Source organism: Phascolarctos cinereus, unplaced genomic scaffold (genome assembly GCF_003287225.1).
Source record: "Phascolarctos cinereus isolate Bilbo 61053 unplaced genomic scaffold, phaCin_HiC Scaffold_1;HRSCAF=81, whole genome shotgun sequence".
NCBI classification, from domain to species: Eukaryota; Metazoa; Chordata; class Mammalia; order Diprotodontia; family Phascolarctidae; genus Phascolarctos; species Phascolarctos cinereus.
The window spans coordinates 26,575,915-26,720,093 of NW_027555514.1; the positions used below are offsets into that span (position 1 = coordinate 26,575,915).

At 41.7% G+C, this 144,179-nt stretch overlaps 1 protein-coding gene and 1 long non-coding RNA gene across 3 annotated transcripts in view; both read left to right on the forward strand.

The window, feature by feature from the left end:
- Positions 1-45,026: 45,026 nt before the first annotated feature.
- LOC144457508 (uncharacterized) lies at positions 45,027-108,074 on the forward strand. Its single transcript, XR_013486861.1, has 3 exons — positions 45,027-45,757; positions 48,970-49,139; positions 107,716-108,074. It is a non-coding gene; the product is annotated as an uncharacterized LOC144457508 (long non-coding RNA).
- A 29,071-nt stretch (positions 108,075-137,145) lies between these two features.
- The window catches only part of EOMES (eomesodermin), a 7,695-nt gene continuing 661 nt past the window's right edge, over positions 137,146-144,179 (forward strand). The window contains exons 1-6 of one of the 2 annotated variants that reach the window (XM_020993378.2): positions 137,146-138,478; positions 139,947-140,101; positions 141,170-141,291; positions 141,786-141,944; positions 142,061-142,122; positions 142,877-144,179. The exon at positions 142,877-144,179 is cut by the window's right edge and continues 661 nt beyond it. In XM_020993378.2, the coding sequence (XP_020849037.1) occupies positions 137,577-138,478; positions 139,947-140,101; positions 141,170-141,291; positions 141,786-141,944; positions 142,061-142,122; positions 142,877-143,612 (2,136 nt within the window). In that variant the 5' untranslated portion in view covers positions 137,146-137,576 and the 3' untranslated portion in view covers positions 143,613-144,179. The remainder of the gene's footprint in view (positions 138,479-139,946; positions 140,102-141,169; positions 141,292-141,785; positions 141,945-142,060; positions 142,123-142,876) is intronic. The other variant, XM_020993379.2, reaches the window with a different exon arrangement.

The window sequence follows — 144,179 nt, forward strand, 5'->3', positions numbered from 1 at the left end:
TTCAAATCTGGCCTCAGACTCATAACACTCACTAGCTGTGTGACCCTGGGCAAGTCACTTAACCCCATTGCCTAGCCAAAAAAAAAAAAAAGAATTTGGATTCTATACCACTTGGTACATACATGTTTAGTATTGGTATTACTTCATTGTCTCTGGTACCTTTTAGCAAGATATAGTTTCCTTGTTTCTTTTAATTAGGTCCATTTTTGCTTTTGCTTTGTCTGAGATCAGGATTGCTACCTCTGCTTTTTTTTTTTTTGCTTCAGTTGAAACATAATATATTCTGCTCCAGTCTTTTACCTTTATTGTGTGTGTGTCTCTGCTTTGTATGTGTTTCTTGTAAACAATACACTGCAGGATTCTGATTTTTAATCAACTCTGCTATCCACTTCTGTTTTATGGGAGATCTCATCCCATTCACACTTATGATTACTGTGTATTTCCTTCCATCCTATTTTTCCCAGTGTTTATACTTTTCTCTCTCCTTTCAACCTGTCCCTCCTTACCAGTGTTTTGCTTCTGACCACCCAATATGCTCTCCCTTGTATCAGCCCCTGTCCCTTTTCTTTCCCCTTTCCCCTTCTACTTCCCTATAAGGTAAAATAGATTTCTCTATCCAACTGAATGTGTAAGTTATTCTCTCTTTGAGCCAAATCTGATGAGAGTAAGTTTCAAATGATGCTCACCCCTTCCCTTCTTTCCTTCTACTATAATAGGTCTTTCATGCCTCTTCATGTGATATAATTTACCCCATTCTGCCTCCCCCTTTCCTCTTCTCCCAGTACGATCTTTTTTTACCCCTTAATTAATTTTTTATCATCACATCAAAGTCAACTTATACCCACACTCTCTAAGTATACTCCTTCTAAATGCCCTAATAGAGATACAGTTCCTAAGAGTTATAAGGATCATCTTTCCATGTAAAGCGATGAATATTTTAACCTTACTGAATAAATCAAGCCTCTAAAAGAATTCTGGAGCAACATAATCCACAAAAAGATGGAATGAAACAATTTTCCAGTCCAAGATAACTTAGAAAGACTCCAGGAAAGGTCTGTCTCATTTGGGTAAAGAGGAGCACAGTCCGGTGCAGACAGTTTCCAGGCAATCTAGCAGGAGGCTCTTAGACACAGCAGAGATCAGCAACCGAGGCCCTGTGGTTCTGGATCAGCAAGCTAATGGCCAGCTATGAGGACTCTAGCCTCAGAACAGCAGGCATACCCAGGGCACAATAGGTACAATGACGCCAGGCCACCCTAGCAAAGTGGGCAAGCCACTTGCCCACAAGGCAAGTTTTTTTCTTTCCTATTTACCATTTTCTGTTTCTCTTGAGTCCTGTATTTGAAGATCAAATTTTCTGTTCAGCTTTTGTCTTTTCATCAGGAAAATTTAGAAATCCCCTGTTTCACTGAATACCCATCTTTTCCCCTGAAAGATTATGCTCAATTTTGCTGAGTAGTTGATTCTTGGTTGTAATCCAAGCTCTTTTGCCTTCCAAAAGATTATATTCCAAATCCTCAGATACTTTAATGTAGAAGCTGCTAAGTCCTGTGTAATCCTGACTGTGGCTTCTTGATATTTCAATTGTTTCTTTCTGGCTGCTTACAGTGTTTTCTCCTTGGCATGATAGTTCTGGAATATGGCTACAATATTCGTTGGAGTTTTCATTTTTGGGTCTCTTTGAGGAGGTAATTGGTAGATTCTTTCAATGACTATTTTATCCTCTAGTTCTAGGATATCATGACAGTTTTCCTTGATAATTTCTTGAAAGACGCTCTCCGGGCTCTCTTTTTTATCATGGCTTTCATGTAGTCCAATAATTCTTAAATTGTCACATCTGGATCTCTTTTCCAGGTCAGCTGTTTTTCTGTTGAGGTATTTTTACATTTTCTTCTATTTTTGTATTCTTTAGATTTTGTTGGACTGATTCTTGATGTCTTATAGAGTCATTAGCTTCCACTTGCCTAATTCTAATTTTTAAGGAATTATTTTCTTCAGTTAACTTTTGTACCTCCTTTTCCATTTGGCCAATTCTACTTTTAAAGGAGTTGTTTTCTTCAGTCAATTTTTGTGCTTCCTTTGTAAAAATGTTGACTCTTTTTTCATGATTTTCTTGCATATCTCTCATTTTTTCCCCAAGTTTTCTTCTATCTCACTTACTTGATTTTTAAAATCCTTTTTAAACCCTTACAAGAGGACTTTTTAGGCTTAAGACCAAATCATGTTCACCTTTGAGGCTTCACATGTAGGCATTTTGACATTGTTGTCCTCTTCTGAGTTTGCATTTTGATCTTCCCTGTCCCATAGTAGCTTTCTATGATCTGGGCTCTTTTTTTGTTTTCTGCCCATTTTTTTAAAAAGTTGAGCCCAGCTTGTGGGGTACAGAGGGCACAGTCCCAAGCTTCTTGCACTGGGGGCCAGAAGGCTGGTCACTGACTTTCTGCGCCAGGGCCTTGTGGTCAAGTGGCCTGCCCACTTTGCTAGGGTGGCCTAGCATCATTGTACCTATTGTGCCCTGGGTTTGCCTGCTGTTCTGACGCTAGAGTCCTCATAGCTGGCCTGTTGTGCCATTAGCTTGCTGATCCAGAACCACAGGGCCTCAGTTGCTGATCTCTGCTGTGTCTAAGAGCCTCCTGCTAGATTGCCTGGAAACTGTCTGCACTGGACTGTGCTCCTCTTTACCCAAGTGAGACAGACCTTTCCTGGAGTCTTTCTAAGTTATCTTGAATTGGAAAATTCTTTCATTCCATCTTTTTGTGGATTATGTTGCTCCAAAATTCTTTTAGAGGCTTGATTTAAAATTGTTTCTGAGGGAAACTGGGGAGAGCACAGACAACTTTCTGGTTCCTCTTCACCATCTTGTCTCCACATTATAAATATTCTTAACATGAGAATGTTGCCCAAAGAACAAGTGGCTATACTTCTGAAGGAACTGAAATCCACCAGTACTGATATTGTTGCAATAAATGGAATGAGAAGACGTGGAGGAGTTCAGTTAAATGGAAGGATGGCTCAAGTGTCCTCTTCAAAGAGGTCAGTAGGAGAGTTGACAAAGTTGGTTTCATTATTTCAGCCAAAATGAATACCAACCCTTCGCTGAACTTGGCCTTCCTTCTCCTATATGTGTAGGTTTCTATGAGCTGTCCTCCCTGCCTAAATCATGTTCTCTCCTCAACTCAGCCTTTCAAAAGCCTTGCCTACCTTCAAGGCTCAGCTTAGGGACCACCTTCTTTGGGATGCCTTCCTGAATTCCCCAACTTATTCAGGTTTTCTCCGCAAATTACCTTTCACTTACATATTGTCTCTTTCAATAGAGTGTAACCTTCTGGAGGGCAGGAATTATTTCGTTTTTGCCTCTGCCCAGCACCTGGCATAGTACCCTATACATAGGGAGTGCTCCATCCATGTGTTCACTTGAATGGAATCATTACATTTAATACTTGATCTGATGAGCATTGTTTAAGCCACAACAAAAGTAATTAGTCAACATCTACTGCAAAGGATGAAGTAAAGAAATTCTGTGAACCTGAAGAGAGCTTCCAGACCAACAAAGTGGCAGCTTTAATGCAAAAGTGACCGCAGGGAAAGATGGTGAAAAACAGGTGGTTCATGATTAAGAAATGAGAGAGGCCAATGGCTTATAGGCTGCGTATAAAGTCTACTTATTATTCAAGCAGGTACACAAAGGGCAATGAACTTGGAGAGAATGAAACAACAAACAAAAGAATAAAGGGGCCATCTTAACAAACAGGAAACAAGTGGTTAATGATGTTCAAATAATTTCCAGATCAGCTGTTTTGTACAGTCATAATGTTTGAGGTAAAGTCAAAATCAATGTCTAATTAGAAGAAAGAATCAAGGACAAATGAAAGAAGGCAATAGATGAGATCACAGCAGCTCCACTGTGACCTGAAAGGGAAATGGGTAACAGTAAATACATCAACTCTACTAACCGCCATTGCTCAGAGAAGGTTAACGCACGTAAAGCACCTGCTACAGTGAAGAGTCTGGGTGTCCAGCAGTTATCTCAGTCAAAACACACACACACACACACACACACACACACACACACACACACACACACCCCATACATATATGTGTATATGCATAGATGTAGATATATAAAAAGATGTATATTTCCTTGCCTACTGGACATAGACAAGGCAATTGTGTCCAACTCTTCATGACCCCATGGAAGTCCATGGGGTTACTGTCCATGGGGTTTTCTTGGCAAAGATACTGGAGTAGTTTGCCATTTCTTTCTCCAGCTCATTTTACAGCTGAGGAAACTGAGACAAATAGAGGTTAAGATACTTGCCCAGGATTCCGCAGCTAGTAAGTGTCTGAAGTCAGGTCTTCCTGACTCCAGGCCTAGTGCTCTGTTCACTGAGCCACCTAGCTGCCTCCTAGGCAAACAGAGGTTAAGTGACTTGCCCCGAGTCACACAGGTTGTAAGTGAGGCTAAATTTGAAATCAGGTCTTCCTGACTCCAGGCCCAGTGCTACATCACTGTGCCGTCCAAAAAACAGGCTTATGGTACAAATTTACTTGCAAAACATTATTCAGGAGGATACAAGCTGATAACAAAGAGCATCACCTCACAAAACAATGAAAAGAGGTGAAAATGAGCCTGCAAATAGTATGAAAATCAAGAAAGTCCAATCATTGTAAGGGCAATTGTAGCTGAAAATGGAAAGAGGGCACAAATAGATGCAAAAATGGAATGGATTTGCCAGCTTTCCTGGAGTGATTCGTTCTCATCATTGACAACCGTGGAACAATGTCATTTGGCTTTTAACATCTCAAGGCCTGTTGTAGGAAAACAGAAACGGCCATTAAGAAGTTGGGAAGAGCAGCTGGACCTAAGTACATACAGAAGAAACCTGTGTTGGAAGCAACACAATTTGGAAAGCATCTAATCCAGCTAGGGCAGCTAGGTGGTGCTGCAGTGCACAGAGCACCAGCCCTGAGTCAGGCTCATCTTCCTGAGTTCAAATCTGGCCCCAGACACTTACTAGCTGTGTGAGCCTGGGCAAGTCACTTAACACCATTTGCTTCAGTTTCCTTATCTGCAAAATTCACTGGAGAAGGAAACGGCAAACCACTCCAGTGTCTTTGCCAAGAAAACCCCAAATGGGGCCACAATCTGTCAGACACATGTGAAAAACAACTAAACAACAAAAATAGATCCAGTCAGTCGACAAGCATTAATTAAGCATTTGCTATATGCCAGGCACTGTACTGTTGGGGATACAAAGATAAACAAATGGTCCCTGCCCTTAAGGAGATCACAGTCTAACAGGGAGACATCTATGTACCTACAAGATAAATACAGGGTAGATTGGAATCTCAGGGCATTAAGGAGACTAAGAAGGACCAAAGGGCAAAATTTTAATTAAAAGAAAACTATCAAAAAGTGGGGGAAAAGTCACAGGTATTATTACCAAAAAGGGAAATAAAGAAGACAGCAGCAACTACTGACAAAATGATGATGTCATTGTTATGGAAGCCTTATGAGGAGGATGCTACAAGCATATAAGCAAGGAAGGTAATCCTTGATGAAATACAAAAAGTGAACAGGAAGGTTTATATAGGTGATTTTTCTCTGGCCCACCAAGACTTCTGTCACACAATTGACTAGGAAATTGAGACCACGAGGGTCACTATGTTCCATGTTCTTTTGATTATCAAATGAGACATAAAACAGGGAGACATAAGGTGCTTACTTTTGCCATGATGGATGTCCTGTGCAGAATCCAAAGGAAAGGCAGATTCCCTGCACATTGTGAGGTCCTACCAGTGCTCATTGGTAGGCGATATTCTGCTGGATGCATCAATCCCAGATTACTCTATGTAGAAAAGGGGGGCTGGTGGGAGGTGGGGAGAAGGGGTGGAAGAGAAGAACACGCATTTATTAAGCACCTAGTATGTACCCAGTGCTGTGCCAGGCAGTTTGTAAATATTTCATTTGATCCTCACAACAACCCTAGGAGGTAGATGCTAATTATTATCCCCATTTTATAAATCCTTGTTTACAAAGGTTGAGTGACTTGTCCATGGTCACTCAGCTAGTAAGTTTCTGATGCAGTATTTGTACTCAGGTCTTCCTGATTCCAGACCCAGAATTCTATCTACTGAGCCACTTAGTTATCTCTGGGCATCCTCACGATGATTCATAGCACCTAAGACACATCCATGTGAAAATCCAAAGAGGAAAAACTAAATGGATGAAAAACACCTATTATCCAAACTGTGATACATGGCTGGATGTGCAGTTCATTAAGTTAGTATGTCCATCAGTATGTCTTAGACACAGCAGATAGATAGTGAGCTGGGCCCAGAATCAAACAGGAAAAAAGAAGGTGGGAGTGCATTTGGGAAATTCTGTAATGCCTTCAATGATTCCAAAAGCCCATGAGTTTTAATACCAATATCCCTCCAGTGATACTATGTGACTGGAGTCACAGAAAATCACAATCTCATAATGTGAGCTTTTACCCAGACTCTGACACAGATTGATAATGGGAGAGGAAGAAGAGGATTGAAGAAGGGCAATGTCCTTATTTTCTGAAAATGAAAGAGAGTGAACTGGCCAGATGATAAGTCAGTGACTTTAATTGAGGTCAAATTCTCGTATGGTCTAGGAAAAGAAGCAGTGATCAGTAAGGGCCCACGAGGCTTCAGCAAGAATAAATTGTGCCAGATTAATGGGATTTCATTTTTTAACACAGCCACAAGGCATGGAGCTCAGGAGAATGCAGTATGCTGCTTAGTTAGACTTCATGAAAGACTTTGGCAAAGAAAAGACATGGTCTAGACAAAAGCCTGGGACCACGGGCTCACTGACTTGAGCAAGAAGGGAACTTAGAAGTCGGTCAGTCCAGCTCCTCATTTTTGTTGTTGCTGTCATTGAATCACTCTTAGTGACCCTGTGGCCTATACACAGCACGCCAATACTGTCCATGGCATTTTGGGCAGATGCTGGAGTAGTTTGCCATTCCCTTCTTCAGTGAATTAAGGAAAACAGAGGTTAAATGACTTACAGTTGGGGAAATTGAGGCACAAACATTGCCTATTGCCATACAGGTTCTAAGTGTCAGAGCCAAGATGTGGATGGAGATCCTGTGACCCTGAGGGTAACACTTTTTCCACTACCCCCTTGATAACCAGATCCCCTCCCAAATAGTAATTAATGGATCAATGTCAACTTGAAGGAAGGTCTCTAGCTCATTTCCCCCCGAGAATTGTGCTTTGCTTTTTGTTATATGAGCCCTTTGTCAATAACTTGAATGAATTCACAGATAGCAGGTTCACAAAATTTGCAGATGACCCAGTTGTAAGGGATAGCTAACACATAAGCATCCAGAAGGATCTTGACAGGCTAAAACTAATGGGCTGAACCTCCTAAGATGAAATGTATTAGAAAACCTACACTTGGGTTCACAAATCCACAGCTCCACAATGATGGAGGCATGGTTGGATAATGATTCACTGGAAAAATATCCAGGGCCAGAGTATGGTGGACTCCAAATTCTTTAAGAACCTACTGTGCTACAGGCTAGCCAAGAAGCTAAGGAGGTCTTTATCTGCCTCAAGAGGTTCAAGGCTAAGGAGGTAACAGCCGGGGGGAGGGGGGCTCTCCTCTGGCCAAACCATATTTAAAATACTGTGTTCAATTTCACATTTTGGAAAGAACATTGAAAAGCAAATGAGCATCTGGAGGGGGTGACCAAGATGATGAAAAGATCAGAGACCAATTCAAATAAGAACCAGCAGAGAAAATGGGGCTTAACCTGGAAACAAGAGGACTAAGGGAGAATATGATAGCTACCCTCAAGTATTTGGACTGCCAGCATTTCCATTGGGCGTTCAATGTGCTCTTCTTTGCTCTGCAAAGAAGGGAGATGGAAAGGAAGAGGAAAAGGAAAAGGAACAAGCATTTATTAAATGCCTACTCTGTGGGAGGTTCTGTGCTAATACAGAATGGAATGTTTCAGCATGGAGGTTTTCACTGACGTATTTAGGCACTGATGAAAATCTAACGATGATTGCTGTCCGAAAAGGGCAAGGCTGCCATGAGAGGTGCTGGGCTGTCACTTAAAGTCTTCAAATGAAGGTAGATGACCACTCGTCTGCAATTTTTATAGAAGTGACTCCTGGTCATGTGTGAGCTGGACTTTATCATCTTAACCTAGGGTTCATGAACTTGTTCTTTTTTGTTGTTTTGTTTTGTTTTTTAATCTTGGTAATATTATTTCAGTATAATTGGTTTCCTTTGATCTTGTGATTTTTATGTTCTGCATTTAGAACATGATTCTGGGAAGGAGTCCACAGGGCTTCACCAGATCACCAAAGGGAACCATGACCAAAAAAAAAGAACAAAAAACAGCTAAAAGCCCCTGGTATAATGTAGTATCTTGGAGGTCTCTTCTCATTCTAAGGTTGTTTTTAAATGTGAAAATTTGGTAGTTGGAGAGGGATTAAAACTGTTCTAGATTAAAACTGTTGCTCGCTGGGGATCAGAAATGGGTGTCGAGGTAAGGCTGGACATGACCTTAGAAGTTAGCAAGTCTAACTCTCTCATTTTACAGATTAAAAAAAGTGAGTCCCAGATCGGGGCAGTGACCTGCCCCTGATCATATAGGAAATCTAGGCAGAGCCAGGATTCCTAATCCTCTGGCCCCAGACCCAGCCCTCTTCCCACCATAATCCTGCCTCCCATCTTAATGTAAGAAGGAAAGAGAAGACCAGGAAGAAATGTGTCTGGGAGTGTGTAGAAACTTCTTTCTTTCCCAAGGAAAAGCTGCAATTGATTACAATTATTCATTTCTTACCCTTTTGCGTTTTTGTCATTGCCCTGCAGGGTTTTGGAGGGGTCCACTCTTCACCTCACAAATGACAGAATGTATATAGGGAGTTTTGTAAACTGTAATGTGTACTATACATGCTGACTATTATTGCAAATGTTACCTTGGGAGGGGGGAAAGGCAAGACTGTTCCTATATGGGACTGCTTCAGTTTTGTCCTAGGAAAATTGGAGGCAGAAGATGTAAGAGGCAAGAAATGAAGTGTTCTTTGGGTTCCAAATTAATGCATGTTTTCTTACACTGCTTGAATTTAAATGGTCCTCCATTTGGCTGTGAAGTTAGCACCTCTTTGAGGTTAATTGTAAGGGTGGGGTGTAATTCACACTCCTGACAGGAGTGTTATTGTCTGCCTCAAAGCTTGGAAGCAGCTCTCTGCAGGTCTGGCTTAATGATATTGGGGCGTCAGTGAGACCAGTAGAAAACCCCTCCGTGGTTCTACTGCCTTCACTCAAGGACCTCAAAGTACAGGACTCCCAATCCTAAATTCTGACCTTCCTATCACAAGAACCTTTGGAAATGCTAGGAAATAGAATTTTAGAGATGGAGGAGAACCTGTCCTTCATTTTTCTCATCTGTAAAATGAAGAGGATTGGCTTCTGAGGTCCCTTCTGGCTCTAAATCAGTGATCCTAGAGTCCTCTATGAACCTGTTTCCAGACTGGACTAAATAACGTTTGAGGTCCCCTCCAGCATTCAGTCGATGATCCTATGTTAGTCCAGCCCCCTCCCTTTATAGATGACATCATCTCCCTTCCATCAGAAACCTTCATTACTAGATACTGAGTCCACAGCCATATAACCACCATTCTTTCCCACACTACCATCTTCAGTGTAGCAGCTGGGGCAGATAGGTGGTTGAGTGGACAGAAGGTTAGTCTTAGAGTCAGGAAGGTAATGAGTTCAAATCCAGCTTCAGACATTTAGCCGTGTGTCCCTGGGCAATTCACTCAACCTCTCTGAGTCTCAATCTCCCCCCCTATAAAATGGGGATAATAGCGCTGACCCCCACAAAGCTGTTATATAAGGCCCAAATGAGAGAGAGAAGTCTCTCTGCCCATAGTCCCTTAAATCTTAAGGAACTATGTAAATGCTATTCATTTCCAAGGGAAAGAATGTTGACCTCATTTTGCAGAGAAGAAACCTGAAACACTGAGAAAAAGACTTGGTATCTTGATTGTCTTTGCTGTTCTTTTCCTCCTTCCTAGAAAGGTGAAAGCAGATCTATCAGGGCCACTCCCCCTCTCTAGGACAGACAATAGGGATGGGCAGTGAAAAGGTGAGGAGAGGGGGCTGGATGGTTTTAAGGGAACTGGAAAGCACAAAGAGGACAATGGAGAGGTGCATTGTGGGTAGAAGCAGGCTCTGATCTGACATATAATCATCCAGGACTCTGAAGAAGGATGGGGCAAAAGATGTCGTCAAGGAGATATGTGATGGGAAGAAAAGACATGCTGGCCACACAGAGAGAGCCAGGGATGTCAAGTGGAGGGCAAGAGTGCCCCACTGGTGCCTTTGTGATGGGAAGGAGAGAAATTCTGGAAGGCCTCCAGCATAGCAGAAAGGCCCTTTGTGACAAACTTTGGGGAGCTCATGGATGAGAGTCGTCCAGGATGGACAGGCATGAATGGGCTGCACTCTGCACCATTGGTGGGAACGCCAACATCAATGAGAACTCGGATCCATTTGAATATTTGAGTATTCTTACTTATGTCTCCATCCAAAAGAATGTAGCCTCCATGAGAGCAGGGACTATTTCATTTCTGCCTTTGTATCCCCAATGCCAATCACAGCAGCTGGCACACAGTAGGTGTTTAATACATGCTTGTTGATTGTTACTTGAATGGTTATTTATATGTTTAAATATGAATGGATATTGTTTGGTTGTTCTTCATCTCAGTGGAAGACAATTTCAGAAGCAGTAGACATAACTCGCATTGTAGAGGATTTAGATTAGACATAATACATCTAATTGTCCTTCAAGTAAAGAAACTATATTATCTAGAAGATGTTAGAGGCATCCTTCCATAACCTACCAGGGAGAGAGTATTCCCCTTTTGTCTACATGTTAGGCAGCAGCATGGCATAATGGTTGAGCCCTGAGATAAACAAGGAGAAAGACAGCAACAAGCTGGACTTCTTCCTATTTTCTGTGTCCTCCTTTCAGGCTTTCCTGGTCCCCTGCCATAGATGCCTTTGTTTGCTTGTTTGTTTGATCTCTTTGCCCATCCCTTTCCTTCTCTGTCTGTCTCCCTCCCTCTTTCTCTCTCCAGTTCCACATTGGAGAATAAATACTCTGGACAGCTTCTTGGAGCCACACAGAACAGCTTCTCAAGGTATCTGGGTGATTCTCTGGCTCCAGTAGTGAGTCCAAGGACAGAGGGACTAGAGTCAATAAGGTGGTACCTTGCCTATAATAAAGGAGTGAATCAAGTCAAGGAAAGAATAGCTTTTCTGACCATCCAGGTGTTAGATACTACACCTGCTTCTATGAGAAACTGCAGAATCTCTTTCAAGGCAATGAGCACTTAAAAAGCATGTGTGAGAGCCTGTGTTCTGCCCTAGGGATGCAAAGCCAATAGTGAAAATAGATTTTGCCCCCAAAGAGCTTACATTCTATTAGATTTTATTCTTCCTCTAAGTGTATTAGCAGAGAAAAATAGATTTGCAACTGGGATGATAACAATGTGGTCCTACTTTGGAAAGCAGCATGGTATAGTGAATAGGGTACTGGACTTGGAGTCTGTAAGATTTGAGATCAGATACCATCAGTGATACTTATAAGTGGGGAAGTCCCTGGGCCTCATCTGTAAGATGAGGGAATTGGCCTCGATGGACTCAATGATTCCTTCCAGCTCTATGATTCCATGAAAACATTGGGATAAACTGGATGGAACGTTATAAGGCCCAATGCATTCCCTGTCCCCATATTGGGTTAGATTCTCAATGAAAGACTAAAGGACAAAGTTGAAAAAAACTTACAAGGGCAAACATGGCCCTCACCCAACCGCTGCATAATTCTCCCTAGGGGAAGATCTTAGTTTGCAGCTTCATTCTCTCTCTCTCTCAGGTCCCCTTCAACATACCCCCCACCACTAAATCACCAATTCCCAGCCTCCCTTCAGCTCCAAACCCTGAAGTCTCTCTGCCCATAGACAAGAACTTGTCACTTCTTTTGTGATGCACACTGATAACGTTTAATTCACAAATCTGTTTGTTGCTTTCTGCATGAGTTCAAAAAGGGTGCACCTTGCCCTTTGGAGCTCAGAAAGTCATCTGGAACAGAACAAGGATATGAAACCGTAGGTGGTTGGGTTTACTGATAACAGAACCACAAACCACTACATGAGAAATTTCAAAGGTGACCTTTACAGAGAGTGAATTGCTCATTGTTTTGTCATGACTTCTGGTAAAAAAAAAAAGTAGGCTAAAGGTAAGGTTAAAAAGGGTTTTTCTCAATGAAGAATTAATAACAAAACTTAAGGGGTTGATGGAGGACATGAGCCTGAATTCCACTCTAAAACTGGATTCCATAAGTAGATTCCAGAAGAAATATGAAAAATCAAGACTATGTATGTTACATGTTTATGTCAAGTGCCAGGAACCCAACGTGCATGTGCTTCCTCTAAACCCCCTCTCCCACTACTTTTCACTTCCATGCCTCATTTTGGACATACATCATATGTATTGTATGTGTACACTGTCTTATGTTGTGTATGTGAGATACTTTGTGTGTGTGTTGTCTTATTTCCTCAAATAGAGTGGAAGCTCCATGAGGGCAGGCACTGTGTTTAATTCTTCTTTCTATTGCCCACATTACCTATAATGGGGCTTTAACAATTTTTTGTTAGGGTCAGGATCTTTGATTTCATCTGTATAAGGTAACTGCCCAGTGAGTAAATTCCCTCTACCAAAGTAGGTCAGCAACTGTTCTGCAACTAAGAGCATCGGAGAGTTTATCTGCAGCTGTGAGAAGTTAAGTGACACAACTGGTGTGTGTCAGAGGCAGGACTTGAACCCAGGTCTTCCTAACTCTATGGCCAACGCCCTGTCCACTACGTCATCCTGCCTTTCATTATTATTCTTCTCCTTTTTGTCTTTCTCCTCTTCCTCCCTCTCCTCCTCCTCTTCTTCCTCTTCTTCTTTTCTCCTTTTTCTTTTTCTCCTTCTTCCTCCTTTCATTCTTCCTCCTTCTTTCTCTTTTCTCCTTTCTCTTCCTTCTGTAATAACAGTTGACATTTAATGTTTCAAGGTCCAAGTTGCTTTACCCACATTATCTCATTCAGTCCTGCCAATGATCTTCAGCAATGGGGACTGCAAGTGTCATTCCTTCTGGTATGTTTTTCCATCTACTCTGTATGTATCCAATTTGTACAATTTATGAACATGTCGTGTGGTGCCCCCTCATTAGAATGCGAGCTTCCTGAGGAGAGTCAGTGGTCTTGCTTGTCCTTGGGATCCCCTTCTCAGCGCTGCACCCAGCACATGTAAGAGCTTAATAAATGCTCGTTGCTTAGTTCTATTCACAAACGAGGAAACTGAGGATGAGAGAGATAAAGTGACTTGCCCAATGTGTCACAGCTAGTTAATGTCCGAGGCAAGATTTGAACCCAAGAATTTCTAAGTAACTGTATTTCTGTTTGCCTCAGTTTCCTCAGCTGTAAGATAACAAGATTGGACTAGACAACCTCGAAGGCCCCTTCCCGATCTAGCTCCTTGATGCCGCAAAGCTAAGACTCCAAGTCTAATTTTGTACCCACTACTTCATGAGGCTTATCCCATACGTTGACCAAAAAGCGTTTTGATTGATTGCTGAGTAAGTGAATGGAACTGAAGTGAATTGCGTCTTGTTTTAATGAATTATTCTTGACAACCAGCTGTTGATGTTGCTTCTTCACACTTAGCTTTCTAAAAAGCCTGATAACCAGCCTCTGGGCAGCTATTGTGGTTGTTGTTGAGTCATGGCCGACTCTCCGTGACCCCATGTGGGGTTTTCTTGGCAAAGATACTGGAGTGGTTTGCTATCTCCTTCTCCAGCTCATTTTACAGGTGAGGAAACTGAGGCAGACAGGTTAAGTGACTTGCCCAGGGTCACTAGCACTAGCATTAAGAAGGAGTCAGAATGTCTTCTTGTAGAAAATGAGACTTTAGCTGAGATTTAAAGGAAGCCAGAGAGGCCGGGAGATAGAGATGAGCAGAGAGAGAGCCTGAGACACAGGTGACAGCTGGGGAAAATGCCTGGAGTCAGGAAACATGGGATCTTGTGCTAGGAGCAGCAAAGAAGCCAGGGTCACTGGAGTAAAGACTACGTGGAGGGTAACGAGATGTCAGAAGACTGGAAAAATAGGAAAAAAGCAGGCTATAAAGGGCTTTAAGGGACAAACAGAGGGTTTTATATTTGATCCTAGGATAATAAGGAGCCACTGGAAGTGACTGAACAAGGCAGTGATATGGTCAGATTTAAGCTTTAGAAAGATCAATTTGAAAGTGGAGGAAGGAAGGAAGGAAGGAAGGAAGGAAGGAAGGAAGGAAGGAAGGAAGGAAGGAAGGAAGGAAGGAAGGAAGGAAGGAAGGAAGGAAGGAATGGAGGGAGGGAGGGAAAATTGAAAAGAAAAAAGATAATCCTGTGTCTTTTTTAAACTTTGGATTTGAATACTCTATGCAGTGTGAGTAGAGTAGAGGCACCAGGTTGAGGAGGGATGCTAGATGCTTTCTCAAAGCTAACTCTGAGTGGCTCCATATCAGTGCCAAGAGGGCCCAACAGGGCATCCTGTGAGTCCTTCCTGAAGGTCAAGTGTATTCGCTGGAACAAGTAACTTGACCCTGCCCTCTCCCAAGGAAGCCAGCAGTTCCCAAACCTTTCATGATTATTCTTTGAGGCAAAAATAACTACCCCACCACTCCTGCAAACTCCGCCTCTTCCTGTTCTTTTCTAAGGCACAAAAATAGGAGAGAGAGAGAGAGAGAAAGAGAGAGAGAGAGAGAGAGAGAGAGAGATACAAAGTAGACATTCCCTGGGTCTCAGGAAAGCAGCTGACTTCAGTGTATCACACTTTTGGCAGGTTTAAGGAGCTATTTGCAGCCCTCTCTGCCCAGGCAGTTTGCTTGGTGGTCTAGAGGAGTTAATGTTCTTCTCTCCCTCTTTCCTTTTATTGTAACTGACCCAGACTGGACTGAGACTGGGGCCCTCAGTGGGTGATGAAGTTGCTTTCAGTTTTCCTGGAGTATGGTTACCCCCTTTCTGAGCAGCTTGCACAGCTGTATACAACAGTTGACACCCTTGACCCCAGCCCAGTTTCTCCTGGTTTCAGCCCCATCCTGAAAACTGTCATATCCTGGCAGCCAGCCAAGCCAAGTTGAGTAACAGCTGTAGGCTCAGCAGGCATCAAGGTCAGCTACTGCACTGACAGTAAATTCTTGAACTTGAAAAAGCTATAAGCCAAGACCAAAGTGGAGGGAGTGTTGGTGCATGATTTTCTGTTTGCAGATAATTGTGCATTCAATGCAGCCTCTGAAGCTGAGATGCTACAAAGCTGCTGTGGATAAGTTTGCTTACCTTGGTAGTGTACATTTCAGGGACGTACACATTCATAATGAGGTTGATGCAACCATTGCCAGACCTGGCTCAGGGTTTGGGAGGCTCCAAAGAAAAGTATGGGAAAGAAGAGTTATTCGACTGACTACCAAACTGAAGGTTTATAGAGCTGTTGTCTGACCTCATCGTTGTGTGCCTGCGAAAACTAAATAGTCTACCAGCACCATGCCAGGAAACTGAATCGCTTCCATTTAATTTGTCTTAGGAAGATTCTGAAGATCACTTGGCAGGATAAAATGCCAGGCATTGAGGTCCTTTCTCTAACTAAACTGCCAAGCATTCAAACTCTGCTTCAGAGAGCACAACTCCAATGGGCTGGCCACGTTGTTCAAATGCAAAATGTACACTTACCAAAAAGACTATTTTATGAAGAACTCACGCAGGGCAAGTGTTCACGTGGCGGTCAGAAGAAGTGACACAGCGATACTCTTAAAGTTTCTCAAGAACTTTGGAATTGATTGTGTGACATGAAAGACATTGACACAGGACCGCCTAACATGGCGTGCCCACATCAGAGAAGGTGCTCTGTTCTATGAGCAAAGCAGAATTGAAAAGGCTCAAGAGAAACGCAAGATGTACAAATTTAGAGAACCCATCCCATGTGTTCATATGAACTATTTGTGCCTGACCCGTGGTAGAGCATTCTGAGCTCATATTGGTCTGATCAGCCACAGTCAGACACACTGAAACTTGACTCTAACATAGCGATGTCATTTTGGTCCTCTTCAAGAGCAAAGGACAACCAACCACTCATCTGCCCCTGCCTTGATGAAGCTTTGGGGTCAGAAGCATCCCATCTACAGTTACAGAGTCTTAGGACCTAAACCTGGAAGGGACCATCAACCCGGTGCAAACCAGCTTCCACCCACCCCCATCTTAGAAATAGGACGTCCTAGATGCAGAAAGATCAAGTGACTTGAAAGTGGAACTACTATTTCTGTACCATGGCTAATAAGGCATTAAGTATTTCTTGGAGAGAATTCCCGAGTTTCTTTTGTGGTATTAAAGAATCACACACACACTCCAGCTCCTCAGGGATACTTCTAGAAGTTTGAGGACTTTGAAATTACTTTGCTTGCTGTACTGGCCAGGCCAAACAGACTCCAATAGACTCAATGTAACAATGACCTTCAAGAGAACTCTAAAAGAACAACTAACATTTATGTAGCATTTTAGTGTGTACAAAGCTCTTTACATAGACGATCTCATTTAATCCTCATAATAGCCCAGTGAGTTGGGTGCCATTATTATCTCCATTTCACCTGTGAGGAAACCACACCAAGGGACTTGCCCAGGATCATGGAACTAGTAAATGTCTGACATGGGATTTGGACCTAGGTTTTCCTGACTCCAAATCTAGTGTTCTATTCACTATACTGCATGTAAATTATGCCAGCATTCTGGAAAACAAGAAGTGATGGGAAAGTCCATATCCTTTGATCTGGGAATTCCACTGCTAGACATATGCATCAAGGAGATCAAGACAGAAAGAAATGTCCACTCTGCAGAATGAGTCTCAGATCTCAGACCAATGCTCCATCTCACCCTCAGGGTTCTGAGGATACCACTAGGGAGTCAAGGGTGAGTCACTAATACTTGAGCCCCCATCAGTGGCTTCTCTCCAAGATGATCAGTGAGAATCAATGTCAACCAGACCTAAATAGCTTTTAGAAAGGGGTATTCACTAAGGTGCTACCATAAGAATAGTTAGTACCAAATACCTTCCCTCCCCCCACCCACAAAAAAAAAAAGTCTATAATGTAATCTGTAAAATACATGGAGCTCCAGCCCAAGTAGCCTCAGGTTTAGAGGAAAGGGGCAGCCTAAGAGGACCTTGGGTTCAAATCTCGGCACAGCTATTTTTGCCCTATATGATTTTGGGAAAGTCACCTACCTCTTTACATCTCAATTTCTCATCTGTAAAATGAGAATATTAGACTAGATGGTCTCTGACATCCCTTCAGTTATACGTTAATGGTCCTATGATATATGCTTGTTTTATTGTGTAAATTCACACATATGTGTATATAGTCATATGTGCACATGAGCAGTGAGGTGGCACAGGGGATAGAGCACCAGGCCTGGAGTCAGGAAGATCTGAGTTCAAATATAGTCTCAGACACTTACTGTGTCATCCTGGGCAAGTCACTTAACCCTGTTTGCCTCAGTTTTCTCATCTGTAAAATGAGCTTGAGAAAGAAATGGCAAACCACTCTAGTATCTTTGCCAAGAAAATCCCAAATAGGGGTCATGGAATTTCACACACAACAGAAACAATTGACCCACAAGGACAAACATATGCATATATGTCTATATACACATCTATATGTATATATATATTTCCCCCACCACCAGATCTTTAATAAATTTTAGGGGGATTTGGATGTAGGACCACCCTTTACTTCCAATATCAGAAATCTAAATAAGAATAAATGGGCTGAAACTCTTCCAGGCCTAGGGGAGGTTTCAGTGCCTCCATTTGCCTCTCCTGTTTGCCCCAGTGATCCTGCCAGTCAGATCCCAAGAGGCAGAACTAGGCAAGAACTATGAGACTATCTAATCTAACCCTTTATTTTATAGACAAGGAGACTGAGGCCCAGAGATGTGGCCAGGGTCACCAAGATCTGAGTAGCAGAGTCTGTATTTGAACCCAGCTCCTCTGGCCACCGGTTCAATTACTCTCTGTGCTTCAACTCCTTTCTCCGGCCTGGTACACAGGATATGCCTAATAAACGCTTGCCAATCGATGGATTGATTGATGTCTGAGCTCCCCCATGTTCCCAAAGGTGCTTCATTTGGCCCTTTATTTCTCTCTACTCAATGACGTGTATATTTTCTCTCTCTTTTGGGGAGCAGCGGGGAAGATGGTGGGTAGCAGCATTGTTTGACATTTTGATTATATCAATAGTTCTGAAATAAAGCAGAGGCAAGGAGGCAGTAGAAATAGAAAACTGCTATAATCAAGGCAAGCATACAAAAGTGTGAATAAGATTTTTAGCTGACGTGCGATTGAGGCTGTATAGGAGATGGGCCAATACACAGGAGGTGATAATAAGCAGATTTACCAGGGCTTTCAAAGTGAAAAATAAAGGTAACTTCAGGGATCAAAGGAAACACTCAGGCTGCTTACTCTAGATACAAATTGGCAATTATATTTGAGAAACAAATTGGCAATTAGGCCTGCAAATCACCTGAACAATGGAGGGGCCTCCCCGCAGTGACCGCAGTGAGGATGGCCATGTTAGCTAAGACAACGTCAGGGTTAATGTCAATCACATAAATACACCTGGGTCTTCTGCCCTCAATATTTTTGTCCAGGAAAACATTTCAGAGAGGGAACAGTCTGAGAAGGAGAAGGAGCACAAGGGTCACCTTGCTGATTGTTGACCATGATGGAGGGCTTTGGTAGCCTTTTGGGGGCCAGCCAATCTATGTTGGAAGAAAGCCAAGAGGAGAAAAATGGTATGTATATGCCTAAGATGCATTCATTTATTCAATAGAAAGGAAAGTTGGGGAAACAAATTCAGGCCTGGCCTTAACTTCCCAGGACAAGAATTGAAGGCAGTGAGGTATAGAAGTGAGGAGGCTGGGTGACCCTGGGTAAGTCACTTTCCACCTGTAGGCTTCTCCTGTAAAATATAACTGAGCTACCCTAGATCTCGAAAGCCTCTTCTGGTTGTAACTTTAGTTGATCCACATTATGCTCCCCCCTCATGCCTGAATTCCCAAGTGGCTATATGGTCTCCAAGTGTTTTTTTCGTTTCTAAAAATTCTCATTTTTTAAAATATGAACTTGACAAAATAAAATGAGCACTTCCATAGGCATGGCAGACCAGAAGAATGAGCTTGTACATAAAAGTGCAAATCTTTATTATATACAACTTGCTTTTCTTTTTAAGTATATAAGAAATCCAAGGTGTAACATCTCAAGCTGTCCTGGTGATCTGAAATTCCTTCCAGCCTTCCTCCTGCTCTCTTCTCATAACTTTGTATCTCTGTTTCCCCTCTCCTCTCTCTTCTTCTTTCCTCCCCTCCCCAGTCCCTACATAAATACATCTTCAGAAGGATGGCTCAGCACTTAATGAGGCATCCTATCCCATCTAGAGACAACTCTAAATCTTTAAAGCTTAATGGAATTATTTACTAACTCAATTACTATTGAATATCTAATGAATTATTTATTATTATTTATTTAACCAACTTATGATCAGTTAAAAGTATTATTAAGCTGAAACTATTAACTACTGTATTCAGAGACAGTGTGGCAGAATGGATAGAGTGGGGCTGGAAGTCAAGTTGTCAGGAAGACCTAGATGCGAAGCCCACCTCTGAAAAGACCAGTTGTGTGACCTTGAGCAGATCACTTCAATTCTCCAGGATTCGACAAAATTTTAGAGAAGGTGCAGACCTGAATTGGTGGAAGGCATCTCCTCCCCTGGGAGTTCCTCATATCAATGAAATCACAAGCCAAGTACCTATCCCTATGTTCAACCCCAATGTTATAGAGCGTGTGCTCAATAAGTATATTTTCAAGTATCAGTATTCCAAGAAAGTATAGAAAACTGCAAATATTACCATGTTGGGGAGAAAGTCTCACTCATAGAATGTTAAAACTGGAAAGAGTTATAGTCATCATCTAATCACACACATCCCTCATATTGGGGGAGGGGAAGAAAATGGAGCACAGAGAGAGAGGTTACCTGCCTCTCCCCAGCTCTCCCAGGTGATAAGGATCAGAGCTGGAACATGAACCAAAGACAAAAAGGACAGGCAGGTTGAATCTCTTCAATTCTTTAATATTTAGAGTTGCCTAGAATTGGATAAATTTCCTCTGAAGCTACTGGGTTCCCTATCACAAGCCATCTTCAAGCAGATGATAGCTAGATGGTCTTGTTGGGAGATGTAGAGACAAGTTCTGGACTGGATGGCTCCTGAGACCCTCCCAACTCTGAGACTCAGGGAGTCTGGAATATAAGACTTTGGTCTCGACATCTAACCCTTAGATCTCTACCTGACTCAATATGAGTGTGACCTTCAGTAAATCACTTCTGGACCTGTTTCTTCATGTGTGTGAGGAAATTGGACTAAATTACCTCTAAGGACTTCTCTAGTTCTAACAGTCACTGCTTCATGTGATTCATTAGCAGGCTTATAAATGTTACCTCTTGTTTCCATATTGGGGCCAAAGATAGTGACTTTCAAAATCGGGAAAGAAAGTGAGGCGTCCTTGTATCATTACTTCAATGGCTGAATCCAAGGCTGAGCTCTGTCTGTCTCTCTCTGCCTCTGTCTCTCTGTCTCTGTCTATCTCTATCTGTGTATGTGTGTGTGTGTGTGTGTGTATTTGTGTAGTCATAGCTGTTAGCATGCTATCCTGTGTTAGAATATGAGCTCCTTAAGGGCATGGGACCAATGCCTAACACAGCACTTGACAAATAGTATTTAATAATGTTTGTTGACTGGCATCTAGTCCAAACCCCTCCATCTACATTTGAAGAAGGGTCCAGGTCTCACATAGCTAGTGAGCATCAAAGGAGGGATTTGAACCAGGTCCCTGAAGGCTCCGCAGCCCATGTTCTTTCCATCATACCATCGGGATTTTTTGCAGCAGACTGTGGCCTGGAGTTTGTGAAGTTACGACCCGGCCATTAGGACTGTCCCCGACATGCGAGTTTGCAGCCCCTTCCTCATCCTGCAGCTCCCTGTGGAGAACAAGCAGGTACGAAAGCCAGCCCACTGATTTCACTCTCCTCCCCCCTCCTTTCTTACCTCCAACAAAGCAGCCATTTCAAAATCATCATGTCCAACTTCTATCTTAAACCCATGGAATCAAGAAATTCAGAGTTAGGTTTAAAAATTCTAGGCTGGCACTCTGCGGTTAAAATAGGACAGAGACCAGAGGTGGCAGCTGTGTTAGAGATGAGGTGTCAAGGCAGATTCCAGCTCTGACTCTGTTCCCAGCCTGAGTACGCTAAGTGGAGGGTCTCTGCCATTCAAGAACAGATGATCGCCCCCTATTCTAAACTGGCCCTGAAATCAGTGGGTCTAGAGTCTAAAGGAATATTGACAATTTAGGATTACCTCGAGCTGTGAGCTTATTCTCAGACAAACTGACTAGCATCTTATGCTCTGGGTCTCTTATATACCATGAATGTTGCCATCCTTTATGTATTCGGTCCAGCAGTAAAGATTAGACAGCTTAGCTGGAGTAGTAGGGAGAGTGCTAGTTTTAGACTCAGGAAGACCTGAGTTCAAATCCTATCTCAGACACTCATTAGCTGTGCATGACCCTAGGCAAGTCTCATAATCTCTCTGAGCCTCAGCTTACCCATCTTACCCATAAAATGGGGATGATAATAATAGTACCTACCTCACTGTATTATTGTGAATATTAAATGAGGTAACATGTATATTTATGTGTGTGTGTGTGTGTATTTGCTTTGTGAATTGAAAGCGCTATATAAATGCCAGACTCCCCAAAATCTAGTGGTCAGTGTTCTAAGTATTATTCTTATCCTCATTTCACAGATGAGGAAACTGAGAGATGAAATTACTTAGATCACATAGCCAGTAAGTGTCAGAAAGCCAAATCCATCCCCAAATGCTTTGGTTGTCACCTACTCAAGATCCTTTACTAAGGACCGTGAAAGACACCATAAAGTTCAAGACAGAGCTCCTAAATCTAGGGAGATGGGGCAGATTAGTAAAAATATTACTCATGTGTAGGCTAACATTCAGATGAATGCTGTAGGCTGGCAGCACTATGGGAATTATTCAGAAGAGTGAGCGATTATCTTGAGATGAAGAAGGGAAGGCTTCAGGAAAGAAATGGGACCCAAGGTAGACCTGGAAAGAAGGGTCAGATTCATTGATGAGTATAGGCAAGGCAAGGCATTCTGGGTAAGTGCATGGGTGACTTTGGAAGGGGAGACATGCCTGGCCATTTTTCTTTCTGTTGAGATGGAGTGAGATGGGGGTGGGGAGGTAAGCAGGAAGGCTCCTTAGATCTGGCTGCAGTAGATGATTTGGGTTGGACTGTAGGAGATAGGGTTGGAAAAGGTAAGTTTGAGCCTGGCTACAGAGGCCTTAAATGACCTTTGTATTGATTTTAATATGAACTGACAATGTGATATGGCAGCCATCTTACACAAGAAAAGCTAATGCATAAGAAAGTTAATAGAAACTGAGATTATAATAAGAATTGCCAAGTGTTCAGGACTAAAAAAGCGGATGGTCTCACTGCACTCTGCCCTGGTCAGCCCACATCTAGGGAACTGTGTTCAGTTCTTGGTGCCACCATCCAGCACTTAGCACGGTGCCTGGCACGTAGTAGGTTACTGAATAAATCTTTATTGATTGGTTGAGTAAGCTGGAGAGTGTCTAGAGGGGTACAAGAAGAATCATGAAGAGCCTTGAGATCAGGCCATCTGGGGATCAGTTGAAGACACTGGGGATGTTTGGCCCAGGGAGAAGACCTAAGGGGGACGTGCCACCAAGGTTGCTATAAGAAGAGGGAAAAGCCTTCTTCTGCTCGATCCCAGATAGCAGAACCATGGGTAGAAATTTCAGAAAAGGAGATTTTGACTTGATATAGAGAAAAACTTCCTAATCATTATAGTTATCCGAAAGAATCATAGAGGGTGAAAAGGGGAGGCTGTCTTTGTAGGTAGTAGCTCCCTCATTGAATGGTCACTTGTCGAGTATGTCGTAGAGCAAATGGATCCCTGGAGGCTGCATGTTGACCTAGAAAATCACAAGTTAATATTATCTTCAGTGTAACGTATTTTTACTTTTTTGGAATTTTGCCCTGTTGTAGAGTATCTTCTTGTCCACATATGTGTTGGACAACATAGCCTCCAAGATCCCTTCTGACTCCGAGGTTCCATGATTTCACCATTCCGCCAGTGGGAAGCCATTGAAGATTTTGAACAAGAGAGTGATAGGATGTACTTTCTATTTTGTGATGGTTCATCCAGGATGATCTCAGTGGCATGGGGTTTGCAAAGATGAGAACTGGGACAACCCCACAAACGGTACACTCTGAAGTTCAAGAATACATGCGTGGTTGGCATGACTCCCCTGGACCACATCAAGTGGTCAAAAACTGTCAATGGCTTCTGGCCTTCCCAAATGAAACAGCTAGGGAAGCAAAGATACAGTTAGGTAGGAAACAGTCTTTTTTGTGGTATAACTGTACCTGTATTGCTTTTTAGTTAACTTCCCACCCAGGAATAGGCTAGATCTATATCAACCAGTGTAGGGGGAAGTTCTGATGCTGATGGTCTGATTGACTCATTCCTAGCTTGGTTCATTCAGAAAGCTATGAATATTGAAAGCTTTGTTTTTATTGCTTAAGAAAGGGTCATATGGTACTTGCTATCCTGAAGAACCACGACAGTCTTTTCCTGTGCTTCACCCCTCTCCTTTAGTGTGAATCTAGGTATCCCCATGGCTAACATCTCAAGCATTGGTCCAAGGCCAGATAAGGCCTGACCAAAGCAGATTACATCAGAACTATCACCTCCCTATTCCTAGAAGCTATGCCTTTCTTAATGCATCCCAAGATGGCATTGGGTTGTTGTTGTTTTCCTTGCCTGACATTCATCTTTGTAACTTTGATCCGAAAGGCCCAAAGCCTTTAATCTATGCCCATAGGTTCTTTTTATTTTTAATATGTTTTTCACATTAACAAAAATCTATTTTTTCTGTCTCCCAACTCCCCGCCCCGCAATGAAAAACAGAAACAAAAATAGAACCCTTGAAACAAAAGTGCATAGTCAAGGAAAATAAATTCCGTTGTTGGCTATGACTAAAAGACAAAAACAAAAACAGAAAAAAAAATCCACTCTGTACCATGAGTATGTCACCTCTGTTAGGAGATGGGTAAATTGCCTTTTAAAAAATCATTCAATAAATGGGTATATTTCCCTCCATATAAACATACTGTAAACACTCACAGAATGGATCATAGATTCAGGAATGGAAGGGACCCATCTAGACAGACTAATATTCCATTTCACAGATGAGAAGACTGAGGCCCAGAGTGGTTAAGTGATTCACTCATGGTCATACTGGGGATCCAAGGTCCTTTGGCTCCAGATCCTGTCTTCTTCGCACTCCACCATATCCTATTTACTTTATTCATTCTCATATAAGAAAGGAATGTCAAAAAGCAAAGCAAAGTGGCTTGTGACATTGTAAGGATCATAGAATCTCATAGCTGGAAGGGACATCAGAAACCAACCTATGCCTACAGGACCCCCTAAGAAGAAATGTTACCTTGGAAATGTGACCAAAGGGCCAGGGTCACACAATGCTGGAGAATGCCAGCTACTCCCCATACCCCAAGCGGAACACACACCTCAATTAGCTTCCGAAAGGGACAGGGGACAGAGAACTATGTTAATATGCCACCAGCCAAGGTACCATGTCTGCCAACCTTTCTGCTCTTTTGAAGATAAGGCTAAGGCTGGGGCTTCCTGACTCAGTGATGGACTCTCACTGCAGAATGGTCATAGCCAATGTGGGAATTTGTTTTCCTTGGCTATGTATGTTTGTTATAGAGGTTTAGTTTTTCTTTTTCTTTTTTTCAAGGTGGGGGAAAGGGAAAAAGAGCTTTTTGTTAATTAGAAAAATTAAGTTAAATTTCAAAAATAAGGCTAGGAAAGAGAAGGGAGGATTTGATTTGATGTGTGTGTGTGTGAAGGTAATCTTGCATTCCTTCCCAGAAAGCTGCTGTGGTATTTGGCTGGAGGTGCAGGGGACCCTTGTTGCAGAGCTAACGGGCTCAGGGTGAGAGAGATCCCTCCACACTGAGCAGGAGAGGTGATGAGCAGGTGGGGAAAAAAACAACCCAACAGTAAAACGGAACTGTGGATACAAGAATGTGTTTGCACAAGATCGGAACAAGTATTTCGCGTTGGGAGGTCAAGGCTTTTTTAAAGGCAGTGTACGCTAGATGGAAAAGCACAGGTTCAGGTTAAAAGCTGGTCTCAGAATTTATTGTCTATGGGACTTTTGATTATGGGTGAGTCACCTCATCAGAGACTCAGTTCCCTTATTTATAAAAATGGGAGTGATAATACTTGCCCTCCCTACCAAACAAGATTTGGGGAAGGAGAATGCTTTCACAAACTTAAAATGCTACAGAAATGTAACCTCTCTATCTACCAACGAGGCTTTAGGTGAGTCACAGGCTCATGGTATACAGGGAGTGAACAGGAGCACTTCCTATAACACTAGGCCTGTGCTCTGGCCACTTCAGTGTGACTTGCACTCTCAATCCCTTGCTAAAGGATGTGCATCACACAGAAACTCCTGGTTGATCCCTAGGACTGAGGTCTCATCTGTAGCCCATCTAAGCTCCAAGGTATCCTCATCCAGCTCCCACTGTCACTGAGGAGCCAGATCCTCAGAGCTAGGCTGACTATATCTCTTCTTCAGGGTTCTAGGCACCAGAGGGTCACACAGTATCAGGGCTAAATTTCTGTAATGTCATTAGCTTGAGCCCCCCAGTTTCTGATGGTACACTTTCCCCAAAGATTATCAAATCAACAAGATAACAAGCATTTGCTAAGTGCTTACTATGGGCTAGTCAATGCTAAGACTCATTCTCAGTTAAGAATCATTTAGTCGGCCAGCCTTACACAGCTAAATCCTTCAATGTCTAGACACTCCCCCAAGTGCATTCAGAGTCCAAGGGAAAGTGAGCTTCAGCTTAGAGGACATAAGTGGTGATTGCTCCTGACTGCTGGACATCCTTTTCTCCCATTTGTGAGGTGTTCAAGAAGCTCCTCTGGGCCACTTTCAATGGCTCCTGTTAAAGCCCATGAGTCCAGGCTGTCCCTGGCTTCTGACAATGCAGACATCCCCATGACCTGGGGACCCAGCTTAGGACCCTGAGGGAAAGTCTACCATCCTCTGAACACTTTAAGCTGGAAGGTTCTCCTCCAGTCAAAGTGAGGGGAAAGGAGAAGGAGCACCCTCTGAAGCTAAATCCAAGATCTCTCCTTCCCCCTTGATCAGTTCCTTCTCAAAGAGTTCAGGCAGAGTTCCCCACTTATTCAAAGTTCTAGAATTCCATCCCTTCTCAACGTGATTGATCATTTATAGATGATTCCTGGGGCACTGGTCAAGTCTCCTTAGCCTAGCCAGTCTGTCTTTTGATTGACTATTTGAGAAATATTCTCACCTAATTAGGGTATGGGAGCCAAAATGGGGTGGGGTGGTTTTGTCTCTGCCCTTTTGCTTGGAAGATGATTGGCAGCTGTGCCAGAACTATTGTCCACTCAAGAGGGTGTAAGAGGAGAAGCAGTTTGGTCTCTGTCCCATTTGAGTGTCTTGCTTTTGGAGGCAGCCAACTCTCTCTTACTAGTGAGTACCAAAGAGATTATTTTGTTCAAACTCTTTGTTTTACAGCTAGGGAAACTAAGCCCCAGGAAAGTTAAGTAAATCAACACATTAATCAACGAGGATTTATGAAGCATTTTGCCTGGCACTGTGCAAAGTGACTTGCCCAACTCCACCCTCTGTGGCAATCTTGACCCCTCTGTAGGCTCCTTAATCAGAAAGGTGGTATGGCTGTTACTGAGTCAAATAAAGCTTGAAACTAAAGCAGGGGAGGGGAAAACCCCAAAGGCCCTCACCAATCATCCCAGCATCCATCATAGGCAGAGGTTCCCTGCTAACCACCCCCACGCTGGGCCATGTGGAAGCCTCCTCACCAAAAACTCCTGGGTCAGAGAGGTGGGTACTAAGTCAAAAAGGCTTGAAACCAACTTTAGAAAGGGCAGACATTCCCCCAAGGACCTTCACTAGTCACTCCTAACAGAGGCTCCTCAACAATGATTCCATTTTAGTGCTCAAGCCCTCAACAGGAATTAAGCCCCTCCCCCACGTAGAGGTGAGACAAGTTATTGTGTAGTGACCAAAGAAAGGAAAACTTCTGATACAGTAAAAAATACTGCGGGACAAGAATCTATTACTTACCTATTGACCAGGCTCTGTGCTGAATGCTTTACAAGTATTATCTCATTTGATCGTCACAACAATCCTACTAGGTAGATGCTATTTTTATCCCTATTATACAGATGAGGAAATTTAGGGAGACAGAGTGGCTGACACGGGATTTGAGCTCAGGTCTTCCTGACTCCAGACCCAGCATTCTATTCACTGTGCCACCTAGCTGCCTTTTATGGCATTAAAAAAAAAAAATCCCAGGAGGGGAAAAAAAAACTCAAGAAAAAAATTTAGTTTTTGATAGCAGCTATCTTATATGTAGAGCACTAGGGCTAGAGTCAGTTCCTTTCCCTGAGTTCAAATCCAGCCTCAGATACTTACTGTGTGACCCTTGGCAAGTCACTTACCCCTGTTTGCCTCTGTTTCCTCATCTGTAATATGAGTTGGAGAAGGAAATGACAAAACCACTCCAGAATCTTTGCCAAGAAAACCCCAAATAAGGTCACGAAGACTCAGACGTGACTGAAAAAACACCTTATATGTTCTTCCAATTCATCTTTTATGACCTTAGTTTGATATCTTATTGTGTCATTGAATTTCTACCTCTGTTTCATCTATTCTTTTCTTCAAAGTTTTCATGGCTGTGGCCAAGTTTCTTCAACTTCTGTTCTAGGCAACTTATTCTACTATTTATCTCTCCCTTTCATTCTTTTATCTAGCTTTTCAACCATTCTCATGTGGCCTTTCCATATTCTTTTTCTGTTTTTGCAGGAAACATTCTTTAACCATTAAGATCCATGTGCATTTAAAATGAGGAGGTGGAACATTATTATGTATCAGCAGAATCTGAAACAAGAGCAGGAATAGCAAACTTGAACGCAAACATAGCAATAGTAAAAATAGATAGGATTGAGAGAGACAAGCAGGGAAAGTATGTTATACTTAAAGGCACCATAGATAATAAACAATATTGACATCAAATCTATGTGCACCAAGGGGTTTATAGCATTTAAGTACTTAAAGGACAAAACTGAATTGCTGGAACATCTAAATTAATAAGTCAGCAATTGCTAAAGGCTACAACATGCCCCATACTTAGAAAAATTTCAGCAAACAAAAAAAACAGGAAAGAAATTAAGAATCTAGCTAGAACTAACAACAACCAAAATTAGATATTAAGAACTATGCCTATTTCTCAGGAGTGTGCCATATCTGCCTTTATAAGCTTGGTCATATGCTAGGAGATGAAGAACTCAAATGTGTAAAGGGAAATATTAAGCAGATTCTTTACAGAATGTGAAACAATTGTATTTAAAACTGGCAATGTGAACAAATGACTAGTTTAAATGGAGATTGAAAATAACTTAATCCTAAATAATGATTGAATCAAAGAATATTAGATCATAGAAAAAGCAGTCATATTAAAGGAAATTATAGTGATGAGCTAACTTACCAAAATTTCTGAGGCACAGTTAAAGCAATTCTTTGGGGAAATTTTTTATCTCTAACCACATAACAAACATAGAGAACAATCAACAAATTGTGCACGCAATCAAAGAAAGTCAGTGACAGCTCCAAAGATCATCTCCATCTCAGTTTTTGTCTTACCTCTTTGGATCCTTTGAATAAAATGATCATAATAATATTTCAGATTTAAATAGCACTTACAACCAAAAGGCATTTTCCTCATTGTAGCTCTATGAGGAAAGTGATACAAACACTACCACTCTTCTCCAATCAAAATTATTTTATATTTACTCTGTGTTTTCTATGTACTTATCTGTATAAATTTTAACTATGGTACAGTGTGAGTCCCTTGAGGACAGGAGTTGTTTTGTTTTTCCATTTGTATCCCTGTATGAATCCTAGCACCTGACACATAGTTGGCATTCAATGAATGTTTGTTAAATTGAATTATTATGCCATAGAATTTGAGGCTTACCCAAGATTACTTAATAAGTCTATACTTCCTGTGTACTTTGGAAAGGTATTAGGAAGAACAGATCTCTGGGGGAGTGTAGGTAGAGAGGCATGAATGAAGGGAGAGGAAGGGAAGTGAAAAGATAGGACAGGAAGGGAGAAGTAAGACTAAGTAGAAAAGTCTCTCGATTGAATGACTTTATGTGAGGAACCCATTGCGCTCTGCTAATAGAGGTTTCACACACTAATCTTTCAGGCTCCTATATGAGGTTTGCCAACATGAAGTTTCTGAATAGTCTAAGCCTTCATTTGACTTCCTTCATTTCATGATCCCAAACCATGTTTTCCAGCATTTCTTTTGCCATCTTCCCCTGTGCCCTTTCTCACAATAAAGTCACTGAAATATATTTTGGCTTTGGAAAATCTTTTCAATGTCTTCCTTCATAGAATTCCTCTACCTTTTTGATCTCCACAATGCTTGTGGATGTGTAACCTGCCTTCTGCTGACTCTCCTTGTGCTCATTGAAAGTCAAGATGATCAAGTGTCCCATGCACTGGGGCTTCTTGTTATTTTTGGCTACATAGTGTAACCAACTTTGCCACATCTTTATTTCCCTCTCCTAGGAGAACCCTGGAGCCCTCCTTCCACTTAGCTATAACATCTTTGTCTTCTGGTTTCATTTGTTGCAGGAAATTCAACATGGGTGTGACTGTTGGGCAAGGCAGATGGAAAGTCAGCTCTAGGACTCTGGTAGTGAGCCCTCGAGACCCCAGAAAATCTCTGTGCTCATTACTTCTAACTTTCTTGCTAGCTGCTCTTAGCTTTTTAATAGCCTTGGAGACTAATTCTTTCTGGTGGCTTAAAATTTTTTTTTATTAAATGGATTATTTGTTTAGAGAAAAAATAGATATGATTGGTCTTGGAGTTCTTGTCTTTATCTATCTCCACAGTTCTATTCTTACAGTAGTATTTCCATGTGCAGTTTTATATCAAGGCAGCTAAGTGCTGTAGTGGATAGAGGGCTGAGCCTGGAGTCAGGAAGATGAGTTCAAATACTGCCTCAGGCACCTAGTAGCTGTGTGACCCTGTGCAAATCACTTAGCCTCTTTCTGCCTCTTTTTCCCTAACTGTAAAACGGGGATAATAAGAGCATCTATCTCGCAGGTTTGTTGTGCAAATCAAATGAGATATTTGTAAAAAGCACTTAGCATAGTGCCTGGCAGATGGTAGATACTTAATAAATGCTTCCTTCCTTCCTTCCTTCCCTCCCTCTCTCCTTGCTTTTTTTCTTCCTTCATTTTACTGTGGTTGGTGAATTGAATGTCAAGGATCAATAATCCTATATGAAGAGTACCAAAGTTGAATGAATGTTTTCAATTGGTCTAAGAATACATGTGTCCCTGTGCCCCCTTCCTTCATTCTCCCTGAAGAAGAGAAAGGGCACTAGACTCCACTGGAGGCCATTTTTCATTTTTATTAGCTTCATGGATCACCATGGACAAATAATTCATTTCCTTATGGCCAGCTTCCTGGAAATGGGCTTATACACCCTGTACAAAGGAAAATAAATACAAGCTCATTTGAGGAAAGAGAAGGCACTGTCAACTAGAGTTGTAAGGAGGTGGAGCTGAACTTTAAGGAAGTTAAGAATTATGAGAGCTGGAAGGAGAGCATATACCCCAAATGTGAGGCACTGCTTTTATAACAGTAGATAATGAAAAATGGAATGCTGAATTTGAGGAAAAAGGGGAAGTTTTACTGGAATGTAGGGTGTATGAAAGGGGAATGATGAAAAATAAGTCTAAATAGAGAGGGTAGAGTCACATCATGAAAGGACTCAAATAAAATTTGATTAATGTTAAATACCAAAAGTTAAATTATTCACAACAGAAATGCTATTATGGAGGCTATAATGTTATAAAATATTGGTATTATAGGGGACCAACCTTCAGAATAGAGCCATTGGTGGTTCAAGGAGTATATTCTGAGAATAATGACTCAGACAAATTCCATGAATACCGTGTTCACACTGCCACTGTCCTGATACCATCTTTGGGTAGCACCAAGAAAGGAAGAGCTCCTTAGAGGATGAGGGCCCCATAGTGCTTTGGGTTTTGTCTATGGCCTTGGAATCTACTTTAACGATAATTTGAGTTTGTTCTTTATACTATATATGCTTGCCTTCCCCATGTAGGTAGAAGTACTTCTTTTAAAAAAAAAAGTGAGAGAGAGAGAGAGAGAGAGAGAGAGAGAGAGAGACAGAGACAGAGACAGAGACACAGAGACACAGAGACACAGAGAGAGATAGAGAGAGAGAGAGAGAGAGAGAGAGAGAGAGAGAGAGAGAGAGAGAGAGAGAGGGAGGGAGAGAGAAGAGCAAGTAATAACATCAGTCAGCCTAAGGTCCGGGAAAGCTGGGGAAGCTGAAAACTGATGTAGTGGTTGGCAGGAAACCACAGTCCACACACGCACTCGGCCACAAAACTGCTTTGCACTGCACCCAGTCCAACCTGCCTCTGAAGACAGGAAGCTGACTGCCTTATTTTTCCCTGACATCATTCAAGTAGTCAGCCTGCTAATGTTTATCGAGTGTTCACCAAGGTTATGGTGGGGTATGAGGTCCTTGACCATTCCAGGACATTGACTTACCTCCCCACTCTGGGGTTCAGTTTCCTTAAGATTCAACTTGGACCTATCCTGATACCCTCTTCCTGCCCACCCCACCCCAAAGGTAAGTGCTCTCCCCACCTCCTCACCCAAATTACTCAGCATTTGTGTATATGTTGTTTTCTCCTAGTAGAAGGTAAGCTCCTTGAAGGCAGGTATAGTTTCATTTTCACCTTAGTATCCCCAGCATATAGTAGGCATTTGATGAATGTTTTTTGACTGACATTCTCCCTTTTTTCCCACCTCTCTGTCACCATCACTGCAGAAGTAGAAGTGGGCTGAGCAGAACTGAGGACCAACTCATATTTTTCTTGATTCCCTAGGTTGTCAGGACCAAGGAATCCATCACCCAGTGGCCAACCCATTGGTGATGAGCCCCTCTGTCATTAGGCAGGCTGGGTCATGGACATTAGAATATTTTGCCACCAGGACAATGTTTGAATTGTCTTCAGCATAGGAGAATCTTCCAGAGCTTATGGTCAATTGGCAAAGCCCTTAAGAACCCAGCATCACATCCAGGTCACAATGAGATTTTATAATAGGCCCTTTTCTCTTGTCTAATTTAAATTGTATAAGTAGAAAATCCCCTGGAAGTAGAATAAAAATAGTATTTCTCTTTCTCCTTCCACCACTCTCTTTTCATCCTCATTTCTATCTTCTCCTCAATCTATTTGTCAACAACATATCACAATATCAAATTTGTCAAATATCAACAAGAATACCTCATTCATTCATCTATTCATCCCCTCAACTCAGCATTTATTAAGCAGTACTCTGTGCTAGGCACTGTGCTGGACACTGGAGATGCAAACCCTAATCTAAAATAGCCCCTGCCCTCAAGGAGCTTACTTCCACACCTCCCATGCATATGCCTTGTTCTAAGTACCTAGAAAAGCCATAGGAAATACAAAGAGCTGGGGAGAAAGGAAGAACTAGCACATGATACAATCAGTATAGCCCCCCCTCCCCCCCTGCAGAAGACCACATGATAGATTGAATCACATGACGAGTAGGAAAAAAGGACCATTTTCAAAGACCTAGAGTGGGTGGGGACACCTCAAAGAGGAGGAGGACTTAATGGACCTGGAGAGGCAGGCAGTGACTCATCTACTGGTCAAATTGGACAACTTCACAATGAGAATATGACTAACCTTTCCCGGGGCTCTTGACCTCTTGACTCTTTCTGCTGGAGCTCTCAGGGACAATAGTCCAGAGGCTAGTGCCATCCCAAGAATTCCCCATCCCCATCACTTCTCAGCCTTTCCTGTCTCCGTGAGTTTTCTGTGATTAGAGAGCCTCATCGAATAGCCTTTATACACATTTTGCTCATTTCTCATTCTCAGGACATCAATCATTCAGGTACCAGTCATTGTGCTAGGTGTTTAGTATGCAGATACAATGAATGAAATAGTCCCCCCCCAAAAAAAAATAAAGCTCGAATTCTATTAGTGGAGACATGTGCCCATCAATGTACACATAATAAATACATACAAAATAAGTGGAAAGTAATTTGAGGGAGTGGTCTTCATACTTGGAGGATCAGGAAAGGTTTCATGTGGTATTTGAACTGAGCACTGATGGAAAACAGGGATTCTAAGAGATGGAGGTGAGGAGGGATGGCATTTCAGGCATGAGCACATCCAATGCAAGGGCAAAGAGGTGGGAGATGGGATGACATTTATGAGGAAGTCCAGTTTAATGGAAAAAGAGTATGTGAAAGGAAGTCCCATACAAGACATCTGGAAAGGTAGGATGGAGCCAGGCTGGGAAGGGCTTTAAAAACCAAACAGAGAAGATAATATTTGCTTCCAGAGATAGCAGGAAAATAACATAGTCAGATCTGTGTTTTAGGAGCATCAGTTTGGTATTTGCACAGAGGATGAATTGAAGTGAGGAGACAAGACACAGAGACCAATGAGGAGTCTTCTGCAATAAATAGTCCAGGTGAAGTGATGAAAGGGTGGTGGCCGTGTGACTGAAGAAAAGGGGACACATCAAAATATTTTTTTCTCATCCATGGGATGAGAAAGCTTCTTATGAGTTATTGACTGGCAGGCTGTTTGCAGCTGTCTATCATGACAACAGAACTTGCTTTTCGCTCTCATTTATAGAGTTCCAGATATTTCAGTGCAGAGATTAAAAATGTAGTGATTTGGTCCACACCACACACTTGTGTCTGCCACTTCTTTTAATAGGTACTTTTCCACGTTTCTCTTGAAGCTACATTGCTTTTCCCCCAAATTCCCTAGCATACTTTTCTCAAGCACGGTTTGAAATGTGCTAGACCAAAGCCTGACAGCTCATGTTCTGAGGGTGACACCCATCAATCCAGCCTGCCACCCTCAGAAATATTTTGATCACCCATCATGGGCATGCTTCGTCACTCCACTTGGCTCAGAGTTGAAACCCAGGCCACCAAGTTCCTTTCCACCTCACCTTCCCACTATGGAGGAAGTGAAGCATTGGCTACTGTTGATGGGAACCAGCAGCCCCAGGGTTGATAGGATAGGGTGGATACCCCTGGAGAAAAGAGCTCTACTATTGGAGAAGGAAAATTATTCAATTCAAACCTTTCATTTTACAGATGAAGACATTGTGGCTGAGAGGTCCAGTGTCACACAGGTAGTAAGTAGTAAAGGAAGGAGTTCAACCCCACTCATTTTCTCCAGAGACAAGAAGATCTGGATTCAAATCCTGCCTCTGACACTTACATAGCTATGTGACCATGGGCAAGCTGGCCTTCAGTTTCTTCATTCTTAAAATGAGCAGGTTGGATTAGATGGCCTCCAAGGTGCCTTCCAGTCTAAATCTAGGATCTCATGAGCCAACCAAATACAGTGCTCTATTACCTACATGATATTTCCTTAGTTACATTTTATTGGGGAGCTGTATTTTATTCTTTCCCACTTTCATTTCCCATCTGACTCCTCACCTTCTGCAAAGCATGTTCTAGTTATAAATGAAGGTCAGGGCATCCTGTCCCCTGCTCATTCCTTGCAAATATGGCAGACAGCACATTGGCAAGAGGCCCCGCAGACCACCCTGCAGCTGCACCTCAGAGTGAAAGAACCATCGGGACCGGGAATCAGGGCAATGGGCTCCTTGTCCCCTCTCTGCCACCAGCTCAGTCACTGACTTTGGGCAAACCCCTTTCTTTTGATGGGCATCAGTTTCCTCCTCTGTAAAATGAGGTCAGAGATGTTCTCTGAGGCCTCTTCCAGCTCCAGCCTGCCATGATAAAGGATGAACATATTTGGAACTGGAAGGAATAGTAGAGCTTGAGTATCTCACCCAATTCTGAATTTCATAGCTGAAGAAAGAGCTGCCTAATAAGAGTAAGGGGCTTGGCAGAGGATAAACATGCAATGAAGAGCTCATCTGGGATTTTTTAAACTAAAATTTGATTCACAGTTAATTTGTTAGATACACAACTATTGTGTATAGCAGGGGGTATCCTCGTGTATTTTTTTCATTTGTCAGAATGTTACCACAGGTTATCCTAACTTGAACTGGGGAGTTTTAGGTGAAAGGGTTGCTGGGAAAAACTATTGTACATTCTTTCATAAGTGAAACAGAAAAGCGTGTTTAGCTACCACTCACCTTGCAGCGTCCCTGCTCACCATCCCTCTTCATGATCTCTGCCTTTCTAAACAGTGGAGATGAAATAAGTCTCTAAACTTCTGGCTCACTGAGCATTAATGGTGGGACCAGAAAAGATCAATAATAATAATAGCAGTTAGCATTTGTAGAGCGCCTACTATGTGTCGGGCACCGTGCCAAGTGCTTTACAAATATTGTCTCATTTGATCCTCACAACCCTGAGAGATAGATATTATTATTATCCCCATGTTATGGTTGAGGAAACTGAGCCAAACAGATGTTAAGTGACTTGCTCAAGATCACACAGCTCATAAGTGCCCAAGGCTGAATTTGAACTCAGGTCTTTGTGATTCCAGATCTGTTGCTTTATCCACTGGGCCACCTACCTGCAGCTCTAGTGGAAGGATTTGCATTGACGCTGACCAAGTCCTCTATGTGATTCTCTCATCTGACACTCTCATCTTACTACTTAGGTGATTCATTTGTCACTGGTAAGAAAGATAACTTGGATTTGTACCTCAGCCACTCTCCTGTTGGGCTGAGGTGGGTTTCTGTGTTCTCCTGGGCTAATAGAAAGGTACGGGATGGACCAAAAGGTAAGAACTAGAGCATGTGGCTACAGTGTGATTAGTAAGGAAAATGGAGGAAGCTTAGTAAGCCAACACAGCCTTGGGGATTTAATCAGTGTTTATTGAATCAGAGAGACAGAGACAGGAAGGATTCTTGAAAAGCCGTTTATATCAGTGCAGGTACATTTATATAGGGTAATAGATTTGGGAGGAAATACCCTAAAATGTACTTGTAGAATAACAGTCCCTGGGCTACCAATTAAGGCCTTCCCTCCATAAAAGATTCAGGAAGCATAGAATCATAGCTGCCAACCAACTGCCATTTATAGCTCAGGCAAGCCAACCTGGCTGAAACAGTGCCAGGCAAGTCAAACCACCACCATCACCCTGCCCATTATCTTCCCTCAGACACCAGTCGAGACAGCCCAGGACCCAGAACCCAAGAGCCTTGGGAGTAGTCATGCTCCCATCATAGTGCTCACAACCCTCATCCTGAGGAGCAGCTCTGGTGGAGATGCAGCCTGTCATCTGCTCCCATCGGGGCTATAGCCATAGCTGCTTAAGAGCGAGAGAAAAAAAAAAGTTCCTGCTACCCAAGTCCTTGGCACTGTGAAGTGGTTCAACATTAGAACCTGAAGTGATTTTATCAGTGGAGATGACATAGAAGAAGGCATTGCCATCTGCTTTGCTCCTATACCATAAGGTCCATGGGCCTTTCCATCTGACTTTTGGCTGAAATCCTCCATGTGTGTTGCCCGTTAGAGTATGAGTTCCTAGAGTTCAGGAACTCTTTTTTATTTGCCCCCTCAGCCATTATCCCAGTAGTTTGCACATAATAAGTGTTTAAAATGCTTTTTCCATTCATTCATGGGCTTAAAGTGGAAAAGGACCTTAGAAGCCATTGAGTCTAATTCCCCGAGTGAGGCCGCCAAAGGTGGAAGAGATCACCTAGCTAGTAAATGTCTGAGATGGGATTTGAACCCAGGTTTTCCTGACCTCAAGTTCAGTACCCTCCACCATATCATGCTGTCTCTCAATCATAGCACCATACGTAAAACGTCATTGGCTCATCATGGAGCCAATGATTCAAAACAGCCACCAAAAGCCTCATTAGAAACAACAAAAGACACTTTGTCACAGCACAAAACCATATTGCCTGCATACCAGAATGCTGTCCACAATCCTCATCCTCATGTCTTGAGAAATTCGTATGATATTAGACCTGGAAGAAGCATTGGAGATCATCTAGTCCAACGCCCTTATTTTACAGATTCAAAGAGAACACAGTTGAGCTAGAAAAGTCCCAGAGAAAGAGCAAATAAGATGACAATGAAAATAAGAGACAGAGGAGGATAGGAAAGCCCATTACATAAGGTCAAATGGGAGGACAAGCTTAAAGATAATACTTCTTTATATGGAAACATGCTATCTGAGAAGATACAAGACTGAAGTCCACAAAATCAAGAATAATAGAGATGAGGATGATTGCAAGAAGCCTAATGGAAATATGGTCTATCTCTAACATGCTAAAAGAGGCATCTGTGGAAACATTGATGGCTGTGTGATCTTGTCAATGTGGGTGCTTTCTCCAAGGGTGTGCATCACAACCCACCAGGCTGCTTCCTCTAAATCCCTTGATACAACATGGATACCGAAATGTGGAAAATGTGGGCTATTATCTCTACAAGACTGGCCTACCTCCTTTTCTGATCACACATTTCCCGGGTGAAACACTGGTGTCCTTGAAATGTCAAGGCAGGTAATTAAGGAAGACACCAAGCACATTGGATGAGCAACCTATGATGAATTTATGGGGAAAGTGGCTATCACACAAGATGAGCAGGTATAGATGGGTTGCAGTTCGAACCTAGGCTACTAGGTGGTACTGTGGATGGAGTGCCAAACTTAGAGTTTGGGAGACCTGAGTGCTAATACTGCCTAGCTTAGACACTACCTGTGTGACCCTGGACAAGTCACTTAACCTTTCTCTCCCTCAGTTTCCTCACCTCTAAAATGATTCACAATATTATTATGAGGATCAAATGAGAAAACATATAAAGTGCTTTGCAGACCATAAAATGATGTAGACATGCTAGCTATCAGCAGCAGTAGCAGCAGCAGCAACATCCATTGAATACAGATCCATTAGAGAATAAGAGTCTTTTTACACCACTTTTGGTGCCTAATTCTTCATTGGCCACTACGTTGCAACTTATATACATGCATCTTTCCCTTAAAAGAATGTGCCCATCTAATTGGTACTATAAAAAACAACCTTACTTGGGGTGACATTGCAGACATCCAATTATATCAATAGGAATAGAATTTCAAGGAAAAAGCAAAAGGGTTGGGGAATAAGATATTCATGGATGTTGGAAGAGGGGTTAAGTGGGGCTATTCTCAGCTGATGAAGTTATAGATGTTCTAGTGGGATTTGGAGAGGTCTTAATGAAATCATGTTGGGGCAATATTATGTGGGGTAGTGATGTAGTGAATAGAGTGTTGTCTCAGGAGTCATGAAGATGGGTTCAAACCCCTTGTCAGACATTTAGTATTCGTGTGCAATGGCTAAGTCACAAACTCACCCTGTTTCCTCATCTGAGGGAGTTGGACTCAATAGCACTGAGGAGCTTTCAATCTACATCTATGATCCTGTATGGGTATCAGCATCTGGGTGGAGAAACAGATAGAGTGCTGGCCGGGAGTCAGGAAGACCTGAGTTCATATCTGTCCTCAGACACTTACTGGCTGTATAACCCTGAGCAAGTCACTTAACTCTGATTGCCTCAATTTTCTCATCTATAAAAGAAATGAGAAGGAAATGGCAAACCGCTCCAGTATTTTTGCCAAGAAAACCCCAAATGGGGTCACGAACAGTCGGATACAACTGAATAACAACAATGTAGTTATTGGGTGACCATAAAAAGAGTGTTTTTCTCCAGAATGTTGGAGGGGTTATCTTTGTTACGTGAAAAGGAACCTTTTAAGGACTGTAGGTAAATTGGAAGATACCACCTGCCAGTTCTGTTTTGAAGAAACTATTTAAAATTCATATACATGAAACTTTTACAGTAGCCAGTTGCACAGAGGGCTAGGTGGCTCTTCCATTTAAGGGTTATCAGCCACTGGGACCAGCTCCTGAGAAAGTTCATGGAACCCCTGTCCTAGGAAACCTATCCCAAAAAGATTAATTTAGTTATACCTCTTAAGTCTAGAGCAGAAGCATCAAACATGGAGCCATGTGCTGTGAATCAGATTAAAATGTAATTGGGAAAATTTTAACAAAATAAATAAAAATACAATCAAATATAGATAACATTATACTTTAAAACTAAGTCAGTATGCAACCTGCAGGGGTTCTTATGTATGGATTAATGGCCCTTGGTTCTATTTCAGTTTGAAATCCCTGCATTAGATTCCCATGCTGTAAGCTGCAAATCCAGGCATGCTTTTCCTCAATCAGTGGCTACTCCATAGACCAACCTGAATCCAATAGGGGCCTATGATGTTTGTTTGTTTGTTTGTTTTCATTTTAAAGGGGTCTGATTATTCACAAAGGTTGGGAACCACTGGCCTAGGTTTTGTTGTTGTTCAGCCATTCAGTCATGTCCAACTCTTTGTGATTCCATGGACCATAGCATGCCAGGCCCATCTGTCCTCCACTGTCTCTCAAAGTCTGTCCAAGTTCATGTTCATTGCTTCCATGACACTGTCTATCCAGCTCATCCTTTGCTGTCCCCTTCTTTTGCCTTCAATCTTTCTCAACATCAGGGTCTTTTCCAAAGAGTCCCATCTTCTCATGTGGCCAAAGTATTTAAGCTTCAGCTTCAGTATTGTACCTTCCATTGAATAGTCTGAATTAATTTCTTTAAGTTTTGATTGATTTGATCCCCTTACCATCCAAGGACTCTCAAAAGTCTCCTCCAGCACCACAGTTTGAAAGCATTGATACTATTGTGCTCAGCTTTCCTTATAGTCAAACTCTCACAGTCATACATTGCTACTGCCATAGCTGGTTTAGGCTTGTTCATGTTTCTATACCACTTTACTTACAAGCAATGAAATATAAATAAAGAGATTTCAGTGATTATTAACCTTCTTAGACATGTGAAAAACTGGTAAAGATATACAATGAAAAATATGTTTGTCTTTGAAAATGTGAGATGTACCATGAAACTATAATGATTTGTTTTGTAAATCAGTAATTTTTTATTTTTAAAATGTAATTTTATTTTTTCAATTAACAAATATCTATTTTCTCTACCTCCCAATCCTCCCCCACCTCCACACACACATACACACACACACACACACACCTTGAGAAAAAGGGGAGGGAAGCCATCATAACAGCATAGTCAAGAGAAATGAAGAGAAACACTGGTCATGTCCACAAAATATACATCTTACTCTGCATCCTCTACGTCTAGAAGTCGGTAGCATGCTACATCACTGGTATTTTAGAATCATGGTTAGTCATCGCATAGAGCAAAGTTCTTAAATCTTTCAAAGTCGTTAGTCTTCATAATATTGTTATTTTGATATAAATCGTTCTCCTAGTTCTGTTCATTTCATTCTGCATCAGTTCACACAAGTCTTCTCAATTTTTTCTGAAACCATCTGTTGCATCATTTCTTGGAGCACAATGATATTTATCTGTAATGTTTTGTTGTTATCAGACCTTTGGTTTCATTAGCATAGGGATCTCCCAGCATGGAAATACCTACTGACTTCTGTAATATGGTTTGGCAAATCCCTTAGATCATCATTATAATCAATGATATTAATTATCTCTGTGTGGCACTAAATTAATAGCTCAATCTTAAAGGAAAATTTCTATCCAGGGAAGGCCTTTATCCAGATTCATCAATCACCAAGGCTCAGAGGGTCTTCATCTCTAGGACGAGTGCGGTGAGACAATGAAGAAGGACTCAGAAGGCGTTGTCAAGGCCCCGCTTGTTTTTGACCTTGTGATGCAGAGCTATCATTAGCCGGTTGTTTGTTGTGTTCTACATCTGAGATCTCAGCCTGATACCTGACGATTCCAGAAGCACACACAACAAAAGGGAAAACAAATAGTAATAACATAAGGTCTCGCCAAAACAATAATCCCCAGAACTCTACCACTCAGAATGAAAAGACCTCATCTGGCTTTCTTGTTCTTGATGTTCTGTAGATAACAGCCTAGGAGCCGGTTTAAAGAACATCAGTACAGAAGGTAATGTGCTCCTTGCTTTTATATGTTACCTACAGGCAGCCTCAAAGTAGGTGAGAAACTTGGTTCCTGGTTAGGGATACTGATTATAGTTAACATCTTGCTGCTGCCATAGCTCAGCTCCCCCTGCCTCCTTCATTCTGTGCTTTCCCACCTTCCTCACCTTCTTTACAACATTCCCTCCATCAGGAATTCTCTCCTACTCCACATCTGTTAAAAACCCTCCCCTTCCTTCCAGGGACATTTCAAAAGCCACCTCCTCCGTGAACTCTTCCCTTAGGCCCCCAATCAGAAATCAGAGCTCCCTTCTGAAGTTCATAACACCATGTTTGACCTCCCTTATGAAACTTATTGCAGTCTACCTAGTAGTACAGAAGTGTCAAACCTGTGGCCCAAAGCCCAGAGCCCAGCCTAAACCAAATTAAAATATAATAGGGAAATATTTAACAAAACAAAAATGCAATAAAATGTTAATCAAGTTAATAGGTGGTTTTCTAAGTCAATATTTGACCCACTGGGATCCATTGGGATCCTTATGTATGGTTTGGTGGCCTCTATTTCTATCTGACTTTGACACCACTGTTGTGACACCACCTATTTGTGTATGTATACATTCATATATAATATGTATGTATACACACATGTACATATGCATATATGTATAAAATCTCTACTAGATTATAAGCTTCTTGAGGACAGGAACTCTGTCTTATTTATCACTATGCCTTCAGAGTTATGTTCAACAAACATGTATATGTATGAATGAATGAATGACGTGATCTAAAAAATATTGGCAGGTTTTCAGCCTTTGTGCGGGCTAAGAGAAACCACGTCTCTCCTCAGTCTCTGGCATTTGACTGTAATCACAGGGAGTGAAGCCCAATCTTTTTCTTTTCTCCTTTGGTTATAATCATATAAGAGAAGAAAGTCACAGACTTGCAAAGGGAGTTTGATTCTCCTTCTGTTAACCAGGAATAAATGTGTTATTCACAAGAAGAGATGAGAGGGAATTAGGAAGGATAGTTTTAGGGAAAGGGCTGACCCAGATGTTTTCCAATGTCCCTTCCAATTGTAACACCATATACCATCATAGAATGTTAGCATGTGAAAGGACCTTAGATATCATTCAGAATCTAAACCAAACTCCGTCATTTTCCAGATAAGTAAACTGAGGCCCAGTGAGGTCAGATGACTTGCCCAAAGTGGCAGAGCCTCACAGAGAAGCTATCTTCACCCCAAGCCAATACTCTTTCTGTATATTACAATTTATCTTTTCCCCAAAATTGTATGATTCTAGATGCAAATCTCTGCTTTTGAATGGATGTCAGTGGAGGTAGTCCTAATACAACAGGGCCACACTAACTCTTTCCTTTGTTAGCCAACAGCATTTTTATACTTTTTTTTTAGAAAGAATCCACAGCATTCTCACTTCTCTTTTCAAAGAAGCTTTCAAAGCTCAAAGCTGGGGCGAAGGCCGACATTCTGAGACTTCATTACTTTTACAAAATATACTGTGAAGCATTATCATAAATAATTTAAACCAAGCCCACACTTGTCAAAATAAATTAGCAGCCATACATTCCTCAACTGGTAGCCAGGTCTGCTGTTCCCTGGTGCCAGGTAAAATGTCTTTGGTTTCAGACTCTTGAGAACTTGCATCTTTATTTATGGCCGAAGTTTTATACTAGCGTGGAGGTCAGGCCATTGCCTTTCGAAGTTTTGCCCTGGCCAGAAAAGTTCTGGAAGAGGGGCCACCTTTATTAAGGAGAGCTGATAAGTTGAAGGGTGCACAGGACCGGGAGACGAGGAGGACCTTGAGTTCATATCCTATGATCATCGCTGAAGTAACTTAGCATGTGCAGCCTGGGAAAAGAGAAGGCCTCTGGGAACATGATCATTTCCTTCAAGCAAGTGAAGATGGCCATGTAGAAGAAGAAACAGATATCTTCTCTTTGCCCCAGAGAAAAGAACAAAGAAGATTGAAGGGAAGTCACAGAGAGGCAGATGTACGTGGGTCGGGAGACCTAAAAATTAGGGTTATCCAAAAGGGGAATGGGATGCCTTTAGAGGTAGTGAGTTCCTCATTCCTGAAGGTCTTCAAGCAAAGGCTGAGACTCAGATTCAGAAAGCCAATATTTCCATTATTTTCTATGGCAATGACTTGGCCAGATTGAATTTCCATGGTGGTGGGATAGAAAGGTATTATTTTTCTGTCATCAGTTTTTCTCATAAATAGGGAGGTGATATCAAAAGCCATCCTTGATTCATGAACATGCAAGGTCAGATGACCAAGTTACACTCTCAGCCACAGTACTTCTGGCATACCAGCAGGCACAGGAGAGACAAGGGAATTCAAACTCTTTACCTGCCAAAAATTGCAGTCTAAGCAAAGAATCATTTATGCAGTTTTTAATCTGGGGTCCTTGAAGAGATTTCAGAGGGACCATGAACTTGGATGGGGAATAAAATTACATCCTTATTTTCACTAGCCTTTCACTTCCCTTGTAATTCTCTGTATTTTTATTTTGTGCATTTAAAAATATTATTCTCACAAGGAGTCCATAGGATTCACCAGAGTGCCCAAGGGGTCTATGACACCAACAAGGTTGAAAACATCTGGGTTAGTGAGATAGAGAAGGCCTTTAATGAGCCTTCATATTTAGTCAGAGAGTGGAGTGATCAGGGAAGCTTATGTTCACATTTGGAGACCAGAGACAAGATAGGTAGATCTAACAATTAGATTTCCACTTTGGGGTCAGATTCCATTTGCTTCTGAATGTCTCACGGACTCATGTCTTGTGTTGGCTATTTGCCAAGCAAATTTATCCTTCCACTCATGCTCCTAGTGGGGACAGAGAACCTAATGGATCAGAAGTCCTGGGAGACTTCTGGAGATGATTTGCAAGCAGAAACAATGTAGGTAGCCCGAATTAGATCCCTGGATCTCTGCTTATAGCTTTACCTCTGTTTCCTTCTCTATGTGTTAGAGAATAGTAGGAAACTGCTATCAATTTAAAGTGACAGAACAAATTGTGTTTTCTGATCCCCCAAAGAAGTAGGAAGCCCAGGTAAGTAAACTAGGCCTCAAAGGACTGAGCAGACAGGTGTGGTAAATAATCTGTCACAGCTATTGCCTACCAAGATCAGTAAAGGGTGCTGCCTCAGTGAGACCACCTCAAGCAAGTATGGAGGGAGGAGAGGAAACAAGCCTTTAAATGCCTGCTCTGTGCCAAACACTGTGCTGAGTGCTTCACACATATTATCTCTTTTGATCCTCTTAACAACCTGAAGATAGGTGCTGAGGAGAAGAGCCATCATATAGCTAATAAGTATTTGAGGCTGGATTTGAACTCAGGTCTTCCTGACTCCAGACTTAGCCTCTATCCACTGAGCCACCTAGCTGCCTCCCAGGGAGTTTCTATTCATACACAAACTACAAGTTGGTCTGTATCCTAGGACTGGAAGAACACTCCACAATTCTCCATGTCATTAGGGAAAATGACGTTCCCCTAGAAAGAATATTAGACACACTTCGAAGAGAAAACCAACGCGGGGGGGGGGGGGGGACAGTTGGAGAAGACGTAACAGACGGTTGGAGAAAAAGCAGCATTATGCCATACGTTAGCAAAGGCACAAGGGTAGTAGAAGGTAGAATGCTTGCATAAGAGGGGTGTCTCACACCATCCGCCCCGATTACTGTAAGTAATCAGGTGCTCTAAAACCTCATGCCTTTTACAGGTGAGAATGACTCTTTGAGTTACAGAATTAATCATCGAATAAAAGGCATGAACTAGGTACCATCAAGTCCTTAATCAACTGGAGAGGAGTAACTACTTTCAGCCATTGGAGCTACTCAAAAAAAACAGATTGGGATTGGTTAATCGGCACACCTCTGGGCCTATCAGAGAAGGTATCTGAACACAGAAGGCGGGCTTTGGGGGCTTCCAGGCTTAGGAGTGCCTTGAGGATGCAGGTCCTCATGCCTGTGCGAGGGGTGGAGAGTAAGTCTAGCAGGGCCGTCATACGTCCGCTACAACCCCTTAGTCCACCAAAGGATAGCCTCGTCAGTTTCAAAAGCTCAGAAAATGTAGGTTCCCATCGACATCAGTAGCTGTGTTCCCAAAGCGGCATCAACTAACAACAGTGCCTGCCGGGGGGTAGAAGTGGCGGGCCGGGAGAAAAGAAGACAAAGTGTAGACACTGAAAAAAGGCAACTTAAGGACTCAGCCTTTCAGTCAATTGTGCCTCCGTGAAGATTGTTCTGCTGCAGACAATTCCATGTGAAAGTCTGCCTCTTCCCTTCTCACATTTCAATTGAAGATGTCTTTGATAAATACAGTGATTATCTCATAAAGACTCTGCAGGTGAGAAGGTAAGCCCACGCACGTGTCAGCTGTTGCAGGTGTCTTCTAGGCTGCCGTTTTTCACCAGGCTCAAACCCAAACTCTTTCCCACCCAGTAGGACCTTGCCAGAACTTTTGCTTCTCTGGTATAACCTTTCAAAACCCAGGAAGCCCTCCAGACCATAATGAGGCATCTGAGGAGGACTTTGGTGAAGAATATGGTGATACTGAAGCTGACTACAAACAAGGCTGATTAATGAAAAGAGTCATTTAGCAATAAAACCTTTTTAGTTTATTTTTAATTTATGGAATAAAGCAAGTATGTCCATAACGTAGTATAATAAAAAAGATGATTGCACATGAAACTTCAAACAATTTTTATATTGTTAAAAATACTTATCTTTTCAATTTAAATATCTTATTGGAAGAATAATTCTAAAATAACTATGGCCTCATAGTATATTAGGTTGTGTTTTTTTTAACAAAGTGACTTTTTTTCTTCTAAGACAAAGATTCTTAACCTGAAATTCATGAACTTGGTTTTTAAGTATTTTGATAACTATATTTTGAAGTAATTTATTTCTTTTGTACCTTATTTTATGAATTTTAAAATGTTATCTATAGGAAGAGTCCATAGGCTTCACCAGACTCCCAAAGCGGCTCATCACTCACACACACACACACACACACACACACACACACACACACATAAAAATCTATACCACATGAAATATGTGTTTTATACATATTTAAAATTTTGTAATAATTTCTATTACGTGTACACAATACTCCAAAACAATTCTTTTAGTATGTGTTTCTTTACATTATTGCATGAAAATATAATCTTAGATTCTTTTACTTTTTGCAGTATATCTGTCCCGAGGATGATAGTTGAGGAGAGGAGAGGGGAGAAGTTTTTTTTTTCCAATGATGCCCTTCGGTTCTGGGCTGAGTATTATCTGCTTGGAATCTAACTTGCCCGAGGCACTGAAAATAGAAAATACTGAGCTGCCTTCCATGTGATTTGCCAAAGGGGTGTTAAGAACTCTTTCTGGGTCTTCACTATGTGTGACTTACAAAGAGGTGCTAAATTGCTGAAGGAAATGGGGGAGGGGGTGGAGAGAGTAGGCAAGGAAGGAAAGTTTTGTGGATTTCAGATTTGGGGCAGTCTCTGACCACAACATGGCCATTTAAGCTGAAAATCAAAATATTACATGCTATCCCTGTGATTTACCCAGATATGGTAGGGAAAGGAAAGGAAGAAGAAATGATGGGAAGGGGGGAATAAAAAATATAACACTTCGAATATGTGTCTGAAAATGTAAGCAGTTACACTGAATTAGAGCACAGTCTGAAAATTGAGGAAAAGTCTTAGGATCGCTAATCTCAGGAAAGAAAGCTACAAATGACTTCTGCTAATAATTCTTTTCCAAGTCGACTCCACAAGGTAGCCTCCCATAATCCTGAGCTTTGGGGTTTTCTGCCTTGAAAAATAAATATACTTGCTTATTTGGCTTTTCAAAATCAGAAGTCTCACTTTTGATAAGAAGCATCTATTTGAATTGTCCCTTCAAACACATTATTATGTAAGTGATGTTGCAGACGCGTGCAAAGAGGAGGCATGGGCCAAAGCGTCTGGCAAGTTCCAAAAGGATTTGGGCCTTTGCTCCCCCAATGCTTGGGATAGAAGAGAAGCCCCAGGGCACATGTGCGTTAAAAAGTCAGTTGTAAAGGCTTCTGGGAAAGAGGTGCTCCTGGGTTGAGGTGCTCCTGGGTTAAGGCGAACCAAAGAATCAGCCATTAACAGAACAAAGACGAAGGTAGCATCTACCAAGCAAATGCCAAAGATTCATGAGCCGTGTTCAGGGTTCTGAAAGCTGTTAAATTTGACAGCTCTATGCATGACCAAGAATGGAGAAAGGCAGAAGGCAAACTGGATGGGAAGATACTCACCATTCTTAACCATACTGGGACTTTGCCCATTAGTATTGTGAGTTACTTGTGAGAGAGCTATGTGTCTGAGACCCAGAGGGCTAGGGAAGAAACAACCTTCATTGAGAGATAGGCTGTAAATGGTCACCTTCTAAACAAGTTAAAATGCTAGTTAGTCAACAAACGTTAAGCACCTAATATGTGCTTGGCACTGTGTTAAATGCTAGTCCCTCCTTTTTCTTTATATGCATTTTTAATACAAATCTGTTCTTGCTTTTTGAACCTGTTGCTTTCAAGGGAGACCTAGAAATGAGTCGGATTCTGATGTTTCCAGGGAGAACCTTAGTGAGGAAGACTGCTAGAGTTTCTCCGCCCCCTCCTTCTCTCCAGAGTGTTGGCTTGTGTGAGCATGTTCCCTTCCAGCCTGTATTCTATCTTTCCCAGCATTCCATCTTTTCCCTTCAGCATAGCATAGCTGCTAGATGCTTACTGCTTCTGGGTTAGGCAAAAGGAGTTGTTGAGGAAATGGCTTCAAGATCAAACCTGGTGCTCGGTAGCCCAAAGCTGCAGTTTTGAGCCGTGGGTTATATTTTTTCTTTGTAGGCATGTAAAACTTAGCACTGGCTTTCAAAGTCAGAGAGTATCTGAGGGTGTGATAAAGTCAGTTCAAACAGGTCCTAAGAGCCTATTGTTAAAATTTCAGTGTAATCATTTATATCTTAAAAATGGACAAATGCTATAAAATAGGGTTTGATTAATTTTTGTTGTTGATTTTCTAGACTTAAAATGACAAATGTTAATGTAGATTAAACATTGAAATGTGTGTTGCAGGAACATTAGGGGAAGGGAGGACCTGGATGTTAAACAGTTATCAGAACAGCACTCTGTTTGTCAATTGTTGGTTACTCTGACTTTCTTCCACTTCTTTCCATCAAACCATCATTCACCAGACTAAACAAAGCCATCCTTTTCTTTCTTCCTTCTGGGCTGGCTCACCATTTGCCACTATAGCTGTATTGCCTTGGAAACCAATGTCTGGTTAACATCTACTGTTGGGATGAATCAGTGAGGGGAAAAAACATAGGCTGAGCTCTGATCAGATCTAAGCAGTGGTCACCATTAATGGTGTGACCATGGGCAAGTGACTTCAAAGTCTCAGTTTCCCCATCTGTAAAATAGATAATTATGTTAACTGTAACTCATGGTGGTTGTGACAAAAAAAGAAAAAGACTTTTGCATAGTATAGCTATTTCATAAAGTGCTAGATAAGTCTGAGTTATATCTATCCCATTTTAAATTTTTTTTCCAGATTCCTCATGTTCCATCTTCAATTAATCAACCACAATCACAGCTTTATTAAACACCTACTGAGTGTTGAGCATCGTGCTCGGTTCTGGGCCTTCAAAGAACAAGTGAAAGCAACCCTTGCTGTAAAGGAGCTCCTGTTTCAATGGAAGGAGATGCCATGAGCATAAATAGGTATGGCCTATTCCTATATTCATCAACTTCAGATGGTATTTTTTATTCCTGGACTAATCTCTAAATAATAGCTAGTATTTTTATAGTGCTTTAAGACTTGCAAAATATTTACCAACATTACCTTATTTTCTCCTTACAACAACCCTGCAAATTAGGAGCTATTATCTTTATTTTACAGATGGAGAAACTGAGGCAGGCAGAGGTTAAAGCAGTATTCCCGGGGTCACACAACAGTATTTGAGCCAGGATTTGAACTCGGGTCTTCCCAACTCTGGTCTACCTACTGCTGCCACCTAGCTACCTAAGGATTGCTAGTTCTCTTTATGTGACTTCATGAGTTCAGTGAATAAGGGCTCTCTCTGAGCCAAACTCTTTCTCAGAAACAGCAGCCTAGTGGCAATGCAAGTAATGTGGCTGAGGTCATTTGTCCGGCAAATGCAGGAGACTTGAGCTCCAGACAATGAGTGGACAAATCAAACTGAAAAGCTTTTATTAAGTGCCTCCTATACATTTAAGGTAGTCGGGCTGAGACTGTTTATACAAAAGCAAAAATAACAAATGGCTCCCTGACCTCAAGGAGCTAGAGCATTGAACTTGGAAGCAGAAAGACTTGAGTTCGAATCCTGACATGGATACCATTAGGTATGTCACCCTGGGCAAGTCAGATTCAGTTTCCTCATCTCTAAAATGGGGATAATAATAAAAGCACATACTTCACTGGGTTATGAGCATCACTGGGGACAACGTATGCAAAGTCCCTTGTAAACCTTAATGTGATGTGGATGGATATGTATGTCTGATTATCCCTATTACTATTATCATTATTCAGAGACAACGTGTAAACAGATAAATAATTTGAGGGAGGAGAAAGCATGAGTCACTTCTCAAGTTTTTCCTTCCTTTGACAGTATTATTTAAAGCCTACTCACAATCAGACTTCTTCATCCATCTTAATTTTGCCCAAATGAAGACCACATATTACATCTGAAAGAAGCATTTCAAATATTTATTCTCTGTCTTTGGGTGATATTTTTCTATATATCACAAATTCCATTCACGGGAATATTTGTTCCATTATAATATTTGCTTTCTGGAGGCTAAACTCTGTCAAATTGTGGGTGGCCCTGGAAACTGCCATAGAAAGACATATGAGGAGCAGCTAGGTGGCAAAGGGGATAAAGCTACGGCCTTGGAGTCGGGAGGACCTGAGTTCAAATCTGGCCCCAGACACTTGACACTTACTAGCTGTGATCTTGGGCAAGTCACTTAATCCTGATTGCCTCACCAAAAAAGAAAACAAAAAAGACACCTGAAGGTATGAGCTGACTGTCATGTTATTAGTAGCAGTATCAATGGTATTGATGACACTATCACAATAGTGGCAATACCTTAGTGACTTGGGAGAGCAACAGACAGGTGGAAGCTAAGGAGGACTGGCCTTGAGAACTGGCTCCGCCCCTGATTTCCTGTGTGACCTTTACCTCTCTGAACATCTACTTCCTCATACATAAGATGAGCTTGGACTAGGCAGTCTCTTTGCTCCCTCTCATATCCACCATTCTACAGTTTTAAGAAAGACTGGAAAAGGTTGTAGAACAGCCATAGTGAATATAAGAATGTCCATTGATGGCAGCCTTGGGGTTTCACTGGTAGCCATGAGATGATCAAAGATTCCAAGACAAACAAAATAGAAACAAAAATTGGAAAGCATATGAACCTTCAGTCTCTCTAACAGGAAGGACTTCCCCAATACAGCCCAAGGACTGCTCCGAGATGCCATCTTAAAGATGGTTTTGTAATTGTTTTGTAATTGTTATCATTTACTTGTTGTCATCCTTGTTTGGATTGTCTGTTTTCTTCTGCTTATCCCATGGTTAGTTGCTTATACAACTGGAAATCAGATTTCATCTCCTCTGCATTCTGTATGTGTTGGAATAAAACAACTCAGATTCACTTCCTAAAAAGAAGAAGACCTTCAGAGCCTTGGGGGAGGTGCTCCATGGGAAAGAAATGGAAAAGAATCACTTGGAGCACGTGGAAGGGAGTCAGATCTACATCAGAGGGAGATCCCAGCTGGAAAAGTTCAACTCAACAAGATGACAATGAGGACAATAGTGGCTAACATTTATGTAGCACCCACTATATGCCAGGCACCGTGCTAAGGACATTACAAATATGCTCTTTGATCTTCATGCCAATCTTGAGAAATAGCCGTTGTTATATCTCCCCATTTCAGAGACAGGAAACTGAGGCAGACAAAGGTTAAGTGACTTGCCCAGGGTCTCACAGCTAGTACGTATCTAAGGCTGGATTTGAACTGAGTTTAAGCACCTTCTACGTACCAGGGACTGTGCTACATAGATACTGAGGATACAAAAGCCAAAAAAAAAAAAATTGAAAATCCCTGCCCTTGAGGAGTCTTACATTAGTGATGCACCAATGAAAATATTCTCCTGTGGCTTTAACCTGTTTGTTCTGTTTCCCCAACTGGAAGGGCTTCATGAAATGTTTCCTGAGCTCCCACAGAAGTGACAGGAAGAGTGGAGATCATGTGAAGTCCAGATCTCCGTTTAGGATGCCCAATTCCCTTTCTGTCGTTGCCTTTCGTAGCCTGTTAGCCAATGCAGAAAGCCGTCCTGGCCTGCTACAGGGCTGGCCAGCGGGATGCTCTTTAGTAATGCTGCTGTGCATTCATTCATAATTAGGCCACTATTTGGAAATGATCCTCCAATGGTTTTCAGGGGTGATTGGCTGACATATCATCCTTGACACATGACACACAGAGAACATGCTTCAATCGATATCGCACCCCTCCAGGCGGTGCAGGATCACAGCCCAGCGCGTCCTTGCTCACCCAGGAGCCCGAGCCTGTCACCACTCTGCAGCTGAATCTGTGGGACAGACAACATGGGGGCAAACTCTGATGTTGGGACCTGAGGACGTAAAGCTTGGTCATTTTTTGTAGCATGAAGATAGCAAAATCTGTACATGAAATTGTGTGTGTGTATGTATTGAGAGGGAAAGTTATCCCCGTTCTGAGAGAGAATCCACTTTTCTTTGTTTTTATTTTTTACATATCCAGCTGTGGCAAAGCAGATAGAGGGTTTGTTGGCTTTGAAGCCAGGAAGACTCAGGACCTGAGTTCAAGGCCTGCCTTTGACACATACGGACTAGGTGACAGGCAAGTCACTTAAATGCTCAGTGCCCCAGGGAATTCTCTGAAACTCTTACAGAGGAGTGTCTAGTTTCCACACCCAGAATCTGGCCCCCAAAACATGGCCTCAGCTAATTTTGGTTTTGTCTAAATGGTTGAAAAGAAGAAACATTCAGTTAATCACTTGTTCAGTTGTTTCAGTCCTGTCTGACTCTTCATGAGCCCATTTGGGGCTTTCTTGGCAAAGATACTGTCATGGTTTGCCATTTCATTCTCTAGTTTATTTTAACAGATGAGGAAACTGAGGCAAACAGGGTTAAGTGACTTGCCCAGGGTCACACAGCTAGTAAGTGTCTGAGGCTAGACTGTAACGTGGAAAGATGTCTTCCCAACTCCAGGCCCATACTCTATTCACTGTACCACCTAGCCACCCCAGTTATTTATTTAGATGATATCAATTAATTGGTTTAACAAACCCACTCCCATACCCTCCCTCTTCCATTCCCCAATGAGTTGGCCAAGCATTGTGTAGACATAAGCTCCGTGATGTCTTAGAATTTAGAAACTACCGTTTTCCAGAAAAAGCCTAAGATCATTAATTTAGAGCTGGGAGCCACCCCCACCCCCCATTTTACAGATGAGGAACTGAGAATGAAAGAGGTTAAGTGACTTGCCTAGCATTACCCAGTAGTATGTGGTGAAAACAGGATCTGAACGCACGTCTTCTGACTATAAATTCAATGTTCTTTCCATTGCGTCTTATTTATCCCACATGAGTTTAATCCCACTGTACAAAGTGGGGGAGGGGAACAGGTATGGACCCCTGCCTTCTGGGAACTCCCAATATAAAATGGGCAATGCCACTAATGGATTAGCCTCTAAGAGGCCATAGGTGTATGCAGTTTATAAAGCACACAAAGAAAGACCATCCCCGTCACAGAGCCTCTCAGTAATTAAATGTTGAGTGGAGGTGTGAGGCTTCAGATGTAGAAATTAAGAATTTGAGGTTGGCCTGGGTGCCAATGCAGGATAAATTCCATCAGCTTATTGGCGAGTCAGAGAAGACTTCCTGGAGGGGAAGAGTTTGAGAAGACACGGCATTAGCTCACACTTGGCAAATTCGATTTTGTGAGTCTGCTGCTCTGGTGGCTGTTTCTTTCCTCCCCCATCTTCTGCCTACCAGCTGTCATCATCTGTAGCCGCCACCTTCCATGGCAGCCATCCCTTGTCATATGGACCCCAACAGCTTGGCCTCCCACAGCTGTGGATCCTTGAGTGAAATTGTATGATATACTTGTTCTAGATCTTAAAAGCCTTTATTAAAAAGGCAAAAATAACAATTGCCCAACCCTGATTTTTTTTTAAGGATCATGGTTTCTCATGGATCAGAAATCTCATGGAAGTGGGAGCTTCCTCTAGTGGCAGAGAACCCGACCTATTCCTGCTCACCTATCCTTTGCAATTCTTGTTCACATCCTCCTGTAAAGCCTGCCTAGAAAGTCCCCTCAACCCGTTTGGCATCTTCCTGTGCCTACGTTCATATTGTATACACGCCAACAGAGCTGATGGATTTGCTTTCGTTCTATGGCCAGCTCACCTCCTTTTCCTATCGTGCGTTTCTCTGATGGAATCCTTTATACTGCTCTTCTAGCATAATTCTTTCTTGACATGGTGCAGTCTTTTTGTACTCACTGCATGCCTCTCCATTGCCCTTTGAGTGGTCCACAACTTTATGGTGTTCCATGAACTTGTAATTCAGTATCACCAGAATATTGACATGGAAGAGATGAGCTTTGTTTCTCGAAGCTTGAAGTCATGACAATTACCGTATAACTTCCTATCCCACTGACTCTTCCGCTATCTACTTTTGGTCCCAATCCATTCCCCGTGCTCAGTACCGGTCCAAGACGAATGTGCTGATAGAAGAGCGTCTTGGGTTGTCCATGTGACTATATCAAAGCTTGGACAGCACACATCTTTCATTCACCTTGTTTTTACCATATGGAGATGCAGCCTTAGTTCCTCTGAGTGATCCTGGATCTCAGTGAGAAGGTTCTGTAATGCTCCAGGGCTTAATACAGCCACCACGATGTCCCCGATGAACAGGAACCTCATAATCTCTGGGGGAAAAAAATCTCTTTTCCACTTGGATTCTGCACTGGGAAATCTCCATGACGGGCAAATACCTTTGGCAAACAGATGTCTCCCTATCTATGCCTGTCTTGATAGTTCCAATCAGAGAGTCGTCAGAGAGTGTTCTGTTGTTACATCTTTCAAGGAATCTTTTGATGACTTTGACGTGTGTGGGAGACACCTTGTTGAAAGACAGCCTTTGAGGCAACATTTTGCCATACAAAATCAAATGCTTTTTTTTTAAAGCAACCAGTAACAAACAGTGGGATCTCCTATTGTCTACCTTTCAGACTGTAAAGACATGTTCTGTTGTCCAAAATCAGGCTCAAAAGTTTACCTGTTCCATTCTTATCCATCATCAAGGATGCCTCTGATGTATGAGTAGATTTTCTCAAAAAAAAACTTGTAGCGATAGGGCAGGAGGACTGTGGGTTCATGGTTACTGATACTTTGTTGGCCACCTGTTGGGGCGAGGCAATAATAAGATCTGAGCTTTTCCCCAAGTCTTTAATTCCTCCCTTCTCTCAAACATCTCATTTTCTACCAACTTCACTCCTTGGATTGGACTGCATCATGATCAGCCCCCCAGGAAATCTATCACCAACAAATTCCTCATGCTATGAGATTTAATCAGCTTTGGTACTCACAGTTCTTCAGTACCCTTCACTTCCCTTGCACTCTGATTAGAAGGCCAGATAACAGAGCAAAGAATTCTTCCCAAAGCCTTCATTTAAAGAAGGCTCCTTGGGTGCAGTCAACTCTTCATTTCCTATCACGTACCATACCCCTCATGCCAGGTGCCTTCTTTCCTGCCCCCTCCTTTTCGATGTCCTTTTTAATGTTGTCTTCCCTCCCAAATATTGGGAGCTTCTAGAGGGCAGGGACAGTCTTATCTTCATATTCCTGGAGATACAGCTATGCCTAGAACACTGCTTGGCACATAATAGGCTCTTAAATCTTTATTGACTGATGATCTTAATGCCTCAACACTTAAAATTGGATTTCTTCCACCACAGATGTCCTCTTGGGTTAGTCCAGCTGCTCTTCCTATCTTTTTCAAATGACATTTCTATGTCCTTAGGAAGCACATCATGGAATATCATGTAAGGGTCTAAACATGGTGGCCTCACTGTTGATGGAGAGAACAGTTTGTTCTATAAATCTAAATAGATCTTTTCTGGTTTTTTTTTGTCTATTTGTTGTCTTCCTTTCATTTTCACCATTTCATCTTTGGGTTGATCTAACTTGGCTCTTTTGCCAAGCTTAGGATGAACTATTTTTCCTTCCAATGAGGTTTTTTTTTTGGGGGGTGCTGGGTTTAGGATGCTCATAATCTTTAACCATCATCTTCTGCAATATTTTTAAACTGAGTTTATTTTCTGTACTCTCATTCATCTTGGGGGGGAGGGGAGAAGGTGATGGAGTGAGAACAGTGCTAGGTTTAGTTGGAGGGCCTGGGTTCAAATTCTGTGTACTCTGTTTACAATCTCTGATGTGCTACTCATCCTCTTTTGGCCTCCATTTTCTTTATCTTCAAAATGATGCTAGATGATCCCTAACAACTCTTCCTGATCACAATTTACAGAAATTAAAAATAAGTGTAATCACTATCTTTAATCAACCACTTACATTAATCTTGAGTTTATCTCCTGTGGGTAGGCAGAAATACCCATCTCTAATCTTCATAGAAATGAAAACCCTCAGGTGTAAGTATATCATCCTGACACTGACTCCAGTGCTTCAGAACAGTCTGCTCTCAAAAGCCCTTACAGGTAGATTTCAACCTGTGAACTTCTCCTTAGCAAAACAGCTTTCTGCCTAACAATTTCCAAAGAAAGTTTTCCTAAGTGACCCACCTCCTGGACCCTGCATCTTCCATATTTCTTTCCCATGGAATGCCAAGAAGAGCAAAAGAAAATTGTACCCCTAGTATTCATGTTTACAATTCCATCAAAGGCTTCCCTGGTGGTCAGCTTCAGCAATTCACTTTACTCTCCCCATCACAAAAATCAGAGGAAATCAAAACAACATTAGTTCAATAACTAAACCCTGTAGGCTTCTAGAAGTCTGGAACTCAGATTTAATGATGGGCACAGTGACTCAAAGGACTTTCTTGAAGCACTCAAGCCCTCTTTCTTTAGAATATTTAAAATCAAATTTAAAGAAAACAGCATGTAATTTTTTAATATATAAATTTATTTATTTTCAGTTTAAAATATTTCCTTCCACAAGATTTTGAGTTCCAAATTTTCACCCCATCTCACCCCTCCCCCACCCCAAGATGGCATGTATTCTGAATATCCCTTCCTTTAGTCTGTTCTCTCTTCTATCTCTTCCCCCCTTCTCTTATCCCCTTCCCCTTCTGTTTTCCTGTAGGGAAGGACAGACTTCTGTACCCCATTTCCTGTATTTCTTATTTCCCAGTAGCAGGTGAAAACATATTTTTTAAACATGTTTTTAAAACTTTAGGTTTCAAATCTTCTCCCTTCCTCCCTCCCCACCCATCCTCATTGAAAAGGCAAGCAACTCAATATAGATTATACATGTGCAGTTATGCAAAACACTTCCATAGTAGACATGTTGTTAAAAACTAACTCTATTTCCCTTAATCCTATCCTGCCCTCCCATTTATTTTATTCTTTCTTTTGACCCTGTCCCTCTTCAGAAATATTTGCTTCTGATTACCCCCTTTCCCAATCTGCCCTCCTCTCTATCACCCCCCTGCTCTCTTGTCCCCTTCTCTCCCTATTTTCCTGTAGGGTAAGACAGATTTCCTTACCCAATTGAATGTGTATGTTATTCCCTCCATAAGCCAAATCCTATGAGAATAAGATTCACTCATTCCCTCTCACCTTCCCCCATTTTCCCTCCACTGTAAGAGCATCTTATTTTCTGGGGGTTTTTTTGTGAGATAATTTACCCCATTCTACCTCTCCCTTTCTTCTTCTCCGAATATAATCCTCTCTCATCCCTTAATTTTATTCTCCAGATATGACCCCTTAATCTTCAACTCACCCTGTGCCCTCTATCTATCTGTCTATCTATCTATCTATCTATCTATCTATCTATCTGTCTATCTGTCTGTCTGTCTGTCTGTCTGTCTGTCTGTCTGTCTGTCTGTCTATCTATCTATCTGTCTGTCTGTCTGTCTGTCTGTCTGTCTGTCTGTCTACCTATATGTACATATAATTTTTTTCCTCCAACTACCCTAATACTGACAAAGGTCTCATGAATTATAAATATCATCTTTCCATGCAGGAATGTGAACAGTTCAACCTTAATAAGTTTCTTATGATTTTCTTTCCTGTTTACCTCTTCATGTTCCACTTGAGTCTTATATTTGAAAGTCAAATTTTCTATTCAGCTCTGGTCTTTTCATCAAGAATGCTTGAAAGTCCTCTATTTCACTGAATGACCATTCCCCCAAGGATTATACTCAGTTTTCCTGGGTAGGTGATTCTTGGTTCTAATCCTATCTCCTTTGCCCTCTGGAATATTATATTCCATGCCCTATGGTCCTTTAATGTAGAAGCTGCTAAATCTTGTGTTATCCTGATTGTGTTTCCACCATACTTGAATTGTTTCTTTCTGGCAGCTTGTAATATTTTCTCCTTGACCTGGGAACTCTGGAATTTGGCTACAATATTCCTAGGAGTTTTCCTTTGGGGATCTCTTTCAGGAGGAGATCTGTGGATTCTTTCAATTTCTATTTTGCCCTCTGGTTCTACTATATCAGGGCAGTTTTCCTTGATAATTTCTTGAAAGATGATGTCTAGGTTCTTTTTTTGATCATGGCTTTCAGATAGTCCAATAATTTTTAAATTCTCTCTCCTGGATCTATTTTCCAGGTCAGTTGTTTTTCCAATGAGATATTTCACATCTCTTCTATTTTTTCATTCTTTTGGATTTGTTTTACAATGTCTTGATTTCTCATAAAGTCACTAGCTTCCAATTGCTCTATTCTAATTTTTAAGGAAGTATTTTCTTCAGTAATCTTTTGGACTTCCTTTTCCATTTGGCCAATTTTTCTTTTTAGGGCATTCTTCTCCTCATTGGATTTTTGGACCTCTTTTGCCATTTGGGTTAGGCTCTTTTTTAAGGTGTTATTTTCTTCAGTATTTTTTGGGTCTCCTTTAGCAAGCTGTTGACTTGTTTTTCATGATTTTCTTGCATCACTCTCATTTCTCTTCCCAGTTTTTCCTCTGCTTCCCTTACTTGTTTCTCAAAATCCCTTTTGAGCTCTTCCAAGGCCTGGGACTGATTCATATTTTTCTTGGAGGCTTTGGATGTAGGAGCTCTGACTTTGTTGTCTTCTTCTGGTTGTGTATTTTGATCTTCTTTGTCACCAAAGTAAGATAATATAGTCTGACTCTTTTTGTGCTGCTTGCTCATGATCCCGGCCAATTACTTGAGTTTTAAACTCTTTGTTAAGGTAAGAGTCTGCTTCCAATGTGGAGAATGTACTGTCCCAAGCTTCGGGGGTTTATATAGCTGTTTTCAGAGATACTTGTAGGGACCTGTAAATTTTCAGTTCTTGCAAGGTGGTATGATAAGGGGCAAGGTGTTTACTCCTTTCCTGGCCTGTGCTCTGGTCTATTAGTGACCACAAGCACTCCTTTCTGTCCTGGAACTGTGATGAAGGTTTCCTGTCTACAGCCACTACAAGCTCCACCGTGCCAGCGCTCCTCCTTACCCCAGGACCCCTGTCCAGAAATGTGACCCAGATCCAAGCATGGGCAAAGCAAGAGATTCCTGCCTCAGCACCAGCAGAGAGATCCCTGCAGTCCCCCTCTGATCAGCCACTCGATTCCCCCTCAGTCTGTGGGCCAGAAGCTCGGGAAGCTCGGCCCACCCCAGTGTCACATTCTTGGGGAACTAGAGCTGAGACCCCATCTTCCTCTCTCAGCACCGTAGAAACAGACTTTTCCCACTGACCTTCTAAATTGTCTTTGGCCTTGGTGGATTGAGGAGTCTGGAAACCACCACAGCTGCCCGCGATTCAGTCCTCTGAGGCCTGCTCCAGGTTCGCTGTGGCCTGCATGCCCACGCTGCCCTGCACTCAGGTCCCAGCCCGGCATGATACACCTTTCTGATCAATCATCCGGGTTGTCTTGGGCTGGAAATTTGTTTCACTCTGTCTTTTTGTGGGTTCTGCTGCCTTAGAATTTGTTTAGAGCTATTTTTATAGGTATTTGGAGGGGTTTGGGGGAGAACTCAAGCAAGTCACTGCTTTCACTCTGCCATCTTGGCTCTGCCCCTGGCATGTAATTTTTAAACAAAGATTTATCATCTACACATATGCATGTATATATGTATACACACATGTTTATATGCATACATATATCACATATATATATTCTTTGAACAAATGTAGAAGAAAAGTAGGAAAAAAAATGTTTCACAGGGAAGTGACTTAAAAGAATAATCAGGAGAAAAATCCCAACTCATTTATTGATTCATTCATTTAACAAATATTTGTTACACATTCGCTATACACTCATCAGTGTGGTTAGGCCCTGGGGGGAAAGGCAAAGAAGTTTGAAATCCAGTCTCTGCCGTCAAGGATCTTATGATCTGCTTGGGTGAGTTTTGAACCAGTTAAAACAATGAGTTGAACTGTTTGGGAAACCATGAGAAATAAGACTAGGAAGGTTGGCTAGTGCCAGTTGGGGCATGATTCTCTAAGTAGCAGGGAGCTATTGAAGGTTTATTTTAACACTGAAATGGTGTGATGCAAGCAGCATTTTATGAAGCTTATTCTGTTGGCAGCTCTGAAAAGGATGGATGGAAATATGGTTATAGCTCGTTAATTTGGAGAATCTGTGTTCTAGTCATTTCTCTGATCTTGGCTATTTCTAGTAAAAGTGGGGTTTGCCCTTAAAGTAAAATAAATTCCTATTCCTTTCTCCCCCCAGTCCTTCCCAGAATCCACACTGTGCCCCCTAAGCTAGGCCCCATCCTGAGGATTATAAAGCATCACATCCCTCATTGGTCTATTGACCACTGCCTGCTGCAAGCACCCAGGGAAACAAAGGGTTACCCAGGACTGGGAGTAAAAACACAGACACAAATACCAAGCTCTCAGCATGCCCCTGGAGGATGTTTAATTGTCAAATGAATAGCTCGGACCTCTTATGATAAATGTCAAGTGTTTGGTGGTCATAGGGCAGCAAAATAATATTCAAGGAGGAAGTAGGATGGGGCCTGGACTCCAAAAAGAGACAGCTAGACAGTGTCATACATGCTGTATGATGGGATCTGGGGAGAGCTGAGCTGGGAATCAGGAGACCTGAGCTCTGGTCCCAGCTCAGTCCCTAAGTAGCTGTGTGACTTTCCCTAGTTCTGAGTTATCTCCTTTGTAGGATGGGAAGACTGAACTAGATGACCTCTCGGGGCAGCTTTCAGCTCCCAGAATCCCAAATTGGGCAACATCAAAGGTCAGTTCAACAATTCTAAGCTTCTCTCCCCAAGATGAAAAGGGGATTTTTCTTTTTTTGAACGGTAAATAAACAGCACTTTCCCTGTCATTTTTCTTCTCCCTATTGACTTAAAATTGGGACCTGTCTTCAGTTACTTATTCAAAGCTTCATTCAGCAAGCATTTATTAAGCACCTACTGTTTGTCAGACATAGTGCTAGGTACAGGAGATTCAAAGACAGACCTAATACCATCCTTGCCCTCTTGAGGAGTTTGCATTCTTTCAAGTACATACTGTATGAAGGGCACCTTGTATTCCCTGGTGCTGGAGATACAAAGGTTTGTCTACAATAACTTGTGTGGCCCTGTACCAATTTATAGTTTGCCTCCAAATCATGAATTGGAATTATTTAATGAGTGTGTATTCCTTTCCCAACTAGTTCATCAGGCCTCTGAGATCTCACAGGGTCAAAGAGACAGTGTGGTTATAGTGGTGAGAGTACCAGGCTTGAAATCAGGAGGCTTGGGTTCAGTCCAGACTCTGCCATGCCAGGCTCTAGGCAAATCTCTTAACCTATTTCAGCCCAACCTTTCCCATTTGTCAAAGAGGCTTCTTAATGCTTTCACTCCCTCCCTTTCAGGGACTCTGTCGAGGGATCAAGGAAGGCATCATGGAGGAGGTAACATTTAAGTTGGACTTTCAATGACAGGCAGAAAGTCAAAAGGTGAAAGAAAGGAGGGAGGGCCATCCAGGCTTAAGGAAGTGTGACTACAGACCCAAGGAATGGCAAGTGGTCTGCTCTGGCTGGAGTATAAAGGGCTGGGAGAGGTATAATATGAGGGAAAATCTAGGAAGAGAGGCTGTGCCAGTTAGCGAAGGGTCTTAAGTACCAAGCTAAGGAACTTGCCTGATACTCAGAGAGCAATAAGGAACCACATGAGCAAATACATGAAAAAGGAGGCTCTATGCTGCAGCCGCTCTAATGGGGGCCGCCCTCAACTGATGCTAACCTAATGGATGGTGATCTATGAAGTCATAAAGACAAGATGCCGAGAGCAGAATGAGGGCTGGAGCACAATGAGTTATTGGGGCACCAGGTATTTACAGGAGGATCCCACAACCATAAAGCCCTGAGCCAGAGTTTTTGCAGCTTGCTCATTTCCATTCAGTAAAATGGGAGAGCTCAAGGTGAGACAGGGTTTTAGGTGGAGCACAATAAGGAATAGCCTTCAGAGAAGAACTCAGGATGCCAGAGTAAGTGGCCTCCCAGCTCAAAGAACTTAAGGACCCTAGGGATGAACCCTCTGGAATATGGCCAAGTCAATTACTATCAATGAATAGACATTTATTAAGCACCTACTAGGTGCTAAGCACTGTGCAGATGGTATATAGGGGGGTCTGCCAAGCACTGAAAGCAATAGTGCCCATCCTTAAGGCCCAGGGAGACTGATGCACTGTCTTTTCCACATTTGGAGCCTCATGGAAGAGGAGACTTGACTCCAGAGGACTAAACAGAATCCAAAAATCTGAGCAGAGGCCTCTCGTCCAACCCACACCAGAATAAGAATCCCTTCTCTAAAAGTGCTGACAGTGGTCAGCAAGCCTCTGCTCAAAGGCCTCCAATGAGAGGGAACCTCTACCCTTCCAGTGCTGCCCATTTCACTCCTGGACAGCTCAACTGACTGAGTTTTTCCTGATGTCAAGCCTAAATTTGTCTCTTGGTAACATCCACCCACTGATCTCAGTTCTACCCTCTGGCACCAGGGGGCAGAATAACCACCTGTATAAGCAGCTGTTGCCCTTATCCAGGGATGCACTTCGATTCAGTTAAGCAAATATGGATCCCATAGCTGAGATGCACAAGGCACTGTGTAGGTGCTGAGGACGCAAAGACATGTAACATAAGCCCTGTTCTCTAAGAGATTATAGTCTAATGGTGAGAAAAAGGATACCCAGCTAACTATGATACTGTAAGTATACTATATAGGTATAACATTTACTTATTTTATATATTTATTATATACACTATATAACTGGTGTCCCTAGATAACTACGAGGGAAATAGTAATTAAGGCAAGAGAGAGATCCAGGCAAAGCATTGTGAGAAATTTGAGGACAGAGAGGTCAGAGTGGGTGAGAGAGTCAGGGAAGCACTCCCTGAAGAAGTAGAAGCCAAGTGGGACCTCAGAGAAAGGAAAGGAATTTGATAGATTAGAAAGTGAACAAAGTAGCTGGGGATGACAGGGTAATGGGCATGGAAATGGGAGAAGACAGCAAAGAGAAGGCTATGATGAGTAGTCCTGGTTGGATGGAACATAGAACAGGTGAAGAAGTGTAGGGTGAGACAGGTAAGCCTCACAGTGAAGACAATGGAGACCCAAGTCCTGCCTCTGACATTACTGGCTGTGTGACCCTGGGTGAGTCAAAACCTTTCAGTGCCTCCAGGCCTCTTGTTAAGACCCTCAAGTTGCAGAATAATTGCTCATTTGCATGGACATAGGAAGTTTCCCTGGCAAAAGTCAGTTCCTAGAAGAATTTGAGAAGGGACCAGTAGCCATTTTCTAACTCATACATAAAAACAAATGAGATTACATGTTCAGAACAGCTACAAAGGCCTTGGCAGGATTTGACCAATGATGGGAAGGGGAGGAGGTGTAGAGGAAGAGATAGAAAATCATCAAAGAGAACTGGGAGGTTTTGAGCCTGGTTGACTGAGGAGAGGGTGATCTTTTCAACAGATATAGAGTAATAGGGAAATGAGAGTGGCAAGTCTGGGGTGGAAGATGAGTTCAACTCTGAACACATCTCACCTCCATACCTTTGCAACAGCCATCTCCCAAGCCTGGAATGCTTTCCTTCCTTTTCTCCAGGTCTTGGAAGGTCTAGCATTCTTCACGGTTCATCTCATGTTCTGCCTGTCATATGAGGCTTTTGCTGATTCCTTCCTCCAGCCGTTACTATTCTTCCCATGCCTACAAAAGACTTTGTATTTGCTTAATTATAGGTAGCTTGTGTGTCACCAGTAGACTATACCTTCCTTGAAGCAGGGACCCTTTTGCTTTCATCTTTGTATCCTGAGTGCCTAGCCCAGGGTCTGGCCCATTGGCAAATACCCAAATGGGTCTATGATCTCCCTCTGGGAAATGTTCCCTCCCCCAATGCAGATTACAGCTCATCCATGCCTACAGAGCCAGGCAGCTCTCCTTCTTGATCTTTTCTCACTGTCTTGCTGCAGGGGGGCTCACCCAAGATGCCAGGGATGTCCCTCAGTTTGTCTCGTTCTGGAAAGCCAGTAGGCTGTCCATTTCTAAAAGGTTTCTTCCTTGCTTTTGCCACATGGTCCTCCTGCCCGTTTTCTTTTTTCAGCATAAATGTCTTTGATAACAGGCTTGACTTCATTTCTCCATCATGCCTTATTTGTTAGGTGCTGCAGCCTGCTCACACCTCCAAGAGGCCTCTCTGTTGTTCTCTGAGTGTTTTTTTTAACTCTCCCTGATGGGGTGCTTGGGTGCTTGTGTTAGGGTGCTTGTACTTGGACCCCAATTTCTTTCTAACCTCGGAAACACTGTCTCTGACAATTTCTTCCCAGCCCAAGCACACTGTGCCCAGTAACAAACAGCACCTGAAGGAATTATTAGTTTGAACTGGCTTTGCACTGGGTCATAAAGATATCTCACCCACTGGACTGTCTATACTACTGCCCTACCTCATTATCTGCATCCTAGACTCCTCATTATCTATATTCTAGACCTGAGGCACATGTATACTCCCTACTATCTATATTGTCAAACAAGACACTGACTGGTGGCAGACTGGACAACTCTCAGTTACCCCTGACCACTAGTTAACTTAGTGACATAGCAGTCCTAAAACCACACCTCCATGTGGCGCCCCTTGTGGGCTTTTCCTAGTGAACTCTGGGTAAAACGCCTGTGAGGTAGATATAAGAAGTGTATGTTCCTTTGAGAACTGACCACTCCCTTAACCACTCCCTGATCCCACCCTGGGTCACCTAGTTAGCATATTTGGCACATGTTTTATTGTATTTTATCCTATATAAACTTTAACTGTACCCCTCTAAGATTTCAGTTTCCTTAAGAATCCTTGCCCGTTGAAAAGTGTAACGATAAACTTTTTGCCAACTTGACTTAAAGAATGCTTGAGTCTGTGAATTCATTCTAGACAACTCTGTCCTATACTATAGTCTTTGAGGGGTCACAGCCTCTCAGACCTCATCATCCCAACACTGTCAACCCTCACAACTGTACAAGAGCATCGGTGGAATATTGGCATTACAAAGATGGACCTTTGTTTCAGGGAGGAGTTTGGGAGTCATGAAAAGACCTTTATAAAGGTAGCCAAACCAGATGGAAACTTCATAAATGCTCACTGAATGAATCAGTTTGAAGAGACTCTTCAGGTGGAGACACCCAGTAGATAGTTGGAAATAGGGGGGCTGGAGAAGAGATTCAGGGTAGAACCATATGGAATCGTAGACTCAGAGCCAGAAAGAACCTCAGAGACCATCTTATCCTTCACAAACATTATCTCATGGGAGCTGGACCACACTGAGAGCTATGGAGGATTGTGGCTGCACCTCCTCTTGGGGGGAAGGAGGCAGAAGGTACACTTAGGTGGATCCTCCCTCTCTCTCCCTCCTCCTTGCTGCCAAGCCTTGGAAACAGCACAGGCGGCTGCTGCTCCCTCAGCCATCAGACAGAGCCAATAGATTCCTTAAAGAAACAGCATACAGAGCCACTTACTTTCCCACAGTGAAGAAGGGACAGAACAGTTTGCAAAAGGAAGAAAAAGAGGGAGAGGAAAAGAGAGATGCAGAGGAAGCACTCCATGTGGTAGTGGTAGATTTGTCCTCTTCTTGAATTCCTTTTAGAAAATAAAGTAAATATAAAAAGACAAGTAATTTTCTCACCTAATTTGCTTGGAGAACTGATAATTAAGTGTTGTTGATTGCATCACCAGGAAAAACCTGTGATCCTTGCTGTAGTGTCTCTGCATATTTAGAGGGTAAAAAAAATGTTCACTCGGGTGCTTTGCAAAAATATCATTTTGTGAGCCTTCTCCCCCAGGCAGTCCCACAGCCTCTCTTGTGGATCTATGGAGCTGAAAGACTTGCTATCTGAGAGACTGCAGAGATCTCCCTTTGGCACATGAGAGGGTCTGTCCTGAAACACCTGGAGGGTAGTTAAAAGAGCATATAGTCTCAGAGATCCCAGATGGGGAGACTCAATGCTTCTGAAAAGAGGTGGCCTCCATTCCATGAGAGCTCAATCTCCCCCCTTGAAATCCTGATAACCAAACCCAAGACCACAAAGTGGCATATGGTCAGACAGAAGGGAAGAGGAGAGCATTGTGGGATGTAATTTTAATGAGCACTTTGGACTAGGGGATCTCTGAGATCCTTTCCAACTCTAATCTGGTTCAGAGAACATGGTACAATGGAAAGAGTACTGGTCTTGAGCTGGAGGACCTGGCTTTGGACCCCACCTCAGTTGTTTGTTACTTGTGTGACCTTGGACAAATCACCTAGCCTCTCTGGGCTCTGTTTTCTAATCTGTAAAATGAAAGGTTTAGACTAGACCTCTCTAAGGTCTCTTCCAGCCCTTAATCTATGGTCCTATAACTATCACGGAAGTAAAGGTCTTCAGAGATCACTTAGTCTAAACCCCTCATTTATGGATGAGGAAACTGAGTCTCAAAAAGATGACTAAATTTTTTAAAATTATTAAGTATTTACCACGTGGCAAGCACTGTACTAAGTGGTAGGGATAGAAATGCAAAAGTGGAAACAGTCCCTGCCTTCATGGAGCTTACATTCTAATAGAGAAGACAATACATTGAAGGAGTGCTATTTTGCTTTGGAAAAGGTGAAGACGCTTGCCTAAATCCACAAGGCTAGTTAGTAGCTGAACAATAAATCTTGATTTATTAATATTATTTGTAGCCATTCACAAAATCCTACTCTGATATCTCCCATGTGGCTCAGAGGAGACCTTGAGCTTTCAAAGGCCATGCTAGTGTAATATAAACTCTATCAGATTCTACCATGCAGGCAAGGGTTTGAATACAGTCTGCTTCCTGAGTACTACCCTAGAGAAGTGGAGAAAGGCTCAGCACCAATAGTCTGGCCACTTGGCAAGGAATCCATTTCATCATGGCCACCCATTAAAATAAAGAGAAATAATCAATGGTCCTCAGTTTCATGCAGCCCCTTTCTGCTTTTGTGGTAAAGATGACAGTTGTAAAAAAGGGAAGAAAAGGGTTCTGAAATTAACATGGTCTTTAAGCCTTCTATAAACTTGACCTTGGTGATTGGTGCTCTAATTATATCACTGCCCAATGACCAACTAGTGGATGTGTACTATCATAGGAGCTAAATTTATGTCAATCTTGCCCTTCTCTCTAAACAGAACCAGAAGAAAGAATCTGTAGCCAAATGATAGGAAGGAGCATAGTCTCCTTGGAGAAGCAAATAATTGACTTGATTGAATTGGTTTTATCATAGATCCAAAGGAAGTAAAGAATATTTTTAAATGAGACACTTGTTCAAATTATATTACAATGCTCAGGACGTATTTGTCAAAAGACCACCAAGAAAGTAATTGCAGCTTCTGCATTGACATCTATTAGAAAGGATGAAAAGAAATTCGAAGAAGAACTCAATTATGACCCTCCAAAGGAGGCTTGCATGGACTTTGATACTTGATAACATTAATGAGGAAATGGGGGAGGAAAGTTAGAATTGTACCATAAAATATGGCTCAGGTTATGTTATGAGAAAGGTCAAAAACTTATTCAGAAGTTTTAGGACTATATCTGGTGAATAATTTCTCTGATTAAAGAATTGAATGGCACTTGACATGGTTAGTCTCAAACAACATTGCCAAAAATGAACTGGATCATATTTTGACAGGAAATGACATAACTGAGGTGAGTCATTTCAGTGTAAGCCCTTTGTGAACAGTCAGACTGCTGACTTGTTAAGAGCAAAGAGCAAAATTAGTACAAAACTGAAAAAATTAAAATGAGGAAATATATAGTATGCAACTGAAACAATGGATTATTAAAACAAGTTATTGGTGGTGGACACAGAATATGGAAAAAAGATGTAGACATAGACTATGGTAACTTCACATGGGAGCTTAATTGGTATAAAATCAGTTTCCATACTAAGGAAATTTTGAAAATCTGAAAAGTACCTCAGTCAGAAAATGTAACTTCCTTGTCTACCAGAGAGATATGGCAACTAAAGGTAATACTGGTTTAGAACAAAAATGTTTGTAGAATGTTACAGTGAAAGATGATGGAAGATAATGAGTAGTGTTTCTCATAAAATAAAGAAAAGCAGTAGAGGGTAAAACCAGTGTAAAGAAAGTTTGGCAAGACACACAACTAAGTCACTTCTAGAACATTTAAGGATTAAAAGGGAAATTGGATAACAACAGGAGGAAATGGAAAAGATCTGCAAATATGCTTTTAACAAATTGATTTCATCATCAAGGACAGTGGAGTCACCAGACTTGGATTCCAGAATTACGGTCCTGGATGCTATTTTAGGTAGAAGTGGAAATAAGGAGAACAAAACCAGGAAAACCATCTGGAATATGTGTTGTGCCCGTAGAGGAGATCTGTGCTCTAATTTATACAATTGTTTAAGTGTTGAGGGATCTAGATATTGAAAAGCTATCTGAAAGAGGAAAAATACAATGGTCACAGAAAATATTTTATACCTTATTAATACTGAAAAGACAACCCAAGATCATCAACATCTACCAACCAACATGCCGACTTCATCATCTTTATATCAATTTTCATGAGAGTAATCTATATACTTAGAAAGGGCATCCTCAATGAGAGAATTAACTGGGAAATTCAGACTTTCACAGGTGATTTCTGCAACAGATAGGATTTTTACCATCACACAACTGGCTAACAGATGTGGAGGACATGAGATTTCATTGTGCTTATTGTTTGTTAAATATGGAAAATCATTTGATAAGGTGGGTCATAGATAGAATTAAAGCTAGAAGGACCTTCAGAGGCCATGTGATCCAGTCCCCTCGTTTTACAGGGGCAGAAACAGAGGGCCATAGAGAGGTGACTGACCCGAATACCTATCATCCAGACTATGACGCGTAGTTGGAAGGAAGGAAGGAAGGAAGGAAGGAAGGAAGGAAGGAAGGAAACACCATTTTATTACCATCTACTACATGCTAGGCAGTGTGTAAAGCACTTTACAAATATGGTCTCACTTCATTCTCTTAACAACCGTGGGAGGTGGGTGCTATTGTCTCCATTTTACAGTTGAGGAAACTGAGGCAGACAGAGGTTAAGTGATTTACCCACTCAAAACTATAGTTCATCAAACCCCACCAATAGGTTTACTTTTACTAGTCATCCAGAGGATAATTGAAAGCAAAAGCATTTTAGGAAATCATATAATTAGAAAAGTAGCAAAATGATACCTCCTCCTATAAACCTGCGGCACACTATCAGGCAAAGAAACCTCCATTAGTGAAAAGAGTGGATATGCCTACAGAACATGAATGCAGGGGTGCTCACAGAGTTAACATGCATGCCAGGTGGGGAGACCATGCAAACACCTCCGATGCTTCTGTCTAGCTCTTAGCAGAGTGCCTGGCACATCGCAGGTACTTAATAAATGTGTATTGATTGATAATTGATTGTCTTCTGGTGGTGTCAGAGCTTACTCCTGCTGGTCTCATGATCTCAGCTGGCCTCTCTCTCTACTACAGGTTTCAGGCTTCAGGCAGACATAGTATCCTAGGATTACAGGTATAGAGCAGGGGGGAATATCAGAAGTCAATTGGTTCCAATTCCTTATTTTACAGGTGAAAAAACTGAGGCTTAAAGTGGTTAGTTCATGTAGTTTATAAGTGACTCGAACTTAGGTCTATGACTCCAATTCTGGTGTTGTCTCCACCACACTCTTGGGAAACCCTCAGGTAAAGTGCTGCCTCTTCTTTGTAAGAAAAGAAGTTCTCTTTGCCACCTAGAGCCCCAGTGGTCAAGCATCAACTTTTTCAATGAGAAATCCAGTCCATGAATGTATCCGTGATCGGGAGGAGAGGGGGCAGCTTTTTTTTCCCATTCAAAGAACTCTCTGTAGGCTTCATGTATCTTAGCTCCAGGGTCCAAGGTCTTTTGGAACATAAAATAGCCAGCCAATGATTTGGAGCCTCCTTCAGGTATTTAGTCTAGCTTTGAGCCTGCTTCTTACCTCTGGCTCAATTCAGCGCCTCTGTTCCATGCCTCTTTCTGACTAATGGCTAGAAAGCCCTTGTAACAAATGTTTAATAACTGATTATCAATGTGTATCTCTTCAAAGGTATTTCAGGACTGCCTTCTAACAAAGGTCCAAGTGGATCTGAAACATTCTATCTTTTCTAATTCTCCCAAGATCATTTGGGTCTTCAGTGAAAATGAAAGGGAGGAGTAAAGGCAAGAACAGAAAGGCCAGATGTTGCCACAGTTGAGGCACCATCCTCCACCTCAATCCTTTATTTCAAACTCCTGCCTTTTGTGTATATATGTGACCAGTAAGGGTTTTCCCAGACTCTGAGGTGCCTACTATGAATGTATTTTTCATGTATCCCTTTGAAAAGAGGTGATGTGTTCTACATCATTGAATTCTCCTTTTCTTCCTTTCTCTTCCTTCTTACGCCTTCTTATTTGTTCCAGAACCATAGATGACTGCTGGGGAGCAGGGGGGGCAACACTGTTGGGGGTGAGGTGGGTGGAAGAGGAGAGGACCCATAAACTGAAAACTTCAAAGCAATTCCTTCTGTCTGGCACTTTTGCCAGCATCAGCCTGAAGGCTTCTCCACAATGACCAAGAAAGCTCCCCGTCTAACAAACAGAAACATTTTCCCTCTGGGATCTCCATCACCTCCAGATCAGACTACCTTCTGCAACCAAGCCAAGATTTAATCCTGAAAAACTGTTTATTAAATAACCATCCATTGATAGGCTTGGCAAAACATTTTCTCCTGAGACGATGATTTTCTTCTGCTGGCTGAGTGAGTCTAAGATATTACTGTTGTAAATCAAAGTAGCATAGTAGATAGCAGGTGGAATCTAGGGTCAAGATGCTTGGGTTTGAATCCTGCCTCAGACACTTTGACAGGCTGTGTGACCATGGGCAAATCACTTAACCTGTTTCAGTAGTCGCCTAATTGGCCCAGTCTCTTCCCCCATCAATCCATCCCTCATGAAGCTGCCAAATTAATATTCCTAAAACACAAATCTCTGTCGCTCCCCTACTTGAAAATCTTCAGTGGCCCCTATTGCTATATAATAAACACAAAAATCCTCAGCCTGGCACTTAAAGCTTTCCACATTATTACTCCCACTTATTTCTGCTGGCTTTATTTCATATTATTTCTTTTCCTGCTCTGTCCATGTCATTCAGATTGAACTTCTGGATGTTTTCTGTACATTCCAGCTCCCGGCCCCTTCACCATGCCTTTTCAGAGGTGATCCCTCATCTGGAATACATTCATCTCTTCTACTTGTAAAATCCCTTGCTTTCTTTTCATTGCCATTTTAATCAATTTTTTTGATTAACAGAAATAGATATTTTTTTCTTCCCCTCATCCCAGTGAAAAAAAAAGAAAATAAAAAACAATATCCTTGTAACAGATATGAATAGTGCAGCAAAACAAATTTTCATTGGCTATAACCCAAAAAATAAATGACTTGTTCACTGCAGTTCAGGTGGGATTTCTAACATGAGGCCTTTTCTGATCCATGCCCCACCCCACACCCAGTCCATGGTGTTCTCTCCGTCTTAAAGCCACTTGGCATACACTTTGCATTTGTGTCCTTGCACACATGCTTCACCCCCTAAGAGAATGTGAGCCTCTAAAGGACTGCACTGTTTTCCCCTTTGTATCCCTAGTGTTTCATGCATAGTAGACTCTTAATAAATAGTTGTCAAATTGAATTGCATTTACCTCTTAGAGAACATTGGTCACCTCCTCTTCTTCGTGATGCTTGTAGTGCCTGCCTTACAAGGTCACGTTTCATTTTTGTGGCACAGTGGGTAGAGACTCGGACACGAAGTCAGGAATCAAATTCCTGAGTTGAAATCTGGCCTGAAACATGTACTCCATTGTGTGACCCTGGGCAAGTCATTTAGCTTCTTCCTCAGTTTCCTCACTTATAAAATGAGGGTAATAATACATCTACCTCTCAGGATTGTTGTGAGGGTAAAATCAGAGGATATTTATAAAGTGTTTTACAAACCTTAGCGTACTATACAAATGCTAGCTGTTATTATTATTACATATCTCTAGTACCTAGCACAGTGCTCAGCATCCATTAAGTGATTAATGTTTGTTGAATGAATGAATGAAAAGAAAATACTTAGCAAATCTTAAAGGGCTAAAGAAAAGTGAGAGATGAAGTTGTCAACACCCAATTCTCCATCCCTGGTATTAAGGTCCAAGAATCGCTTTTTTCTGAATGTATGCTGAATAATCTACCTTCTGCCTGCCTCAGCATCCACCTCTGTCCTTATGGCCCCTCAGGATGATGATGACCAGCTGAATTACTTGGTCCTGGCTTCTTCCTGGCAGTCTGTCAGAGCACAGGCCAAATGGCTTTCAGGCCAAGGACCATCTGTTTGTGGAGGCTTCTGCCTGAGGTCCGTCGTTGGGAGAAATGCATTTTAGACCAAGCCGAAGGGATTAATGGGTGCTAGGTGACTAGCTTGGCAGCCTCTGGAGCCAACTCTGGGGACTGTTCAGACTTTCCCTCTCTGTTGCAGAGTTTTCTTGAAGGGCACATGATGAGTCTGCCCTCGGACTGAAACGAGAAAGAGAAGGAAGTGCCCATGGGCTGAGCCATACTATGGGATACCCCTCTGTGTTTAGGAAGGTGAAATAATAAGAAATAATGGGAAAATGTTGTTAACCAGATGGCAGGTGGATTAATGCACATGAAGATAAAACCCTAATTCATGTGGCTGATCACTGCTTGACTGGTGCCACTGCCTTTTTTATTACTTGACACCCACATTGGGTGAAGGCCCCTTGGCAGAGAGAACCCCAAACCAGGTGTCCATGGACACTTTCACCAGACCATGAGGCATCAGAAAACAGAGCCATGCGACACAAACAGCAAACCTTACCCTCCTACAAAGGGAGGCAACACAACTTCTAACCATTAAGGTTTACAAAGCATCTTTCTTACCACAACTCTGGAACCTAGGGAGAGCAAAGATTATTATAATCATCCCCGTTATACAGGGAAGAAAATTGAGGTTCAGAGAAACTAAATGACTTGACCATGGTGTCATAATAGTTCGTAAATGTCAGACAGACAATTATAGTTTTAAAGCTGGAAGGAACACCAGAGTACATCTATTTGAGGCCCCTTGCTTTTCAAATGAGGAAACTGAGGCCCAAAAAGAAGGTGTGACTAAGATAGTACAAGTCAGACACAGGGTCATAGCTTTAGAGCTGGAAGGGGACATTTGAGGCTGTCTATTCCAATCTCCTCATTTTAAGGGGGAGGAAACTGAAGCCCAGAGAAGTTAAGTGACCTACTTGCTCAAGATGACATAATATAAGTGATAGAACCCAAGACTTCTGGCTACAAACACAACACTCTTTCTGTTGCATCATACTACCTCCTGACTCCAAGGTCAAGGTCTATCTCACACTATGTCTCAAAAGATCTGTAGTAGCAGCATGCTTTTACGTATCTGTACTTCTTTCACAACAGGCCTGCCAGGTAGTTATAACCTGTATATAATCCCCATTTTATTTTTTTGTTTTGTTTTGTTTTTAAGCTAGGCAATGGGGTTAAGTGACTTGCCCAGGGTCACACAGCTAGTAAGTGTTATGTGTCTGAGGCTGATTTTGAACTCAAGCCCTCCTGAATCTAGGGCCGGTGCTGTATCCACTGCGCCACCTAGCTGCCCCATAATCCCCATTTTACAGAGCAGGAAATTGTGGCTCAGAGAAAGGAAACAATTTGCTCAAAGTCACAGCTACTGAGGATCAGAATCAGGACCCAATCCTGAGGCAGTCAATTCCTGGTCGGCTGTTCATCTGCTTTACCGTGCTGCCTTTAAGCCAGAGAGACTTGCCTTCCTGAGTTCAAATCTGGCCTCAAACACTTACTTAGTTTTGTGACCCTGGGCAAGTCACTTCACCATGTTTGCCTTAGTTCCTCATCTGGAAAATGAGCTGGAGAAGGAAATGACAAAACCACTCCAGTATCTTTACCAAGAAAGCCCCAATTGGGGTCACCAAGTCACAGGACTGAAAATTGACTGAACATCTTTTAAGTCCAATTGGAGCAAATAGATGTGAAAGGTACTTTAAAAAAAGAATTTTGTTGGTGACAGAAAGGAAGACTTTCTATATGTGTGATAGGATATTTAAGGTTGACCGAAAGAGAATAAAGTTTAAAGCAAACAAGACCAGTGAATTACCAACCACAGTAGTCACAAAAGGAGTCCTTCTCTGGGATACTGGGCTCCCTTGTGTAGGAAAGTGGATTCCTGTGCAGGAAAAAGTGGTAATCAGTCTCAGAGGTTCCTTCCAGCACTTGAATTCTGCCATTTAAATGGGCTTCCATGGGAACATTTAGCCTAAAGAAGAAAACCCCCTTGAGGATCCATTATAGCTTTCCTCGAGTATTCAAAAGGTGGCTCTATGAAACAGGAATTAGATTGTTTGGCTTAGCCCCAGATGGCAGGACCAGGGACAATTTTATCAGAGTTAAAGAGAGACAGATTTCACTTCTGTGTCATAAAGAGACTTCTTAACAGTCAGAAATGTCAAAAACATATAGGGATGCCTGGAAAAATATGTTTACTATCATAGGAGATCAAATGGTTGCGTGTTGGTTATACAGTAGAAGGGAATCGTGCTCAGTCACAAGATGAACGATATGACTTCCAAGGTCCCTTCCAACTCTGAAAACTCTAGGATTTTGCCCTTAGGGACATACCTGATGAAGCAGAATTGGGTTTTTTTGATGTAAGATGGTCCTGACTCATCTCTAAACTCTTCAGAATAGTCACTGGTATTATGCCTCATTGCTGTGCTAAGACTCTGGAGAGGGACCCTCTCCAGTGCAAAGTCCCATTTTCTAACATGTAACAACATAATCCATTAACCTGAAGCACATTGGGAATGATTTGTGTGCCTGCCTTTTCCTCAGCAGTGAATCTGGTCCTGAAGGACATCACACCTTTAAGTGAAACAGTATGTTGTACTAAGAAGGAAGGAAGGAAGGAAGGAAGGAAGGAAGGAAGGAAGGAAGGAAGGAAGGAAGGAAGGAAGGAAGGAAGGAAGGAAGGAAGGAAGGAAGGAAGGAAGGAAGGAAGGAAGGAAAGGAGGAAAGAGAGAAGGAAGGGAGGGAGGGAGGGAAGGAGGGAAAGGGGAGGAATGAGAGAAGTTGATTTCCCTGCAGCCTTCCTTTCAAGGTGCTGGGATCTCCAGATTCATGCAGAGCTTGAGTTATTAAAAGCCTTTCGTTAGTCTGTGTTAATGACTCTGACCAGGAGCAGGGCCCACTTGAGCCCAATTGGACCATGAGAGTTGGAGTTCTTCCAGTCCATGTGTTCCTGTGCTTATCCACCCTGACAACAATATGGTGAGATTTCCCTTCCTGTGGCATGGGGCTGTGTTCCCTCACCTGCAGTCCAGGGAGTGTTTTATGAGTGAACAAAATAGCAATAGCAATAGAAAGGTCAGAACTGATTCATGTTATTCTGTGAGGGAAATCCACATAAACTTTATTTTACTGATTAGTCCATGAGAGATTAAAGGGGGAAAATCCCCTCTCTGTAACATGGCAAGCTGCCATTACCTGCTAGATCATATCTAGCCTCAGCCACTTATTAGCTGTGTGACCTTGGGCAAGTCATTTAATGTCTGTCTGCCTCAGTTTCCTTATCTGTAAAATGGGGATAATAACAGCACTGATCTCCCAGGATTATTGTGAAGATCAAATGAGATACCAAATACACAACACATTGCAAACCTCGAAGCACTAGGTGTTTCCATGAGCGCTATTGCAATTTTACAGGGAAGAAGCTGAATTTCTGTCCAGTCAGGTGATTGAAGGTGTCTCCACTCTCCAGATCGCCCTCTAGTTCAAATTACTAGCAACCCCATCCAAAAAAAGAAAGGACTGAGGCAGTAGAGAATGAATTGTGTCCTTGTATGTTATTAGAAGAGAAGGATGAAACAGCCTCCACATCGAGGTAATATTATCAAACTCATGGAAATAAAGCAACTGGTCTATGAAGCAGGAAGGCAGGAGCTGTTCCCAATAGCCCTAACAAGGGCACTGGCATCAAAGCTGTGTTTGTTGGAAAGAAGGAAAGCAAAGGATTCAGGCAAGACTTGTTAAGATCCTAATTTTAGAGCCTTCATTTGTGCCATACCATTGACCGTTTCAAAACACCAACCATTGTTTGCTGCGTTTTAAGATGTCCAGTAGTCACCACCCACAGAAGTAGATTTCCCATAAACAGACTAAGTGCTCTAGACACTCTCCATCTCTCAGCTACTATGGGTCTTCCAAGCATGTTGATGGCCAAGAGACACTATATTGACTATAAAAGGGAAAAAATCTGTCCAGTGAAATATCATCTGGAAAAAAAAATGCTCCTTTACAAACAGGTTCAAGGGCACATTATCTTCAACGTCAGTTCATTTGGAAGAACTGAGACTAATGTATAGACACTACAGGGAGTCAAATTCTAAGTGAATACCAAGAACTTTCCTGACAAATAGAATTGTCAAATGATGGAATGAGTTGCTTCAAATAGTAGCAGAGGTTGCCTTAGCATTTGTCAGGCAAAGTAGAAGGGATTCTTATGTTGCAGGAGGCAGAGTTCAAAGAGCTTTTTACTAGATCAGAAATTCTTAATCTGGGATACACATGCCACATCCCCTCCTCCCCCTACCTCAGGAGTCTGTAGATAGATTTCAGTGGGTTTGTAAACATGAATTGGGGGGAAAATATTTCTTTTCACTAAGCTCTAACTGAAGTTTAGCATTTCCTTCAATTAGGGATGTTTTAAAAAAAAAAAAAAAACAAACTTCACCTGATCGCTAAAGGGGTTCAAAACACAAAATAAAAGGTTATGAACCCCTGACTTAGATGTAATTCTCCTGCAATTCTGAGATTCGATTATTCTATGATTCTAATAGGGATTCTTAACCTTTTTGTAAGTTGGATCCCTTTGAATCTAACAAAATTTACAAAATATCATGGCAAAGCTTACCCTTCTTTGAATGATGTTTTCGAATGCATAAAATAAAATATATAGGATTTTAAAAGGAAATCAAATATGTTAAAATAGAGTTGTTACAATATTTTTTAAAAAGACAAGTTCATGGACCTCAGGTTCTGCTCTTGCAGAATTTATTTGATAGATCAGGGTAAAGATCTCTTTGTTTCTAAGGTATTATTAAGGGCCATGGTCTCTGGAGTAAATACATTCTGAGAAAAGGGAAGGGCTTCGAGAAGTTTTGGACATGCAGCACACAGCAGAGAAGCCTCACCATTGGTCACCCTTGAACTAAACAGACACCATGGAGAGCTTATTTATGAGGAAGAACCCAGGTCTCTAGAGGACCACCATGAGCTTATTAGTTTCTTCATTGGAGAAGTTTGCTGCTAAAGAATGAGTTTGACCAGGTTCAAAATGCCAATCACTGTTTGCTACCTTTTAAGATGTCCAGTGGTCACCCCCCACAAAAGTAGATTTCCTACTTTCCATGCCCCAAAACCATCACCTATATAATTATTGTAGGGACAGTGAGGTTGTTGCTGGACAAAACATAGCTACTAAATCATCAGACTTTGCTACTGGCAGAAATGTGTAATAAAAAGAGGAATTTGTTGTGGATTGAATTCAGAGAGGATCTTGGGAATGGGTCATAACATCTGTAAAAGAAAGCTTTGATCTCTGACTCCGACTTAGGAGTTGAAAAGGAAGGACCTCATCTTAGCTTGGGGCACTCTTCCTGGCTCTCCTTAGCTGGTGTGATGGCTATGAATAAAGAGCTAACAACTTTAGACGTTATGCCCTGACAGACTGACATTGATGTAGAAGAACTGAGATGCCAGAGTAGACAATGAGACCAGCAGAGCTCACCAGGGCAATAAGCCCAAAGAGGAACAGGGACAGCAGAGATGTGGTGCTAAGAAAGGAACAAGCCCGTTAATGAGAAATAATAATAATTACAATAACAATGATAGCTAGTGTTTATACAGCACTTTAAGGTTTACAAAATGCTTTACAAATATTGTCTCATTTAATCCTCACAACAGCCCTGGAAGGTAGGTGCTATTATTCCCATTTTACAGATGAGGAAACTGAGGTAGACAGAATTCAAGTGACTTGCTCGGGGTCACACAACTGGTTAGTGTCTCAGGCCAGATTTAAACTCAAGTCTTTTTTCTTGACTCCATATCCATCACTCTGTCCGCTGCACCACCTGGCTGCCTTGGTAATCAAAGGAGCACCACACCCATCAGAGATGCTGGCTAGTGTGGGCAGCACAGCGACATCACCAGAATCAATAGTCCCTCAGTCTCAAAGGTGTGATTGTCCCTCCCCGTGTTTCCTCATGTGTGATCCCTATAGATATTCCCTCTCTAAACTGGTCGTGTGCATGTTTGTAGAAAAGTGAGCCCTGTTGTGTTATGGAGGGATGGAATATTCGATCCAAATTCTCTTACCATGCTATTTCATTAAATGCTTTTTGTGTGAACTGTGTCTTTCACTGTCTAGACATAAATTAAATGAACTGGTGGGGGGCTCATATGCTATTATTTTGAGTGAGTTTGGACCCAAAAGGTACCTTGAACAAAACTAGCTCTTCTGAGGACTCAATATGACAGAGATAGGTGCTCCCCTATATCTGAATGGAAACATGGTCCAGTAGAAAGTACTACAATTGGAGTCAAGAGGCCCTGGGGTCTAATTTTGGTCCTGACACTTTCTTATTCTATGGCCATGAACAAAATCACTTCTCTGAGCCTCAATTTCCTCATCTGTAAAATGGGAGTGGGCAACTAGGTGGCACAGTAGATAGAGTGCTGGCCCTGGAGTCAGTAGGACCTGAGTTCAAATCTGGCCTCAGACGCATACTGGCTGTGACCCTGAGCAAGTCACTTGACCCTGTCTGCCTCAGTTTCCTCATCTGTAGAATGAGCTGGAGAAGGAAATAGAAAACCACTCCAGTATCTTTACCAAGAAAACTGCGTATGAGATCATGAAGAGTCAGACATAAGTAGTTGACTAAACAATAAAATTGAGATAATGCTTGCCCTGCCTACCTCAAAGGGTGGTGGTAAAAAGAAAAGTTTTATGTGCTATAAACATGGAGGCTGCTATAATTCATCCCCTTCCTGCTGGGAAGTGCTTGTAGATTGTCATCAGATTATTTAGGGGGACTTCCTGAAAGTTACATCCGCCTTCCCTAAGAAACATTTTAAGATATTCTTGGGCGCCCAGGAAGCAATTTCTCAGTCTGAAATGAAAACTAGGCCTAGTGACTGGTGCCCGATCTGGGGTCACTTAGAACCAGCAGATAAGTCCAGTTGAGCCACCAACTCCTTAAAGCTATCTTTGCTTTCATTACAGCCTTGTCAGGAAATATTCCTCATAGGTGTTGAATTCAGGTTTATTTTTACAACCTACTTAGCTCCCCAATTTCTCTTCAGCCTGAAATATTTAAGGCAATTTGTACAAAATGTTTAAAAATAACAGAAGCTCAGACTTATATAGGGCTTCTTATAAAACACCTTGCTCGCAATACCAAGAGACCCTGCTTCATGAGCGCGCACGCACACACACACACACACACACACACACACACACACACACACACACACACCCCTACCCCTACCCCTACCCCAATATATTGGACGGCACTAATCTCCATTGGAACGCTCAGCCCTTCACAATCAGCCCAGTTATTTCAGCTTCATTCTGCCAGGGTAGATATAGGACCCTAAACCCCCCTTATGTGTTCAAGCTGACAGCTGCAGAGACCTGGGTTTGAATATTCAGACACTTCTTACTGGCTGTGTGATTGTGAGCAATTCACTTAATCTCTCTCTGACTCACTTTCCTCATTATGTAAAGTGGGAATAATGAAACACAAATGTAAAACACATGTAAATAATGGTAATTTGTAATGATAATATAATAGGTAACAGTTGTATAGCACTTTAAGGTTTGCGGCAATAAAGTGTTTTAAGATTTACAAAGTACTCCTTTATATATGTTATCTCATTTAATCCTCACAACAACATTGTGGGGTAGATTCTATTATTGTCCCCATTTTACAGTTGAGGAAAATGAGGCTACGTGATGCCTAGGGTCACACAACTAAGAAGTGTCTGAGATAGCATTTGAACGCACTGTTTCCTGACTCCAAGTTCAACACTACCAATGTACCACCTGGGGTCATAATTATCGTCAACATTATATTTCAGAGATGTGTGATGATGGGATCAGCAGGAGACGAATTCATAGGGAAACTTCAGGAAGTCTACAAGATACAACACTCAAGTGAAAAAAAAAGTTGTTTCGTTTGAGAGAGAAAGGATATTAGAGATATTTGTCAGCTGTTCCAGCAAAAAAGAATTTATAACATCTTCTGATATTCTGAGGAATTGGGGGTGAGGGAGGGACAGCTAGATGTTGCAGTGGATGGAGTATTGGGTCTGGAGTTAGGAAGACTCATCTTCATGAGTTCAAATCCAGCCTCAAGGGGATATAAATATAATATGTGTCTCTGTGTGTGTGTGTGTGTGTGTGTGTGTGTGTGTGTATTACTGGGCGATCAGACACTTACTAGCCTGCGACTCTAGGTAAGTCACTTAACCCTGTTTGCCTCAGTTTCCTCATCTGTAAAATGAGCTGGAGAAGGAAATTGCAAACCACTCTAGTATCTCTGCCAAGAAAACCCCAAATGGGGTCACAAGGAATCAGCTGCACAGCAAGAAACAAAGAAACAAGAAACAAAGGAAGCCTTAGATTATAATCCCTCACAAATCTGTAGGAAAGCATTCTTATGTATCTATGGGGCCTGAGAAAGTTTCTAACAATAGTAGTTGTTTAGAAAGGCCAAAGGCATTATATATGTATTTCAACATCTCTGAGTCATTCTTTAGCTTCATTATTGTACACACCATTTTACCTCTTTGCTATTTATCAGCTTTATTTCATACTTAATAGCAATCCTTTTATATTCATTCATTCAATAAATATTAAGCAAAAAAGTTATTTACATAACTACTATTTATATGTGTAATCATTATATAATGTTATTTATATTTATAATCATTTAAAGTTTGCAAGGTACTTTAAAAATATTGTCTCATTTTATTCTCACAACTGCTCTTAGAGGAAGGTGCTATTATGATCTCATTTTACAGATAGGAAAACTGAGGCACAGAGAGGTTGAATGACTTAACCTCAGGAGTCACACAACTTGTAAATGTCTGAGGTCAAATTTGAACTCAGGTCTTCCCAACTCCAGGTTTAGTGCTCTATCCATACAGCCACTCTACTGGCCAGTGATTTTCACTGTTCTTGTGAAATTCTTTCATAACTGAATAACCGCCTGTTTGATTTATGGTTTCTGCCTGGTCTGTTGGTAGAGTGCACTGGGTGGAGACAAAGAACCAAATATTAGGCTCCATCCAGAACCTACATAGCAGTAGGATTCAAGAGATGAGGGGCACCCCGGAGACTTACACATTTTCCTACCTCATAAATGAATGGTAGCTACTCCTTGTCTTCTTACCTCGTGATTTTTTTTCTGATAGAATAGCCCATGATTTGAGCAGCTCACTTACTATGTTAATGACTCTACCATGGCCCAAATGCACAGCAAATTTGTATTTTGGCTTGGAATTCTACCAAGCATAGTTGTCGATTTTGTAGAACCAACCTTCTGCAGAGATCTCCTCCTCTCCCCACCAACAGATTCATTGCTTTACTTTTGTTTTGATATTTCCAAGAGGCAAATGTTGGTATGCAAGGTAGTTAATTCTACACACTGTATTATGAAGTTTTAAAGCCACCAAGTCTGCTAATTCTGGAAAGTATCAATGATATAGTAGGTGGATGAAATTTTACTTTCCCAAAACATTTTTCTTTGTTCATGTCTCACTTCTCCCTCTATATTCTTTCCCTCAATGACTTCATTTATTCCCATGGTTTCTAGTACTACTAGTACATAGACAACTCTCAAATCTCTGTCTTAGGTCCTGACATCATTTCTGAGCACCAAATCAGCATCTCCAACTGCCAACCAGATACCTTCACCTATATGCCCTCCTCTGCTCCCAAATCAGCCCCATACCATCAGAGTTCAGCTACAGCTGCCTGATATTCCTAGCTCTTCACAATCAATGTCCCCTTTCCTTTACAATCTTGTCTCATGAGTTCCCATTCATTCATTCTAGGGTTCAAGAAACTAGGTTTTTCTTTGTCTCTAAACATGCCTCTGTTTTCCTGCCTCCATACCTTTGTCCTTGCTGTGCTAAATGTCTTCTCTATCCTTCTTCTAGGGTTGAATTCCTACCCATCTTTTATAACCCAACACATACAGAATCACAGAATTTTGGGTTGAAAGAGAGCTCATCAGTGATCTAATTTAATCTAAACCCAAGTGAAATCCCCATTATAATATAACTGACAAATTATCATCTAACCCATTGAAGACCTCCAATGAGAAAGAACCTACCACCTTTCCAGACATCCCATTCTACTTTGGGGCAGCTCTAATGATTGGAAATCAATTGTCACATTAATACAGTCTATTGAAGAAATAGCATGTACATATGTGGGTATATAAAAGCTAAGTTCAAAACAGATACAAGATGATTGAGGGGAACTTAAATGATTGAAATAGTTGGGGGAATCAGAAAATGCTTCCTGCAAGAGGTAATGCTTGAGCTGAGTCTCAAAGGAAATTAAGGACTTTAAGAGGTAAAACTGAGGATGAAGTGCATTCCAGGCAGGGAGAAAGTCAGTGCCAAAGCACAGAGATGGGGGGATGGCTTGATACACATGGGGAACAGTAAAAGGGCCAGTTTGTCTGGGCCATAGATTGTGGTGAAGGGAATAATTTGTAATGAGGATTGAAAGGTATATTGGAGCCAAATTGTGAAGAGTCTTAAATGCTAAACAAAGGAATTTGTATTTGAACTTAGAGATGATGGATGACTAATGTAGTAAACTGCATAAAGTCTGGGTTTGGAGGCTCAGATATAGACTTTAGGAAAAATCATTTTGGCAGTTGAGTGAAAGATGGATTAGGGTGGAGAGAGACTTGAGGCAGGAAGACCAATTAGGAGGCTATTACAATAATCCAGGCGAGAAGTGATAAGGACCTAAACCTGTGTAAATGGTGGCTGTGTAAATGGAGAGAAAGGGACATATATGAGTATGTTGTAGAAGCAGAAACAACAAGATTTGGCAGTTGGCCATATAAGCAGCTAGATGGCTTCTGTGGGCCTGGAGTCAGGAAGGCCTGGGTTCAAATCCAGCCTCAGTCACTTAATAGTTGTGTGACCCGGGGCAAGTCACTTAACCCTATTTGCCTCTAGAGAAGGAAATGGCCACCCACGCCAATATCCTTGCTAGAAAATCCCATGGACGGTATTGATGTGATACAATCCACAAGATCATGAAAAATTGGACACAACTGCATGACCAAACAACAACAACAAGAAATACAGAGGGTGAGAAATAATTAAGATTCTAGGACAAGACCAGGATTACAAACGTAGGTGACTGAAAGGATGATGGTCCCACCCTCAAGTAACAGAGAAGTTTAGAAGAACAGGTTGTGGGGAAATGATTACGGTTTCTGTTTTGAGATGCCCATGGGACATCTAGTTTGAAATGTCAAATAGGCAGTTGGTGATGTGATATTGGAAACCAGGAGAACTGCAGCTGGATATGGGAACCATGTGCATAAAAAGGATAATTAAATTAAATCCATGGGGGCTGATAAGGTCATCAAGTGAGAGAGTACAGAAAAACAATACCCGCAATTAGGAAGCCTAAATTTGCTGCTCAGCGACTTCTATGCATTGCTCCCAGTTTTGCTTTCTGGAGCCAAGGCGAGCAAATGATCCCCCTTTTAAATGATAGAGCCTTTGAAATACTTAAAGATGGCTATCTCATCCCCCTTTCTCTCTTCTCAAGGCTAAACATCCCATTTCCTTCAACTAATCTTCAAATATATTTCTATGGCGCCTCCCCTCTGATTCCCCAATGAGTAACTTGGAGCCTTCCTCCATAACCACTCTCCCTTTCCTTACTTTTTATACCTTTTGACTATATCTCTCTTACACAATTGTGTGTGGGTGCGACTTTTAGTTTATTTGTGTACGTGCGACTTTTAGTTTATCTGTGTACATGTCTTGTCTTTTCTAATCTTGAGGGTAAAGACCCTGTTTCTCTCCCAGAATGTGGATTGGGTGCTCATCTGGGGAGTCGGGTCACACTGAGAAAGTCACAACCTCTCTAGATTTCAGTTTCCTCATTTGTGAAATAACAGTTGGATTCAGTGGCCTGCCAGCTTCCTTCTGGCTCTACGTCTATGGGCCTAAGACCTAACACGACATTCTACAGGCAATGGGTATTTGATCAATGTTTATTGTCATGGCTTCCATTCCTATCCATTCCATCAAATATGATTTTTTTCTAGGTGGAGCAAGAAGGGTTTAGGAAATGAATGCTTAGTTGATGAGAGTTGATGAGAGAAGAGAGTCTCACACACTTTGATTTCCAGTGAAAGCTCTACACTTAAGCTAGTCACATACAAGAATGTCACAGGAACTAGAAGCCATCTGGAGAAAGTAACTGAACAGAATAAACTAGAAGGAGTCTTAGACTATTTCCTCAATGAAAACTGTGTCCTACTCTCTTCATCTAAGTTGAAAACTACCCAACTGTGTGAAAGAACTGATTTCCCTAATTCCACTGCCAAGCTACTGAATATTCCAGTTATCATTAAAAACACATTACTGGCTATCTGCTACATGCAAGGCTTATGCCTAAGTACTGAGGAGGGTATAAAGAAGTACTAGACCAACCTGTGCCCTCAAGAAGCTTACAGTTTAGCTGGAGATACAGATCAGTCAGTCAATACAAATTCATCAAGCACCTGCTATGTGTCAGGCACGGTGTTAAGCACTGAGGTCAGGAAGAGACAACATGGCAGCTAGGTGGTGCAGTGGATAGAGCACCAGCCCTGGAGTCTGGAGGACCTGAGTTCAAATCCGGCCTCAGACACCTAACACTGACTGTGTGACTTTGGGCAAGTCACTTAACCTCAGTTGCCTCACCGAAAAAAAGGAAAAAAGAGACAACAGTCTCTGCTCTCAAAGAGCTCGCAGTCTAGTACATATATGGATACATTCATATAAAACCATTCCTAGTTGCCAAATGAATGATACAGAAAATCAGTTCAAAGGAGGAAGAGAGTGCTTAGGTGTAAACATACCTCAGAGAATATATACAATTGGGTTAAGGTATTGATCAAAAAGCATTAATGAAGTGACTATTTACTGTGTGCCAGGCACTGAGGATATGGAAACAAAAACAAAATGGTTCCTGCTCTCAGGAGGTTTAAATTCTCTCAGAAGAGATGGCTGATATGTGTGTAAATATAACCCACTAAATACAAGGTAAATTAGGGGAGAGGTACAAACAGCTGCTGGGAAGGGCAGACAGTGTCAGGAAAGGCTTCATAGAGGTGATATTTGAGCTGTCTACTGTAAGAAACTAGGAATTCTAAGAGGTGGAGGTGAGGAGTGAGTGCATTCCAGGCAAAGGCGATGGTCTATGCAAAGGCACAAGAGACTGGAGAGGTAATGTGTATAAACAATAGCAAAACCAGTTTGATCATAAAATGAAGTAACATATAACAAGCCTGGAAAGCTAGGTTGGAACTGGAATCACATTTTATTATTTATTATTATATTATTATGTATTGTATTATTATTTATTATTATGGTCCTTTTATTAAGCAGATTTGTTCTGTGAAGTTTGGATTCAGTCAGAGGGCCACACTTGAGGACCTAGAGGGCCACGTATGGCCTCAAGGCTACAGGTTCCCCACCCCTGAACTAGACTATGCAGAGTTTTAAATGCCAAATAGAGGAATTTACATTTGATCCTAAAAGTAATAGGGAGCCATTAGAGTTGATTGAGCATAGTAGTGATGCAGCCGGATCTGTGCTGTGGGGGTATCATCTTTGCAGCTATTTGGAGGAGGGAAAACCTTGAAGCAATTCAAATACCTAGTCTTGACTAGGAAGAACATTACTGATAAGGGAGAATGGCATGAGTGAAAATGAGAGAACAGAAGGAAGTTCAGAAGGAAACACAGACAAGCTGGATAGCTTTGAAAGCAACATACAGAATTTATTATACCCTTTTTTTGGTAAGCAAATGGTATAATGGAGCATAATAGAGATTCACAGTTCAATATATCTCTCTTCTACTTTGTATATGGAAATGGGTTGAGGGGTTTTGGGTGTTTCTTAAATTCAGAATTTTAAAAAGATAATTTATTTTAAAAAAGAAAAAAGTCTTTTCAGGGGAGAATGAATAAGCCACCCCTGCTTAAGAAATATAATGAAGAAACGTTGGCCTTGAATGGGATGTAAGAAATGATCATACCAGTGACTCTAGATAAATATTTCATGGAAAAATATGCAACTACAGGATGTAAGGGAAAATGTGAAGGATCAAAATTGAGAACTGGGTTTCAACCTGCTTTGCCCAGGACTGATTAGTCCCTTTGTCCATCTGAATCTCACCTTTCCCACTTTTGAACTATCTTCAGGGCTCCCCGCCACCATTCTCACTCCATCTAGTCCGTATATACATGGTACATAGCCAGCTAACTTTTCTAAACCACTGCCCTTAGTGAGCAACTCTCTTAGACATTCAGTGGCTCTCCAATGCCTACAGAGCAGAGTTGAGACTTTGTGGAGTCTGGCAGAAAACCACCTCACTTCCTCATGTCTCTGAGCCAAGATGTGACAAACCAGGCTAACAGCATAAGAAATCACAGTGTAAGTGTTTGAGGTTTGGGGCATGTTGCAGGAGGGGGAGCATGGCTGGGCTTTTCTTTTAGCAGCTGCAATTCTGTTTTCCCCTTTCTGGGAGAAGATGGAGTAGCATGGTACGGGGCGAGGAGCCCTGGATTGGGAGGCAGGAGGCCTGGAACAGGTATGGTCTTGTGCAGCTTAGGATTTTGTCTTTAGGCCTCAGTTTCCTCATCTATAGAATTGAGGGGTTGAACTAGGGGGCCTTCAAGTTCCCTTCTAGCTATCTTTTTTCTCTTCTCTCCTTGTCACTCAACCAGGAAAGACACACTCCCTTTTTTTCCAGACAAGAGGGAAACACATCAGGTCTAGGGGCCTCCTGGTTCTCCTGGCTTCCTTCAAGTCCCAACTAAAATCCCATTTTCTGCAGGAAGCCTTTCCCATACCTCTTAGTTCCAGTGATTTCCCTCTTTTAATGATTTCCTATTTATCTTTTAGAGAGCTCACTTTGTATTTATTTGTTTACATATTGCCTCACCATTAGATTGTAAGCTCCTTGAGGGCAGGGACTGTCTTTTGCCTCTTTTTGTATCCCCAGTCTTAGCACAGTGCCTGGCAAATAGTAGGTATTTCATAAATATTTATTGAATAGTGCCTTCCTCTCTTAATGATTTCCTATTTATCTGGCACATAGTTGCTCCTGTCCATATATGTTTGCTTGTCAGCTCCCCTTTTCGATTGTGATCTCCTTGAGGGAAGGGTCTTTTGCCTCTCTTCGTATCCCTGGATCTTAACACAGTGCCTGGCATGTAATAAGTGGGTAATAAAAGTTTACTGTCTCACAATATTTAATGAATTGACTTTTCTCGGAGCTCAGTCATCAGTGAATTTAGTAATTTCTTTAGACGTGAAAGTACGTGCGCACTTAGGGGACGACAAACGCTCAATATATTATGGTAGATGAATGTAAGAAAAAATACACAGAAAGAAGCTTTGTGATTTAGCCAGGGTCCCACAGGAAATAAACAGGGGAGGTAGAACTGAACCCCAGGTAACCTTTCCACTGGACCCCACTGCCTTGTTAGATCAAAGAATTAAAACTGGAAGGAACCTCAGAGACCATCTTGTCCAGCCCCTTGATAGACTGATAGCTTGGATTTATATAATACTTTAAGATTTGCAAAGCACCTTATGCGTATTATCTCATGTGACCCTTACAATAACCTAGGTGAGATAGGTATTATTATCTCCCCTTTTAAAAATGAGGAAACTGAGGCAGAGAAAGGTTAAGTGACTTACCTAGGATCACAGAGCTAGTCAATATCTGAGGCGGGATTTGAACTCAGATCTTCCCGACTTCAATTTAGTAATTTCTTTTGAATCTCTATTATACCACCTTGCTACTTGCATTTTACTGAAGCCTGGGTAAAGAGCCTTGCTCAGGGACTCGCAATAAGGCAGAATTTGAAAATATGTCCTGTGACTTCAGACCCAAAGCTCTTGTTATTGTACCACACTGCCCTCTTTCAAAAAGCCCCCAGGGAGATCACTTAGTCAGTGGCCTCAATGGGGTGTAATAGGGTAGGAAGATGGTCTTCGAAGATAATCACTAAAACCTTTTCTTCCTATTTTTGCCATCTTCTCTCCTGTGAAAGATTGTTCTACTTTTCTTTGTTTCTCAGGTATTATCATCTGTTTTTAATATCACCTACATTTTGTGGGCTCATTGAAATATTATATAAATTAGCAACTCAGACCTTGCCACAGGAGAGTTTTAGGACGATACCTAGAACGTTGTTGAAAGCTAGATCTCAAACATTTGTGGTCCAAGTGAAGCCGTAGCTTGGTTACTGGGACATCTGATGAGACTTTGCTTGTATCCGGGTTTCTTCCCAGGAGGGGCACCTCTATCAACAGATAAAATCAGGCCGTCTGAAACAGAGATAGATGAGGATAGAATATAAAAGCCAGTCAATGCTAAGCCTGAACACTTGCCAAATTTCATTTTTTTTAACACTGAGCCATTTTATAACTAGAAAGTGACAAAAAAAAAGCCCACAAAGATCAGAACCTGCCAAAAACCTTGTTTTTCACAGCTATGTAGTCCTAAAATTAAAAAAAAAATCAAGTCTTGGGAAAGAAATACATATACATGTATATATTTATGTATATACATATTTGCATATTATGTGTGTATATATATATATATATATATATATATATATATATATATTATACATTTCCAGCCTCAATGTTATGTATGTATGTATGCTTGTGTACACATGTTTGTATAAATATATATGTATATGTGTGTGTACACACACACATAATTCCAATGTAGAGTGAGAATAAGCAGAGTTGCTGAGTGGAAGTGACCACTGCTTGAGGATCTTGGGTATTTTTATTGTCAGATCTGGGTTGACTCTAGCTGTGCAACGTGACAGGTTGAGATCTCTCTCTCTCTCTCTCTCTCTCTCTCTCTCTCTCTCTTTCTGTCTTTGCTGCTGCACGTATTTAGGAATTTCCAATCCTCTCTTTTAGAGAGGATGTATGGTGTAGGGAGGAGAGCACTGCTCTGACCATCAGAAAACTGGAATTTGAGTCTTAGCTCTGTCACTTACTAGATTTTTTGACTTTGAGAAAGTCATCTTACCTGAAATTTACTCACCTGAGCTTCAGTTTCCTCACCTACAAAATGGTAACAGGAAGATTTAGGTACCGAGTATTCGAAAAACAAGCTTTTTAAGTTAGGACATTCTATGTAAATGTGACCTGTTATTGGAATATCTTTCTCAACATGCAAACCCTGCCCAATGTCTCTGAACACCAAAGCTCTTCACCATTTATGATTCCATTTCAGTACTTTAAGTATATATGTTCGAAACAAGTGGATGGTATATAATAAAGAGAGACAGACAGAGACACAGAGAGAGAGAGACACACATATACTATTTTATCTTATTTTCCAGAGTCAAAGATTACTTTATCCAAATCTCTCTAGTGCATACCTTATAAACTAACAATATTCTTGATTTCCCAAAAGAATACAATCTTCTTGAGGGCAGGAGCAATTTCATTTTTGTCCTTGTATCCCTATATATAGTATACATAGTAAACATTTAATTGGGGCATGTAATTAAGCTGGTTGATTGATTGAATGAGCAGTATGGAATAGCTTTCTATTCTCATATTTAGTGAGACCTGGGTTCAAATTATTTCTCCTATATTTAGTAATTTGTGACCTCTTTGAGCCTCAACTTCCTAATCTGTAAAATGGGGACAAGAATATCTGTAGTATCTACCACATAGGGTTATTGTAAAGATTAAGGGAAATAATGTATGTAAACCACTTTGCAAACCTCAAAGCATATACTTTCCAAAATTATTATTATTATTACTATTAGAGAAGTAGAAGGGAATGAGCATTGATTTAATGCACACTAAGTACCGAGCAGTGTGCTGAGTGCTTTGACAAAAATTATCTCATCTGATCCACACAACAACCCTGGCTGGTAGATTCTGTTAATTATTCTCATTTTACAGTAGAGTAAACTGAGGGAAAATAGAGGTTAAGTGACTTGTCTAGGGTGACACAGCTATTAAGTGTCTGAGGCCAGATTTCCTGACTCTAGGCTCAGTCCTCCATTAACTGTGCCACTAGCTATCATTATTATTATTATTATTATTATATTATTATTATTATTATAATAATAATAATAGTTATTGTAATTTGGGGCATACAGGGTAGTCAGGGAGGACTAACACCTCTAGGGAGATTTTCAGGGCTGCTCCTCCACTTCTGGTGTCCTTCTGGCACTCAGTTCTTACCTGTGGCTCCAAGAAGCTACAGCACGGGGCCACACGCCCGTAAAACCATCTCCACAGAGGGGCTAAACCAGGTTGAGGGTAACCAATAGGCCTCAAACCCATCGGTGAGTTAGAGGGATGTCTCCATCAAGCACGTGGATTGAGTGGATGAGTGGAATGAGTGGACGAGAACAATTTGTTCCAATGGCCATGAGGTGGTTGAATCAAGTTCTGTGGAGAACTTGGAGCTTGGTCAGACACAAAGATGCCAAGGTCATCCACTGCACCCCTGGCCATCACCAGCCATCTTGTTTTCTGTTTGTTTTTGCCACTGAACTCTGATGACTCTGGAAGAGGAAGTGAGGCTGATGACTTTGAGCCTCACTTAGATCCAATTCACTAATGAGTCAAGATATCACCCCATGATATCACTGATCCTCATCAAAAAAAAAAAGAACAAACAATAACAACCACAACAATTGTTATTAATCATTGTGGAGGTGGGGAAGAAATCTTTGGGATCTAATTTTCATGAACCTGAACAGCTGGATCATTTGTATTCCATGATGCCCTGCTTGTAGAGAGGAAGGATGGTTTGACCATCCCTGTTTTGGAAGAACTGAGAATATGAGCTGCACTCTTTCTTGACCCCTCCAAGTACAGGAGATGCCAGGCTTTGGTAAGGAAGGTGGGAAGAGTTTTTAGACAGAAATCTCAACAGCTAACAAAAGCCGTAAGCCAAATCTGTTCCTGAAAATGTGCAATCCTTTCGAATCCTCTCTGGAACCCGGAAAGTGTCAGGGATTATGCTGAAATACCTGCCCACAGCTCAGCCAGCTTGTGTGTCTTTTCACCACCAGTGAACCGAGACTGGGAAAATCTGTCATCCATCGTCTTTGAGGGGAATCTTGGCTCCTGTCTGGGTGTAAGTGAACTTATCAAAGACATTTCCATGAAAATTCCCAAAGTAAAGAGAAGGCAGAGTTCTGCTCTGGTGGCAGGAAGGCAGTTTCTTCGCTCCACATTCCTCCAATGTGTTGCTTGTTTTCCCTTCTCCTTACTGTTTCATATTCCATAAGGAGAGAACATATTTTCACCCAAACTGAAATATGTTCATATCAATATTTGGTTCAGACTCTGTCACAATTTTCTCCCCTGGCATCAGAGTGACTGCTGTTCAATAGCAAACATTCTGTATTTACAGTATCAACAAATGCTCCAGGGTTTTTAATTCATACTAATCCTGACAAAATGTTTTGTTTTTGTTTTTAAATCTGCATGGTAAGAGGCAATATCAAGGCCCCTGCAGGATTCTTTGTCAATGAAACCTGCATGCTCAGGCATAGAGCATGATGCAGAGGAATGATCACAGGATGCAGAATCAGAGAAGAGCTGAATCCTGTTCCTCTTGTTTATCAGCTGTGTGACTCTAGGGAAATCATCTGATCTTCATTTTCCTCTTCTGTAAAATGGGCCTAATATCTAGGGTAGCTACTTCACGAAGTTGTTTTGAAGTTCAAAAGGAGCTAATGTCTATAAAGGGCTTGATAAACATTGAAGCTTTATGATAAATATCAGCTATTTGTCGGCACTTCTAATAAGAAAGTATTAACTATGATTTTCAGATCTAACATTTTTTAAAATGTGGTCAGCCAGCTCACTCAGGATTGAATTTGTGAGGGTCACCCCTTGCTCTCATTCATGGAGTCATTTGACTATTTCTAGACTTGCCCAGATGAATGAATGAGCTCAACAGTCTTCTCCAAGAAAACCAAACCCAACTTGTTACCTTACCAGCAGAATGCAGTCAGGGCCTCTGCAGAAATCTTGTGCCATTAAGGCCCCAGAAATACTTACAGGATACAGGGTAGGAGAAGAACAGGGAGGTTTCAACTCTATCAAATGTCCTACCTGGAGTGATATTCTGGAGTGTTTAATTCATCAAATGTTAGATAAGATTAACTTTGATATTAGATGATTAGTTTAGATCATTAGTCAATATGTATTTAGAAGGACCCAGTATCCTTTCCTTTATATTTCCTGATACTACCCATGATTAGCCCTTACCACCTCTGGCCTGGCCTACTGCCATTTCCCTGGCTTCCCTGTCTCTCTTTTATTCCATCACCATCTCATCTTTCTTTAGAACCATCTTGGTCATGTCAGTCCTCAAAAACCTTTAATGGCTCCCTAATCCCTGTCAAATACAATTCAAAATTGTTAGCCTGGCTTTTCAGGCCTGCTACAATCTGACCCTAAGATAGTTTTTTTGGTTTTATCTCCCAATACTCCCCCAGTGATTCCTCCAGTTTCAGTGCTCATCATTCCTCAAATGGACATTGCACTTCCTGAGCCCTGCCCATTTATTCACATCATTTCCTCTTGTTCATCTTTCAAGGCCTATCTCAAATGCTACGTCCTCCATAATACATTTCCATAGCCAGAACTGAATTGATCCAATCAGTCAAGTTTTTATTAAGCACCTACTATATGCCAGACTGTGTTAGATGATGGCATTACAAATGCAAGACGATGAAACAATCCCAAACCACAAAAAGCTCACATTGTAATGGGGCGATAATAATTATACAAACATGTATAGACATACATATGTGTAAGTATATGTGTATTTGTATGTATATCTAATTAATATCTATATAAAAATATTGAATACAATATTTGTCAAAAGACTATAGTAATATATAAAAAAGATTATACCAATAATGCAGAGCTGGCTCAAAATGAGAAAAACTGTAAATATAATAGGTCATGTTAATTGCAAAAAAAAAAAGAAAGAAAATCACATGATTATATTAATAGTTGCAGAAAAACATTGAGAAAATATTTTTATGATTAAGACATTTCAAATCACAGATATGAATGAGCCTTTCTTTAATATCCTAGATAGTATGTATATAAAACCAAGAACTAATATTACCTTTAATGGAGAAATGTTATAGAACTTTCCTATAAAAGCAAGGGTAAAGAAAGGAAGTCTGTTTTACAACTACTATTTAATATAGTTATAGAAATTCTAACTATAGTATTAAGACAGGAAAAAGAAATTGAAAGAATAGCCACAGGCAAAGAAGAAACAAATGATCACTTTTTGCAGGTGATATGAAAGTTTACTGAGAGGACCCTAAGACTCAGCTAAAAAAAATTAATTGAAATAGTTAACATCTTAAATAAGTTGGTAGGATATAAAGGCTCCCAGCAAACATTATTACCATTTCTGTTATATTACCAAAAAAATCCAACAGAAAAGATAGAAAAGGAGATTTCATTAAAAATCAGCACAGAATGTGTAAAATATCTGAGAGTCCACCTACCAAGGCACTCACCAGAATAGCGTGAATAAAACTACAAAACACCATTTACAAAAATCAAGAAAAAATTATAAAGTAATTAATTGTTCATTGTCATGACAATTTTAAAAACTGTAATGCTACATAAAGTAACTTGTAGATTCAGTGCCATATTAATCAGTCAAAAGGAATAATTTATAGGGCTCAATTAAATAACAATGAATAACAAAAAGGAAATAATGAAATAAAAGAGAAAAGGGCCTAGAAGTGCCAGATCTCAAACTATACTATAGAACAGTGATCATCAAAAGTACAAACCACTAGTTTAAAAATGGAAAATTTGATCAGAGGAACACAGTAGGTACTCAAAACTCAGAAGCCACCATGGAAAATAGCACAGTTTTGGATAAACACCAGAACATCAACTACAAGGATGGCTTACTATGCAACAAAACCTGTTGGAAAAATTGGAAAGTATTTTGAGGAAAATTAGGCTTAGACCAGCATCTCATACCATATACCATGATAACCTCCAAAGAAATTCAAGACCTTGATGTAAAAGGATGTAGTATTGGTGTTTTCCTTTTATTAGAGAAGCAGGAAAGAAGATATCTTTAATTTTTATAGACCGGAGAAGAGCTTTTAGGGATAGACAGGATCACAGAAGACAAAATGGACTATTTTAATTGTTTATTTTCACTACATCAATTGCATAAAATTGAAATGCTACTGAACAAATGAAATAAATGAGGTCAGAATTAGAAGAGAAACAACTACCTAGGTTAAAAAAAAAATTACAGCAGATTTCTTTTTATCCCCTGCAAATTAGCATAATGCCTGGCAAAGAGTAAGCACTTTTAACAAATATTTGTTGACAGTGACTCATCTCTCCAATAAAGATAGAATCTCTCAGATAAACAAGGAAGTGATAACATCTGTAAGAACAACAGCCAATGCCTTTTAGATATGTGGTCAAAAGATTTCAGTAGGTAATTCTCAAAAGAAGAAATCCACGCTAGCAAGAATCCTGAAGGGAAAAAATGTTCCGGCTCACTAGTAATAAGAAAAATACAAATGAAATCAATTCTGATGTTTCCCCCAGTGCCCATCAGATTGGCAGAGACAACAAAAAAGAAAAATGGCAGTTGTTGGGCTGTGAGAACACAGGCACTGTTGATGGAGCTGTGATCAGAACATTTTAGAAAGCAATTTGGAATCATACCCCTAAAGTCACTAAACTGTGCTTACCCTTTGACCCAGTGATACCACTATTTGAACTATATCTCAGAGAAATAAAAGACAGACGGGAACCCCCATATATGCAGAAATAGTTGTGCAGCATGTTTGGAAACAAACCCATCTGCTGGAGGACAGCTGAATGAATCATATGTATTAATGTAATGGGATACCTCTAATTACATTGTAAGAAATGACAAAAGGGAGAGATTCAAAGAATCCTTGAAAGACTTGTATGAAATGATGCAGAGGCAGGGAGCAGAACCAAAGGAACAATTTCTATGTTGATTACAACATTGTTAAAGGCACCTCAGCTTAGGAAAATGCCTAACACCGAGGTAGCAGCAGCCAGCCTCTACAAGCTGACATTTGTATCTATCTGTAGTCATTCCCTGCCTCTTTGTGAACGAGGAAAAATTCAGTCTACTGGAAACATTTTGATAAGCGAAACAGGAGAATATATGGTAGGGAAGAGCCTATATGATAGGGATAGAGAGGATATGATATAGAATGTATGATTTGACAGTGCAGCCTAAATTGCTTCATCAGTATTGTTGGTATCAGATCATTCACCTACTTTTTAAAAATTTTAAATCTGCGAATCAGTTTTCTCAGATCTATGAACGTCAGCTCTTTTCACCAACTCAAGCTGGAGAGGGTGGGCCTCGTCTTGGGGCAGGTGAGACAAGCCCATCTTCAACATTTCAGAAAGAAAAGCAAGATCCAAACACTTTCATTCTCTTGAGTAAGTGGAGCAAATTCAACAAGTTTCAAATAGACTCCAAATTAGAGGAATTTATGTTTCACACTGAGTCACAGTGTCAGAATTAATTCACCCACTTTAAACACAGTACATTTTAAGGGAACAAAGTTTCCAAATACTTATTTCTAGGGCTTGAGGATTGTGTCAGACAATAACTAGCATGGTACAATGCAAAGACCCAGTCACGAGACTTGGATTTGAGTTTCAGTTCAGCTGTTTGATGTTAGACGAGTCATTTAAGTTCTCTGCACCTCAGTCTCTTCTTTGTAAAATGGGTGGAGTAGACAATGATAATAAGGTCTCTTATAGTTCCAGTATTCTAACTCCTTAACCAGCCAGTCTACAAGTATTCATTAAACACCTACTATGTGCAAGGCAATGTGCTGGGGGGGGATAGTATCAGCTCTCCAAGAGCTGATAGATCAATAAACAAAGGTTGCCATATTGAAGATTAACTTAAAAATAAAATTATCATTCTCCATTTCAAGATGAATTCAAGGCAGTGAATAGACTGAAGAACTCTCAGTGTTCTTTGTGCCTTCCCCAAAAGGGTGCACTCATTTTCCTCAGATACCCAATGGTTGCCACATCTCACCCCTTCTATCTCCACACAGTACATTTGCCTCTTTTCTCCACTCACACATTCATTCAACAAAAACCTTTACGAATTCTAAGCATTAACTGACCTAAATGGGATGAGTGGCAGCATATTTGCAGTGAACAGAGAACTGGCCTTGCAGCCAGGATAGCTGGCCCTCCCACACAGCTGACTTTGGACAAGTTCTTAGCTTCTCGATGCTCTGGGCAACTCCCCAAGACTGTAAGTTGCAGAAAAGATCGAAACCTGCATTGGTAGAGGGAATTCCTAATCTGGGAGTTCCCTATGCCAATGAACTAATGGGCTCAATCTCCATCCCTAAAATGAGGATAATTAAAAATACTTGTATTGAGTGAGTTTTTCAGAAGTACTTTGTAAACTTTAAAGTTCTATATAAATGTAACTTATAATTATTATTCTTATCTATATAGCAAAACTAATTAAAGGCACTCAAGAAATATCTGTCCATTAATTGTTTAACTCCAGAAGATCACGTGTAAGCAGCACACCATTGTGGCCACAACCTGGCCAAGAGTATTAGCATTTGAACACCTTCTGACATGCATTGAGTATGTGACCCTGGACTATTCAGTCACCTCCTAGAGCTCTAGGCAACAATCAAAGTCGAAGAGAAGAGGCCATCCGGCATTGGGAGAGGGAATTCCACAGACCAATGAAATCACAGGTCTGAGCTCCACCCTCAATGTCAAACACAGGAAATTACATACTTCAGGTGACAGAGTTCAGGAACACCACTCAAGGCTCCTCATCCTTGTCTAAGCCCATTAGAAGTAGCTAGTCTACCTACATCCTTGAAATAACGAATTTGGGGGGCTTTTTTCAAAATTAATCAATGCTAGAAAAGGTCTTTTTTTTTTTCAAAAGCTCAGGAAGCAGAAAGGATGGCGAAGCTTCAGAAGTATTTTATATCTGGGCCACAAAAGATTCAAGGAGTTCTTTAGGAAAATTCGATGTGACCTACCGACTGGCTGGTGGCGGTTTTTTGTCTTCAGTATCTAGGAGAGTTGAGATATATCTCTACATATCTATATAGCCTTTGTTGGGAGATGCGAAACAGCCATCTTCATTCCTTTTTCACACCTTTTTTAATGGCCTCCCTGTGTAAATAAGAAGCACTCTTGAAACTCCACTGCTAGGGAAATGCAAAAAGGCTCTTTCATTCCAACTGGAGGTTTTGTATGGCCCCATGCTGAGGAAATGTCACCAGCTCCCAGTTCACTGGGATATCTGATCAGCCCTGAGGGAAAGGGTGAGTGGGCCCATGGAGGAAAGAGATGAGTACTGGGGCTCTGCCAATACACAGAGAAGGGCAAAGCATAATAAAAAAAAAAAGAAGTGTTTTTAACCTTTTTATGTCTGGTCTGATCAGTACCCAAGGAGGGAGAATTGAAATTGAATGATCTGGAGATTCCATTTAAACAAATCCTTTTTAAGCATCTGCCACCAATAAACTATTTGCAAATAAATGTCCCAGAGGCTTCACAAACTTGTCCAAAACAGAAGTTATTATCTCCCCCCCCCATATACCCTAGCTTACCTACTGTCAAGAGCACTCTCATTCACCTGGTCAGTGCCCACTTCCACCTCAGAGGCATCCTCAACTCTACACTCTTATTCATCTCAAATATCCAATCTGTTGCCAAACATTGTCCCTTCTATTTCCACACTTTGCACATGTTCTCTTTTCTCTACTCACACAGCTACTACCTTCTCTTTGTTTTCTCTTTTCTCTACTCACAGAGCTACCACCATAGTTCAGATCCTCATCATCTCTCATCTGAACTCTTGCAATATCTCCTATTTGGTCTCCCTACCTCAACATCCTCCCTTCTCCAGTCCAGCCACTACTTGGCTACCAAAGTAATTTCCTGAAATTCAGTTCTGATCATCAGTCACACACACACACACACACACACACACAACAACACTTTAATATAATACACACTCAATCAACCTGCTTAACAAATTTCATCGGCTCCCTACTGCCTCAGATCAAATATAAACTTTTCTGCTTGGTGTTTAGAGTTATTCACAACCAGGCCCCTTCCTACCTTTCCAGTCTTCTTATACATGTTCTGAACACTTCACATTCACTTCCCAACTCCATATCTTTAAACTGACTTATCCCCATTCCTGGAATGCATTCTCTTCTCACCCCCACAATTAAAATCCCTAATTCCCTTCAAGACTCAGGTCAAGCAATACTTGCTACATTAAGCCTTCCCTGATTCCCTGACTCCTAGCTATAATTGCCCTTCTTCCCCAAACTACCATGTATTCATTTTGTACATAGCATGTATGTGCTTGTAGGGATACATTTTGTCTCCCCCACTAGAATGTAAGCTCCTATAGACTTTTGCTTTCATTTTTGTATCCCCACTGCTTAACACTATCCCTGACACATAGTAAAAGTTTAATAAATGTTTGTTGTCTGAGTTACTTATGTCTACAATTAAATTCAATTTGAATCAGTATTCAAGTATTCAGCAAGTAGTCAAGTGCCTACTATGTTGTTGTTGTTGTTCAGCCTTCATTCTCGGAAAAGGACCAATGACATCACCAGAGTGATTTGTGCATGAATTGGATTTTAGTGAGGCAGAGCTCACTCTCCTTCAGAGTCATCAAAGTCCAGTGGCAAGACAAAAGTCAAAGAATCTGGCAGTGCTCCAGGATGCAGTGGGTGACCTTGGCCTTTCTAAATTAAAGTCTGTCCCTGGTCTTGGTTTGAGGCAACACCCATTTAATGACTAAGGGCCAGGTAAGAATTGAGACAATATGGGGCAGCTAGGTGGTGCAGTGGATAGAGCACTGGCCCTGGATTCAGAAGGACCTGCGTTCAAATCTGGCCTCAGACACATAACACTTAACTAGCTGTGTGACCCTGGGCAAGTCACTTAACCCCATTGCCTGGCCAAAAAAAAAAAGAATTGATCCAATAGATGGCCTAGTTTACCATGGCAAATATATCAGTCTAGGAGGGGAAGACCATCAAGACCTTCTAACCTAAACAATGAGCCAGACCTATGTACCAGATGTGCCAGATGAGACAATTCAAAGGTAAAAGCAAAACAGTTCTGGCCTCAAGAAACTCACATCCTATGGGTTAATCTGTTGCAGCCTGACTGAATAAACACACACACACACACACACACACACACACACACACACACACACACACACACACACACTAAATAGACCTAGATTATACCTAAGGTCCATTCCAGTTCTATAGATCTATCTAACTTTATATCCAACTGTTCTCCACTGTTAAACATCTGCTTCATCCAACTAGTAGCTTTGACTGAATCCAAACTTCACAGAACAAATCCCTTTAACAAAAGGATTTGTTCTGTAAACTTGGACTCAGTCAAAAGGCCATACCCAAGGACCTAGAAGACCTCAAGGCTGCAGGTTCCCCAGCCCTAAACTAGCCATTACTGTCCCCAGAGAATTCTATGAGCCAATTGTTCACAATCTGGAATGCCCTTCATGCCCATTCATGTCCCACCCATCCTTTCAAAATAACTATGTGCCTGTGGAAGGAGTCAACCCCCTCCAGCTCCTCTTTAGAAAAAAATCAAAAAATTAAATATTAAAATATTTTTGAATATTTGAAATATTATAAAATATTGAAAATAATATTTGGACAGTAACTTGATCTGAAGTCGTTCATCTAATCTGAATGAGAAACCTTATCACATTTTCTTTAAGTATCAGTTTTGAAGAAATGGTGTTTGAGTACCTATAATTCCTTATTCTCACTGAAGACTTAACTAGTTTCAAAGGGAAAAGCTTGATCACCTCAAAAAGGACTCTTCCCTGAAATTAGGATAATGATCAGACTAAGAACAGCTTTGTCTTTTGATTAATTCAATTAAAAGAAACCAATCTCAAGTTTGCCTTTGATTAGGTTAAAAAGAGAATCCCTAGAGACAAGGGTTAAAGGGGGATGAATGGTTTTAGGGAAATGATTCTCCAGGTTTGCACCATACTTAAGTTACTCTTGTTTTCTTTAAACAAATCAAAAAATTTAACCTCAACTTTGTTGTTCAGGTGCATCTGACTCTTTGTGACCTCATTTGGGGCTTTCTTGACAAAGATACTGGAGCGGTTTGTTGTTTCCTTCTCCAGCTCATTTACAGATGGGGAAACTGAGGCAAGCAGGGTTATGTAACTTGCCCAAGGTAACACAGCTAGTAAGTGTCTGAGGCCAGATCTGAACTCAGGAAGATGAGTCTTCCTGACTCCAGGCCCAGTGCTCTATTCACTGTGCCACCTACCCTCATTGAATATCTCAACTATAGAATTTTGTCTTTGTTCTTGAATCCTATAAATTTTAGGTAGAAACAGCTTAGGTCAGAGAGATTTTCAAAGGAATGGAGAACCCTGCCCTTTGGGGGTTTCCCTCTAAATAGAAATGCTTAGATTTTAATTGGCATGTTTTTCACAGATGTGCCAAAAGAACAGAGTACTAAGGCTTTGGTTTCTTTTCCACATACATTCCCAAGGACACACCAGCCCCCCGGCACTGTAGGCCTGCTTATGCTGACTCCCAGCCCAGTGCTCCATCCACTGCATCACCGGACTACCTCAAGCATTTATGAAGCTTCTGTCAGGTGTGGAGCCCAGTGCTAGGCTTGGAGAATACAATGACAAGAAATAAAAAGAAAACGGTCCCTACCACCAAGGAGCTCCCCCTCTTTGGGGGGAACAACATATATGCATATGAGGAAATACAAAATATACATGAAACAAATACAAGTTAATTTGGAGAAGGCGAGGGTGGAGGAGACACAGCTGAAGGATCAGGCAAGGCCTCCTGCAGGACATGATCCTGGACCTGAGCTTTGAAGGAAGCTGGAGAACCTAAGTGGATGAAATGAGGATAAGGGCATTGTAGGCATGAGGAACAGCTTATGCAGAGACACAGAGGGAGGGGCATGGGGCGTTATATATGAAGAGCGATAAGTAAGCCACTCTGGCTATGTGTGTCCAGGCATGGGAGTACTGGATACTGAAGCTCGTCAAAATGAATCAGAGCATGGGATTTAGAGCAGGGAGGACATCATCTAGTCCAGCCTTCCAAATTTACAGATTAGGAAACGTGTCATAAGGAACAGAGCTGGCACTTCAGAATTTGGGGCTGCCTTTTCCCTGGTGTATTTCAGGAGGAAAGAAAACCATATGTGGAGTCAGCGCCCTCATGTTCAAACTCAGGCTCTGTTACTTAATCTGTGGCCTTGGGCAAATCACTTTAACCTCCAGAATCCTCAGTTTTCCCATCTGCAAATTTTGGAAAGTGGACTAGGTGGCCTGTAAGCTCCATAAGCTCATGATCAGTTCTAAATTCTTCCTTCCCATCAAGCATAAAGGCTGAATGCTAGAGGACAGATGCCCAGTCCAGTGACTGGTATGTCCATTTCCCTCTGGGGCTGACGTCATTGATTCCATTTTCCACCCAGAAAGAACCAGCATGAACAGGTAAGATGTGACTTTGAGTGTCCAAATCTGTTTATGCCAAATTTCAAACAAGACTTTTGTCCTGAGCTTAAATTAGAATGAGGCCAAGAAATTGATTTCTTAAGCCCAGGGCATTCTTATGGCAAATATGATGATAAGGGGTGTGTGTGTGTGTGTGTGTGTGTGTGTGTGTGTGTGTGTGTGTGTGTGTGTCTGTGTGTGTGTGTCTGTGTGTGTGTCTGTGTGTCCCAGCTTCCCCTCTACCACTGCAACACCCACCTAGATTGTAAGTTTCTTGAGGACATGATCTGTGTCTTCTTTCATATTTGCAGTTCCAGACCTAATAGAATACCTCATACACTGTAGCCACTTAATAAATTGTTGCCAAATTGAATTCTGTGTGAGGGCCCCCAAATGTGTTAGTCTCCCCCCTGTGTCTTTTCTGGGATGGATGCAGATGTCTAACTAGCTTAGGACAAACAGAGCTTTCGATCAGGGCACTAACATATTGGGGGGGGGGTGGAACACGGGATGGCCACCAATTCCTACAGAGAGAGAGAGAGAGAGAGAGAAGTGCCATGCCAGGGCCTTATTCCATGGCTCTCCAAGGGTATGAGGGGAAACTGTCAGCCCCATCCTCAGCTCTTCTTGGGGGCAGGCTGCCTTTTCCATTTGGCTGCCCCCCTCCCCTTACATCTGCTCCCTATCTCAAACAGACATACTCACTATCTCAACTTAACTTGCTCCGGGTACATCCTGGACTTTGGACTCCTTTGGACTCTACACAAATGATGGAATTGTTGCTACCATAAATGACTGAAGGAGGCTGAGGAATGAGCATGGGGAGCCCAAAGCAAGTCATAGCTTGAGGAGTATCAGGCGCCTGATCCAGAGCAAAGGACTTGGAGAGTGGGAAAGGCTGAGAGCAGAAACTGGGGGTGGGGGTGGGGGAAAGATTAATTAATTAAAGAAGCACAAAGCTGCCAGAGAGAGGAAGTGCTGATCCAGTAAATTCTTGTTGACCTTGGTTCCCAGAGGCAATAGGCCTGCAGACCCAAACAACTCAGCAAACAAAACCACCTCAACTAGGTAAGCTCATTGCATGCTAACAGGCTGCAAGGAAACACCCAAGAGTCTTTGCAATGGGAGGGAGAATAAAGACCTCAGAAGTGGCTGGATCAGGTAGAGAATCTTTGGGCCACCCTAGAAATGGACAGTGTGGTTCATTTGGAGATTTTTCAGACCCAAGTCGCAAAGGGAGCTGGGAACTCACAACCATTAGGGGAGGGAGGACTCCTCAGCCAATTTGACTTTGTATTATTAATACCTTTGTCAATGTGGAAGCTTTGTGGAGGAGATCCTATTGTTCTATCTCAAACAGTAGGGTTTCTGCAGGACTTAGGAGATATTGCTGGAGAGGGACCTATTGTGGCGGGAGGAAGATACCTGGAAACTTCACAAAAAGAGGAAGGGGGAAGTAAAACTTTCTGCTAAGAGATGGTGGGAAAAAAGATATTGTGAGGAAGTCCGTGATTTCAAGAGCTAAGAAGAGGAAAGGGTTATGATAAGTGATTCTGCATGAAGAACTGAATGCCAAGGAATGAGACCCATGTAAAACCTGCATAATAGAGAATGAAAGATTTATATCACATTGGGAAGGGGTGTGAGACATATTGCAGGGAGATTGGAGATGGATGATAGAGGAAAAATCAGAAAGACGTTCATCAGACTTAGGAAATAGGACAACATGGAAAAGAAAGAGCCTAGGAGGTTTTGTTCTCACTCTGACTGAGCAAGAAGAAAGAAACAGAATAATACTCTGATCGACTCTTTTGATTGGCACTTCTGTGTACTCTGCATTCACTAGTCATATACTTCCATGTTTTCAAAGGGACAAGAGGAGGAGAATGTTATAGGATGATGACACTAATCTTTGCAGTGGAAGGAAGATCATCCTGCACCTTTACAGTTCCTTATTAATCCTTTTTTTTAATAGCAAAAGCATTTAATTGATATATTAAAACCATATAAATTAAAGAGGGGATCGATTAGCAAAAATCCTTCTCTCTTTCCATGCAAAAATCGATGCATTTTGCTATTTCACCTAAGTGATAGACTAGGAAGAAAAACCTTCTGGAGAAAAGGTATGAAGGAACACAGAAACTATCCCTTAGCCTATATACAGATGGAGGGAACTATTCATTGTTCTCCCACATCCTTTCGCTGTTCCTCAGGGATTGGCATTGAGATCAACTGCAGCCCTTTGGGACTAGATACCCCGCACGTCCAGGTCCAAGCTGCCAAACTGTAACTAATCCTTGCCACAATACCCCATCCCTGAGAGGGAGATGAGGGAGATGGTTATTTGAAGGGGTCACTGCACCAAGATGTTGTTATTCTGCCCAATCTCTCCCAGAAAAATCACTGACCTGCCAGGAATCTTTGAGAAACACGATCTTAATTCTCACCCAAATGCCCTCTCTGCTGGACAAACATTTCCTAAAGTAAGAAGATTGCCTCCAAATATCTGGGCTAGTTTACACAGTAGCCCATACTGAAGAATAAAGGAAACACAAAAGATACGTGAAACAGAAATATAGAGTTGTTCTCAGAGGCATTGCGGCATAATGAATGGTGTTATGCTTGGATTCAAGAGCACCTGGGTTTGAATCCTGCTTCTGACACTTCCTAGCTATTTGACCCTGAACAAGTCACTTAACTTCTCTTAGCCTCAGTTTCCTAATCTGTAAAAGGGGGGGTGTTAATATCTGTATTATTATAAGCCTGAAATGAGGAAATGTATCTAACCCTAAAGCTCTATGGAAACATCAATTGTTGCTACTATTACTGTCATCAACAAGATAAAAAGACATCCAGCATCCTCATCAGGTAATACCTTTTGGACATCCAAATAAGTGTACCTAAAATCCTAGTAGCAGAGTTATGAGAGTCACGAGAGAAAGAGAAATGTGTTTATAAAAAATCCAAAAAAAGTCTATGAATTTAGGCTGGATTTGCATGATCTGAAATAAAAGTAAATGCTCCTCAATAATCCAGTTAAGCTGAGAAATTTGGGCAGCTAAGTAACAGGAAAATGAAAACCAAGCAGCGGAAGCAGCCAATCACTCAGTGACAAGAAGTTGTGCAACTTTAAGCTGTAAGAACCAACGAGTTGGAGCGGGTAGGTGGCGCAGTGGATACAGCACCGGCCCTGAAGTCAGGAGGACCTGAGTTCAAATCCGGCCTCAGACCAAACACTTAACACTTACTAGCTGTGTGACCCTGGGCAAGTCACTTAACCCCAATTACCTTAAAAAAAAAAAAGAACCAAAGAGTTGCTCAATCTAACTATGATACCAATGAATGGAAAAAGGGAATGAATGATCAAGTTCAAGAAAGTATAAGCATGAATGTAAGATTTTGATCTTTCCACCTCCATCAGAAATGGAAAGAGAACAAGAATCTTAGGCTGCAAATACTGAATAATCTTCAAAGCAAAATTCATAATAAATACATTATATAGACATTAAAGAATACCAGCATCTTTGACGTCAAGGAGCTGACATTCTAATTGGTGTACATAAGGGGTAAAACATGCATTCCAGTAGCAATAGTAACTGTGAAAAAAAAAATTTAAGCAAGTCTCTGATAAAGACCTCATTTCTCTAAAAAAAAATTATATTTCAATACAATTGGTTTCTTTTGTTATCCTATTTTTTTTTTGTACCTTTAAAAACACTGAGAAAAGGTCCATAGACTTCACCAGACTGCAAGAGGGATCCAGGACATAGAAAAGGTTAAGAACTGTTGCTCTAAGACAGATTTCAGAAAAACCTGGAAAGACTTACAGGAACTGATGCTGAGTGAATTGAGCAGAACCAGAAGAACATTGTACACAGTAACAGCAACGTTGTGCAGTGATCAACTTTGATAGACATGTCTCTTTTCAGCAATACAATGATCTAAGATAATTCTAAAAGACTCATGATGGAAAATGCTGTCCACATTCGAATAAAGAATTATGGAATCTGAATGCATATCAAAGCAGACCATTTTCACTTTTTTTCTTGTGATTTTTCCCCATTGTCCTGATGCTTATATCACAATATGACTAATGTGGAAATACGTTTAATAAGATTGTACATGTATAGCCTATATCAGATTGCTTGCTGTCTTGGGGAAAGGGGAGGGGAGGGAGGGAGAAAGAAAAAAATTGGAACTCAAAATTTTATAAAAGTGAATGTTGCAAACTTTAATTAATTAATTAATTAAAAGATGAAATGCATTCCATTAATACCCTTGGGCTCCGTCTTTTTATCTGACTTTCCCTTGATAAAAGAAGGCTGTTGGACTCTTTTAGTAATCTCTCCTTGCCTTTACCATGGTGGGGGGGGCAACTCCCTTCCCCAAAAATTTTTAAAACACATGCCATGACTAAGGTATGGACTGGGAGCTGAGGAGCAAAAAGTGTTGGGATATCAGTGATACATCTCAGAAACCCAGATCTAGGTCTTCAACTTCCAGAGAATGTCATCACCCAGGTCTGACCTGTCACAGGTTTGGGTTTTGAACCTCAGAACTTTTAGAGACAGATCACAAAGAAAGTTACCTAGAATTAAATTCCCGACCAAGCCCCTGATCTCCTCTTACAGAAAATCCCAACCCACCACTTAAGATGGGAAGCCATGAGTGGATAGAAATGTTGTCCATTTTTATCAAAGAATCTATTCTTTGATCTACTGATTAATGAGGACAGCAACTTGTTGGCTTCAGAGAAGGGAATTCTGACTTTGATCAGAGAGCCTAGCTAATGAGCCAGGTTAGCAAGATCGCCTCCCTTTCCTGCTTAGGTGTACTGCACCCAAGGGAGGCTGCCCAATGGGCCCATCCATTTGGCTCCTGACTCAGCCTTCTTAAGACATTCCAGCCAAAATTTGGATCAGAATCCCACTTGTGATGGTCAAAAAAATGAGTTTTGTTCTCACTCATTCTGCTGCCAAAGATATTCGAAAGCTACACTTTCAGAAACAAAAACTAAGAACTCTAACAAGTGGATTGTTAGGGAGGAATATCTTTACTGTGAGTATGGAATGGTCTTGTCACTTTTGAGCTTATCCTCTGAGGATAATAAGTAAGGAGGACAAAATGAGTGCAGCCCTCCTGGGTCTCCCCTTAAGAGTTTAAAAGCAAAATATTGATTCTGAGTTGCCCTGCTTTAACTCAGCTTTGCTCTCATGATATTTTTATTCCCTTGTAGATTTCTGAGTCCATTTGTTGTGTTTAAAAAGAAAAAAAAAACCTCACTGGCAAATCCATGGTGTGTCCATGTAACATTCCTGCGCCTAAAAATATGGTCAATTGACACCTTTACGATTCCCAGGCAGCTCTAACCATTTGTGACATCTTCAGCAGCTTCTCCAGGACGTTCAAAACAGATAAAGTGAATGAATTGATTTTAGCTGAATAAAAACCCTTGGCAGAATTTCTTCATGGCCATCTAGTTGGTCTCTGGGTGATTTAGAAACTCTTTGCTTATACCATACCTGTGATCCTTCTTGCCTTTTCCACTTAGCTTCTCCACCTGGTCCACAGTGGATTTGCCACAACAGAAAAAAATGAAATCTTGTGTTCCTGGTGCCAGCTTTTGGATGCTTCATGAACTGGGATTCAGAGACCAAGCTGGAAACTGGCAAAGGTAACAAATGATGGGTGAAGGAAGTGTGGGCGAGTCTGAGGGAAGGCCAACTCACTATACATTGCTGGTAGCGATGTGAATTTGTTCAGCCATCTAAATCATAACCACCCTAGGTCAGAATCTCATCACTCTCACCTGGGCCATTAAAATTTGTCTCCTAGCCTCAAATCTCTCTCTTCCCCATCCTATCATCCCTACAGCCATATTACTAAAACAAGATATGACCATATCACTCCTCTGCTCAAAAAGTCCTATTTTTTCAAGTATAAAATATAAAATTTTCTATTTAACCTTTTAAAGCCCTTTACCATAGGGCTCAGCCTACTTTTCCAGGAGCACGTTTGAGAGCTTTATTCTATATGACTTCATTTGTGATCTGTCTCTGTTCATGGTAGCTTTCTGTCTCCCTTCTTTCTCAACATCCATGTCACCCTTCTGCTGCAATCACCTTGTGCCACAGGAATTTCAACAGGATTCCAACCAATGAAATCCTGAGAACATCAAGTAGGGCCATGCTTGAGATCCAGAGCCTCATGACAAATTCCATCTTTTCCCCATCAGGTAGGGTTCTATGATAAATGTCTTTACACCCACAGAACCAAGCAAGGTCACAGAATCATAGAATCATTGGATCGTAGATTTGGAGCCAGAAAGAACCTTAGAGGCCATCTAACCAAACCCTTTTATTTTACAGATAGGAAAACCGAGGCAATAATACAATGGTGGTTAAGTGACTTACCCGAGGTCATACAGTTAATAAATGATAGAGGTGGGATATGAACCCAGGTTTTCCCAACTCCCAAGTCCAGTATCTATTCATGATACCATACTGCCTCTCTTAGGTAATTTTTCAATTACAGAAACTAAGGCCAGGCAAGGTGAATTGATTTGTCTAAGGTCACACAGGTTTTAAGTGTCTAAGCCAGGATTCAACATATTTTCTCTTTTTGACAGTTCAGTTTTTAATGATTTCTTTAATATCTTAGTGGAAGAAACCAATGATTAGCTCTGAAAATGAAAAATAAATCCAAACCCATTGTTTTTCTTTTCTCTGGCTAACCAGAGCCTTCCGACCTTGCAGCCAAGTCCAATCTCTGTAAGATCTTTCTTGACAGTTCACTTAGCACTGACATCTATCTCCTTCCTGATCTCCCATCCTACTTTTTATATTGGTTCCCTTCTAGCTCTAACTATGATCCTTCTAGTATGGAGGCAGCTGCAATATGGGTCAGGGAGTCTGGAGGCAAGCCTTTGCCTTGCTATTAAACTATTGCATAGCTTTGACAAGGCATTTTGCCTTCATGGGCCCCCATGCCCTCATGAGTAGGTTGGACTTTATGATCCACTTAGCTCTCATGTGCTACGATTCTAGTGAAAATGCATGAGCAAACTACCTTTGAAATTCTTTTAATTCCTTGGTGAGAAGATCTAGAGAATATTAAGAACAGCTATGGCTAATGTCACATTGTTCTGCTACACCCTCACTCCCACTTGAGCACAGTAGTAACCTTGACTGATGAAAAGCCTCCCTTCCAAAAATCACATACAGTATTAAATGTCTGCATTCTGGCAAATAAACCATGTCAGTGCCTATCTGAAACTTGTTCTTAATCCAAGAAAAAAGTGAATCATTTTTGCCCTTTAGGAAATAGGAGCAGGTTCATGTTATGAAGCCTTGGCAAAAGTCCCCTCTTTTCTCCAGGGGGGGATAAAGCTGTGTTCAGTGCCATCTGTCTAATATGAATCTGTCACAATCCAGCAAAGATACCAAAATATCACATGTAGTATGAACTTGGACAACACGCTTTAACACTGGTAAATCCTGTTAGGAATGGGAGCCTTAACATCATTTATTAGCCTACTTTCTATATGAATTTTTTTTATGGGAAAGCAAACTATTCACCTGTGGATGCTAAGGTCCCTAGCTATTGCAAATGCTTTATTTGACTAAAAAGCTAGACCTTCTGCTTTTATGATACCTGTATGCATTATCAGCAAATAATTTGTTAAGTGCTAGCTGTAGACAAATATGTTTGGTTCAGGTTGAATGTAAGCTATTACAGGTGAGGTAGCAGAGTATAGTGGGAAAACTCTGGATATCCTTTCCTTGGTAGAGAGGTGGTGGACTTCAGGTATGTAATGAGGCATGCACACTGACAGATGGTCAATGTGATGATCAGTTTTGTTTTATTACAAGTTAGGCTTGTGTTTGCAGTGGGATGGAGAAAAGACAACCATGTTTTAAATAAAATCAATTTTCACTACTAGGTATATACCTCAGGAAGATTATTGGTAAGAAGTCCCCATATACAACAAAATATTTATAACAGCATTTTTTGTGTGTGATAGCAAAGAACTAGAAATAAAGTATATGCTCATAGACTGTGGAATGGCTAAATAAATTGTGGTTCATAAATGCAATGGAATATGACTGTGCTATAAGAAACTACAAATGGTATAAATACAGAGAAGCATAGAAAAACATAACAACAATATTAATTACATAGCAATTGTTGTTATTTAGTTGTTTCCAACCCTTCTTTGGGATTTTCTTGGCAAAGACACTAGAATGGTTTGCCATTTCCTTCTGAAACTGAGGCAACAGGGTTAAGTAACTTGCCCAGAGCCACACAGCTAGTAAGTGTCTGAGTTCTAGATTTGAACTCATGAAGATGAGTTTTCCTGATTCCCAGCCCAGTACTCTATCCACTATGCCACCTAGCTGCCCTAATTACAAAGCAATACTAATTGGCAAAGATTATTTTTTTAGTCTGAATTGGAGGACAAATAGAGTGACCACAGAAAGAACAGATAGATAATAGCAGAAACTTAGATGGCGACCTTTAAGGTGCCTTCTCGTTGATGATTCCATGGTGGCCATCAGAACTAGAATAAGGTAATAGCAATGGAAAAGGAGAGGAAGGGATCAATGCAATTTCTGAAAGAGATTAGCACTGTGTGGGTTAGAAGGAATACAAAGAAGGACTGTGTCAGTGGCCAAGTGATTTTGAGTTAAGAAGACCATGAGACCTCCACTGATGTCTTCCTCTGGATCACATCCTCTAGGCATCATTGTGGAGTGCAAGTGACCCTGGGTTCCTAAAGGCTGTGCCCACATTACACAAGCCCTGGCAGGTCTTACAAAGCAGTGAGACCCTGGTCAGAGAGACCAGGACAGGCTCTTCTTTGTGGCTGAGCACCACCCTTGCTAACTTCAGAGTGGCTCATGCACATGATGAATTTCCCAGTCATCATTGCTTCCAAAGAACATCCATCAAGCTGTAGAGTAGTTGTGATCTGCATCCGGAGGAAACTGGAATTACATGTCAATTTCATGAAAAGAATGGATCTTGTAAGTATTGACCTTAAAGGGGAAGGTATTTAATATAGTTTCAGAAATTTTAACAATTGCAATAAGACAGGATTAGCATCAGAAACCAAAAGGTCAAAATGTCCTTACACCTAGATGACATAAGATACACCTAAGAAATCCAAAGCAAATATTCGATGGAGACAGTAAATGAGTTCCGGAAGGGTATTGATTATAAAATTAACCCAAAGAAATCATTTACATTAGTATTTACTAGCAATAGACCTAGAAAACAGCATTGAAAATCCATTTATAATAACAAAAATCATCAAATGTCTGCCGATGGGTCTAACTAGAAATACACACAACTATGTAAAGACAAGTAATTGATAATAATTGGAATTAAGGAAGACAAATACTTGGAAGGAGACTCAGTGTTGCTGGGGGTGTGCTTATCAATAGAATAAAAGTCACCACATTCCTAACATTGATCTGTATGTTTAGTTAAATACCAATCAAAATGCTAAGGTCTTTCTTTATAGACATCAAGAAAATTGGCATTGAATTTATGTGGAGAAACAAATAGGTGAGAATACAGCAAGAGTTATGCTGAAAAGTGAAGAACAGCTTGCATCTCCCAGACTTTGAAACATGTTACATAGTGATAATCATTACAACTAGCTGGTACTGGAGTATGAAACAGATCCATCATAAAGATACCAGAGTCCCAACCAAATATGTACAAAACATTAATTTCTGACAAACCTTCAGAAAAATAAAATGAAAAAAGAGTCCATTATTCACAACTCTATCTTGGGAAAGTGTTTAGCAGTTTGGCAAAAAATGGATTATACCCTCATCTCAAAATGTGTCTCACTGAATTCCAGCTACATGATAGACTTTAATGTTTTTTTTAAACTATAAAAAAGGAAGAAAATGGAACAATGTATTTATCAGAGCTATGGAAGGGAAGTGACTTGTTTTCTATTCAATAAATAGAATTACTATGGGTGAGATAAATATTCTTGATTACCTGAAAATAAAAAATTCTATGCAACAAGATCAACATAATAATAAAATGAACTAGGGAAAATATAGTAAATATAGTACATTAAGAACTTACCTTCCAAAATATGAATAACAATTTTAAAATTTACAAGAGCAACACCTATTCCAAAATGAACATATAGTGAAAGGATAGAAATCAATGCTTTTCCAAAAAAAAAGTTACCAAATTGTTAATTATTTGAAAAATGTCAGCCTCATTAATAAGCAAATATATACAAAATAACACAACACTGAAGTACTACTTCACACCCAACAAGTTGGCAAAAATAATTAATGCAATTAAACTCAGCGCTGCTCTTTTATGCTAAAAAAAAAACCCTACAAAGTATAGGCATAGAGGTGTCCTTTTAAAAAATAACATAAAAATCATTTATCTAAAGCCAAAAGAAAGCATTATATGCAATGTGAAAACACTAGCACCTTTTCTAATAAATGTGGGAATTAAATGGATACCTACTCTCCCCACTACTATTTGATATAATTCTAGAAATGCTAGGAACAGCAAGAAGATAAGAGAAGGAAATTAAAGGCATAAAGACAGGTTCAGAGGAAATAAGACTACCCTATTTGTTGATGATTTGATGGTATACTTGAAAAATCCTAGGGAATCAGCAAAGATACTAATTGGGACAATGAATGCTTTTGACAAAGTTATAGTTTGTGAAATAAACACTCAGAAATCAACAGCATTTCTATGTAATAATTGAAGCAGCTAGGTAGTGCAGTAGAAAGAGTGTTGGGCCTGGAGTCAGGAAGGTCTGAATTCAAATCTATCCTCAGACACTTACTAGCTATGTGACCCTGCACAATCACTTGACCTCTGTTTGCTTCAGTTTCCTCATCTGAAAAACTAGCCGGAGAAGGAAATTGCAAACCACTCCAGTATCTTTGCCAAGAAAACTCAAATGGGATCACTAAGAGCCAGACACGACTGAAACAACTGAACAACATGTAATAATAACGAAACCCAAGAAGCAAAAATAGGAAGGGAAATCCCATTCCAAATAACTACAAAATGCATAAACCATGTAGAGATGGATCTATTGAAACACAATATTGAAGACTTTAACAAAAGACTTGTATAGATTCAATTGCAAAGTGCTCTTTAAAGAATTGAAGAATACACTTAGCTGAAGGAATGTTAAAAATGACAATACTTCCAAAGTTAATTTACACTTTTTCTATTTTACCTGTCAAATTACCAAGGAAATACTTTTATAGAACTGGATAAAAGAATTACAAAATTCATTTGGAAAAACTAAAGATGTAGAATATTAAGGGATAGGATGAAAAGAAGTTGGAATGAAGGAGAAATAGCACTTTAGACTTCAAACTATATTATAAAGCAACAGTCATCAAAGCCATCTGGTATTGGTTAAAAAACAGAGTTAGATCAATGGGATAGACTAGACAAAGGAGAATTAAAAAAACAATGAAATTCAACAACCCAGTGTTTGATAAAATGGAAAACATGAAATACCTAGGGGGGAAAAAACTATTTCTTTGATTAAAAAAAAACTGCTGGGAAAACTGCAAAGCAGTCAGGCAGAAATTAGGCTTACACCAGCATCTCACACTTACACTTCACAATATATTCTAAGTGGATAATCAACTTCAATATAAAAGATCATACGATCAAAAAATTACAAGAGAAAATGATCATATGTAGTCAATCCTCAATATTTGCACATTTAATTTTCATGACTTCAAACATTTGCATGATTTTATTAGTGACCTCATTTTTATTTTTTCATTGGCAACCATGCACATTCATGGCTATGCACAGTAGAGAAAACAATGAGAAGCACAAGGTACACAAGTTTGTGGAATATCCTACTAAGAGCCTCACTAGTCTTGTTCATCCTCCCATTGTAAAGACTTCCCTATGCATTCCTTGCATGTTTTCATTGTTTGCTGGTTCTATCATCAATGGCAGCCTCAAAGAAAAACATCAACTCACCTCTCATATTCCAAGACCCTTAAGAATCTCAAATAGTGCAAGAAGCAGATGTTGCTAGCAGATTATTTTAAGATGGTGCATCCTTCCCAATATCCAATGTTATCTACCATTTGTGAAGTGAGTGTCAGAGGTAATAAATATCAAGACCTCACCAGTCTTGGCATCTTCCAACAGCATCTACTAAAGTCCCAGCAACCTCTCCTTTGGTTTTCAGAAGGTAGCCAGGGTAGAGAGGTTTACAGGAGTATAGTATATAGTACAATGCCCTCACACCACCATCTGACATGATAAAAAGTAAGATTCAGGTTTTAAAATGTTTTGGTTTTAAGAATTTTATTTGCTATACAGTATTTATGGTACCATAGATTTCATGTGTTATGAAAAGTGAGTATTGTCTGAAATCAATGTTTTTTATTGAGATGTTAATATAAAAAGTTCACAGAATTCTAGGCAAATACTCATAAGAAGAATGTTTTGCGTGTTACCAATTTTGTTTTGTATACTGCATTTTATGAATTATTTCATGGTTACCAGGTTAGGAAAAGTACATGTTATCAGAATTAATGTTTTGTTATAAAGAATTATATGCAGAAAAGCATATTTTCAGCAATCTCTAGTGAAAGATCACAGTTTTTGGTGGTTATGGGAACCTAACCCCCTATTTCTCATAGGTTCAATGTATCAACAATTGTGTTTTTTACTTTTGTGCCATTTTCTAGCAATGTTACCCCTACAAAAGTTAAGAATTGACTATATGTATGTGCATACACATACATGTATGTGTAAAATTGTATGTAATTACATATAATTAATATATATTTGTGTACAGTGAACAGCCATTCCCTAACAGATAAATGGTCAAAAGATATGAACAGTTCTCAAAAAAATTGCAAAGTATTCGCAACTACATGAAAGAGTATTCCAAGTCACTAATAATAACAAAAAGACAAATCAAAACAACCCTGAGGTTTCACCCTGCATCCTACAAATTGGCAGCAATCACCCAAAAAATAACAATAATCAATGGTAGAGGGGTTGGAAAGCAATAGGAACACTGATATATTGTTGGTGAAGCTGTGAAATGATATGACCATTTTTGGAAAGCAATTTGGAATTATGCAAATGAGGTGAGGAAGATGCTCATACCCTTTGAACCAGAGACTCCATCGCTTATACTCCAAGGAAGCTATTGATAAGAAGAAAGTCTTTCCATTTATAATTTTTATTTATAGCAAATATTTACATTTATAGCAGCATTTTTTTATTATTGCAAGGAATTAGAAATAAAATAGATGTCATCTTTTTTTTTTTTGGTGAGGCAATCAGGGTTAAGTGACTTGCCCAGAGTCACACAGCTACTGAGTGTTAAGTGTCTGAGGCCAGATTCAAACTCAGGTCCTCCTGACTCTAGGGCCAGTGCTCTATCCATTGTACAACCTAGAGATGTCGTCTTTTGGGAAATGGCTAAACAAATTGTGATACATGAAGGTAATAGAATATTACTGTGCTGTAAGCAATGATATATATGATGAATACAAAGAAGCATAGAAGACCAACATGAACTGATGTAGAGTGAAGGCAGTAGAGCCAAGAAAACAGAATATATAATAATTACAATGTAAGTAGAAAGACCAAAACTTCAAAAGTAAATGTAACAAAATTATAGGAATCAACCATGACTCAAATGAAAATATATGAGAAGCCTCTCCCAACTCACCTCTTCATGGAGGTGGGAGATCCACAAGTATTAACCATTGAACATTTTTTCATATTTTTCAATGTATCAATCAGTTATATTGATTTTTTTCTCTTTAAAAAATACTATTTGTCATATGGGATAACTCTCTGGAAGGGGGAGGGGAAAGGATACTAAAGATAACTATGATAATGTAAGAAATAGAAGACATCAATAAAATGTTATTTATAAAAGAAACAGTATTGACAAGAGTATGGAGAAACATGTACATATATACATTGCTGGTGAAATTGCAAATGTGTAGAATCTTTTTGGAAAGCAATCTGGCAGTATATGGGAAAAGTTACAAAAATAAGTATATCCTTTTACTTAATAATTAAAATTGAAAGAAACATAACCTAAAAATGTTGTCAAAATCAAGACCAGTGTGTGTGGGAGAGACAGAAAAAGAGAGAGAGACAGAGAGAGATAGAGACAGAGACAGAGAGACAGAGAGAGCTTTCTGTCCAAAGATTTTCACAGCAGCATTTTCTGTAATTGGGGGGGAAAAAAACCACCACACACACACACACACACACACACACACAACACACACCACACACCACACCATTTGGAAGCAATATAAATATTCAGCAATGGAAGAATGAATAGGTAAATAAATTGCATTGATGAAATGGAATTCAGTAATGTAATTACAATGGACAAGTATTGGTGAATACAATGAAATACATGAAAACCTTTATAAAATTCTTCAGAGAAGGAAAAAAAAAACAACCATGAGAACAAGATATAGACTAATTGTGAGTATATGCGATGCAAAATGAGATAAAATCGTTCTTGGATGTAGCCAACATGTTGATTTTGTTTTTGCAGGACCATAGGTATTTGTTACAAGAGAGGTCTCCCGGGGGAGGGAGGGTCAGAGCGCGATACATTAGTATGCAGGGTTGTTTCCTTTGAGAACGTCAATAAAACCTTTTTAACAGTACGGAAGAAAACAAAAAGATGCTCAGAGAAGAACAGAAATGGAACAATTTTGTTACTATTTATTAAATTAAATTATATATTAATTTATTAAATTATATATAATTAAATTATATATGTACACATATAGATATGATTTTTAAAAAACAAACTCTGATATTCAAAGTTTCTTATACAATTTTCTTGAATTTTTCTATATAGTGAAATGCTTGGGTTTGTTAATGATGTTATGTTCATGATTTTTAAAACTAAAGAAGGAATGAGATGAAAGAACAAAATACATCCTGACAGAGATGGAGGGAATGACTGAAAAGTTAAGACAATTTGTAAGTTAAATTTCCCTTGTTGAAATGAAAATTATTCCAAAACACGTGGGCTTCTGTTGCTTTGTAAAAGTATTTATACTAAATCTCTTTTTAAAAATTCTAATACAATTTCATAATAAGGCGTTGGGCCAGATCATCTCTAAAGCCTGTCCCAACTTCTAAATGCTAGAATGCTTCTATTACTCATCATTAGTGTTCACACTAACCAACTACTTGTCCAAATTCAATGAGAAGTGAGAAAATAACATGATTGAAAGCATCAAATTAATCAAATTTATATAAAGATTGAGAATTCGAACATTCACATAAGAGCCAGAAAACAGTAGAGGGAAAATAGAACTTATTATATGCCTAGCACAACCAATCACAGAATGAAATTAGAAGCCTTAAGAGCTGGCTTCAAACGGGACAATATTTTTTCCATCAGTTATTTCCTGAGTTCAGCATTATATTTCCTGAATCCCATTAAGATGTTCATAATGACCCTCAAAATTCTTTCTCCTATTTTTCCTCCTAATTAAAGGAAGATCTTTGAACTTGGCATTTTTACATGCAGAAATAAAACAAGTCAAAAGTTTCCAGGACTGCTTGCTTTCTGCACTGTAACAAATGATGCTGCTGTGGAATGTCTTTTACCAGTTACTGTATCAGTTCAAATGCTTCATCCCCACCCCACCCCCATCATCCCTCATAGTCTTTGGGGCTCTGACATTCTGACTCCCTAAGACCTTCCTTAGGTGACATAAAGCATGCAGTCTTCTTCCTTTGGCAGAGCCTACCTAGGCAAACCCATTCATGTATTTCATTGAACAGATATCCTCAGCCAAAAGTACCTGGTCATCCTTCATTTTGTTTAGGCTAGAACTAGACAAATCTATATGTTTGAGTGATGCTGCTTTCATCAGATTTCCAGTCCATTTAGTTCTCCTTTTGTTCTTTGCTCTGTAGTTCTTTGGGATCCTCAAATTAAAGTAGAATCTTTTAAGTCAGCTGCTGCCCACATCTCACTTCCAGTTATCATGCCAGTAGCTAGCTCTTCTCACCACCAAGGTGGGGAGGGGTAGCCCTTCCTGGTTCAATCACCAATAATCTCCGACACAACACATAGTCCCAGAGCTCCATATGTTCCTTAGCAAAGGACCAGAAAGTACTTGGTTTTCAGAAAAGACTGGTTTCAAATCCTGATTCTGATTAAGTATTAGCTATATGATCATGGGCAAATCACAAATCTCCAAGTCTGTTTCCTCCTCTGCAAATTCAGGAAAATAATACTTGTGCCATATCCCACACAGAGGCATTTCAAGGCTCACATGAGATACTCTCTGTAAGGTGTTTTACAAACTTTTTTTTTGTTTGTTTTTTGGGGTTTTTTTGGTTAGGCAATGGGGTTAAGTGACTTGCCCAGGGTCACACAGCTAGTGTTATGTGTCTGAGGCCGGATTTGAACTCAGGTCCTCCTGAATCCAGGGCCAGTGCCCTATCGACTGCGCCACCTAGCTGCCCCTGTTTTACAAACTTTAAAGCACTGGTAAATGCCACTTATTATTATCATCATCTTCTTCATCCTCCTCTTCATCATCATCATCATCATCATCACTATCACTTTTACTGCTCCTCAGTTTTAGTCATGATTTAGGCTTTCATTTTGTTTTGGGATCAAAGAAAAGAGGAAATATTCCAGAGAAAACAGAGCAAAAGTTGGGAAGAGATCGGCACACAAAGATGGTGACTACATGGCATGATGGAAAGTGCATTTGACTGGGAGTCAGGATCTGGGTTCAAATCCTGCCTATATAATCTTGGGCAAGTCAGTGAGCCTCTCTGGGCCTCAGCTTCTCATCTGTAAAATGAAGGAATTGGATTAGATGCCCTTTAATCTATGCTCCCATAATCCTATGGTCTCCAAGCTCCCTATCAGCTTTATATCTGTGATTCTGAAAGAAGAGCAAAAACACCCACATGTACAAACATATTTGTAGCAGCTCTTTCCATCATAGCCAAAATTGGAAACTAAGGCGGGGAGAGTGTCCTCCCACTGGGGAATGGCTAAACAAAATGTGGTATATGAATGAAATGGAATATTATTGGGCCATAGGAAATGGTGACAAGGAGAGTTTCACTGGGAAATCCTTTACGAAATGATGCAGAGCAAAGTGAGCCACACTGGGACAATTTATACAATGACAACACCATTATAGGGGAAAACACCACTGAAAGACTTTGAACTCTGAGCAATACAATGACAAACCACAAATCCAGGTGACTGAGGATGAAACATGCGCTTGCCTCCTACCAGGGAAGTAATGAACTTAAAGTGCAGAGACATATTTCCAGTTGGACGATGTAGGATTTTTTTTCCTGGACTATGCATGTTTATGATAAAGGGTCTTTTTTTTTTTTGCTCAATAGATGGGGCAGTTAGAAAGACAGGTTATAAGCAACGGCTTTATTATTAAAAGTGTGTTTATTATAAACAAATCCAGCCTCAGATACTTAATAGCCTGTGACCCTGGGCAAATCACTTAACTTCTGTTTGCTTCAGTTTCCTCATTTCTAAAAGGGGGGAAATAATAACACCTACCTCCCAGGGTTGTTGTGAGGATCAAATGAGATAATCATTGTAAAGCAGTCAGCACAGTGTCTGGCACACAGTAGGAGCTATATAAATGCTAGACCGAATAGATATGTATGTATAATAAAAGTATATTTGTTATTAAATATTACATAAAATCTGAAATTCTGAGACTCAATTTCTTCACCGGTCAAATGAGGGTGTTGGACTACATGACCTGTAAGGTCTGAATCTGTTGTCCTATAAGTCTTCAGACCCTTCATCATGATGAATTCTCTCCAGAAAATGTGCATTCACTTTAATCATTTCCCTTACAATACTTTCCTTAGACTTTTTTTTGGGGGGGGCGTTGAGGGGGAGACAGGGAAGCAGAAATGGAAAGATAGAAAGGAAAAGGAAAAAAGAATGAGTGTAAAATCACACCCATGAATTCTGTTTCTTTTTAAAGCCTTTGGAGGCATCAGTTGACAAATAGTTTCTGAGGAAGCTGCTGTTCCCCATTAGTCTCTGAGGCATATGATGTGTGCACATGTATATTAAGAACAGAATAATGAGATCCCCAGCCAAGCTTCTTTCTTATCGACACAAAATATGTTTTTGAGCCTTCCAGGAAAAGGCTTCAGTGTTTCAATCCATTATGAAAGGGATGAGGGGATTAAACTGTGATTGGGCTTTCTCTAGCAGTGGCATGTACCTTAACCTGAATTTTTTAAATGTGATAGGCACAGCTTGGAACTCATCATCAATTAGCATCTATTGAGTCATCAGCCCTGGCTCTGCCACATTCTCACTTTGGGAGGACTTCATTCCCCTGAGAAGCTAGAATTGGGGATAAAGAACCATAGTTCCCCAGAAAGGTTATTCCCTTAGTTTTTAAATTTTCTTAAATGATTTTAAAATGTTTATTCCAATTCAATAAAAAAAAAATGCTACATCCTTAGCGCCATACTAGGCTTTGGGGAGGCAGAAAGAGCAAACGGGACAGGGTCCCAGGGAATCTTGGAGTTTACAATCTTCAATTAACCCTTTTGACTAGCTTAATCTGTCTTCTCTAATTATGTGCTCTGTGGTTCAGCTCTCTTCTAACTCTCCCTAGACAAAATGGAAAGACACATGATGGGCCTAAGTAGGCTGAAACACACTTCCAACAATGACTTGCTTTGACACAAAAGACATTCTGAAGGATGTTTACAACCAGAAAGAGAAATGGACTGTGTACAAAGAGATAGAAGAGTAAGAAGGAGATGGACACCCAGAGTTCTACACTGGTCTTCTCCAAATATCTTAAGAACAAAAACAAAAACAGACCTCCATTAATCTGGGCAAACTGTCTAGGGGAGGATTTTTTTTAATAGCCAGGCTACAGCTTTAAAGGGGAATATTGGAGCAAATGAGGAACCTTTCTTCTACAGGGGCATCCAGTGTGGCTGACCAAAAAATAAAAACTGCGATCTGCAGTCCTTTCTCTTGGGCTTGTGCTGTCACATCTTGATGCTGCCTGAACTAATATTCAGCGTGTTTAATAGCTGTTCTTAATGAAGAAGTGTCTTCTCTCTCAGCTGTCATCCTCTGACACATCCCAGAATCTTTCAGACAGAAAAATAATTGGCCATTTTCTTCATGCTCAGAAAGGGGGAAATCCTCCGGGAATCACACAAATCTGGGACAGTTCGGAGCCCACGAGCAGGCGCTGCAACTCAAGTGGTGCCTGTAGCCACTGTCCTCTGCACTTTGCTGAAGACGTTATTTTTGTGATTTCTTTCCTGGTTTTTGGGGTTCCCTCCACCAAAAAGCCAGAAATCCAAGGAGTTCATTAATATTATATTGTTGACAAGCAGAGCTAGTATCATGCTGTCAATGTTAAAAGACATGTGCATCCTTCCTTTCTGCTAAGCATCAGGAAACAAACTGCTTTCAGGGAATTTATTTTAGGGACAGGGGGTAGACAGGGATGGCTTAGACGTCTATTGCAAAGTCTGTTGTGTTGAAATAAAATATGTTTATGTTTATATATATGATGATAGCATATTGTGTATTATAATATCCCTTATAGGTTAAGCTATTAATAGCTTAAAGATGCACTAAGACATTTAGGCCACCCTGTATTCATACATAGGGGCACAGTGATCTAATGCACAGAGAACCAAGCTTGTAGTGAGGAAAACTTAGATTCATCTCTATCCTCTCACAGATGCTGGCTGGGTGACCCTAATTAAGTCACTTAATTTCCTTGGGCCTCAGTTTCCTCATCTGTAAAATGAGGGAGTTGAAGCAGATAGCCTCTGAGATCCCTTCCAACTCTGAAGCTGTGATTTCTCACTGATATCATGGCCAGATTAACCTCCAGGTGACCCAGGAAACTCTCAGATAAACTGCAGAACAGGTGATGCTCTGCACTGGTAGGGAAAGTTTCCTGAAGGACAGCTTTTGGTACAGATAGAATGGGGGAGAGGAAGAAAATGTAGGTCTACTGTGGTCCTCCATGATCAAAGTCAGTGTACCCAGTTACTTACTGGATAAATAAGAAACAGATTACAACAACAACAACAGATGTTCATATAGCACTTATGATGTGCCAGGCTAAGTTGTGTTAAGTGTTTTACAATTATTATCTCATTTGATCCTCATAACAACCCTGGGAGGTAAGTACTCTTATTGATCCCCATTTTACAGATGAGGAAACTGAGGTAAACAGATGTTGAGTGACTTGCCCAGTGTCACACAGCTAGCAAGTGTCTGAGGCAGGGAGGTGAGTCTTCCTGACTCCAGCCCCAGCATTCTATGCATTATGACACCATCTAGCTAAGAAGATTCCTGTATGACTAGCCACATTCCCGCCATCAGGGCTGACATTCACATATGGTTTTCAGCCAATAATGCCAGGTCTTTGTATTATACTAGAATAAATGTGTTTGGTGGTTTGTTTCCCCTGGTTCTATAAGTCGATTCAGGTAGGGAAAACTGCATGGGAAAACTCCTTCCATTGGGGCAAACTGGAAACTCAATCAACTCATGGATAAGTCTCAGGCTTTTATTTGCCTAGAGGTATAAAAAAGTTCAGTGGTTAACCTGCAGTCATACAGCCAATATGTGTTGGAATCTGGACTGACCCCAAGCGTGGCACTTTATTCACTACATCATTTGCTATAAGCCTAGTTTTAAGGGGGTGGGGAGGGAGATGGGAAACAAGTTGAGATTTGGTTGGTATTCAATTAACTTGGTTTTTCACGTGTAAAAATGTCTCCTTAGCTCTTTGTCTCTAAGAGGCATTAGAGGTCGATGCCCTTGAACACGTATTGGCAAAATTTTCCATCAGTGAATGTCCCTCAGTCAGTCCCCCTAAATGTCTGGTGTCCAGTGACAGAGCCATGCAGGAACAAAATTCTGTTCCAGTGTAAATGGTTTTGACTTGGAATTTTACAAGACTTTAGAAACCATCCTTTTCATAGTGCCCTAACTGAGGTGGAATATGAACCTGCAGGCTGAACCACCAAATGGCAGGCAGACCCACGGAAGGATTTACAAGAATCCCATCTTCACGTGCTAGACATCTTTAACCTGGGAAATCCCTACCTCTGTTCCCATAAAGCACTGAATTGACCTTTAATGATCCCTAGATAAAATGCAAAGATATATGGTGGGCAAAATAAAGGCTGCAGCACATCTCCCAAAATGTTATGAGTTATCTTTCATGTCCCCTCAAAATCTCCTCTTAACCAAGCTAAACATTCCTAATTGCTTCAGCCTCTCTTGTTATGTCAGGATCTCAAGGCCCTTCACCACCTTCATTGCCCTCCTCTAGACATTCTCCAACTCCTCTGAGTTCAATCTAAACTGACCTGAACTTAGGGCTCCAAATATGGTCTGACCAGGGCAGATTACAAAGGGAATATTACATCCCTCCTTCTGGACAGCATGCTTCTCTAAATGCCCTGCCTCCTTTATCGTGTATTTGTTACATTTCATCTTATTTTACTCATACCCATAATATCAAGATCTTTGGGGATCCTGACTGGACCATTCAGTGTGTTAATTACATCTGATGGCTTTGTATCATCTGTAAATTTGAAAAGCATACTAATCTGTGCCTCCCTGGCTGGATGACTGAAATGACCTAAATGATCTCCCTCCTTGTAGTCTCTTCCTTCCCAATGAAGCCTCCAACCATGTTCTTAAAGAATGTTTGACCATGTCACTTACCTACTCAAGAATCTTCAGTGGCTACCTATTGCCTTTAGGATAAAATATAAACTCCCTTGTTTAGCATTGAAAGCCTTTCACAATTTGGCTACAACCTACCTTTCTGGATTTATCTCCCATTAGTTACCTTCTGCATTCTTTTCCAATCAAGCTGGCCTGCCTCTTTTTTCTCATATACAATATTCTATCTCCTACCTCCTGTCCTTGGTGAAGGCTGTGCCCCATTCTTGGCATGTTCTGTTTCCTTATCTCTGCCCCATAGAATTCCTGGCTCACCTCAGGCATCATTTCTTACACAAGAATTTCCCTTCTCTGGAGCTTTTGAAGTGTGATGTTTACTCTGATAGAATGTAAGCTCCTTAAGTTTCATTTTTGCCTTTATAGCTGGTGTCTAACATAATGTTTGACAGAGAGTAAACATTTAATAAAGGCTCAGTAATTCAAGACAATTATTCAGACTCTCCCTCCTAAGAAGCCTTCCTGATTTCCTCTCCACCTCCACCCCACCTCAGTTTTTAGTGGTACTTTGTATCATTTTGTGGATACTTTGAATTTACTTATCTGCCTGCATATTGTATCCTCTCCCCCAATCCCCACCAAATGGAAGGTAAGTTCCATAGAGGCATAGCTTGTTTCATTTTTGTTTCTGTCCTCAGTATCTATCTCAAACACATAGTAGCTATGTGAACCTGGGCAAGTCACTTAGATTCTTTTAGATTCAGTTTCTTCATCTGTAAAATGAAAATAATAGTAGCATATACCTTGCATGGTTGTTACGAGTATCAAAAAGATGACTTGTACAGTGCCTTGGAATGCTTTAAGTTCTATATAAGATCAGCTATTATTATTATTATTATTACTTTTGCAGAACTTTGCACAGAGTAGGTATTTAAGGTTTGTTAAATTGAATTGCAACTGTAACATTCTGCAATATGAATGGATCATTAAATGAAGGAATGAATGAATAAAAAGCTCTTACTATGTGCAAAGCAACAGGCATACAAATAGAAAAGGTCTCAAGAAGCTTGGGTTTTAACAGGGGACATAATACATATGGGAGTTTTTAGCAGCGAATCAGATGGAATGGCCCTCTGGTCTTTAGGATGCAGGAACAAAGCACACAGTCTTGCCTCTCCTTCAAGGCCATTTTCATTAGTAAAACAATATTGATGGTGAGCCATTTGGCAGTGCCAAGGACTTTGGTGATGAGAACTTTCTTTTTTTCTGTCTTTCCATAACCCCATTGCCTAGCCAAAACAAAACAAAAGAAAAAAAATTGACTAGAATCCTGAAATCAAAATGTAATGGAAAGAACACATTTAAGGGGCAGCTAGGTGGTGAAGTGAACAGAGCTCTGGCTTTGGATTCAGGAGGACCTGACTTCAAATCCAGCCTCAGACACATGGCACTTACTAGCTGTGTGTGACCCTGGGTAAGTCACTTAACTCCAAATGCCTCACCAAAAAGCAAACAAAATAAAATAAAATAAAATTTATATTGGTAGCTAGATAGCACAATGGGTAGTCCACTGGGCCTGGAGTCAGGAAAACCTGAGTTCAAATCCAGCCTTCTGACACTTACTAGCTATATGGGCAAGTCACTTAATCTTTCTCTGCCTCAGTTTCCTTATGTATAAAGTGGAGAAAACAATAGCACCTACCTCACAAGACTGTTATGAGGATCAAATGAGATAATATCTGTAAAGCACTTAGTGTGGTGTCTGACACATAGTAGGTGCTATAGAAATGTTAGCTACCATTATCATTATCATCATTATACTTGTGAAGTATTTAGCAGTGCCTGGCACATAGTAGTAGTAGGTGTCTAACCAATGCCTGATTCCTTCCTCAGTAAATGTGAATAAGATGATGATGATGATGATGATGGCAATGACGCTATAAGGCTTCAAGATTTGCAAAGTGCTTCGTGTGTATTATCTCACTTGATTCTTTAAATAGCCCACCAAGGTCCAGGGTTTTAGTTAACCTTGTCCAGAAAATGAGCTGGTTTAGTGCTTCCAGTCACCCTTTGCTAGGTCTCCTTTGTCTTATCTAATTTTATATCTACCCCAGTGCCTAGCACAGTGCTCTGAATCTTTACTTTAAGTAGGCACTTAGTAAGTGTATATTGTGTTGCAGTTCCTTGATGGTCACAGGTCTAGAGCTGGAAGGGTTTGGCTCCAGAAGCCACCTACACCAACTTTCTTATTTTATAAATGAGAAAACAATCTTAGAGGCCCAAAGAGATTTTGATTTGCCTAAGGTCATAGGGGTAGTCAGAGGCAGGATTTAAATCCAGGACCTCTGACTCCAAAACTAGCCATCTTTCTACCATATCAATCTACTTCTGAGTGCAAAGGAATCAAGAATAAGGTTAGGACCACTTTGATGGTTCTACTTCCCCTTCACTAATGTTTCCTTTCCTGGAAATCATTACCACTTCCACTAACTCTGTTGCGCCGCTAGATGGCGCTGTGTACAGACTACTGAACTTAGAATCAAGAAGATGCATCTTCATGAGTTCAAATCTAGCCTCACACACTTTCTAGCTGTGTGACCCTGCACAAGTCATTTAATCCTGTTTGCCTCAGTTTCCTCATCTGTAAAATGAGCTGGAGAAGGAAATGGCAAACCACTCCATTACCTCTGCCAAGAAAACTCCAAATTGGACCCCACTGAAAGGACTGAACAATGACAATCCCCAGAGTCAAGCTCAGTGCCTGGCATACAGTAAACATTTAATGAATGCCTCCTAATTGACTGAATTAAAAGAAGCCTAGGTTGAGTGTTAGAAGAAAGGAATCACTTCCTGTGTGTGTGTGTGTGTGTGTGTGTGTGTGTGTGTGTGTGTGTGTGTTTTTTCCCCTACTCTTCCCATATAGCCTATCTGTGGTAAGGAATAGTTAGAGATAATCTGATTTTATTGGTTTAGGGAACTCTGGAGTAAAGAAACCCCCTCCACCAATGCAGGTTGGCACCTTCTCTGCAACCTAGGTTCTTAAAGCAGGGTTTCTTAACCTTTTTGTGTGTCATGGCGTGCCTATGGACCTTCTCAGAATAATGCTTTAAAATGCATAAACAAAACACACAGGATTACAACGGAAACTATCACATTGCAAGTCTGTTATGAAACTTTTTTTAAAGTTTACATTCTCTAGGTTAAAAACCTCTGGTCTTAGAGAACTGACCGGTGCAGCGACTTGCCCAGATCTTACAACCGGTACGATTCTGAGGAGACTGTACTTAGATGAGGCTGTTATGGTTTAGAGACTGGCCTTCTACCCACTAATTGCTGCAAGATGCCTCTTCTTAACTGCTGAGTAAGTGACTAATATATATTTCTTGATTGAGATTGAAGAAGACATCTAAGCAGACGTCCGGGAGCCCAGGCTGAAGCCGTGGGCAGATCTCAGTGGTTGACTCCCCACGTCCTTTCCTGCCTTTGTTCCAGCCCAGGGCCCTTAGTAGGTCCACTCAGGCAGTCTGACAAATTTATTTGTTTGAGTGGCTACATGGTTAAAGGTCTGTGAACTGGCCTTCTCTCTCTCGAGTCACCTCACCCTGAAGTCCGTGGCTGGACAGGGGTGGGGGATGGAGTGGTGAGGGGATCTGAAATACGCTTCTAAAGGCTGTAGTCTACCCAAAGACGCAGAGGGGGTGGGGAGAGGAGGAAAGCACCCAGCCCACTACAGGGCTGGGCCCCAAAGCCGACCCTTAATTAATGTTTGTTGAATGGCGGAGTGGAAGAGGCTATCCGCGTGCCGGAACCCTGCGGCCTAATCTGCATTTGACCAATATTGAGGAGCTCAGAGTGAGACAGAGCTGGTTCCGCAGGGTTAGAGGAGCCAGTCTGAGCGTGGAGGATTGGGGGGAAGATTTGGGGGAGGGGACCTTCGACACCAGGCCAGACTTAGCCGTGGCCCTGCCTCGTGCCCTTCCCTGACCCCTCCTCCCCCGCCTCCGTCGCGTCCCCCAGCTATTCCCTACCTGCAGCTACTGAGACGGAAGGTCCAAGGCCAGAGTTAGGGAGCCGGACGAGCAGCCGCCTCCGCCGCCGCTGTGATCCAACAATGTAGCCAAAGGCCTGCGGAGGTCTAGGCGGGGGTTCCCCGCGGCTCTTCCTTGTTCCTCCGGCCTCTTTCGCTGCAAATCAAAGGCTCCCGCGTGTGCTGCTGTGGGAAAGTACTAAGTGCTTGGACTGCTTCAAAGGCAATGGCCCTTGATCTGCTAACACCAAAGGGGCCACACCCAAGGCTGGGGGGAAGAGGAGGTAGCGAGAGAGCAGATCCGGAGAATGTTTGGGGGCAGCCAAGCTCCTCTTGTACCCCTCCCTAGGTCCAGTCCAACCTTGCAGCGAAACGAAGGCGTGGTTCATTAACTCAGAACGTTGGGGCTCACGGGGACCTCAGACTATCTGAGACCCAGAGAGGAAGTAGCTTGCCCAAAGTCCCAGGGCCACTATGTGGCAGAGCGGGGAGTGGAACCCAGGTGTCCTGACTTTTCCGCCCAAGGGTCTCTCCACCTTATTCCCCACCTTCGCAAATCTAATCCTTCAATCAACACGGCTTCATTAAGAGCTTGAAATGCGTCAGGCAATGGGCTAAGCTCTGGGAATGCCCAGCCTCTCCTCCACCACCCCTCCCTCCCTTTTCCTCTTTGAGGCCAAATGGCCTCAGTCATAAGAGAGTTGACCTGATTAAGGTGGCGTTCCTATCTTTGTAACTCCCTTCTTCCACATCCCCACCTCCACCCCCACCACTGAAACCAGTTCTCTTTAGAAGACGGGAGGGTACTTAAGTGTGTGATAACTAGCTCTGGTGTAGTTGAGATTGTGGGAACAGACTTGAGTAGGCCCCCTAAGTACTAGGGCTCAGGCCAACCCTGTGGGAATCATGTCTAAGATCTCATCCAGCTCCGAGTCTTTCGATACGATGCCAGAAGAGGCCATTCCAATCCGTGGTCCGTCTGTCTTCCTTCTCTAGGAAGTCCAGCTAACAGGTAACCTTGGGGGAAGAAGGGGATGGTTTTTCCCTCAGTAATTCCGTCCCAAGGAGGATTGGAAAGACTAGGAAAGACCGTCCAAGTCCCTGAAAGTCCCGGTTTGGGCACCTGCTGAACTGCGCGCGAGCGCGGAAAGACACACAGACACACGCACCAGTTGGAAGGCTTGCAAGTCCGGCTATTGATTGGTCCCATTCATAGGTAAACATCAACCCGGTGAACTCAAGAGAGACACTTCATCCCGTCCTCCACTACGTCTCTTAGACCAAGTCTTGCCAGGACAGAAGGATGTGATGATGTCTGTGGTTGGTTCTGGTATCTCAACCAATGATTAATAACCCTCCAAATTGATTCAGCCGGGGCTGTTGGAGTTCCCCTCCAGCTTACTCTCCCCACCCATCCCCAGCAATAGGTCAAAAAAGAGTTAGTGTAGCAAAGTACTAAAGTCTTACCCTCTTTCAGTTCCCTTATCTTTAAAATGGGGGAAGGAGTTGAGCGAAATAAGGTGTCCCCCCAACCCCACCGAAATCCCTTCCATTCTGTATCTGTGGTCCTAATATGAGGGAATGTTGTTGGGGCTAAGGGTAAAGCCACATCGATTTCTCCCCCAACGCCCTAAAATGGTGGGCCAAGATTCTCCAAGAGTGTTTATGGATAACACTTTCTAACAGCTAAAGACTAGCTCAGGTACCCTTAAGCCCATTTCGCAGCTGCGAATTGAGGCTCAGAGAGGTTTAGAGACTTGCCGGCCAGTAAGCGTCCAAGACCAGACTCTTCACCACCCCCACTCTGTGTCCTTTCACCCCATCACCTTCCTAGATATGCAGATAGACAGCTTAGAAAAACTTCAACCACTTCGGATTCTCTGCCCCTGCAGGAGAGTCGACCCATAAATTTGGCTCTGCAGGGGATGGGAAAGAGGGGACAGAAGAGAGAGACTCCGGGTCGAAAACAGAATGCTAATTTGGAGCCTCAGAGAATCAGGAAGAAAAACAAGCCTCAGAGAAAGGACTCTTCGAGGTGCTCTGTGGGTTTGTTTGCTTTGAAGTCTATAGGTCTGATCGTCTGGTCTCGGGCTAAACTACTTCTCCCCGGGAGGAGGAAAGAGGAATATGGAGAAGGGGGACTAATCAGCTTTTGTTCCAAGGTTCAGCTTCAAGGCCTTCCTATTCGCTCTCCCTTTCTGAACCCAGCGTGACAGAGCTGGAAGGAACCTCGAGGTCATGTAGTTCATACTCATCACCACCACCTCCATATTGCAAATGGAGATCCTGAACTCGGAGAAGTTAAATGACTTGCCTACGGTCGCACAGGCAATAAGGGGCAAAGTCTCAACTGGAACCGAGCCCGACTAAGCTCCAAAGACTTCCCCAGTGCCATGGTGCATCGCGGCTCGGACTTCCTAAGTCTCCCCTTCTGAGCAGTCTAACGTTCAGAGAAATCAGAGGAGCTTTGTTCGCGGCCACACTGTAGGTAAACGGGTAGTCTTCTCATACGGCTCATCTCCCAGAGACCTTGCAAGAGAAGCAAATTAGCAAAGCGAGCGTCGTCTATTGTATGAGGAAGGCATCGATAATCGACTTCCCTCTGGGGTCTGCAGAGGGAGATGCCTTTCTGAGCCCTTTGCTGTCTCTCCAGCGATTTGTTCTGGCTCTGATTTCCTTCCTCAGTAGCCAAAGGTCCTCCCTTTTTGAATGAATACTGATGACTCGGCTTCTGCCTGGCTCTAGGACCTGCTCTGATACCGAGCTCACTATGGTCGCAGCTGCTTGCATTGGTACTCTTGATGTCTCACGGCTTAGGGAGTTCAAAGCTGCGACTTCTAACACAAGAGCATCTTCAAGAGTAGAAGATGCTGAAGAAACAGTCTGATAATTGGCTCTTCCCAGCTGGCAGAGGTACCTTTGCTCCACAACTAGGACTCTGCTGCTGAGATAATCTTGCCCAAATATCCCAGACCCGTGTCCCAGGACCTCAGGTTCGGTGGTAAGAGTCCGAGGACCTGCTTTCCAAACCCAGCTCTGCTGTCTCCTACAGTGTGAGTGTGCCCATAGCACTGCAAACGTTGAGCCTCAGTTTCATCCTCTAAAGTGAAGGGGTTGAAATAGCTGACCTCTGAGGTCCCGTCCAGCTCTGAATGGCCTTGGTACACATTAAGTGCTTCATAAATGCTCGTAGTATGTTAAGTCTGTTCTCCTGCGATCTATGTTCCTGTGATCTTGTTCAAATGAATTCTTGATCGATGACTAAGGATACCTGAATCCTGAGCAACTGTTGTGTAGACAGCCTGGTCCCTGCACCTAACATACATGTATTCTTTCTAAACCTTTATTTTATGTATCATCTGCTGACTTTCGTTTTCACTTCTGGTTACAACCCAGCACGCAAGCACGCGCGCACACGCACACACACACACACACACACACTTTTTATATATAAATAAAATGCAATGGATTTTAATTCCGTCCTCCCTCTCCATCCTTTCACTTAAACATTTTGTCTATCCACCATCTGTTGTGTTTTTCAACCCTCCCACTTCGACCAATCATTACAAAAAAGAAAAAATCCCCTCTAATAGTTGTTGACATTTGTAAACAACCTATGGAAGGAAGTGGGTTACTTGAGGAAGTTCATTCATATTCAAAAAAAGAAAGAAAATGCCTTTTCTCAAGATCAAGGTAATTTCTGTGGGGGGGGGGGGAAGAGGACTCCTGCTTTCTCCTTCCCTGTTGGAAAGAATACTTTCACTTCATGGTTACAGTCTTAAAAGCCTGACCACCTTCTGGGTCAATTTTGTCTTCTCAGGCACACACACATACACACAAAAAGCACCGTCCTTCTTATTTGAATTTGTAGAATAATCATAGTTTTAAAATTAAATAATTATCCGCATGCCATAAGGATATCATTTCCCCCAAGCATTTTTTTATTGAAAGCTTTTCAATGCAAGCATTTCAGTCAACTTGCTTTCCCCACCTGTTGCACTTTCCATAATTAACAACATGTGACAAGCCCCCTACTGTGCCACAATGTGATGACCCTATCTATTTTTCTTTTTCTCCATTTTGAGCCTGTAAGCTTTTTTTTTCCAGCTTACTTTTCAAAAGGGCAGAAATTTCTGACATAACTCCTGTGTCTCTTGGAATAGCAGGCAAAATCAGGATTATTCAATGATTCTGACAATGTTGGCTTTTCAACATCTAAGTTGCCTGTTTAAGTTGTAATAAGTAATTTTTGACTTGTCCAAACTCCTAGCCTTTGCTGAAGAGTCATTAAATAAGCAATTATTAAGTGCCTACTACATGCCAGGCATTGTGCAAGATGCTGAAGATACAAAGACAAAAAATGAAACATCTTTGACCTCAAGAAGCTTACATTTTATTGGAGAAAATATATGAATAGTAAGCACATAGAAAGTATGAACAAAATAAATTATTGATAGCTAGCCTTTATGTAGCACTTTAAGGTTTGCAAAGTGTTCTATATAATTAATGCATATGTAATAGAATTATGAGCTTATTACTTTTCTCTCCAATTTTAGCCTTTGAAAAGTTATCCGATAAAGGAGAGTAGTAATGGTAATTGTGATTTGAGATCTTTTTTTTTTAAATAAAACCCAGATTACACAGTGGTATACCATTTAATTCAGTTCCTATATGTTATGTTAAAGAGATTGATTCTAATTTATTTTTAATGCTCATTGTATTTCAGCAACATAGTAAAAAAAAAAATCTAAGTGAAATTGTCTCCGTATGGGCTCCTGAAGTTGTCACCAGTCACTGCACCAACACTGCTAAGGCTGCCAGACGTCTTATCTTATGGGGTTTTTACTTGGAGAGAAATGAAACACTAACAATCTTGCATGAATGAAAGCCACCTTGCACTCAGAAAACACACAACCAAGGTGGCAGATCTGGCTATCAGTGAACAAGGAGTTCGAAGGAGAGAACCAGAGATGGTGAAATAAAAGTTAACAATAACAAAAAGAGAGCCATAGATAAATAGTAAAAGGAACAGCCAGCTACAAAAAACCTATTGACGTTTGCTCAGAGTCCAAGGGAAGCACTGGTGACCAGTAAGTGTTGGAATGTTTTCCTAGGGTTAAAGTAGCTGAACAGCAAGTCTGCTTAGGATTTACAAAGTGTTTGAATAACAGAGACAGTGTTTGGATAACACTTTTTTAGTGTGGGTGAAAATAATATAATTTATTGGGACATTTATATGGCCCTTGGTTGTGTATGTGAGAGAGTATACAGTGGACCATAAATAACACGCATATCTATCTATCAAGACTACCAGGATCTCTACGTATATTCAGCTACAATTTGCATGTAATTTGATTGCACCAAGATGATTTTCCAAATGCTTTTGCAATCCTTTGCACCAGAAATGAAACCAGACCTCCTTATAAGGTGAAGATTCTGTAGCAAAGTGGACAACAGCCTCCTATTATCAGTATCAGAGAAAGTGAGAGTAGACTGGTGTGAACTTGTCCAGGACACTAGCTCCAATCCTGTGCAAATCGTCATGGGATCTCTAAGAGCTACACACAGCAAGCTGGGCCTCCCTCACTTTTAAGGCTTGCCTTCAAAAGGCCCTGCATGCTACGCTGGAGTTTGAAAGGTGCAAGGTCTGAGCTAATCCAGCCATCAGCTTGGGAACTGTGGTTCCAAGGAGTCTCTGTGCTCCAACCCTGATGTTGAGATGGTTTTTGTTCTGTGTATCCCAATATACTGTCAGTGAAACCACATAAAACCAGACACCTCTCAATAAATGTCTCATTTAGCTTCATGGGTGCTTATGGGTGTCATTGAAATCAAACAGCAAGCACACCATAAAGCTCTTGTATTTACCTACCAAAATCTAAGGATTGTGTTCTTTTACATTCTAATTGAAGCATTTTCAATAGTTTTCATTTTTAGTGCCCTCCCCCTCCAGTTCATTCCTAAAAAAGCCTATTCTTATTTTCACCCTATGGCTGGACTAGGTGTGGGTGTGTGTGGGGAGAGGCACAGTTTCTCTTGCTGTAAATAAAGTTTCTGGTGGAAACTCAAAAGTGTCAAGTGAAGTTCATGATTATTTATTGGGCCTCCTTTCAACAGCTGCACCTTCTCTGTAAATGAAAGCTGGAAGTAACAAGCATTGTATGGCCAAACTCCAAATATCCAAACATCGGATTTTCATATTCTTTGTTGAGAAAATCAATAACCGAAACAGGAAAATGAGAAAGCATTGCTTTTGCCTCTCTGTATATGTGAAAATGTAAACAAATAAGTGTGGAAAAACTCCAGATTCCAAAAGGCCTGTGGTCTTAGACTCTAGAAGGCAAATATATGAGAATTCTGACTTCTCTTTCTGGCACTGAAGTTAATCTTGCCTCAGTTTCTCCATCTGTAAAATGGGGATGGGGCTCTGCTAGGTGTTGATGCCAAGTTTAGAAGACATTCTCCACTCACCAAACAACTCCTGCCTGTTTAGACAGTACAGAAAATGATCAAAGAAATCCACCTTTAAGAGCAAGACCATGTCTTGCGTTCAAATTGACTCTATTGAGAATTAGTTGATCCCTGTGCCCTCCATCAGCCTAGAGCCCAGCACTCAACCAGGAAGTGATGAGGGAGGCTAGCTCATTCTCCAAGCCCTCTGAACGCATCCAGCTACCTATAACGACAGCCCAGGTTTCAGATAGGCTGGATGAATGCAAAGCCTTAAGACTGCCAATTTCCTCCACTTGCAAAACCCGGGGATGCATGCGCTCATGTTACGGAGTTCTCAGGCTGGCTGGCAAGTGCAGTTAGATATAGGTGGCAACCCTTCCCTCTGTATCCCTTTTACCATCTCCCCCCCCCCAATCCAAATGCACAGTGAATTTTCAATTCAAAAGTATCCAGAGCTATTGAGGGCACACTGACCAGTTCCCTGAAAACTCACTTCCCAGAGTCAAGAAAAAATAGATGGGCCGGGATGGGGGTGGGGGGAGATGCAGAAGAAGGGGTGCACCCAGCTCAGGAAGGAGACTCAGAGGGCAAAAGGCCTACGAGTAGATCTAGGAGAGGGAAAAAGAGAGAGAAAGGGCCCTGAGGGTTCAAGGGCACTACTCTGCTCCCCTTTGGGGCTGAAGGCGCGTGTCCTAAGACTCTGACGCTCCAGACCCGGACGAAACTGACGGTGATTCTGACCTAGACCTAGAGTTTTGCGCCAAGCTGCTGAATGGCAGAAGGCTGTGGTTTTCTGTTGGAGTTTCCCCAGCCTGCCCCGTCGAGCCGCCCCCCGAGTCCACCTTTCCTTACCTCCTTGACGGCGAAATCCTGCGATCCCCTTTCCAAACCCCAACCCTGGCCGCTGCGTTTCCCGAGACCAAAGACTCCTATCTCCCCTCCGATCTGGGGTATGGAATGAAAAAGGAGGGAGGAAAGAGGAGGAGGAGAAGCCCCTCTCTTTCTAATGTGTTGGGTTTTTTTTTCAATCCACACCGTGCCTTTGTCGTTGTTCAACATTTCTGTGGAGTCGGGGTGTGTGTTTGCGGTGTCCTGCGTTGGCCCTTTCCTTCATCATCTTCGGGATGTTTGGGGACATAACATGTTGTTCCCAGATCCACAGAGGCGTAATTCGGCTGCTCTCCGAAGCCTGGAGAAAAGATGTTTGCCCCGGGTAATAGCTTATTAACAGCGAATATTCATAGGGCCTCTCCCCCAGCCACGAAATTGTATGTGCTTGTGTTTTATTATACACGTGTACATATGAACATATATGTAATGTGCATTTGTGTATGTATGTTAGCTTTCTGATTTGATATACGTTCACTGGAAGACAGTCAAGCAGCTGGGGCAAAGGGCTTAATTCAATAGCAAGCTGATTAATGCACTAATTATCCTACCTTCTGGGTTTAACTACAGAAGAGAGACGGGAGGAGGGAATCTTAACGCCTCTGCTAACGGGGAATAATTGTTTAACGATGCAAGGCCCAATTTAAGATGAGCTGCGAGGGGTTTAAGGTTGGGGAGGGGCGAGAAGAGGATATGGAATCCATGAAAGCCTGAGCTAAGCGCTTAGAATTTGGGAGTAGGGGGACTGTTGTTTTTCTTTAAATAAAAAATCATTTCCAGGACAGCCCAGGGACGGTGGTGGTTGGTGGTGGAGAAGCTCCTAGCTGGAAATCCCTTAGGCTTCATTTGACCAAGGCTACTTAAAGGGAGAATACAAAACTATCCGTCCTAACTGGACATTGATGCACTCCGGGTCTTGGGCTGACCCGGGTGCACAAAGCTTCTCCAAGTGAGGAAAGGAAGTGGGGGAAATGCTGGAGAGTGTCCTCGGCAGAGAAGACAGAGCGCACACTCAGTCGAGTGATTCCTAGACCCTGTAAGCCAGATCTCTTCCCCTTGAATACTTTACACACTTCGCTGAGAATAGACTGAAAGGGCTTGGGCGGAGGGAGAGGGAGAAGGTGGATTAGGTGTGGAGGGGAGAAGAATTCCACTGACCGAACAGTGAGGAGGCCTTTTCCCCCAGCACTGTGAGAAACTACAGCCTGACCCTGCCCCTCTCCAGCCGCGACCAATGTTTCCTGTGAAAGGTAGCAACCTGAAGAGTTTATTCCTACATCCCCTTTTCACTCGACTTCTCTCCGATTCCTCTATCCCTTCGCTTTCAAGAACTGCTGCAGCCAAAATTTGTCTCCTCCTCCTCCTCTTTGTGGAATCAGACAGCTCTCCCCATCACCCTGATCTCTCCTTAGTGTAACGCCCTTAGAGGCCAGGACATCTCCACATTCCCTTGAATCCATACCAGGGGCGCTCCGAAAGATCCCCAATTCGGGAACAGTCCCTTAAAATGGAGCCCACCCACCCACCCTTAGAGACGCTCGCGCTTCTCCCGAACCTCGCTAGCTTGCTCGAGTCTTTGGACCTCGTCCCTTCCTTCTTTGTGCCCCTATCCTGTCCTTATAACCTAAGCGAACAAGAAAACTCCGGGCTGATTCTCGCCGCAGGAGCTGGTTTCCAAGAGATGGAAGAAAAGAAAAAGAAAGTCACAGGTGACTTGTTCCAATTAGTAAACGTCTAATTAAATTAGTGTCAGATTAAAGCAGCCAATAGGGCCGGCCTTTATCAGGGAGAGGGGGCGGGGGGGAGAGATGCCAGGAAGCGAAGCCCCTCCCCAGCCTCGCCTATATAAAGTTGGTGGTGGCTGCCGGGCGGCTTGCTTCTAGTTGGCTCTTAAGCCAACTTTCTTTGGAAGATAGCAGTGAGGGGAGGAAAGAAGGGGCGGTGGGCAGGTGAAAGAGCAAACTGGGCGCTTCCTCGGGGACTCGAGGTCGCTGCTGCCTTGTCCATTCTCCTTTAGGACCGAGGAGGGAAACGGCTTGCGTTTGTCCTTTAGTTTGCATTCGCTGCCTTCGATTACTGTCTGAGGGAAAGGAGCGGTGGACAGTGGAGCGCTGCGTGCGGGTGCTCGCTGGTACCCAGCGGTCCGAGGCTAGTGGGTCTAAGGGGCAGGAGGAAGGAAGGGGGAGCTGCTCCTCTTCTCGGAAGAGGGCGCTGCCTTCCCTCCTGTCGCTGCAAGGCTCTCCGAGGCTAAGGGAGAAGCTCAAGCGTCGGGTCGCCTTCAGCGCCTGGGCAGAGAATGCAGTTGGGAGAACCGCTCCTAGCGAGCGCTGTCCACTTGCCCAGCGCTCACTTCTACCCTCTGGAGAGCGCGAGCGCGAGCGGCAGCAGTGGCGGCGGGCCCCACCACGGCGCCGGCTCCCCGGCCCAGAGGCTGGACGTGGACAAAGGGCAGAAAAAGTTCCGAGCCGGCCTCGCCTGCGAAGCTGCTCGGGAGCCCGCCTCGTCCACCGGCGGGGCCGCCCCTCCGGGCATGCTGAGCGACACCGACGCCGCGGACACCTTCTCCAGCGCTGCCGCCGTGGCTAAGCCGGGCGCCCCGGACGGCCGCAAGGGCTCTCCGTGCGGGGACGAGGAGCTGCCCTCGGCTGCCGCGGCGGCGGCGGCTGCAGCGGCGGCGGCGGCGGCGGCGGCCGCTGCGCGCTACCCCATGGACAGCCTGAGTCCGGACCGCTACTACCTGCAGTCGCCGGGGCCGCCGCAGGGCGCCGAGCTGGCTGCGCCCTGCTCCCTCTTCCCTTACCCGGCGGCAGCGGCGGCTGCGGCGGCGGCCCAGCACGGCTCAGTGTACCCGGCCCCCAACGGCGCACGCTACCCCTATGGCTCCATGCTGCCCCCCGGAGGCTTCTCGGCCGCCGTGTGCTCTCCCGGGAGGGCGCAGTTCGGCCCCGGCGGCCCTGGTGGCCCCAGCGGCGGCGGGCCTGGCGGCGGGCCCGGCAGCTATCAGTACGGTCAAGGCGGCCCCGGCGCGCTCTATGGCCCCTACCCGGGGGGAGCCTCAGCCTCCGGCTCCTGCGGCGGCCTCGGCAGCCTTGGGGTGCCGGCCGCTGGCCTGCGCGCTCAGGTCTACCTCTGCAACCGGCCCCTGTGGCTCAAGTTTCACCGGCACCAGACGGAGATGATCATCACGAAGCAGGGCAGGTGGGTCCCCAGGGTCGTCAGGGAGTGTCTCCAGGGAGGGCAGGCCGCACACTTTAGTACAGGTTGGGTCCTGTGGGAGTCAGAGAAGTGAAGAGTAAAAAGCCTTCCAGCTGTCCTGTGCTGGTGTCCTGCACCTTCGCAACTCCATCCACTTCCCTAGCTCCCATCTCCAGTGTTCTCGGGTCTGGGTGGGAGCCCACCTCAGCTCCAGTCCTACTCCCTCGGCAGGTGGCTGGGAAGAAGAAAAATTCGGGGAGTTCATCCCTTGTCCACGTAAATTCTCGCGGCAGCTGGAGTGGGTGGGGGGTCTTCGAGGAACCAAGGACGAAGGAGAGCCAAGAACCCCCTTCCCGGTAGGTAATTCCTCTTCCACAGCTGGAAGCCGAAGGACAGTGCAGTTTAGGACTTGCCTTCCCCCTTGTCTGGGTGGTGAAAGAGGTTGGGGACTCTGTGCAGCCCAGGATGCGTTTGTGAAGTCGTCTTGCTGTGCGGCCCATTTTATCTAAGGCCCTTTCGAGCGGTCGCATCCTGAGCCGTTGTGACCCCAGCCACCCCAGAAAAATCCCAGAGACTCGGCGTCCCTGTCCGAACCGGGCTGGGCCACTACACTCTCTAGCCTATGAGATACCAGAGAGCGCAGCCCCTGAATTGGTCAAAGGGGACCCTAGGCCTTTCCCTGAATGATGTCTTGGAAACAGGCCATTAGATGGGAGAGTCCTCGAAGAAATCTACTCCCGGATTTTTGACTGCTAGAGATGAAAACAAAGTTTTGCCTCAGTCTAATAGCGAATAGCTTACACTCCCATACCACCGTAAGTTTTGCAAAAGCACTTTGTCACACCAAACCAGAGAGATAAATAGCATCATTACTTCCATTTTACAGATAAGGAAAGTGAGGTTCAGAGAGATGAAACTTACTATTATTACTCACAGCTAATAAGCTATGTGGCAGGTTGATACTCAGGCTTTCCTGATACCTAACTCCAAACTCCAGTGCTTTACTACACAAACTTCCCGTTTCCTTCCTTCCTTCCTTCCTTCTTTCCTTCCTTCCTTCCTTCCTTCCTTCCTTCCTTCCTTCCTTCCTTCCTTCCTTCCTTTTTCTTTTTCTTTCTTTCTTCCTCTCTTCCTTCCTTCCTTCCTTTCCCTTCCTTTCTCTCATCTCTTTCTCTTCCTTCCTGCCTCCCTATAAATAAACCCTTTCCCAGACATGAGTTCCCTATATCATCCAGCCTCTCCCTCCCGCCTGTCTCCCCCCACCCTCTATGCATACCTACACATGGGCAGTTTCTGCCTGTTATCTATCCCATGTCCCAGGGGTCAAACTTGATAGGAATAAAATCAGATTGTGTCCTGTCTCCTGGGAAAGGAAGACCAGAATTTGGGAGTGAATTTCCCTGTTCTCTTTCGGTGTCCGGCTTGGTGGCGACACTCTGCTTAGGGTTCACCCTTTCTTCTTTCTACGCAGGAGGATGTTTCCTTTCCTAAGCTTCAACATTAATGGGCTCAACCCCACAGCCCACTACAACGTGTTTGTGGAGGTGGTGCTGGCTGACCCCAACCACTGGCGCTTTCAGGGGGGCAAATGGGTGACGTGTGGCAAGGCTGACAACAACATGCAGGGTGAATAAATTGGTGGGGGAAGTAAAGCTGGGGAAGGGGTGGCCACAGAAGAGTGAAATTTCCTGGGTATATATTTACATAATTCACATTTCTTATAATCACAAAATGTTAGAACTGAAAGGGACCCTAGAGCTCATCTAGTTGAACAAACTCATTTTACAGATGAGGAAGGTGAGGCCAAGAGAGGGGAAATGATGGACTCAAGGACACATAACTGTCAAGTCACTGAGCCAAGATTCAGACTGCTCTTCTGACTCCAAGCCCAATGTTCTCTCCCCACCGTGACTGTTTAATTGTATATCCCTATTCGAAGATTTCTCTCGAGGCCTGCTGGTCCAAAGTTGTATGTGTGTGTTAGGAATAGGCAGAAGAGACTTTCTATGTCAATTTTATTTTCTTATACTTTCAATGTATACAAAAGACCAAAGAGCAAAATCTATTTTTGAGTGGACTCAGTCTTTCTGTTAAAAATTTCTGCTGCTAAATGATGCACCTGATGGTATGAAAGTCAGAAGAGACTGAACGTGCTCTTTGCAAGTACTGGTCAATACCCAACTATTAAAAATGGAACCATAGGAGAAGCATATTTCACTGCTTAAAGTGGAAGATAATTTTAATATGATAAAAACCAATCCAAGATAGAAGGAATAAAGGCATGTATCTATAAGACACCCCCCCAAAAAAAGTGAGATTATTTTTAAAAAATTCACCTCAAAAGCTGACTTCTATGAGGTATCCACAAGTATAGCCCAGAATTTTGACATTTAGACTTTGGTATTTATATTTGAGTTTGGTGTTTTTGTATGAGTTTTTGATTAATATTTTTGTCCAAAGAAGTTTGAAAGCAGAGCTCAAAAAGGATAGGAATGGAAAAGATGCCTCTATTTCTGGGCATAATGAAAAATTAGAGTGAAATAATCATGAGAGCTCATTTGTATATAGCACTGTAAGGAGTACAAAATATTTTATATATATATATATATCCCTTCAGACTAGACTCAGAAACTCCAGGAGCCCTAGAGCCTAGAGTCATACTTCACTTTATCTTCTATATTCCTTCTTTTCTAGGCAACAAAATGTATGTTCACCCTGAGTCTCCCAACACTGGCTCACATTGGATGAGGCAGGAAATCTCCTTTGGAAAACTGAAACTTACCAATAACAAAGGTGCTAATAACAACAACACCCAGGTAATATAGAGGTAATAACAGAGGACCCTGGGGGTCCTCTAGACTTGGCCTCAGAAGTGAAAAACTTTTTGTGTTAAGAATCTTGAACTCTTGACTTACTATGCCCTAAGTTGTGACCAATTCGAATTTCTTTTCCTCTTAAATTCCTGCCCCAAACCCAGCAACCCACCTTGCAACATCTTCTTATGGAATTGTTGATGCTGTAGTCCAAAGCCTACTATTGTAATAGGGCTTTGGAGACACTGTCTACGAGATCCCTTGGAAGGTTCTGAACCATCCTGAAACCAAATCCTTGTGGTGCTGGGAAATATGTCACCCTAACAACCTGATGGTTACCATCAGGCCTTAGAAAAGGAATTTTAGAACTGTTGTATTAAAAGACCCCTGAAGCACAGTGCTTGTAGATGCACATTAATAAAACGCTTTACCAAGTACCTTTGTTTGAATATCTAAAACGCCTTCCTAGATGTCGATACTCTTTTTCCCACTCCCAGATGATAGTTCTGCAGTCTCTTCACAAGTACCAACCCCGGCTTCACATAGTAGAAGTGACTGAGGACGGTGTGGAAGACCTTAATGATTCCTCCAAGACCCAGACATTCACTTTCTCTGAGACCCAGTTCATTGCTGTGACAGCTTACCAGAACACTGATGTGAGTCAGCCCCAAAGACTGGAGAGCCTCTTTAGCAGTGAACCCTAAATTAACCCATCCCCACCCTCCCCCCAAAAAAGTGCTTACTGGTTCTCTTTTATTTTTTCCTCTTCTAGATCACCCAGCTGAAGATTGACCACAATCCATTTGCAAAAGGTTTCAGAGACAACTATGATTCGTAAGTGTAGCTTCATTCTTCACTGCATAGTTATAGGACCATAGATTTTGAGCTAGAATGACTCTCAGAGGCCATCTTGCACCTCAAACCCTAATTTTAGAGCCCTGGAGAAGTAAGATGACTTGGCTAAGGTCACACAGGGAATAAGTAGCAGACCCAGAATGTGAAGCCAGATCCTCAGACTTCACATCCAGGACTCCTTCCTCAGCACCATTCTGCCTACCTTTAGAAGAGAATGCCTTATACAATCACTTTCATCTAAAAAATCCTTAGGGTTTTATTTTATTGCCTTTTGGTTTGCTGTGTCTCACATTGGCTACTACTTGGTTTCCTTTAGAAGCTTACCTGAAAAGGTTCTAGAACATTTATATACTTTAAAAAAAAAGTTAAATTGGCTTTAAAATATGTGGACAGTCTCCAGAGAGAGGGAGGGATGGTAATTTGAGGTCACTCTGTTCTAGTACCTGCATAAGGGAATTGTTATAGCTTCATTATTAATACCTGGAAGAAAAAGGTGCCAGGCTGGGGCAGAAGAAGAAATGATGAGACAAAACAGATAGACATTTGACCAGCTTAAGCTAACCAAGGCCCTACTGTCAACGTGAAGTTCTAAAAGGCATTCTCCCTGAAACCTCCCCTCCCCCCACCCCCACCTCCCCCCAACCCCAAGCCCTTTTCAGTTCTGGGAAGTGGAGTGGTCAGGAGTGTTGGTAGCACTTGGGTTTTTTTTTAAGTGTTTCTCTTTATGTTGTAGCATGTACACCGCTTCCGAAAATGACAGATTAACTCCATCTCCCACGGATTCTCCTAGATCCCATCAGATTGTACCAGGAGGCCGATATGGAGTTCAGTCTTTCTTTCCTGAGCCTTTCGTCAACACTTTACCTCAAGCAAGATACTATAACAGTGAGAGAACCGTCCCACAGACCAATGGTCTCCTTTCTCCCCAGCAAAGCGAAGAGGTCTCCAACCCTCCCCAGAGATGGCTCGTGACTCCTGTGCAGCAGCCAGGGGGCAACAAACTGGATATAAGTTCCTATGAAGCCGAGTACACTTCCAGCACCTTGCTGCCCTACAGCATTAAATCCCTGCCCCTCCAGACATCCCATGCTCTGGGCTATTACTCTGACCCATCCTTTTCTGCAATGGCAGGCTGGGGAGGCCGAGGCTCTTACCAGAGAAAGATGGCTGCTGGGCTACCATGGACATCCAGAACCAGTCCTCCTGGTTTCACTGAAGATCAGCTTTCCAAAGAGAAAGTCAAAGAAGAAATTAGCTCTTCCTGGATAGAGACCCCCCCTTCCATAAAGTCTCTAGATTCAAATGATTCTGGGGTGTATACTAGTGCTTGCAAGAGAAGGCGGCTGTCTCCCAGTACCTCCAGCAATGAAAATTCCCCATCGATAAAGTGTGAGGACATAAACACAGAAGACTACAGCAAAGACACTTCAAAAGGCATGGGCTACTATGCTTTCTATACAAGTCCCTAAAGCATTACATTCCTCCTATAAAACGGGCCAGTTTTTAAAGGTGGACTTGGTGTATGTGCTTGGGCTTTTTCTTTGTTTTGTTGTTTTGTTTTGTTTTGTGTTGTTTCTGGTTTTGTTGTGTTGGTTGGGTTGGGTTGGGTTTTGCCTAGGTTGCCAAAAAGACTTTTGCCTCCCACCTTAAAGCTTACTTACCGTGTGGTGCAATTCTTTGTAGAAGGTGCCAAAGCTCTTTGATTGCTGCAGCTAATGGGAACCAGCCTAGTAGCTTATTTTTTTTAAGTGTGATCAATTAATGGCTTATACAAATTTTACATTTTAACTCTCAAGGATACTCAAGGTTCTGGTTTTAACCACATGGCATATTTATTGGACACACTAAACCTTCAATGAGGTGGACTAGGGGCCTCTGAGGGTGGGTTGTCTGGATCAAGTTCTGGGAACCAACTTGCAGCCAGCCCTCATTTCTCATTCAAAATCTCTAAGCAAATCAGAGCAGAGAGTATGGCAAAGGCTTTCCAGTTCTGGAGGAGCAGAGGTAGACTTCATGATTTAGCTGAGGTCTTTGGC